This window comes from Arvicola amphibius, chromosome 3 (genome assembly GCF_903992535.2).
Source record: "Arvicola amphibius chromosome 3, mArvAmp1.2, whole genome shotgun sequence".
Lineage (NCBI taxonomy): Eukaryota > Metazoa > Chordata > Mammalia > Rodentia > Cricetidae > Arvicola > Arvicola amphibius.
The window spans coordinates 37,117,212-37,261,390 of record NC_052049.1 but is presented as its reverse complement, the minus strand read 5'-3'; the positions used below and the strand labels follow the sequence as shown (position 1 = coordinate 37,261,390).

The window sequence follows — 144,179 nt, the reverse complement described above, 5'->3', positions numbered from 1 at the left end:
CCTCTTGAACCTGAGAGCAAATTTCAGATCCTCGAGCATACGCCTGGCAGAAGGGAGACTATAGATAGAAGGCAAAAGCGGATCAAGATGAAGCATTGACTTAACACCAGAAGTAAGCCAGAAGGAAGGAGCAAGCTCCCCTGGAGCTCCTTCCTCAACAGCATTGTTCTCGGAAGCTATTCAGCAAAACGAAACTATTTTGTTCACAGTGACGCAGAGGTTATCCATGATGATCTTGAGGTGAAGTCACCTTGCTTTGGACCCTCTGGCTCCAGCACTTATTTATCGCATTTTTGAGGAAATTGCGTAAGCCTGCGACTCAATCTTCTTGCCTGAAAAAATAGAGAATAGTCATACATTTATTATAGTATTTATGATGGGTGGTCTTGTGATCACTGATTGGATTGAGAAAGGCCTACGTTAGTTAAGCACACCTCGGGGTGTACCTTCAAGGGCATTTCCGAAAAAGACTAAAGGATGGCAACCCCAAATGTGGGTGGCATCATCCCCTAAGCTAAAGACCCAGAAGTGGGAGAAAGGAGAAAGCCTGTGACTGTGGCCATTGTCTTCCTGATCCCTGGCTCCAGGGATGCCACATCTGCCCTACTGTGTGGACTGAAGCTGCTGGCACTATGAGGGAAGTAAGTCTTTCTTGCCTTGAAGTGTTCTCTCAACAGAAAGTCTAACAGCGTTGCTATGAGGGTTGTACAAAAAGTAACAGGAAATCACATAAGAACTTACCTACTGTTATTTAGTATTACCACTAGTGAGAAAGAGCTCGTAGTGAGAACATCTTTTAGCTCCTCATCTCTATTAGTTTGAAGATCTAAACTCTCTCCTGTCTGAAAAGTTAAAACAAGTCATTTAAACTCCTAAAGACAAAGCTACAATGGTTAATGTGTTTTCATAAAGCCCACGAGAAGTTATTTGGCAACTTCTTTTTTCTTTTTTCATTTTTATTTATTTGTTTGTTTTGAGACAGGGTCTCACCATCAGTCTTGACTAGCCTGGCACTCACTATGTAGAACAGGCTGGCACTGCCCCACAAGTGCTGTCATTATAGGTACCTGCCATTATTCATTTATCGACTTCTTGAAGTCTGGGTCTTGGCATCCTTTCTATTACTTTATTTCTCAAACTCTCCTAGGGAAAGAGAAGATGGAAGTTTGTGTTTAGAAGTGCGTACAAGGTAAATATGACCAAAATACATTAGATAGAGAAAATATAAAGAAAGCCAATTCCAGCTAGTGGTTCCTGAGCAAGCATATGGAGTAAAAAAGATAGTAGGTATAAATTAGGTTTGTCCATGAGAATCGCAAGACATTATAAGCTATTGCTGTTGCACTTGGTCATCCCCCAGAGGTGGAAGATAAGTCCTTATTGCTGAAGGCACCACACAGTTTGGACACAGGGCCCAGAGGACCCAAACTGGATCTGACCTGAAAGCCTCCTCCCTGAGGACTAGTTTTCATGGTACCAGAAGGCACTATATAAGGTCCAAAAGGAAGGAAGAAACCAATAGTCCTAGCCAGCCAGCGGTGATGTCTAGGAATCATAACAAGTACCATAAACAGGTATGAAAGTGTCATAATAAAACCACTTAGTATAATTATACAATTAATGCATACTAATAAACAGCTTAAAACTCCAAAAGGGGGTATTCCCAAAGAGCACAAGAATAATAACAATAGCAGCCTGCTCAGGTTGTATGTTGCTAGAGACAAAGGGAAGAGGCAGGAAGACTTGGTTCTCACTGTTTCATCTTTTATAACTTTTGAATATCAAACCAACACATCCTGCATCTCCATTAAAGATCCCATTACAGACTTTTAAAAGGATAGGAATACTCAAGAAAACGCACTGTAAGTAAAGGATACTCGACTGGGCCCCGGGAGACCAGGCCTGTATCACTTATGTTCTATGAGATCATGGCGAGACACTTAATATCTCCTTGGATTTCATGACTATAAAATAAGGAAATTAATGCTTCCCCAACCGCCACCTCACTGGGTTTATGTAAGGGCCAAGTGAGATTCCAGTTCTGCTTTCCGAAGCAAAAGGCACTACACAAACAGAAGATATCATTATTGTTCCTGGAAGCCTTGCTGCTGGAACCAGACTCTGGTTGTTTTGGCTCCAGGAATCACAGAACACTGAAAGCTTGACTTCAAGACGAAGGGTACAGGAGATGATGTCCCTGCATCAAGCCAGACCCTTCTCTACACTGCCCTTCTAGCGTCCCCACCCCATCACCACAGAGAACCGTGTCTTTGAGAAGTGGCCAGAACTGAAGTACCCATCTTGCCATGAATAACAAAAATTTAATGTCGTTTCTTCTATACCTGACACCAGATGAGATCGGTTCCAGATGCAGGCATGTGCTATGTACCACTTAGTATAAGGGTGAAAGATTTTTCAGTTCTATCCGGCTTCTTTCTAAACACAAACGTCATCTGGGAAAACTTTTCAAGGTCAGAAGGAAAGCCTCTCTGCCAGCAGGCTCTCTCTAGAGATAGAGAAGGTCAAGATGTGGGAGGGAAAAACAAAACCCAGGAACAATTTTGGACTATGCAACCCTTGATACTTCAGCCCCACAGCTGAATGCCTCTTGCAGTTGGCTTGCTCCAAATAAATGTCTCTTTTAATACTTCCAAACAATAAAAAACCTGTTGAGAATGGTGGCAGATGCTTATAATCCCAGTACTCAGGAAAGGAGGATCAGAAGTTCAAGGCCAGCATAGGCTATAGGCTATATAGTGAATTTAAGGACAACCTAGGCTACATGAGACCGTGTCTCAAAAACGAGAGCGAGAGCGAGCGAGCGAGAGAGAGAGAGAGAGAGAGAGAGAGAGAGAGAGAGAGAGAGAGAGAGAGAATCTATTATAAACTGGTGCCTGAGAGACTCACCTAACTATTATTAAAAGATATTTCATGCCAGGTGGTGGTGACCCATGCTTTTAATTTCAGGACTCAGGAGGCAGAGGCAAGCAAATCTCTGTGAGTTTGAGGCCACTTTGGTCTACAAAAGTGAGTTCTAGGACAACCAGGGCTGTTACACAGAGAAACCCTGTGTAAGAGAAACCAAAAGAGAAAGAATAAAAAGTTATTTCACTTTTATGGTCTTTGCCTTTGTAAGAATAGCCCAATATTTACTCCACATTTATTGTGGATTGGGCTCTTTTAAATATGTAATATTGTTCATCATTTGAAACCTACAAAACAGTCACTCAGCCTGTTGTGCAGTTAAGAAGTTTGTGGGAACTTATGATTTCCCAGCAAGGACTGGACCTAGGTTCTCAGACACTAAACCCCATGCTCTTTCTCTCGTCTCGATTCTCCCAAAACTGTGTTCCCATGGAGGAGCCTCCAGCATGGCTTATTGCGATGAGCCGGTTAGCTGTGGTGTACAAACAGCTAAAGGCAACAGCAAGACTTCAGATCAGAAATCTGAAGCTAAAGTGTAAGACTCTTCAAACCTTCCAGAGAAGTCAGAGACAGTGTGGGCAAGAGGGAGCTTCACCTCACTCTGTCACATCAGCATCAGGCCCCTCCCTGGGTCACAGCACACAGTTGTCCAGGTTGCTGGTTATCCACTTACTTAGTTATCGAGCTAGGGACCCTCCAGGTGTCACATTCTCAGCAGCTGTCACAGCACCCTGCTCGGTTTTGGCTGTCATTTGCATCTATGACTACAATATACTAAAATCCAACTCTGTTTGGCAAGATAAACTCCCTATAGTCCATACTCAGAAAAATATTGTACTATTACCAAAGCCCCTGGCAAGAGAAAATAAATCTATGTTACCACTAACTTCAGCCTAAAATGTATCTCTAATTTAGTTAGTTTTAGAAGACTTGGGGTTAAAAAAAAAAAAGATTAAAAGATATAGAAATGATGGCACACAATGAATTTAGGCAAATACACACAAAAGCCAACAGCACACTTTCTAAACACTCCCTTTCACAGGCCCCGAGTCTCAAACCCCAAAAGCAGAGCTCTAGGGAAAAATCACCGGTCACATAGAAAAAAACTGCATCATCATTGTCAAATGTGTGCGTTTAGCTCCCAGAAGCCAGGCCTCCTCACAGAAGAGGCAGAACAAGAGCGGAGCCAGCCAGTGCTTTCACAGGAGGGAAAGAATGGCATCTCAGGGAGGTAGAGACACCTGACACCTGTGACCAGTCAGGTTCTAGGGGAAATAAGTTGGCACCCTTGAAACAAAAGAATATGTAAAGAACTCAAAAATCAAAGATTAAAATAAATGACCCTTTCAAAAAACAGACCTGGGATCTGAACTGGGGGTTCTCAAAAAAAAAAAAAAAATTTCCTAAGAAAAATCTCAAAAAAAAGAAAAAAAAGTATTCATCATCCTTGGCAATCAGGGAAATGCAAATCAAAACAACTTTGAGTTTTCATCTTACCCCAGTCAGAAAGGCAAAGATCAGCAAATGCTGGAGGGGATGTGGAGAAAAGGGAGCACTCATTCACTACTGGTCCCAACTCTCTAGAAATCAGTGTGGAGAATCCTCAAGAATGTAGAAATAAATCTATCGTATGACCCAGCTATACCACTCCTTGGGATATGCCAGAAGGACTCCACATCCCACCCCACAGGTACTTGTTCAGCCATGATCACTGCTGCAGTGCTCACACCAGGGAATAGCAGGGCACAAGTGATCTGAGGGGCTAAATGGGAAAAACAGAGAGGGCTCTAATTAGGGAGGGGAGTGGGTGTTGTATACAGAAGGAGGGAGGAGAATAAACTAACAATAGATGTCTGAAAAAGTAATAAGAAATCACACTACTAACAGTCTACCTAAAATATATACAATATTCACAAGTCAGCATATGTAATATATGTTATATTATTATTGCCATTGGCTGCCTCCCAGAAGTGATAGGTAGATCACTATTGCTAAAGACACCATGCACTTTAGACACAGGGCCCAGAGGCCCCAAACTGGATCTAACCCTAAAGCCTCCTCCTAAGAACTAGCTTTCATGGTAGCAGAAGGTCCAGACAAGCTTCTGAAAGAGAAAAGTAACCATCTCTCTGACCCAGCTATGATGTCTATGAGGCACAACAACCACCAGCATGGAACAATAACTTTAAGGGCAGTAGTGGCATTCATAGCTTGTAATTCTTATTGCCTGAGTTCATTTTGGCTGTAACCAATAGCTCTCTAATTGGATTTCAGACCCATTCAACAAAAAGGGAACTCATGCCTAACTATGCAGGGCCAGCGAAGCTGTGGATTTTGGAGGAGAATCTACAACCATTTACTAAACCAATATAACTCCTAACTCCATTCTAAATATTTGTCCTTATACCCACAGATGAGTGTAGTTCTTACCCCTCATCAAAGAAACTCCTCTTTGCAGCAGATCAAAGACAATTACCTAAAGCTATAACCAATCAAAATACAGAGTTATGAAGCCAAATCCCAACTGATACATGTACAATCATCTACTCCTGTACCTAAGGCTCAGGAATCACTGTGGAAGAGGGAGCCAGAACAAGGAGTTAGCTGTGAGATTGTGTCTCCTAGAAATGCCAGAAGCACATCCATAAAGTCTCACCAACATGGCTATCTAAACATGACCCAAACACAGACAACACCATTAGACATGATAATATGAAAGGAGAAAGCTCAGGAGACCTCCATCCTAGACAAAGAAATTCAGGAAACTAAGGAACGCTGAGAGCAGAAGAAAAGTCTCCCCAAGGGAAGAGCACACCAATTAGTATCTGCTACCAAATGGTCAGCCCAGAAAGCAAACACATACAAGAAACATTATAACGATTAAGCAGGTTGTTTTTAGGAGTGTGTGTGTGTGTGTCTGTCTGTCTGTCTGTGTGTATGTGTGTGTAATAACAAATAAAGAAAAGAGGCTATAAATTTAAAGAGGGCAAGGGATAAAAGGCACATGGGAAGATTTGGTGGAGGAAAGAAAAAGGGAAATATGTAATTATATTATAATATCAAAAATAAAAGACTGGGCTGAAGAGATGGCTCAGTGGTTAAGATCACTTACTGCTCTTCCAAAGGACTTGTACCAACACGGCAGCTCACAACTCTGTAACTCAGGTCCCAGAGGATCCAACACCCTCACACAGACATACATGCAGGCAAAATACCAGCACACCTTTTAAATATTAAATTTAAAAGGCTACTTTTTAAAAGAGAGAGAGAGGCTGTAAGAGGATTTTCTTGTAAAGCTGTGGATATGGGGAGCCATCAGGAGAGCCCAGCAATGGTGACTTAATAGCAGAGGAACCACCATGAAGTGGGCCAAACCAGAATGGGGAGGAGTTGCCATAGCCTAAGGGAGAGTGCAGAGAAACACCTGGGAAGCTTGGTGAACTTCAACAGAAGGGTGCAGCCCTCCAGGCTGCCCACCAGGAAGGAGCTGAGGGACGACCTCACCTATTCTTCCTCCCTCTGATCCTTACCTGGAGCCTCCTCTTCACTGGGCAAGTTCAACTGAAATACCAGGAATGAACATGTTTTGTGTGGTGCAGAAAGTAGAGAACCAGGTGGTCTGGGGAAGATGGAGCAAGGGAGGTATTAAGGACCAGCTGACAAAAGAGAATCCAGGGCAACACCTGCAGAACTATAGTGCCCATCCGGAAAGCAACGCCTGCATCTTAAGAGTCTCTCCATCTGCCTGAACTATCTCCATCTTTGGGTACGTGGCCTTAGTGGACCTTTAGATTTTATTCAAGTTTATTCTTTTTTTTTTTTTTTACAGTCTTAAAGACAGAGATCTAAATCCGTCTTCATAAATGTAGTCCACACTGAAACTCCATCAACACATGGGATCCAGGGAAGAACATATTTGAAAGGCAAATTTTCCTTTGGAATACAGACACACCCAAAAAGATTGTTTTTTCACTTGGGAAAGTATGTAGATGCTTTCAACTCCTTTTAAATAGAGAGCAAGCGACCATTGTCCACAACTGGTCTTGCCAAAAAAACCCTTCACCAACAGACTCATAGAGCCAAGGGGCACAAGTGGTTCTGGCCATGGGGAGCTTGAAGGAGAAACAGCACCATGAGCCATGTGAACCTCCTTCCCAAAAACTACTGGACTGTGTCCTAATTTCTTTCTGGAAACACACTTTATGGCCTGTGCTCAGCTAATCCTCCAGAAGTGGAGGAACCACGCTAAGGAGAGCCTTCTGTGGGCAGCTGTCTGCTCTCCACCCTGTGCCTGCCACTCTCTCGGGAGCTGCAGGCTGGTGGGAGTCTGAGAACCCTTCAGAGAAAAACTATGAGAGTCTATGGAGTCATAGAAAAAGAGCTGAGAAGCATGTCCTCCATCATACAGAGGGGAGTGCTAAGGCCGTGCTTGATTCTCTGCAAACTTGCCAGAGAGGAAGGACTGGAGTCAGTGAATTCACTGGGGAGCAGGAAATACATGTTAGGAAATTCCATATTTTCAAAGACTCTAAGCTGTTCGCAAGTTAAAGGCTGTGCCCATCTTCTAAGTACTGCTAAGAACTAGAAGCCACAGCCTGTCGGTGGCACAACTCCTTGCTTCTTTGAGATTTCTGTGATTTAGTTTACGACATCTGAGGATTCCCGCTGTAGTTGATTACATTGCTTGTCCTATTGGGGGCACATTTTTTCCACGTCCTTAGTAATACCTATAGGCCTGTACCAGCCTCACAAGGGCATCTTCCACTCCCATAAAGTCCTTTATAACTGTGGGGCTGTCTCCAATCTGCCAAGACGAACATTTGCTTCACTGACATCAAATCATTGCTCGGTTTCCTGCCTCTGTGCACATAATTGCTTCACCCCAGAGCTGAATCATTATGTAAACACTCTGAAAATACCGTAAACAGCGATTAGGACAATGAACATTATTAAAATGCGGAATTTAAAACATTGACCAGCAATGACCGAGTTCATGCTTACCAATAAACTCATTGATAGCAATGAAATATCACCATTTGAAAAAAAAATATCATAATTTCAGAACTGCTTAAATATGTGTGTGCGTAGGTCACCCTCTAAGCATTGCAACATGACCATGTGAATTACTTTTCTCATAACTATGACAAAATATTTGACTGAAACAAGTGAGGAAGGATTTATTTGGACTCCTGGTCTCAGGAGATGTCAGTCCATCATGTTGGGGAAGCATGGACGCTCTAGTAGCAGGAAGACGTGGCTGAGGCTTCTCATATCCTCACAGGTCAGGAAACAAAGCAGAGGTAGTCTACCACGCCCAAGTGTCTCCAACAGTGGCCTATGTTCACCAGCTAGGCCCTGTGTCCTAGAGGTTCCAGGGCTTCCTAAAACAGAGCTACCAGCTGGGGACCAAGCATTCAAATGCATGAGCCCATGAGAGGCATTTCACATGCAGGCCATAGCAATGATGCATTTTGACATGCTCTTATATTTAACTTCCTAGGACCCTATAGCAAGGATACATTTTTAAACAGCTTTGTCATAGTATATAGGAAAGATCCCCCAGGAAGTACATCATACATACACTCCAAAAATGACTATTATGACTAAATGCAAAAATGAAGAACCCACTCATCAAGATGTAGGCAATTAAGGGAACCCCACAAGCACTTCCGGTAGTAACAATAGAAAACTCCTGCAAACCACTAGTCTGAAAAAATCAGAGGAAAGAAGGTTGTGGGGACTCAAAGAACCCTGCAATGCAGAGGAGAGTCATCCTGAGTGGTGCTACAGGCTGTGGTGGAGCAAGACAGCCACCTCCCAGAAAGGGTAAGTGTGAAAGCTGCCCTGACTGCCTGTTGTCAATCTCCTGGCTCTGATCTTCCACTCAGCATTCACAGAAGCTGTGGTCCATGGAGGTGAGATTCTCACGACAGAAAGCAGGAGGTGAAGAAATGTAGAGAACTATTGACGGGGTGCTCAGTGGGACAGCTATATTAACTCCACTACCACCAAGGCTCAGGGAATATTGTGGAAGAGAAGACAGAAAGAATATAAGAACTGTGAAATGCTGTCTTCTAGCCAGGACATAGCTTATATGATCATCCCCTCATGGCAACTGTAGTTACCTAATCAAGACCACGGTAGTCAAAATTCCAGCATAGACGGGATAGACAGCATCTAGACCTCACCCATTCATGAGGTGCTTATGGGAACTGGATGGTTTCTGCACGAAAAGAATCTTCTTCTTTTTTTAGGATGTGGCTACTGGTAGGTTTCCCATTCTCCAGTGGGTAGCCCCACACTCGTGTGTGTGTGTGTGTGTGTGTGTGTGTGTGTGTGTGTTCACACACATGTGTGCATGCACAGCATGAACCAGATTTAATAAGTTATCAAAGTGGGAGAGATGAAGTTAGAAAGGGCATGTTGAGGAAGATATTGAGGAGATAAGGGTGGAAATGGAGGTATCTGTGTATGTGCATGTCAATGTGTCTGTGTCTGTATGTCTATGTATATTGGTCTATGTCTATGTATGTCTATGTGTATGTGTATATATGTATGTCTATGTGTATGTGTATATATGTATGTCTATGTGTATGTGTATATATGTATCTCTATATGTATGTGTATATATGTATGTCTATGTGTTTGTGTATATATGTATGTCTATGTGTATATCTAATCTAAGTGTATGTCTATGTCTAAATGTATGTCTATGTGTGCATGTATGACTCTTACAAGTCTTATGAAAACCATGTCTGACTTACCTCCCCCAACATCACCCTTCTAGCCCCTAGATGTCCTTTGTCATTTTTGTTAACAATTTTCTATTCCTTTGTCTATTATTGTACTACCTTCCCACAAAAATCAAATTCCTTTGTTCTTTGATAAGTTGACAATAGAACTAACCCAAAGTTTTGTGGTCACTGAATATGTAGGATTTATGACTCATCTATCTTTCTTCATGGCCTCCCTCTCCTCCATTCCTCAGGACTTCCTCCAAGAAGTCACCTGATCTCTCAAAGAAGCAGAACCAAAATGTCACAGTGTGCCTTTGTAGGTGGACAGTCACCCTTCTGTCTCTAGTGTCTCCCACTCAGGACAGCTGAATTGACTGTGAAAACATGCCTCTGCACTTTATCTCCAATCCCAGGCTAGCTACACAGAATCTAGTCTTGTTTTTGTATAGGCAGGAAAAATAGCTCCTACCAACACTGGAGAGATGTGCACAAAGGGAGCATTGCTACCCCAAGCGTTGGCTCAAGTCCTGTATCACCTTCCCCTGTTCCTTTTATCTGAACCAGGAAAAGGAAAGACTCATAAGGATGAACACAGACAGCATCCCCTCCTCCTAGGAAAGATCCTTCGTTTTACATAGTCTGCTGGAGCCTTCCTGGACGCTCTTTCGCTGGTTCTGCTTCCTGCTTTTCTGTACCTTCCTAACTCCTCCACTACTTGCTTTCTGCCAGGGAGTTTGTTCCACATGAGCATATGTGCACGTCTTTTAATACACAGCTTTGGCTGTGTTCCCAGGAAAGGAGGAAGAAGCTTTTGTGGCCAAACTAATTCCCCAAGCTTCAATTATTCATAGGATATTTATTAAGTGGGAAGAAAGCAACAGTCCCATCATTTGTTATTACTTTGTGATATTCCATGAAAGAGTTACCTATCCTCAAAAACAAGAGTACTTAATCACAAAAGTTTGAAAGCAATTTTTCTTTTCTTTCTTTTTTTTTGGAAGCAATTTTTCAAAAGCATTTATGCTACATGGACCAGATAAAAAATAATAATAATAAGGTGTTTGAAATCTGGGGTGGTGACAGGCAGAGAAATAACAACAGGCACACAATCCCCTGAGTTCTCATGGCCCCAAGAGCTCCAGTTATGCATACAGAACCCCGAGTCCATGATCAAGTGTTACTCTTTGTGTGATAATCAGTCAAGTGTATCACAGGAGCAATACAGGACTACAAAGCCCTTTAAACGCCTAAGTCCTTGTCTTAGTTAGGGTTTCTATCGCTACAACAAAACACCAAGACCAAAAAGCAAGTTGCATGGAAAGGTTTATTTGGTTCACACTTCCATATTGCTGTTGACCACTGAAGGAAGTCAGGACAGGAACTCAAACAGGGCAGGAAGCTGGGACAGGAACTGGTGCGCAGCAGCAAATGGAAGGGTGCTGCTCACTGGCTTGCTTCGCATGACCTTGTTCAGCCTGCTTTCTTACAGAACTCAGCACCACCAGCCCAAGAGTAGCACCACCCACAATGCGCTGGGCCCTGACCCATTGATCAGTAATTGAGAAAATGCCTGACAGCTGGATCGCATGGAGACATGTACTCAACTGAGGCTCCTTTCTCTGATGACTGTAGCTTGTGTCAAATGGACACACAAAACCAGCCAGTACAGTCCTTTAAGAGGACTACAAGAGGCAGAGCAGGCCACATGGGCCTATACAAAAGACTTTGGCATGATCAAAAGGCAGAAGCTAGAACAGGTAAATTTAAGTCAGAGGCTTCTTGGGGTACTCCATAACAAAGACAAAGTAGAGAAGAGGGAGCAGTTTGGAAATGTCCAGCAAGTTTTGTATTTGTGCAGACAGTGTCTAGTTGCCCGGTTCATGGTTGTAGAGTAAGACAGAGGGATCTTACATCTTGAAGAAGATGGGTTACATAGATGAAATAGAGTTGTGGGCTGATAATTTGTAGATCAAAGGCATACACTCTGCTGGGCTCTTAGATACCTCCAAGAATCAGTAGCCCTCGGAGGGGCAGTTTCTCCTCAGCCTGGAAGAGCTTTTAAAGCATCAAAGGATTACAATGGATAGAAAAAATTTAAATACCTATAGCACAAGTAATGGTTACTTTTCTGTGTCAACTTCACTAGGCCAGAAAACTACTTAAGCATAATTCTATCTGTGTCTGGGTATGCTGCCAGGAGAGATAAGCACTTATATCGGTGCGCTGAATAAATCAGATGGCCCTCAACAATATGCTCATCCAATCTTCTGAGAAAAGAAGAAAGGTGCCAAACATAGTGATGTACATCTTTGATCCCAGCACTCAGGAAACATAGGCAGGGGGAGTTTTTGCGTTCAAGACCTCATCTACAAAATGAGACCCTGTCTCAAAGGAGAATAAAAAGAAAAAATAGTGGGGGACCCTAGGATTGCTTAGCTGGTAATCCAGGAAGAGTGTTTTCTATGCTGTGTTCAGAGCCTACAGTAAGAAAGAATTGACTCTTAAATTGTTCTCTGGGTTTTACTCTCTCTCTCTCTCTCTCTCTCTCTCTCTCTCTCTCTCTCACACACACACACACACACACACACACACCTCACCATGTACATATTAAGAATAAATAATAAAATTAATAAAGGAAGAAGAATACTGCAGCTCATTTAAAAATATAATATATAATTAAGAAATACAGGTTAATAGATATATTAACATCTATAATAGTTAAGCTTATAGTCATGTTAGTTAGGTTTTCTAGATGTAAAGAGATATATTTCAGATAGATAGGTATTCTTCAAACCTTTAAAAGACTTATAGAATATGGCATTTAAATATTTAAGAACTTAGAACTTTTCGTTACAATGAGACTCATCTGCTCCTGGCAGCACCAATCTACTTCAAGAGGATGATGGACATTGAAGAGGCTCATTATGAAGTTTGTTAGCCATTCAGGCAAGAAATTGCTCTTGCCTGGACTACTTAACTGGACATGCAGGACTTGCAGGAAAAATAACTGCTAAACTTGCCAAAAGAAGGTGAGACAGTCCTTTAGGGTTCCTGCTTCATGGGAAAACTGCCAGACATTTTGCAGAATACAGAAGAAAGCAACTGATAAACTTTGCCAGTACAAGGAATAGGAGATCTTCAAATTTCCTTCTTCATGGAAAAGTCTGCCAGACACTATGGGCCTGTAGGCTGAAGATGAATGCCACAATGTTACAGAAGAACTTTGGGCGACTGTGCAGGTAGCAAGGTGACTCTGTCAATTCTAGAGTTTTGGAGGTTATAATACACTTTCTGTTAACTTAGGTAATATTATATCCTTCTGGGATCTTTGATGGCGTTGAAGAATTTATAGTTTTATAGTTTTTTTTAGTTATGATAAAATATAAAGTAGATATAAACATTGTAACTGTAATTCTTGCTTAATAACTGTTTTGTTATATGTAACTTTGCTATGTTAAAATTAAAACCTTCCTTTTTATTTAGTCAGAAAGGGGGAGGTGATGTCAGAAAGAGGGATTCCCCTCTGAATGCTGTGAATACATTTTATTACCATTGGTTAATAAAGAAGTTATTTTGGCCTGTGACAGGAAAAACTAAAATTAAGTGGGGAAAGCTAAACTGAATGCTGGGAGAAAGAAGGCAGAGTCAGAGAGAAACCATGTAGACAATGGAGGAGAAAAACTCAAGCCGCCAGCTGGAACCTCACCCGTAAGCCATGATCCTCATGGTAAAATATAAAATAATAGAAATGGGTTAATTTAAGCTATAAGAGTTATCCAGGAATATGCCTAAGCTAATAGACAAAGCAATGTTTTAATTAATACAGTTTCTATGATTATTTCAGGTCTGGGCAGCAGGGAAACAAACGAGCAGCCAATGCCAACACACACCACGCAGACCAAACCTGCCTGTAACTCAGACTCTAGAGAAATTTATGCTCTCTTCTTGCCTTCATGGGTATCTCTGCATGTCAGTGCATATTTACACACACACACGCACACACACACACACACACACGTACATAATTCCAAGTAAAATATTTTAAGATTTTTAAAACTAAAAAAAAAAAAATTGAGTTTAGACATTTCTTCGTAGAAAAAAAAAAAAAACAGTAAGTTGCCCAGGCTTCTGTAAATAACACCATTAATACCCTTGTAAAACACCCTAATTAAGCTTATTAGTTCATCAAAGATTTAAAGAAAAGCAGAGTGTATCTGTTAGTAAGCGATCATAAAGTAAGTGAAGGATACAGCCAAAGAGTTGAAATCACTGGGACAGGGACTAGGGAGAAGAATGCTATTGGCACCCACTGTAAGCTACTCTTTTATCTTTAAATCTTATACATATGCTTTAATTAAAAGTAAATTAAAAATACTTTCCACCAACATAAAAGAAAAAGAAAAGTACCCTCTGGAGCCAGTGGATAGACTCAGCCTGTTCTAGAATGTGGTTGTCCCCAGCTCTATTAACCCTACTGAAACACAGGGCAGGAGGGGAGGTGCCAATGGGGCCATCACGTTTTTCTCTCCTCAGAGCCTAAATGGTCTCATCTTTAGTGAGTAGGACCTGGAGTTACCAAGTCTGTCCTCTGGAGAAGCAGTCAGATAATAAGCAGTCAGTTAGCTCTTCAATACCAAGGGATCACAGTCACTAAGGGATTTGAAGGTATTGGCATTCGGAGGCTGTCATGAGCCTCGGACTGATTGCAGACACCTGGGGAAACATAAGCTCTAAAGGCAGATATGGAGTCCCGAAAGGGATGACAGAGAAGCCCACCTGGCACTTAAACCTTATAAAAAGCAGAGGATTAAAAGATGAAGTGGTCATGAGAAGTGAGAGATGAGAAGTAGGTTATGGTGGTTTGAAATAAATGTCTCCCATAGGCTCCGATGTTCGGACCTATGTTCTCGGTCGGTGGTGCCGTTTGGGGAGAGGTGCAGCCTTGCTGGAGAAAGTCCAACACTGGGGATGGGCTTGCAGAGTTCACGGCCTCGCCTTGCTATGCTCTCTCCTGCTCCTGCACCGTGCCTGCTGCTTGATGCCAGGCCCCTACTGGCCGTTATGGACTCTCCCTTTAGGACCATAAGCCCAAATAGCCTCATCTTTCTGTACGTTCCTTCTGGCCATGATGTAGCAGCAAGAAAGTAACCAATGCAGAGGCAATGGGGGAAAAGAAGAATGACTGTCTTGCAGGCCACAAAAAATGATATAACAGAATAAACGTAAAGTAACCCCTGGATTACCAGGGCTAAAGACAAAAGTGTTTCTTTCCTCTGACCCTTGTCAATCAAATGTTGGATGTCGTCCAAAGCATATAAGAGCTGCGGATACAGCTCAGTAAGAAAGTACTTGCCTAACATACAAAAGGCCCTGGTTCCATCTATACTGCCACAAGGAAACGAATATTAATCAAATGTCTAAGGTGAAACCGAGCAGCCTGCATGGTCTCACAAGCAACCCATGCAAAGGCATGCACAATCCTTGTCCATAGATGTATGCTGAAAAATCTGCTTCCCACCCATTCTACCTTTCCTGCACCCCCACATCTGTCTTTGTCCTCATTAACTTCTAGTTGACCCGCCAGTACCATATTTAGTAACACAGAAGCTCTGTTGTGGACTGAATGCTGAAACCCATATCCCCAGTGTCTCAGTCTTCCAATCCCCAGAGCACTGAGAAATAAACGTCTGTGGCTTAAGCCACCTATTCATAACATCTTATTATGGCATCTGAGACAAGACATCCTCAAACCTCCTGGAAAAAACAAAACCCTCAGCTCGAAAAGAAGAGAGGGGCTTCAGTGCAATTTTTCTGAGACACAGAGATTTAGTAACTTGTCTTCCCATAATGAATAAAAATAACTGAAATTCTGTTATTCCCAGCACACCACATCTGTAGGCTTACAATCCAAACAGCCAAGATCTCACACTGCCCAGACACCTGCTCCCCAAGTGAAGTTGACCAATCGTCAGAAATCACCCAGGGAGCCTGCTAGGGAAATCAGATTTCTGCCTGCCACTGTAAGCCTGCCACATGGAAATCCACTGTTGGGATTCCCCAAACCTGTGTCTTCACAGGCTCCCCGGGGCAATGATAGGTAGAACCACTGACAGACACTCTGGCTCTCCCAGTCCATCTCTTCCTTGATGCCTTACTACAAGTGAAGGCTTGGATGGCCACATAGAACCGTCCTAAGCCCTTTGCACTCAGAGCATGGCCTGTGCTCCACTGCAACCCCTCCCATCTGAACTTTCTAGAGATGCAGCCCTACCATCTCCAAGTGTATTTGTCCATCAATCTGCTGTCCGGAAGTAACACACTGTGCCCCTGTGAACTCAGGCCACCCGCAAAACTCTCGTGAATGTCTCTAGCATCTGTGAAAGTGTGACTGCAGTTGAGACTTCAAAATCAAATCAAGCTCCTTGGAGAAACCCAGAGAAAAGGCAAGTAGGGTGTAAAACGATTCCTACTGGAGCCTTCTCCAAGAGGGAATCCAACCATGGACACTTGAGTCATCTTACCAGCCCTGTCTCCCTCTCTTGCTCATGCCCCCATCTTCCCTGAATAGTTCTTCCTTCTGCTTTCATGCCATATAGATTCCCAGCCTTTCTTTCCTCCTTGTTAAAATGTAGGCATGATACTCAGAGCTTAAGCCATCATATTGGACCATGAAGTAAATGACATTTATTGAGAATATCGGCCCCTGACAATGTCATGATATCTCTCTCAGAACATCTTAAATATCTTTTTTGTTCATGCAGTTACTCTCTGGTTTTCTTTTACCAATTGCTAGCTGACATTTATCCCTTTTATCCTCCAACATGCTTCAGGAACCAATATCTGAGTGACTCACAAAGGTTGAGCGCTTTGATCACAAGAAAAGGAGCCAGGGTACCACTCCTGCCGTGACTGTCTCCAGGCGGGCAATAGATACATGGACATAGAAGAAGACACAAGGACAAATTTTCTTCTCCAGGGAGCCATGGGACCTTTCTGTTGCCATAAATACCTCAGAAAGAAGTTCACTGAAGCTCTGACCGAGGTTCCTTTGTGCTTATGGCTGTGAGTCCTAACTTATATTTTTCTTATTGCATCTTAAAGAAGGGAGTCTCAGTTCGCCATTCTTAAATAGGAAAAAGAAACTCAGAACTACCTGCCACAGACATCACTCAACTCCCTTGTCAGCTACCGCTCAATCCCTTGCTCATCCAGTGCTCAACTCCCCAGTCACATGTGACACAAACTTACTGAAGTCATACTGTACTGTAAGTCACCATGGTGGACTTGGGACAGTAAAGCTCCCAAAAGCTGCTTCCGATTAGTGTGTTTGGCTCCAAAGCCAAACCCCTGACTTGAGGCAAGAAGCCAATTATTTCTAAGCAAGGTTGAGCCCTGACCTTGAAAGCATTCAGGGATTAGACTTTTCAGTGAATCAGGAAAAAGAAATGTTTTGGCTGGATTTGGGGTTATTCTCTTTCATTTATTTCTTTTGGATAACTAACTACCTTCCTCCGGCTACCCTTCCAACTCCAAAACAGCTTTTCATCACATACATGTAAATGATCCTTCCTCAGTGACTCAGGATAAATTCTGAAACCAATTCTAATTCATTCCTCCATCCCATGCCCAGCACACAAATACATAATAAAGAATAGCGTCTTTCCTGGCACATTGTAGATGTCAAATAAATTTTATCTAGAAGCTGCTTCTTTGGTTTTACACCGTACGTATCCATTCTCTCACACGCACCACGCCACTAAACAAGAATTTGCACTAGTCGGTGGCACACCAGTCTTGTGCTTCAATAACTGAAAGGTCAAAACTAGGTCATTGATAAAACACTCGGTAGTAAAAGGCAAGATGGCCCACACCTTTAATCTCAGTATCTGAGAGGCAGAGGCAGGTGGATCGCTGTGAGTTCCAAGCCAGTCTGTTCTACGTAGTATACCAAGTCAGCTAGGGCTACACGATGAGACGGTGACTCAAAACAAAACAAAAAACAAAAAAAAAAAAAAACCTTGAACTCAACAGCTAAAGGCACCTGTCACCAAGCCTGGTGACATGAGTTCAATCCCCACAACCTACATGGTAGAAGAAGACTCCTCAAGTTGTCCTCTGACCTCTAAACATGCGCTATGGTATACATGTTGTGTGTATTTGTGCATGCATGTGTTGTGTGTGCATACACTAAGTAAGCAAATGTAATTTACAAATGTCTAATATGTATTTGTTTATTTTACATCCTGGCCACAATTTCCCCTTTCTCCTCTCTTCCCAGTCCCTCTCTCTCACCTCCACATCCACTGCTCCTCAGTCTCTGTTCAGAAAAGGGCAGGCCTCCCATGGGCGCAACACAACATGGGGTATCATGTTGCAGTAAGACTAAGCACCTCCCCTTGAATTAAGGCTGGACAAGGCAACCCAGTATGAGGAATGAGTTCCCAAAAGTCAGCAAAAGAATCAGAGGCAGCCTTTGCTCCCACTGTTAGGAGTTCCACAAGAGGACCAAGCTACACAAATCTAAAATTTTTGGAGCACTGTAAGTTGGGAGGACCAAGGTCAATGGACTCCTAAGCACCAGCCCATGGCAGGGGGCAGATGGTGACAAGGACATGCGAGAGAAAGGGAGAGAACAAATGTGAACTCTCATCCTCTAGTTCCTCTAAAACCTACACCAGTCCCATCGGGGACGTACAGCTCTTAAGACCCAAGCCCCTCACAAAAGTCCCCTTGTTAGTGCTGCTGCTCTGGAAGACACACAAAACATGGTTTTGGGGGGACACATTCTTAATCGAGCACTAAGAATTATGACTATTATTTTTATGTTCTAAATTGTGCTACAATTAACCATTTTAAAGAGAGTTGTCAGAAAGTTTGTCCAGAAGTTTCCTCCTTGGAAGCACAAGGCCATCCTTATTCAAAGATGTAGACATCGTTATACATTCTTTTACATCCTTGTACATCATTATACATAGTTCTATAACCTTGTACATCCTTATACATCGTTATACATCCTTGTACATCCTTATACATCGTTATACATCCGTGTACGTCCTTATACATCGTTATACATCCGTGTACGTCCTTATACATCGTTATACATCCGTGTACATCCTTGTACATCGTTATACATCCGTGTACATCCTTATACATCGTTATACATCCGTGTACGTCCTTATACATCGTTATACATCCGTGTACGTCCTTATACATCGTTATACATCCGTGTACGTCCTTATACATCGTTATACATCCGTGTACATCCTTATACATCGTTATACATCCGTGTACATCCTTATACATCGTTATACATCCGTGTACATCCTTGTACATCGTTATAAATCCGTGTATGTCCTTATACATTGTTATACATAGTTCTATAACCTTGTACATCCTTATACATAGTGACAATTCTTCATACATCCTTGTGTACATTTATCCTGCAGTGCATCTGCAGTTATACATGGACATGAAAGGTGTTGTAAGAAACCACCTCAGCTCATACTTGCACATCCATGATGACAGGGGTAGCATTCACAACAGCTATGATAAAGATCAGATTAGATGTCCATGAACAAATGAATGGATAAAGAAAACTTGTTGCGTACACGGTGCTGCAACAGCAAAAGTGTGGCATTTTCAAAAAAACAGATGCAACTGCTAATCTTTATGTCAGTAGAAAAAAAAAACAGATGTGGAAAGGCAAACCCTGAGAGTTTACTCCTATATGCAGAACACTTGTGTGTGTGTGTGTGTGTGTGTGTGTGTGTGTGTGTGTGTGTGTGTGGGCCATGAAACTAGAAAAGAGATGACCAAAGGAGTGAAGAGATCTTTGGGGAGGCCGGAGATAGAAATAAATAATAGATAATAAAACACACTCGGAGAGACAACAGAATCTGACTATGGAAAGAAAGGGCATGAGCTGGAGGTGGGAGGGGCATGGAGCCAGGGCGAGGGGGCGGGGGAGTGGGAGAGATGAACAAAAGAGAGCAAAGCATAATATTACATACATGAAAATGCCGTAATAAACCCATCACTTTATATGCTGGCCTGAAATTTCTATTTTAAAATCTCCCTTTCACTAAGACCAACCATGAAGCCATGACTCTCTGTGCCAGGAGCAACTGGAAGACTGGCACTTGCCCAGGGCTGTGGCTTGGGTGAAAAGGGAGAAATCTGTAGGGCACCTTGTAAATGGGCTGTGAAACCAGGACCCCCACTAACCAGGAATCGCCTCCGTTGCGCACACGCGCAAGCGCAGCTCGCAAGTTTGCCTCCCTCACCACTCCCCTGGCAGCTCCTGAAATCTTTTCATCCCAGAGGGCTTTTCCAGAGACAGTAGCTAAGATGCTGATGCCGTAGAGCATCCCCCAAAAGACGGGAGGCAGCAGGAACTGAGCAGGCAACATCCCAACATCCGGGGACCCTGAACTGGAAATCACCTCCCTGTGCCAGCCCGACCTCATCCTTGGAGTCAGCTGGCTTGGAGTGGACATTGAACTTGTCTCACCCTGCTTCAGAGTTGGGGTGCGGGCACACAGACTACTAACAACCTAGCAATCTGCACGAAAAGACTGCAGGTGGATCTTCGTGCCTGTGCTTCCTAAGAGGAAACAACTGGGGTTGTTCTCATTAAGGACGGCCTTTGCTATACAATTCATGTGCACCTAGCAGCATGTCCAAATGGGGAAAAAAAACTTACCTTTTTCTTTCTCCTAATTCTGAAGTTATACACAGAAGAAACAGGGCTTTTTTTTTTTTCATTCATCTGGTGTATTATTTTTCATTCATCTGGTGTATTATTTTTCATTCATCTGGTGTATTATTTTTCATTCATCTGGTGTATTATTTTTCATTCATCTGGTGTATTATTTTCTTAGTCCATTTCTCCTAACATCCTGTTGGGCCTATGCTGCTAAGAAAGCCTCCTACATATTTGGGGCTGGGAGAGGGGGCCCCAGGAAGGGAGGGCTGCAGGGAAGCTTGTGATGAATTTGAGCAGGAAATGTCTTTGACAAAGGAAACCTCTCTCCCTTGCCTAATTCTGAAATGCCTCTGGCTTGAAAGTTCTCCATATGCTCATAGCTGTTATTTATGTATACCACGCAAATTCTAAACAAAGAGCTGCGCTCTCGGCCCCCACATGCGCAGCCTGGAACAGCAAGGCAATGTTCCACTGGGGATATATAGAAGAATCTGGGGCAGAATGAGAGCACGGGTCACTGTATAAAACATGATTGGCAATAACAGCAGGACTGTCAGGACGGTGTTGGGCCGAACGCTCAGCTTGGGAGGAAGCCCACTGCTTGTTCCCCAGAAAGCCCCAACATTCACGTTAGAGTTCCTTTGCTAGGGTGGATACAAGAAAGCACCTTAGACTGAGTGGCTTAAACAGCAGACAGGTAGCCTCACAGTTTTGAGACCAAAGGTCCAAGGTCGAGATCGTGGCGAGGTTAACTCCTTCTGAGGACTTTGAGAAAGAGTCCATTCTGACTTCTGGAGTCTAGAGGTTTGGGGGCGTCTCCGTTGTCCCTGCACTGTCACCCTGAAATGCACCTTTGTGTTCGTACACTGCCCTCCCCAGGGATATGGGCCTGTCTCCAAGTTTTCCCTTTTTGTCAGCTCACTGTGTATCAGACGAGGGCCAAAACCGAGAGCCTAACCATAATACGTGGTATCTGCAGAGCCCTTATTTCCAAATAAGCCCCTACTTACCAGTCCTGGAGATTAGGACATGAGCCTGTGGGTCAGCAGGGAGAGCCAAAGGAGACCTGTCATTGGCCAGAAAAAAACTGCCTAACAGGGGCCAACAAAATGCTTCAGTGGGTAAACATGCTTGCTACCAAGCCGGGTGAACTTAGTTTGATCCCCACATTCCACAGTTAAAAGGGGGAAACCAAACATAAGTTGGTCCTCTGGTCTCCCCATACATGCTGCAGCACACACACACACAAACACAGAGAGAGAGAGAGAGAGAGAGAGAGAGAGAGAGAGAGAGAGAGAGAGAGAATGCATGCACGCACACTAATAAATGAATATCATTTTCTTACAACAGCACTGGTAACTTGGCACATAAGACTCTGCCTTGAAGATTAGCAAACAGACCAGTAGGATGTCTCAACAGGTGAAGCTACTTGCCACCAAGCCAGATGACCTGACTTTGATCCCTGGGAACTATGTGGTAGAAGGAGAGAACCAGCTCCCACAAGTTGTCCCCTGATCTCCACACAGGCCCTCTGATATACATGTACCCACACAATGCAGCAAATAAATCAAAATATAAATAAAAAAATTAGTTAACTAAGCTTTGGCCATCCATGGCTGTCCCCAGGGGAAGACCAGGGCCTGGAAACACCTCTATAAAGGTGAGGAAGGAGGGCATTCAAGACAGGCCTCTCCTAAGCGCTCCAGGTCCCACCTTTCTGGCCCCTTCTCTTGGGAATTCAACGGCAAAACCTCACTCAATTAGATGGAAGCAGTCAGTGTTGGGATATATCTCCAGCCAGGTTCCTGAGAGATGAGCCAGTCCTCTACCTGAGCCTCTGAACGAGGGTTCCACAAGTCAGAAAGTGAAAGCGAGCTGGAGCTTCAGCGCCTAACTTATCCCATCCCAGTCCCCCCCACTCCCATGCCATCCTAGCTGTACCCTTGACCCACGCTCTTCACAGCTCTCTCCAAAATTGCTTCAACGCACTTTCATGTCAGAGGAACCACAGTAGTGATTGAGACCCCTTGGGGATCAAATGACCCTTTCACAAGGGTCGCCTAAGGCTATTAGAAAACACACGTGTTTACATTATAATTCATAACAGTAGTAAAACTATAGTTATTAAGTAGTGATAAAAATAATTTTATGGCCGGGCGATGGTGGCGCACGCCTTTAATCCCAGCACTCGGGAGGCAGAGGCAGGCGGATCTCTGTGAGTTCGAGACCAGCCTGGTCTACAAGAGCTAGTTCCAGGACAGGCTCTAAAGCTTCAGAGAAACCCTGTCTCGAAAAACCAAAAAAAAAAAAATAATAATAATAATTTTATGGTTGGAGGGTCAGCACAACATGAGGAACTATATTAAAGGGTTAGAAAGGTTCAGATCCCCTGAACTACAAGGTTTGTCTTCAGACACGCCAGTTCCCTGCTCCAGAAAATTCATGTTACCTAATTTGGACTAGCTATCCCAAGATCATATTTACCCAATAGAAGGACAGACTTGTGGTCAGCTCCAGGGCAGCCTAGTGAAATCCAGTAGGCACTTTGCAGGACACATAGGACCCTCAAAAAGTGAAGGCCTTGGAAGGACAAAACCCTCTTTAACTGAAACTGAAAATCAGCCCCGGGGTCACTGGGGCTTCAATGCATGCACACTGGCTCTAGGTTATCCGCTTCCCACAGCAAAGGCTGCGAAATTTACAACCTAACTCACAAATTTTCATCTTCCTGTTTAAGGCGTCAGATGTTTATTGGCAAATCAAGTATCCACCGTCTACCTGAACCTGCCCTATGAGCTCTTTGCAAGAATTAGGCCGTTCAGATCCACACAGCCATTTGAAGCAGGTACACATATTTTTCTCCTCCTTTCACCTGCGAACATGCTGTGCAAAAGGTCAAGCAAATTGCCCAAGCACACCAGCCTATGATGCCTGAGCCAAAATGTGAACTTTTAAGGTTATTGTCTGGATGCTGAACTGTTGCATTGAGGGTCACCTGTAACTTTTAACTGGTTGATAGGGCAAAAAGTAGAAGGAAATAATGGGAAGCTGCAGCTGAACTGGGGACCCAGAGGACAAAACTAACCTGTGTTTCCCTGTGAACCAGTCCCAGCATTTAAACATGAGCTTTATCCCACTCAACAAGCCTCGCCAGAGAATAAACAAACGCTAGTCCTGCAAGCACAGTGCGGGTTGTCAAGAAATGATGTGCCTGTTCCAATCAGAACAGCATGGAACCTCTGGAGATGCCGGCGGGGCTGTAACGTCCCCTAAGAGCCTTTACTCTTTGCCTGCGCTTCTGCCAATGGGAATTCTAAATGACAAACAAACGGAAACCCTGCACAACTTTTAAGAGTGTGATTTCTACCTGTGGGGAGAAGAATGCTATCAGACCCTGATAGACAGCCTCGGGGGCTCAGAGCATGGAGGATGCTAAGAATGGCTTCTTTGGCTTTTATGTTGGCTCTTCCCTCTGGGGAAAGAAGTTGACCATCATCCCCCACCCCCCACCACCGTTGGCAAGCTCTCAGAAGCCCTCCCCTCGGCGTCTGTCAGATCCCCGCCCCCATAGTTGTTGCTACTGGTCTGCAAATGCAGAGATCCAAGTGAGGCCAGCTGCTCACTAAATTAAACTTAACAACTTTGTTTACTCTAGCAGGTTCCTGGTAAACAGTGCAGAGGCTCAAGGGGCTTGTCCTGTTTACATTAGCATAACATGTTCTAGTTTGGGGCTCCCAGAGCAGGGCAGAGGCTGCGCTCCCCAAATGTCAGCTGTTTGAAGAGCTTTGTGTTTTGACAAATGATGTTTATGTAAGACGCCACTTGTTGATGTGATCTTTCTATCAACTCCAAGCATGTGACGTAGATGGACGTTGTTCTATTTCAGGATAAGCCAGGCCTCCTGAAAGAGGAGACTCATCAGTATGTAGAAAGACTAGAAGTCCCCATAGGTCATACTCCACACAGTGTGACCTTCATGAGCTTTGGTCTCCGTGGCAGCACGTCTTGACATCAGCACTGGATAACTGTGGAAGCTGTTCAGCCTTCTGCAGCATCCTGACCCTCCACCAACTAGGTGCTAAGGGTACCCTCTCCATATTATAGCAAATATTAACTGCTGCTAAATGTCCCCTGGAGGAGCAGACAGTCCCACACTCACCACCCACCTGCACTAAGAACCGCCACTCAAAGCTAAAGGGCAGAAAAGATATAAATAGACCTTGTGCGCCTTTTGCAGGGCGGTCTGGTTCACTCCTTTATCTGTATCCTCCGAAAGTCCATACTGGCCCTGCCAGTTGAAACCTGGAGGCATGGATATCTAAAAGACCTTAAGGATCATTTCCAGAAAAGTCAAAAGCAGCCAAGAAGAAAGAGGAGACACCCTCCTCCATGTCGTCTGCTCCCTAGGGCCTTTTTAAAATGCCCATCCCGTTAGCTTTAAAAAGGAAAGAGATTTGGTGTGCTGGGATACAGATGAGATGTAAAGACATCACACTAAGCTCAGCAAGCCAGCTGCAAAAGATAAACACGGCATGATTCCACTTTGGCACAGTGCCTCGAGTTAGCCAAATCACGGATACAGAAGATGGAGTGTTGTATCCCAGGAGGTGGGAGCGGGGCTAATGTGGAATTGTTGTTCACTGGATGTAGACTCTCAGTTGTGCAAGACGCACAACTGGAGAGCAGATGTGGGGTGAAGTGCATGTTCATGGCGTTGCTAAAGTGTGCACAAAGAAATGGTTAAAATGGTAAGTTTATGTTGTTTTTTATTGCAACAAAACTACTACTAATAAAAAAAAAAACCAGAAACAGACGGGGGTGGGGGGGGCGGGACTATCCCTGTGCTCCACAGGGGACAGATGATAGGCCTAAGGGGTCATTGAGGCATAGGCCTGGGCCCCCTCTCTCTGTCCTCACCTCCCAGGCTGTATTCTAGCAATGAACAGAATCCACCCAATGCCCTCACTGAGAAACAAGCAGCTTTTCCTCACCACGGATCCCTTGTCTCTCCAATGGATCCTTTTAGGATGTTTTAAAATATGTACATCTAAAACCATCTTCTATACCTATTTTAGCCAAATTTCTGAAGTTTCGACTTTTTCAAGTTGATAATCGGGCCCTAAATAATTAAAGTGACATGCTGAGAAATTCCCGCCCAGGGCCACTAACCCCAAAACACAGCACAACATCAGTAGCATCGTGGCATGGGTGAGACAGAGTGAGGTCATAGAAAGAAGTTGGAGACTGAACTGGGGCCATTAAGAGTCTGGGTCTTTCCAGAAGTTTCCATGATGACCAGGAAACGACTCCCACACCTTAGAGTTTGGTGACTAATGATCCACCTGCAGCGTCCTGTTCTCAGCTAAGTAGAAACCAATGTGGACAATCACACACAAGTCATATGCTCTTTTGTGACTTTCAAAATAGTCACACAGGTTGTAGACTCATTTCCTCTGGTAAGGACACCAAATGGGAGTAGAGAGTGTTGTGCCTGGCTTCCCCACTGCCTTGGGATGAAAGTTGCTGCCCAATGCCAGTCTGTGCTTTTTCTGATTTGTAGTGGTATGTCCAAACTGCACTTCCAAATTAGGCGTGTGTGTGCAATGAAGGCTTTTAAAGCAATAAAGAATGGAAATTAAAATAAAAAAGAATGAAGTTTATCATTTGCAGAAAATGGATACAACTGTAAATAATCATACTGAGTTAATTAAGCCAATCACAGAAAGACAAATATTGTGTTTTCTCTCATTTGTTGCATTCTATAAACATATAAAATCATATATGACATGCAAGTAGAACTATGTAGGAGGACAGAGGGGACAAACAGACGGAGGAGGGAAAGAAGGAAAAAGAGAGGATCCAGGAGTACAAGGAGGAAATATGCTCAACATACAGTGTGTGTGTGTGTTTGTGTGTGTGTATACATATACATATATATATATAAACTTGAAAATAAAAGTGTGGTGCATACAATGGATAGCATGTAGATATATATAGTATATATGCTATATATAGTATAATTTATAATGTATATGGCATGCATATACTATAGGATAGCATGCATATACGTACATACACATACAAGAAAAATGCTAAAGATATCAGAATAGTCTATTTCTCTTGAAAACAATATAGCTTTTCATGCATTTCAACATTAATGAAATCAACATGGTTTTATCTGTTAAGTATGATGATTCTATGTATTTCCTGAAACACTATTTGGCAGGGGTGGGAGGGGTTGAGACCCGAGTTTCTCTGTGTAGTCCTAGCTATCCTGGCATTTATTATGTAGACAAGGTTGGCCTTGAACTCACAGAGATCTGCTTGCCTCTGCCTCCCGGGTGCTGAAGTTAAAGGCGTGCACCACCACCCTCAACTTGAAACACTATTATTAAATCAATGGTACAACCATGGTTACCTCAAATCAATTATATGCTGTTACATAATCACCTGTAAGGTCATCTGACCCTGGGATATTCCCATAATAAGACAGGATGTCCCAAAGCATTCATGCAAAAGATGAGCTGGTAGGACAATGGACAAGGCAGACTGTCCCGCCAACAACTCTCTCTAACTTAATGACAGCTTTAGGATATAGAGTGATCCTAAAAGCCACACATGTTTTTACTGAAACATGTATATTTCACTCACTTATTTCCATGTTGCAATACCTGAAAAGCAGTTTGCATTAAAAGTATAGATCACTGACTCTCAAAGTCTATCTAAACCAAATATGAAATGAATCAGAATTCTCCAAAGTAAAAACGAAAAATTTCTGTCTTGCCAGGTAGGCTAGCACATGCCTCGAATCCAACCCTCAGGCAGCAGAGTCAGGCAGAGCTCTGTAAATTCAAGATCAGTCTACATTATAAATTCCAGGACAGCCAAAGCTGTGTGGAGAGACCCTGTCTCAAAAAATAATTTAAAAATTCTACCTTTGCTTTCTAAGAAATTAAAAAGTAGATATCCAATAGAAAATAGTTTATAATTTCAAAGTCAGATAATCTATGTTAAACTAGATATTCTAAGACATGGACCTAATGTTTGTCTTCTTTTACTACGGTAATCTCAATGCAAAGCTAGACTTTTACATTTGCCTGCAAATTTTAAAATACATAAGAATGAGCTGGGCTGCTGATTTTAAAAGATTTATTTTTAGTTTTAATTATCTATATACTTGTATGGGTGAAATTGAAAAAATTGAAATGTATGCCCTGGCAATGCTGAAACATGCATGGGCAGCCTGTATTTGGTGGTTCTGTTGAACTTGTCCATATTGGGCTTTATGGTCTAAGTTGATGAGGACAACTGACCAGGTCTCTTCCTCAAGAGAGTACCAAATCTCATTACAGATGGTTGTGAACCACCATGTGGTTGCTGGGAATTGAACTCAGGACCTTTGGAAGAGTAGGCAGTGCTCTTAACCACTAAGCCATCTCTCCAGCCCAACTTGTATGGGTATGTGTACATACAAGTACTCGAATCCTTTGCAAGAACAGTACAGGTTCTTAACCACTGAGCCCTCCTTAATCCTGAGCCCAACTGAATTGCCTTTGATATAAGAGTCAGTAGCAGGAATAGGGTGACTTTAGCCAACATGGAAACGTGTGAAAACCTCCTCTGTATTATCTCTGATTCCCTCCCCTCCTGCCTCAGGATTACGAACATGTACTTTTGTTTTGCCTTTACATTTTTCTGGAAGTGGAGGTTGTCTGGGTTGGTTTGTTTGTTTTTGTTTGTTTCTAGATGGGTCTCACTATGTAATCTTGGCTAGCCGGGAACTCATAGAGATATAGAGAGAGAGCAATCTGGCCTCAAACTCATAGAGATCCACCTGCCTCTTTCTCCTGAGTGCTAGGATTAAAGTTGTAAGAGTCCCCTGCCCAGCCATTTTTTAAGTCCTAATAAAATTTCCTTTTATGTTAATTTCTATCATTACATCCTAAAATGTTGTAATAAAATGTGATTTTTTTCTTATAATAATTGATACCACGTTTGCCGTCTGCTGTAATTGTATGCTCATGCTATTGTGTAAGTTTCCTTTGGTGTTTTTGGACTTGCTATAAGGATGTCACATTAGTTCACGGGCCCTCCCTCCCTTAGTGAGCTCCACAGTCTTCCTGTTGACAGATCTGGAAGACTCACGGCAAGCTTGTTTGCTGACATCAAGCACAGCATTAACTCCGGGACAAGACAAGGAAGTACCTATGTGTCCATGAGGAGTTTTCTGTTGCAAACAGCTAGGAGATTTATGACACCAGACATCAATAATGCTTTGTTAAATGAGGTAAATTGAAATTCTTGATATTCTTTTTTTTTTTTTTTTTTTTTTTTTTTTTTTTTTTTTTTTTTTTTTTTTTTTTTTTTTTTTTTGGTTTTTCGAGACAGGGTTTCCCTGTAGTTTCTAGAGCCTGTCCTGGAGCTAGCTCTTGTAGACCAGGCTGGCCTCAAACTCAGAGATCCGCCTGCCTCTGCCTCCCGAGTGCTGGGATTAAAGGCCTGCGCCACCACCGCCCGGCCTTGATATTCTTTTTTTAAGTGTAGTAAGGATGGATTACCACACCGCTTTGCATCCTGTCATGACAGGGCAGTGGTTTGTACAAGATCTGGTGTCCTGATGACAGCATGTGGGAGGTTGGAGAGTACAACCAGGAAGGGTTTGGAAAAGCTATTATAGTTTGTAACGGAGGTTCTCCCATATAAACCTTGGTCAAATCTGAGTGCTTTAAACTGGCCCTATTCCTCAAAGGGCAACATCTGTTATGAAATTCATGGGCCATACTAGAAGGCTTCGAGCCATACGCATGGTCTTCACTACTTTTGCCAAGGTCCTCGAGGTGTGTGTGGTGGAAGAAGGGTTTATGCTTTAGTAGCGTTCGTGTGTTGTTTCTCATAGCCGTTTTACATGGAAAGGAAGCTGTGTGTGAGAAAAATCAAGACTCTATTAAGGCTACATGAGATGGTCACCGAAGAGGGATCCATCAAATCCAGAAAGTTCTACAGTTCTACAGAGGCTATGCTGTGGGTTTCACCAGAGGAGACCCGAGAAGGTGGTACTCCGGGCTACCCACCTCACTTTGCCAGACCAGCTCCACTTCCAGGAGCCCCTCCCTCAGGCTTCCTGCTAGGAGTTCTGTGGCTATGGAATGCCTGGTTATCCACACACACAGCTGGTGCACTCTTCTATCAGTTCAGCAATTGATCCCACTCCAAAACCTGGAGTCTCAGATTCCACCCAGTCATAAGACGAAGAAAATGAAGAAACAGGGTGAATCTCCTGGCTCAAGAAACTTATGTTGTAGTGGATCCAACAAAATGCAAAGGAAAAAAATACCATCCTGTATTCTAGAGGGATCTATAAGTTGAAATTGAAGCAAAACAAACTCTTTACTCTGGGAAGATTTGCAGTGGGTGTGGGCTGTTGGGAATGGCAAGAAGGAATGCTAGCTGCTTCAGGCAGATGTGAGCCACAGTGCAAGCTGGTGCTAGAAGATAGCCAAGGTGGAGGCCAGACCTGCCAGAACAAAGAGCTGGCTGAATGACACCAGAACATGAGTTTCTGATGATGACGTCAGAGATGCCGCACTCGCTTGATGCAGAAACAATATGTTGATGGCTGCCACTTTCCCAAGCTTAGCAGCATCGGGAGCCAAATAAATAAATAATTGGGGGATGGGAACTATTGGAGTGATGCATTAGACTGATGTGTCATTGCTCGAGGGAGATCCAGTGTGGGCTAGCACTGGCTAACTTCAAAATTTTAAGCACCTTGCCCATCCCTCCATCCACCTTCAAATGGGCTGAAACTAAGAGGAGGAGAGTGGCAAGAAAGCCACAGAGCATCAGTCACTGCAAAGAATAACCTGGAACATTCCGGGCAAAAGAACCAGCAAGTGTGCCTTCCCAGCCAACCCTCTTTCCATCATACCGTATTATGCTATCCAGGTCTTTTTCAACCATTTGTGTGTGTGAAGCAGCCAGAGGAGGAGATCACTGGACAGACAGACTAGTTTTTTGTCCGACATGGATGCCATAGCAAACCTTTAACCACAGAAATGTACTATCTTGGTTCTGAAGACGGCAAGTCTTAGAAGGTGTCAGCAGGGCCATGGTTCCTCTAGGAGGCATGGGGCAGTTCATCCTGGCTTGTCGGCAACCACTGGCATTCCTTGGCATGTAGATGTGTCATTCCAACAGGCCGTCTGCACAGGGGACTCTCCATGTGCAGCTGTGTCTTTACAACACATTTATATAGGGACAGCAGTTACACTGGATTAGGGCCCCCACCCCATCAGTATAACTTCATCCCTTAAAAATCATACTCATCATCAGCAAATTTCCATTCTGAGGTGCCAGGAATTAGACATTCTACATGTCTTCCCTGGGATACAATGTAACCCTTAGCACTGAGCTTGTAGTATAAACCATGAAAGGAAACATTCCTCCTCATAGGGCTTGACCAGCTATAATATGAGGGCCTGCTTGTTGGGGTTTCTGTCCTTCCCAGTTCCCACAGTCATTTAGGTCCCAAAGAAAATCACACAAAGGTCTCCATAAATTATAAACTGATTGGCCCATTAGCTCAGGCTTCGTATTAGCTCTTATAATATATATTAGCCCATTATTCTTATCTATGTTAGACACATGACTTGGTACCTTTTTCAGTAGGGAAGGTCACATCTTCTTTCTTCCATGTCTGAGCAGGACTGGAGAGGAATGGGCTTCCTCCTTCCCAGAATTCTCCTGTTCTCATTGACCTGCCTCTACTTCCTGTCTGGTTGTCCCGCCTATACTTTCTGCCTGGCTACTGGCCAATCAGTGTTTATTTAAAACGTAATTGACAGAATACAGAATTGTCCCACACCACCCAGTGACCTTGCCCACTATAAAGTCAAAGACAGAAGATGGAGACATAATCTAAAACAGAAAGCAAGTGTAGCTCAGTGCTTACAGGAGCTAAAGATACTGAGCCCTCCTAATGCAAAAAGCTTGTATTCGTCTGAAACGCTGTGTGATCTATGCCTCTGAACTCCACAGTTTTCAATGTTCCATAAACATCAGCTTCTACAGTTTGCCTCATTATACAAGTCCATACAGCACTTTAATGGAGACATAAAATTGGCAACTCGGTCCGTAAGCCATATGTTTTAATCAGTTTTCAGCTAATCAGGCAAAGAGTTTGTGTGCCTGCTATTTGGGGACTATTTCAACATCTCCCAAAGATTGTAAATGTCCTTATTTGCAGCAAACTGTCCCCAAGATGGTAGCAAAATATAAGCCATAGCTGTGCAGCTCGGCCACCATGAGGCTACACTCTCCGCAGGTGAGGAAGTAAACACAGACAGGGCAATTAGGAAGGAAAGCAAGCAATAAAGAGGAAGCTCGAGGCAAAGGCAGGGTAAGGGAAGGCCGACTCCCTGTCGACCACATTTAGCTCCAGTGCGTATTAACTTAATTTTGTCTAAATATTTAGAGGTATGCAAGGAGATTAGCTGCCCTCTAGCCTGGAGTTGAATTAGTTATGAACTTGGCTCAGGAGACTCTGAGTTCTGATAGAATCAACTGACCTTTCATTCTTCTGATACAAAGAATTCTGAACTTCCGGGTGAGTTTTTGTTACCTCTGTGTCCTAGTTAGCTCGCTCCATTGCTGCGCTAAAACACTGACTACAAGCAACCCAGAGAGAGAGGGGTTTATTTCATCTCCCGGGTTCCAGTCCATCATCAGGGAAAACCAGAGCCACGCAGAAACCTGGAGGCCGAAGCCAAAGCAGAGAGGATGTAGGAATGTGGTTGCTGCCCATGGCTTACTCACCCTGCTTTCTTCTATAGCCCATGACCACCTACCCAGGGATGGCACTGCCCACGGTGGGTTCAGCTCTCTCACATCAATCAACAGTTGAGAAACAGCCCCACAGATATGCCCACAAACTAATCTGATGGAAATAATTCCTCACTGAGTTTCTCTCTTTCTGGGTATGTCTAGATTCACGTCAGGCTGACAGAAACTAACAAGAACACTCAACACATGACGGCTACTAGAGAAGCCAAGAGGGGCTCCAATACGATGCTGACTGGGAGTCTGCGGACACACCTGGAAGTGAGGGCACCTACATTCCATCGAGAAGAATGCTGTTTTGTTTTGCTTTGTTTTGTTTTTTTACAGAATCCTGGTTTTTTTTTTAAATAGCAATAATTAACAATGAAGACTTCAAGATTCAGCCAAGCAACCTGGTAGTGAACGCCTTTGATCCCAGCACTCGGGAGACAGAGGCAAGCCAATCTCTGGGTTTGAGGCCAGCCAGGTCTACAGAGCAAGTTTCAGGGCAGTCATGACTACACAGAGAAACCATGTCCTGAAAAAAAAAATGAACAACAACAAAAATATTCACCCAAGCAATCCTCTACCAAGTAGCAACCAATAGAATTCTGCTCCAAGCCCCTAGTCATAATTTACTGACCAGGTTGGAATGCATGGAAGAGTTGCTTTCCAATGCTCTCGAAGCCCTTCATAAGATAGAATGGCCCCTCTTCCACTCCTCCACTGTGGTCGTTTAGCATCTTCTTTGACTGACTAAAGAGTCCTAATGTGTATTTAAAAGTTCGCATTCCATTTCCTTATTCATCCTTGCCCTCTGCCCACGCCTGCCACTGCCTTGCGCCTCCCAGCAGAATGAAGCACACAACTGGGTTTCATTTCTTTCTTCACTTTCACTAGAGATGTCAGACACGTGGCAGATACCAAACACCCTAATTTCTAATCTAGCATCTCACCAAACAGAAAGGCCCCTTCCCTCTCTGTACCAGGAGAATACAGGGTTATGAATGCAGGTCGCACACAGAAGACCAGCCAGCAAGTGCCACAGAAAGGCTTTGCCTACTCCCCCATCCTACCCACGTGGAAGCCCTTTCCCTCTACCAGCTGCAGGCAGTGAAGAGCAGCTCTCCTGTGGGCATTTATTCAGACACACTCAACCAGAGCCTGGGGTAGGTCATATGTGACCACTTGCTTTAAACTCTGAAGGCTCTTTCTCCTCTTGTTTTTTGATTTTGTTTTTTTTTTTTTTAATTTATCTTCCTAATCGTTTTGTATGGCATCTTGCCCCCATGTGCGCTGGTTTAGTTTTATGTCAACTTGACACAAGATAGAGCTACTGGAGAGGAGGGGGCCTCTACTGAGAAATCAGGCTGTGGGGAAACCTTGATTTTCTTAATTAGTGATCAACGGGGGATGGAATCACCCCTGGCCTGGAGGTCCTGGGTGCTATAAGAAAGCAGACTGAGCAAGCCATGGGGAGTAAGCCGGTAAGCAGCACCCCTCCATGGGCTCTGTATCAGCTCCTGCCTCCAGGATCCTGCCCTGCTAATATTCTTGCCTTTACTGATTTTGATAATGAACTGCAATATGGAACTGTGAGGGAAGTAAACTCTTCCCCAAGTTGCCTTTAGCCAATGATGTTTTCATCACAACAACAGTAACCCTAACAGAAACACCGTGTTTCGCCTGTGATTAGACTAAATGTACCACTCTAAGTTCTTGTAGTCTTCGGTTAAGGGCTGGACACTACCACTCTGCTTGCTGCTCAGAGAGAGTGTGCTCACTTCTCAAGGCCAAAGTGAAGAATCATCCTCAAGAGGGAATGTCTCAACAGCAGTTCCAGGACCCAGAAGCCTCCTCTTTTATACCTGGGACAAGAAGAAACTACAGACCAAGGGTTCGGTGATTCTGACTATGAACAGCAGAGCCACCATGAAGCACCTGGTACACTCTGGGAGCTGCCAGTATCCAAGACAACAATGTAGCAAGAGTGGGAGGGATAAGAGAAAGCAACCGTGGGGTGAGCAGGATCAAAACACACTATATACATAGATGAAATTGTCAAAAAAAAAAAAAAAAAGAAAATACTATATCAGAAGCAATAAAGGGCCAGGAATGTAGCTCAGTGGCAGAGCTCTTGCCTGGTGTGTGTGAAGCCCTGGGTTCAATCCCCACACTAGAGGAATGGGGGGGGGGGGACAACAGAACCTATATTATTAAAACCACGAATATTACATAAGTGTGGTTCACTATACTGAGCATCTGGTTAATGTGAAAAACCAAGGTGGGTGTATTACAGTTTCCCGCCCTCAAGGGACTACAGTAGACTGAAGATTGTCTAAGTGTGGTCCTCAACTCAGCAGCCGGGCCTGCGAACTTGCATAAAATGCAAACTCCAGGCTCCAACCCAGATGCATTCAGCCCAGGTGGGATCAACAGTCCACCCTGTAATGTGCTCCGTTCTGACCCAACAGCATGCTGAAACTTGGAAGTGGAAGAAACACTCACAGGGATCCAAAACTAACCACCCATGGTCTATAGCATGAGGGGGTGGAGTGTGTGTGCTTGCTGTGTAAGCCTCAGCTCAGGTCTGGAGAGTGCACAGTGTGAGTGTGTGCTTGCTGTGTAAGCCCCAGCTCAGGTCTGAAGAGAGAGGTTTCACTGCTTTCTCTTAGCCAGCAGGTCCTTTCCTCCCCCACCCCCCCCCTCTCTCTCAGGGTGACAGTTTGGACACCATGGTGAGACTGTCATAGGGAACTGCTAAGGTGCACCGTTCTCAACTGAGTTTTATTTTGCCTGTGTGATACAGGACCGCAGGGTCACCGGTCCTCGGTGACAGGCTTCCTGTGTTACTATAAGGCTCGGTGCAATTAAGGGGCTTCTGGTGAACTCAGAGCTGGCTTTTGATGGGCTTAGGAGCAGAGAAAGCAACCAGAAAATTTTTTCCCTGTGGAAACAAACTCAAGCCAACCTCCACAGATCTTCTCCCAAGCTCTATTTCCATTTACGGCAGACTAGAGAATTCTGAAGACAACCTTTAAAGTCAGATGAAACGAACAAAAATATTTTCATAAAAGGATCAAATAGCTAGCAAGAGAGTGAGGAATTACTTGGCAGGGATGTGGTGAAAATTGAAAATTCAGAGACACGGGACCCACATCTGGAGCTGTTGCCCCTAAGAGGCAGATACAAGGCAGAGCTGTACTTTTGACATTTTATGAGAATAACAGAAAGAAAAGGTAGTCTGAAGTCCAGAGCCTCCAGGGAGGGACCAGTGCTCAGGGTTGGCTTCCTGAGGACCGCATCCTGGAAATGAGTACATACTGCCTCTCAATCTGCTCTCACGTGCAGCTTGGCCGCAAGGCTCAGTTTCTCAATTCAATTAACATGATACTGGATTCTATGCCCAAACACCTCCAGGCACCTAGTGAAAGCCAAATAAAATCCTCTGCAAAGAAAGATATCAGATTAAGTCTCAAATTATGTTTGCAAATTTTTCAAATCCAGTGTCCAGCACATAGGCATGCAGTAAAATCAGACCTCAGGAAGTGTGGTAGCACCTGCTTATAATCCAGCCCTTGGGAAGCAGAAGCCAGAAAATAATGAGTTCAAGGTCAACCTAGTCTACACAACACATTCTAGACTAGCCTGAGTTAAGTAAGAGCTTTTCAGAAAATTATACAAAATAATAGGATACAAGCAGGCATCAAGGAGACCGGAGAATGTGAACAGCATAAAAAATGATAAAATACCTACTTGCATAGTCCAGATGATGACTTACTTTCCAGGCAAAACTTTGAAGTGATTATAATTACCATATTCAAAAAGATCAAAACAAAATTGAACCACTCACCCAGGAGTTAGAAAGGGCAGACTAGTAACAATACAGCTTTGGAAAGGAAACGGTGAGATTTGGAACTGGAGAATAATCAAATACACAAGCTACTGGGTTACCGTCAGAGTGAAGAAAGACACCGTGGGCTGGACAGTCTAGCAGAAGAAGCAGAATGAAACAAAGGGATGAAATGGTGCAGTAGAGAAGGAATATATAAATATATCAGTGACACAGTGAAAACACCAAACTTATTTGGCTGGACACCCAGAAAACAGGAAAAGAGTAACCCAGACCCAGACCCATCCTCAGGCAACTTCCCTTCCCAGTCAGGCAAGTCTTCAAGTGACCCTACACAGCACAACAGACCTTGTGACACACAACATGCCTGAAGGACATTAAAAAGGAACATTGACCCACTTCAGATAAGGACTTTTCAACCAGGCCAGCTGAAGGGATCCATTATTTAAATCCTTCCCTTTTGCCTATGTCTAAACACAAATTCAACACCAGCGGTTAGTTACTGAATTATTCAAACAGAAAAACTTGCTAGGTGCTAACCCCAGGAGTCAGCAGTCAGAAGCAGGTGGATCTCTGTGATCTGGAGGCCAGCCTGATCTACAGCATGAGTTCCCGGACAGCCAGGCCTGTTAGACAGAGGAACCCTGTCTCAAGGGGGGAAAAAGAAAAACTAATTAAGCACAATCTACTTCCATATAGTAACTCTAAGATACTCTAAGTAACTGGGTTTTGTAGGACTAGGTCCCATCAGTTACACAACACAGTTAAGACATCTTAGAGAGGGACAGAACAGGCGACAGCAGTACCTTTCACCTGCTGTCCTCACAATAAGGCTTAGGTCTGAGCCCTGTGCTAACATTTTGACAGAAGGGAAAGAAACTGTAGAGTGCTCTGATATACATGAGACCTAAAACTTCTCAGAGTGGGCTGTGTGGCAGGATCATACCTTTCAATTGCTCAGTCAGGACTCCAAGGAATGAAGGAGTCAACCAGAGACTTAGGAAGGGGAGAGCCTTGGCTGGGGCAGGGGCCATGGTGAAACAAGCGTTTCTCAGCATTTGTGGTGGACACCCAACTCTGATGGCTAACTTCCTATTCGCTGTGTAGCTTCCTAGGTGATGTGGGATTCCCCTCTGTACCATTGATTAATAAAAAAAAACTGCTTTGGACCTATAGCAAGGCAGAACTTAGGTAAGCAAGGAAAGCTAAGCTGATTACTGGGAGAAAGGAGGCGGAGTTAGAGAGACGCTATGGAGCCGCCACCGGAGATAGATGTGCTAAAACTTTGCTGGTAGGCCATGACCTCGTGGTAATGCACAGATTAATGGCGATAGGTTAAATTAAGATGTAAGAGTTAGCAAATGAGAAATAGCAAATAGAGCTAATGGAACAAGCAGTAGTTTAAATAATATAGTTTCTGTGTGATTATTTCAGCTCTGCCGGCCGGGACAAACTAGCGGCGTCCTTACTACACCTAAGCCAATCACAGATGGAACCCAGCAACATCCAAGTAAGATACTCATGGATTCCCACCCAGAAGACCTCGATGCTGCTGTTAACTCCTCTTTCCTTACAGTGGTTTGTTTATTCCTTAGGTGCACAGAGAGACAAGGAGTAGCTGAGCCTGAAGGACAGAACGTGACAAGGAAACACAACTCTGCACAAAGCCTTATGTCACGCTCAAGTCAAGGCCCCCTCAGAAACAACTCTGACTGCAGAAGCCCGCAGAGGAACAGGATGCGCCACGCGAACAGACGCTTCTTACCTCGCTGTCGTTGTCTTTCAGGAAGAGCACAAGGCCAAGTGGGTAGAACAGAGCGAGACCATCATTCTTAGCCTGAGTGTGCTGTGGATTTTCACTTTCCTTAAAATATCAGCACTACAAGTGACCCTGAAGGGCTTGTCTGTGCCGCCTGTTTCCTTTGACTCCTCAGGAGCCATCCAGTGTGCGTGCGTGTGAGTGTGTGTGTGTGTGTGTGTGTGTGTGTGTGTGTGTAGTGAGACTCATTTCCTAGGTCAGTCTGATCCCAAAATACCTCATCAGTAAGTTGTTAGTGTTGTCCCTTATAAAACACCCACCCCTGTTTTTGCTCAAGAAAGAAAGAAAATAATATGGGGAAAGAATCTAGACATACAAAGAATTTTTTTTAAAGTTTAAACTGAGGCCCAAGACAGAGCTATGAAGTCTCTCGGCATGGAGGAAGAGATGTGGAGTCAAGGACAGGTGAGTCGGCATTTCTGCATCTCTCTCTCTCCATCTCCTTCCCACCCTCCTCCCCCTCTTCCTCTCCCATGTTTCCTCAGAATTACCAGTCCCAAGGGAAACACAGTGGAAGTTCTTTATCTCTGAAGCCCAGTTTACCATGAAACCTTACATCTGCAGGGAAAGTAAACAACCGAAAGGGAGCAGGCTTTGGTGAGGCTCTTTGGACCACAAGGTACAATGCTTAGTGACTAAGATGAACACTCCATGAGAGGAGCTTCCACAGCTTTGGGTGAGGTGGAGAGCATCAGAATCCAGAGAACTCGTTCAAGGGGCACAAACTCTCATTAAATGACCTGTCGCTGCCTAAGAGAGACGCCCACTTGATGTGGTAGTCTGGTGGCTGTGGCAAGCGACATGACTCTTCCTAACGTACCCAGTGCTTTATACAGCTACCTTCCGCCCAGGGAACAAGCCATGGGTTTTTATAAGTCCCTTTGAAGAGTAGCAATTACTGGAGACAGGAAATGAAACACCTTGCCAACTCTCCCTACCAAGATCAGCCTGCCAGTAGGTGACAGTTGCTGGTGCTGGGACATCTATTCTTTCCAGGACACCTACCACCCAGTCACTTGGATAAATTTCACCCATTTCTCAGCTCTCAGATCCTGCAGGTGGGGTTCGTTTTGTCAGATAGGGTCCCTGATGTTTAGAAAATAAGGAGTGATGTCAGGATAACCTAACCAAGTTCTGTTTGCTAGATTAGCTGTGATTGTGTGTGTGTGTGTATGTGTGTGCGTGTGCGTGCATGCATGTGTCTGTGTGTGTGCATGTGTGTGTGCACTGCGTGCGTGTGTCTGTGTGTGAGTGAGTGTGCGTGCATGTGTCTGTGTGTGTGCATGTGTGTGTATGCTGCGTGCGTGTGTCTGTGTGTGAATGCGTGTGCTCAGGTGTGCAAGCACGTACGTGCATGTTTCTGTCTGTGTGTGTCCAGCCTAGTTTAGATAACCTTGGGTATTTACTACTAAAGACTTTCAGCATTTTTGATTGGTGAATGGGTGGGTCGACAGATACAGACAATGAAATAGATTGCTGTCACTAATCTAGCACAGATATGCATGCTCTATGAAGCAAACCAAATTACACTTCTCCTCTGCCACAGATAAATACCACAGACCTACACCACCAAATGTGTGATTCTGTAGGAGAAGGTGAAGTTTGAGATCTACTTTCAATCAGATTCGGGGTCTCAATTTTGTTTAAAAGCCAATATCTAGAGTGACCTCATTTTATAAATGAGGCAAAAGAGGTCATGGGACTCACTCATAGTTGTACAACTTCAGGCTTTGTTGGCACCTCCATTAGAAGTTCTCACCAGAGAACATCACTCAACACCAAAGCCATGTGAGTCTCAGAGAGAAAGCTCCACTCTCTGCCAGCAATGACTACATTTGGTCATTTACACAGCCACAACCTGGATGGGGGGTTGGAGGTGACAGCCAAGTAAGAATGCATCCTGGGTTATCAGCCCCATCTTATGCAGAGGAAAGAGGGTTAGAATAAAGCATGCAAAAAATAAAGCCAAGCACAGCCTAGCTCTTTGACTGTACGGAGCATTTACAGGACATTCAGGGCCATCCCTATGAGCATGCTCACTTGACCTCCCAGGCTCTGTCACCTGAGGGAAGGAAGGGTCTTGATAGAATCTGCATTAACAGAGAGACACAGAAGGTGGAGAGGCTGCCTTCCCCCAGAGGACCAAAGTTAGTAGTCTTTGGAGGGTCACTGGGAATAAAAGGATCAGTGTTCAGAAACACTGACTAGAGTAAGTGGGTGTACTTCATGGGAAAATCATGGTGCCGGGGAGGTGACGTGGAGGAACACACAAAGCAAGCAGGAAGAGCTGAGTTAGACTGTGGAGCGAGATGCATTTCTGATATTACAGCAGCCCTTCTTAGGAGCTAGTTAACAAACACCATTCTTTTCAGGAGAACAGTCTTGGAGTTGGAATGAATTTTTTGCCGACAGTGTTTTGCTGCCCTCTGGTGTTCAGTTTTAACTTTTAGAAAAGAAGTTTAACAAATCTCAACTAGTTTGGCTTTTCTGTCCCTTCCAATCTCCCAGAAGTTAATAATTTCCTGTCATTGCAATCACTAGAATAAATCACAAACTATGTTCAGTTAGAGACAAGTTTTGTCATTGTTGATTGAGACAGGAACTTAGCACAGCCCGGCCTTGAACTCACAGTCTTCCTCTCTCAGCCTTCCAAATGCTGGAACAAGCATACATCATCGTGCCTGGTACACGTGCATGTTTTTATGAAAGTGTAACATACATACACATCTGTATGAGCAGAGTTAGCAAGAGGATACTTTACAGCTGAAAACAAAGCAAGAATGAAGGATTTTGCATTTTTTTCACCAAAAAGAAAAGGCAAGTGTTTGAGAAGACAGACAGGTTTACCATCATGTGAACATCATATAAAATATACATCTATTAAAACATCATTTGGTACTGATAAATATGTAAAATTATGTGTACCAATCTAAGAATAATACCTTTAAAAATCTAACACTTACATGACAACTTCTAACACATGAATGTCCTTTCTGGGGAGAGAATTTCAGTTATGTGAGATGTGTACATTCTTGAGATCTCATGTGCAAGGGTGTCTATAATTAATAACCCTGCATTATGCACTCTAAAAGGAAATTTTATTTTTTATTTTTTATTTATTTATTTTTGGTTCTTTGAGACAGGGTTTCTCTGTAGCTTTGGAGCCTGTCCTGGAACTAGTTCTTATAGATGAGGCTGGCCTTTAACTCACAAAGATTTGCCTGGTTTTTTTTTGGATACAAAGTTTAATCATTGTTTTGTGTGCGGTGCCAGTAGCTCTTTGGCACCCTCTGCTGGTCACTGGCATATATGTTCTGTTTGGGATTTTTTTTGTTTTGTTTTTGTTTTCAAAAATACTCAATTCTGAGAAACTAACTTGAAGCTAGCAAATTCATTAGTTGAAATTTCTAAGAGAAAATAGAGCTGGGTAGATAGATGGATGATAGATAGATAGATAGATAGATAGATAGATAGATAGATAGATAGATAGATAGATAGATAGATAGATAGATGATAGATAGATAGATCCCATTAACTCTTCAGATAGTTGACATTTGTTGCCATATCAAAAAGGGAATTGTTTTATTCCATGTCTGTGAATCCAAAAGGTCTCTTTTTTTCCTCAGTCAATAATTTTACAAAGCTCCAAGATCTGTTTCTCTAGATGCTTTATCTGTAGACAGAATACCAAATAGAAATTTGCTCATGACATTTACTTGCTTTTCAGGGACATTCGAGGAGCTATACAGACAGAAACCTTTAGGGATTCATTAGTATTTACAGTCTAAAGACATCGAGGGCCAGGCAGTGGTAGCACACACCCTTAATCCCAGCACTGGGGATGCAGGGGCAAATGGATCTTTGAGTTCAAGGCCAGCCTTGTCTACAGAGCGAGTTCCATCACAGCCAGGGCTACACAGACAAACCTTGCTTTGAAACATCTCTCTCACCCTGAAATGAGACAATTATGAGTTTAGAGACAACCAGGATACAATGAGACTAACTCAGTGAGTAAAATTCTGGCTGTGCCTTTTAATCCCAGTACTGGGGAGGCAGAGGCAAGCATATCTCTGTGAGTTCGAGACCAGCCTGGTCTACAGAGTGAGTTCCAGGACAGCCAGGGCTGTTACACAGATAAACCTTGTCTGAAAAGCCCCTCTTCCCCCAAAATATTCTGACTGTGCAAGCAGCCAGTTCTAATCCCACCATCCCCATAAAAAGCCAGGCATGGCAGCACAAATTTGTAAGCCCGGTACTAGGAGATGGAAGCTAGAGGATCCCAGGGTTTGCTGGGCAGCTACTCTAGCCAATCACTGAGTTTCAGGTTCAGTAAGAGACCACAAGGGAAACAGAATCCAACATCCTTTGGATTATGAGATGTAAGTTGGTGCAGCCTCTTTTAAAGGCGATTCCACAAAATTAAATAAAAGCATGTCCATGGAATCCATTTTTAAAATCACTTTTAAGTTTGTCTTCGCTATTACCCAGAATTAATATGTTTTATGACTGTGACTCTTTTATAAAGAATAGACTGTTAAGATGGTTCAGAGGGTAAAGGGGTCTACCCAAGTTTGATGGCCTGAGCTCAATCCTCAGGACCTTCGTGGTAAAAAGAGAGAACTCACTCCTGCAAGTTGTCCTCTGACGTCCACAAGCTCACAGTGTTGCCCACATCACACAGACCCACACCTATACTCAAACACATAAATAAGTAAACAAATACCGTTTTTAACATTGCGAAGCTTTGGAGTAGAAAAGTATGTCATAGAAGGATCCATATAACGTAGCTTCATACACTGAAAAATTCTATGAACATACATAACCATATAAATGAATAGAAAACATGAAGGCTACATGTTACATAGAACAAGACAGACATAGGACTAAGACTGGGAATTTCACTCAAAGAGATCAGCTTTACCTGTCTTAGTCGCTGTTCTATTGCTGTGAAGAAAGCTCTCGTGAAAGAAAGCATTAAATTGGGACTTTCTTACACTTTCAGAACTTTAACCCATTATCATGGTGGGGAGATGGCAACACACAGGCAGCCATGGTGCTAGCAAAGTGGCTGAGACTCCTACACCTGGATCTGCAGGCAGCAGGAAGACGTGGGACTGGCTTGAGTTTTTGAAACCTCAAAGCCCACCCGCAGGGGGGCTTCCCTTCATCAAGGCTACACCTCCTAACCCCTTCAAATATGAGCCTATTGTGGCCATTCTCATTCAAACCACCACAGCCCCTAAACTTTAATTATTTACAAACACAATGGATGTATTGATTACTTGAGTAATTAAAGCTTAATACACAATTTTCTCTCCTTTCCCATCGAACTCCCTTCCCCAGAAACAATTCTCCTAATGAGGTATTTTAACTTTTCCTATGCTCAGATGCACATGCATGCACATACACCTCTTTATTTTGTTTTTTAATTTCCTTTTAAACTAGAGCCATACCATACCTAATATTCAGCAGTTTTCCTTTTTCACTTAATATTTCAAAGGTGTCCCCCAGGCACTATGTAGAGATATTCAGTCTTTCTTATATTTTTACAATAGTTCAGGATCAATGTTGACTCAGAACCCCCAAGACCAAGATCTCAACACAAAGGAGATTTATTTGCCCCAAAGGGAGAAAGAGCAGGAATAAGAGACAAAGACAGAGGTAGAGGATGAAGAAGGTAAGGAAACAAGGGAGAGGTGGCAGGGATGTTTATCCGGAAAGTGGGGACAAAGGATTACCTCTGGATAGAGAGGAGACAGGCATGGCCCATAGGGAAATGTCAGTTTATAAAGGTAAAAGGGAGAAATTCCGTGTTAGGATAAGGGGTTTAATTTTAATATGGCATGTTAATTAGGCAGCCAAAGTGGGCTTTTGATTACTGGATTTCAATACCTTGATAGCTGGGTCTTGGTGGTCAGCCTCAGGAGGAGGAAGTGTCCAAATAAGGAAACAGACCTTGGTCTATTTAGGACCTATAGCTTTAGGAATGGAATCTAATGGTTTAGCAAGGCAGAGGAATGGGGGAGAAGGGCAAGACCTGACAGAGCTATGTTTTGTCATTCTCAGGCTGGCTAGTCCCTTCAATAATTTCTACAAAATTCCTTTATGAACATTCATGTTGTTTCCAGTGATATTTTTGCTATTCTTATATATGTATATGATAACAGATACAATTCTGGTTTTAATATAAAACGTCCCCTAAGGCTGATATGTTTGAACATTCAGTTCTAGGCTACTGTTATCATTTGGGAAAGTTGTAGGACCTTTATAAAATGGAGACTTGCCAGACAGTGGTGGCACACGCCGTTAATCCCCAGCACTCAGGAGGCAGAGGCAGGCGGATCTCTGAGTTTGAGGCCAGCCTGGTCTACAGAGCAAGTTCTAGGACAGCCAGGGCTACACAGAAAAAATCTGTCTTAAAAAATAAAAAGAAGGAGGGGGAGAGAGGGAGGGAGAGAGGGAGGGAGGGAGGGGAGAGGAGGAGGAGGGGAGAGGAGGAGAGGGAGAGAGGGAGGGAAGGGAGGGAGGGAGGGAGGGGAGGGAGGGAGGGAGGGGAGGGGAGGAGGAGAGGAGAGGAGGAGAGGGAGGGAAGAAGGGAGGGGAGGGGAGGGGGGAGGAGGGGAGAGGAGGAGAGGGAGGGAAGGGAAGGGAGGGGAGGGGAGGAGAGGGAGGGAAGGGAAAGGAGGGGAGGGGGAGGGGAGAGGAGAAGAGAAGAAGGGAGGGGAGGGGAGGGGAGGGGAGGAGAGGGGAGAGGGAGGGAAGGGAAGGGGAGGGGAGAGAAGAGGAGGGGAGGGGAGGGGAGGGGAAAGGAGAGGAGGGGAGGAGAGAGGAGAGGAGAGGAGAGGAGAGGAGAGGAGAGGAGAGGAGAAGAGAAGAGAAGAGAAGAGAAGAGAAGAGAAGAGAAGAGAAGAGAAGAGAAGAGAAGAGAAGAGAAGAGAAGAGAAGAGAAGAGAAAGAGAAGAAAATGGAGCCTTGCTGAGGAAGTGTCTCAGACCAGAGTCACTTGGAAGGACACTCTCCAAACCACTGAGATGCCTGCAGGCTGCACAGTATGATCCAGGTTTATAAGTTTTGTAAGCTGTCACCCACCCATGCTGGGGTAACCCCACTAAATTCATTGGTTCAAGTTGGGCTTAGGTGGTCCTACTATGGGATGTAGTCTGGGGTGAGTAGACATGTATGTTATGTTTCCCCAAGAAATGTTCTGTCATATAACAATCCCCATAAACAAAAGTATGATGAAAGGCTTTTATTTAAAATGGCCGTTTTGAGAAAATGAAGTGTTTTAGTCCATTTTCAAGGGACTCACCTGAATAGGTCTAAATAAAGAACTGGGGCAGGGAATATCTAGGCTAAATTGTGGTCAAGTCTATTACTATGAGAGCTGGTCTGTAGGGTGGACTAAAGAAGTCCTTTTTGTTTCTTTGTTACCATAGATCAGCATACTCTGGTTACCACAACCCCTACCTTCCTTTAGAAGCTGCATCTGGCCTCCACCCATTGCCTAGAATTCAAAACCCTGACCAAGGTGTCCACTCTTCCCCCACCTCAGGCACAGGCCTAGGTCTGGCCTATCTGTGCCCCATCTTTCCTCTACACTTGTCCACTATAGTTAAATCACGAAAGGCCAAAGCAGAAACTCGCAGAGCTGCTAGGCTTCCTACATTCAAAGGTAATTTAGCAAACATTAGGAACATGTATGCTTCAAGAATCTGGTTTCTGTGGCTGTCTTCCACATCTTCTGGGGCACTATCCCATCAAGTGACAGTTGGACAGCTACGGACATAGTTGAGATCTGATAAAGAGGAGGTCGAGCTAGAGACACATTTAAGCTGGGTTAAGTGTGGGGGGGATATAGTTGCTAGCAATGTGGGTTTACTTCTTTACAAAATTCTCTGGCTTTTCCATATATGGGTCAATTGCCTCCAGCAAGTTCTTCCTGCTTCCCTCTGTTATTTAAGTTGTGAAGCTGGAATCTAAACTAATTTTTCCAGTTGTAGTGTCAATGACATTACCATTCCCCATGAGGGCCACTGCTTTCTACCTCCCCTTTTGACCACTGCGGTCTTTGACTCTTCTACCTAACACCTTTGGGCAGGCTCTTCCCCAGACTTCATCCATCTAGACTTTTGGTTGCTAATATCTTGCTTATCTTCATTGTGATAACAGTTTAAACAAAACATAATTTATAATATGTCCCTTCAGCAAGAACAGAAACACACTAGTGAGTGACTGCTGTCCCATTCACTGTTCCATTGCTATGAAGAGACACATACCAAGGCAACTCTTATAAGAGAAGCATTTAACTGGGACTTGTTTGCAGATTCAGAGATTTAGTGCACTACCATCATGGCAGGGAACACGGCAGCAAGCAGGCAAGGGCGGAAAGAGTAGATGAGAGCTACATCCTGATCCGCAAGCAGACAGAGAAACATGGCCTGGTATGAGCTTCTGGAAACCTTTAGGCCCATTCCGAGTGACACATGTCCTCAAATAAGGTCACACTTACTGCAATAACAAAGTCACACCTCCTAATCCTTCCAATCCTTCTCAGATAGTGCTGTCCCTAGGACACAAAGCATTCAAATGCATGAGCTTTTGGGAGCCATTCTTACTCAAACCATAAACATCATTACTTCAAAGGTTGCCTCACAACAGCCACTGGACTAGAAAAACAGAAATGGAATTGCCTGAAATCAGAAGTTCATTTGCATGTAGAACGTATTTGGTAGAAGTTTTTGCTGAAATTTAAGGATTTTAGAAATTTATAAGCTATAAAGCTAGAAGATACTCTGTGCTAGAGAGATAGCTCAGCAGTTAAGAGCACTGGCTGCTCTTCAGAGGTCCTGAGTTCAATGCCCAGCAGGCACATAGTGGCTCACAACCATCTATAATAGAATTTGATACCCTCTTTTGGCATGCAGGCATACATGTGGACAGAGCACCTATACCTAAAGACACATATAAAAAATATTAGGGGGGGCTGGAGAGATGGCTCAGAGGTTAAGAGCATTGCCTGCTCTTCCAAAGGTCCTGAGTTCAATTACCAGCAACCACATGGTGGCTCACAACCATCTGTAATGGGACCTGCAGGCATACACACAGAATATTGTATATATAATAAATAAATAAATAATAATAAAAAAAAATATTAGGGAGGTCAGAACTTCATGGTGACAGCTAGAACAAGGGTCGGGAGAGGTGAAGATCCAGTCAGCAAAAGTGATGTGCAGCTGGAGCACGATCCACGGGGCAGCGGTTCTGGACCATGGCTCAGCAGCCACTTCGAGGTGTGACCAGCTTACATTTCAACCAAGAAAGACCAAAGCTGCTTTCGCTGTGCCATGGAGACAGGCATCCGTATCTACAATGTGAAGCCACTGATGGAGAAGGGGCATCTGGACCACGAGTAGATAGGCAGCGTGGGCCTGGTAGAGATGCTGTACACCGATCCAACCGGCTGGCCCCGGTGGGTGGTGGTAGCAGCCCCAAGTTCTCAGAGATCTCAGTGCTGATCTGGGACGATTCCCAAGAAGGCAAGGACTCCAAGGACAAACTGGTGCTGGAGTTCACCTTTCCCAAGTCAGTGCTGGCTGTGCACATGTGCCATGACAAGATTGTGTTTGTGCTGAGGAACCGCATCTATGTGTACTCCTTCCCGGACAATCCTCGAAAGCTGTTTGAGTTTGACACTCGGGACAACCTCAAGGGGCTGTGTGACCTCTGCCCAAGCCTGGAGAAGCAGCTGCTTGTGTTTCCTGGACACAAGTGTGGAAGTCTGCCACTTGTGGATCTGGCAAGCACACAGCCTGGCACTTCATCTACTCCATTTGCCATTAGGCACATCAGAGTGATGTGGCCTGTGTGTCTCTGAACCAGCCAGGCGCTGTGGTAGCCTTGCCCTCCCAGGAGGGCACCCTCATTCGTCTTTTTGACACCCAGTCAAAAGGAAAAACTGGTGGAGCTTCGAGGAGACACTGACCCTGCCACCTTGTACTGCATTAACTTCAGCCATGACTCCTTTCTCTGTGCTTCCCGTGACAAGGGCCCTGTCCATATCTTCGCCGTTCTACGTTGGCTCATGAAGGCAAGGTCGGGTCTCTGATTGGGCTGTACGTGGATTCTCAGTGGGGCCTGGGTAGCTTTACTGTGCCAGCTGAGTCAGTATGCATCTGCACCTTTGGTTGAAACACTTCCAAGAATGTCAAGTCGGTGACTGCCATCTGCATAGACAGGACCTTCCACAAATGCATCTTCACTCCTGGTAGAAACTGTACCTTGACATCTGTGACGACAATGACTTTTAAGAGCCCTGGCAGCTACATTAGGAACCTGCAGTAGCAGATGGCCAATCTGAGTCTTGAGGGTGTTGAAGCAGCCAGCAGAGCATCAAAGAGGCCTCCCACTCTCCATTCAAGCACAGCTGTATCTAAATAAACAGCTCACTTCCCCCGAGCACTTTTTTGTGAGTGTGCCGAAGGCCAAGGACAGATTACCTGGGCCACCTAGTCTGGAAAACACTCACAGGGACCCAAAGGGATTGTCGTAATCCAGCCTGGGGATTTAAAAAAGGTTACCAGGAGATAGCCTCTGTGATGCATAGCAATAAAAGACCTTTAAATGGCAAAAAATGAAAATAAAATAAACCTGGGAGATACTCTTATAAACTAATAATAGAAAAAGACAAATTACAATATGAGGTAAATGAACTGTCTTTTGGGGGGCTTGGGAAGGTGGGGAGACACTGTCTTGACATATAGTCCAGTCTCCCTAATAGCTGGGATTACAGGCCTGGGCCAACAGGCTCACTCAATAAAAAATGTACTAATTAAAAATAAATAAAAATAAATGGCTCGGTGCTTACGAACAGTTTGATGCTCTTACAGAAGATCTGGGTTTGGGTCCCAGCACCCACATGGCAGTTCACAACTCACCTGTAACTCCAGTTCAAAGGGATCTAACACTCTTGTGACTTCTGTGTCTACAAGGCATGAATGGGGTGCACATACACGCATGCAAGCGAAACGCTCATACACATAAACAAAAAGGGAAAAAAGAAGATGTTGTGAAATGTTGTCTTCTGGACATAGTGTGCCGGCCGCACTCATGAACTCGCAGCAGCCACGGTTACCTGCACAAGATCGAGCTCGCCAGGTCAACAGGTCAGCAGGCAGCACTCATCAGACTCGGCAGGAGGAGGAAAGAGGAGGGGCAGAGGCAGAGGAGCAGAAATAGTGAAGGTGGGAAGGAGATAGGGTGGGTATGATCAAGATAATTTGCATACATGTGTAAAATTATCAGAGAATAAATAAAAAATATTCTTTTTAAAAAGATAGAAGTCAGGTGTGGCAGCACACTTTTATTTCCCAGCACAGAGGAGGCAAAGGATCTCAAGTTCAATGCCAACCTATCTGTATGGCAAGTTCCAGGCATCTAGGACAGTCAAGGCTACCTAAAGAGACCCTGGGAAGGGGTGGGGGGCAAGAGAGAGAAACTGTTTAACAGGGTAAGTGCAATGACTTAGCAGTTAAAACAGAAGCTGAAAACCTAGTCTGTCCACCAGGATCCATGTATAGGGGAGGAAGAGAACTGATTCCACAAGCCGTCCTCAGGCCTTCACACACCTACTGTGGCCTGTGTAACCCCCACCACACACACACACACACACACACACACACACACACACACACAATGCATATACTGTACATTTTTCCCTTCTCGGGTATATGTAGCCCTGGATGATTCTGAACTCAAGAGATCCACCTTCCCTTCTAGAGTACTGAGATTAAGAGTAATCAAAACCATGTCTACCAAATAAAAATTTTTAATGTAAATGTTCTATCGGGCTTTTTTTAATTGTCTTTGAGACAATATGTCACAATATTGCACAGGCTGGTCTTCAACTCCTGGGCTTAAGCAATCTTTCCACTTAATGAGAACTAAAGACTGGGTGTGGAGGCAATGCCTGCAGTTTCAGTGTTTGAGGGGTGCAGGAACAAGGCTGGTTCTGCTACATAGCAAGCCTGAGGCCAATACAGGCTGCATAAAAACCTGTCTCACGAAGCAAAACATACAACAGAAAGTGGCCATCTCACAGACGTACTCAATCAAACTGTAGTTCTTCCAACCTTCCCTTTCAGTGGCTCTGGTGAACCCCAGGGCCACGCTGCCCTGAACTGCCCATTCCTAGGACAAGCAGTTCTCTGCATGCAGTCATTCTGAAGATGCCAAAATTCAGATCTTCAAGTCCCTTATATAATTGTATAACCTACACACATCCTCCCAAATAAATAACACACTCTACTTATTATGCCAATACAGCGTGAATCATATAAATTGTCATAATATTTAAATAATGGTAAGAAAGAAGATTGTGCTCTGATAGTCACATTTTTACCAAATATTTTCAATTCATGGTTGGTTAAATCTATACATGTAAAACATGCAGATAGAGAGGGCTGACTATACCAACCATGAGGGTAACCGGGTGATCTGAAAACTCTATACCTGTAGCATTTTCTCAAATTTGTCAAATTCCAAACAGTAACAGGAACAAGGAACCACATTATCCTGTGAGTAGAATGTAAATAGTCTCCTTCCCTCTTTCAGTTTGAAATCCACAAATCGACATGAAAAAGTTCATGAATTTTATAAAAGGCATAATAAAACGTAAACCAAATAAAAACTGCAAACATGTCCTTACAATTCTAAATGAGATAACTATCTACTCTCCAAGGAAGGGCAGTCATAGAGGAGCACACTAGCAAACGGGTAGGATGAAAAGCCTGAGGTGGCTCAAGAACCCTGCCAAGTATAGAACTCACTCCTCTTAGCCAGGACACCAACTGCTACAGTGCAAGTCACTAACTTTTCCTGAGAAATAAGAAATGAGCAAATATGGTACACTTGCCAAGAAGTTTATTGTAAAACTATTGTAAAATGAATAGAGCCATTTTTACTTGTATCCAAATGAAAGAGGTGGGCATGGAATTCATATAGGTTATCATCTAGTGTAGAAAAGTCTGATTAATACATAGAAATAGCAACCTAAGTCTAAAGTGTGCCCAAACTTTAATAACCCATACAATAGTCTTTCTGGGATATTTTGCAACATTATGCCACTTGAGGGCACCAGAGATCCATGCTTTCTGACAACCTAAATTAGTTTTTCCAAATTCTGCTGGGCATGCACATCTGTAATCCTGACACTTAGCAGATGGAAGCCAAGAGAGTTCAAGTGTGTGTGTGTGTTGGTTAGTCAATACACACACACACACACACACACACACACACACACACCCCAAAACAAAAATAGAGCAGAGTTCGTTCGTGAGAATTCACACCCTTTCAGAGAGCACTGTTATCTTACGGACAAAAAGAAATTTTTTTGTTAGTTTTTCAAGACAGGATCCCACTTTGTAATTCTACCTATACTGGAACTCACAGTGCAGACCAGGCTGGCCTCAAACTTTTAAGAACCAATGTATCTCTGCTCTCAAGCACTGAGATTAAAGGTGTGCACCACTAAAGGCATTACCATCAGCATCACTATGTAAGGGTATTACTGATGGACTGACTGCCTTGGCCAACTTTTTTTTTAAATGAATCTCAGGCTAGCATAAACTCACTATATAGCCAAGGATGACCATGGAATTTGAGTCTCCTGCTTTACCTCAAAAGCTGGCACTGTTCTATGACCGACCCCAGGGCTTTACAAAACAAATCAACTCCTTGAGCACTTTCCTCCATCCCATTGCTCAGGAAGCCTTTCATGGTTAACTCCTCTAGATGACTTTCATAGTCACATGCGAAGGAAGCAATTTCAAGTTTTCCTGCCTTATTCACTAAGCAAGAATACAGGACAGACTTTGAAATAAATGAAGGTGCTCGAAGATAAATGGAAGGTACATTAAGTCTGGTGTTCCAGTTTTAACATCTGATGACTCCTTGCTGTATGTGGCTCACCGGCCTTGTTCTCTTTTCCTATGGATTCTCATGTAACCAAGGCTGGCCTCTACCTCCCAATGCTAGGATTAGAGTACACCACCACACCTGTCTAGTTTCACCAGCCTCGTTCCCTTATACCTTTTCTGAACTCCAGGAATTCTCTATGTAACGTGCCTTTGCAAACACTTCTTTTGCTTACCGTTTCTTCCACTCTTGCATGCCCTTAATAAAACATTATTCATTAAGCCCCAGGATGCCATAACATAGCCAACTACTTCGCACTGCTTTGCATTATCTAAATGATGCTATGACTGAGATGATCTATGACTTTCCTTGACTATAAAAATTCAAACAAGTTTCAGGGTAGAACATGTAACCTATGCTTTTGTATCCCCAGGTCATAAATACTCTCTATTATCTTATTTTCTATAAAACATCTACTGCAGAGAAGCCAAGAAATTATCTCAAAGCAGGGTGTGGGGCCATATACCCTTAAATCCCAGTACTCTAGATGCAGAGAGGCAGATTTCTGTTAGCTCAAGGCCACATAGGGTTCAGGCTAACCAAAGGAACACGGTTAGACTCTTGCCTTAAGGCAAAATAAGTAATAGGCTGGGTGGTGGTGGCACACTCCTTAAATCCCAGCAGAGAAAGGTCTCTGTGAGTTCAAGGCCAGCCTGATCTACAGAGCACGTTCCAGGACAAGCTTCAAAGCTACAGAGAACCCCTGTATAGATGAATGTCTCCCTTTGGAGAATGCAAATGTCTGTCCTTTAAAACTGTCTCCCATATCCCACCAGTTTTCCCATTTTCTCAGTATATCTTCATTTATGTTATGCTAAATTTCACTAATCTAGAATGGAATGTTTTATCTTTGGTAGATACAGCATTACAGATGCTTTATAAGCAACAAAAAAAGCTTCCTTAAAAGCTTCAGGAAGACTAAAAAAGCACAACTAATGGTATATAACACACACAAGCTTTCATTTTCAAGTTTCTGGAGTCCTAAATTGTAAGATTTACAAATGCGAGGGGTCAGCAGCCCACTGCCCACAATTACACTGCACTGGAACCGACTGACACACAGTCCAGTGGCTTGGGTGACATAACGGCACAGGGGATGCACTGCAACAGAGATCCACAGACCTAAGGAAAGCTACTAAACCCAAAGAAATACCTTTTACCTCACCATGTTGTCTCGTTAAAAGAACTCTCTACTTACTCACTGGTGAGTTTACCCTTCTCTTTAGACACTGGAGAAACTATTAACATGGAGTTATAGTTAATATATTGACTGGGGCTGGTCATAGCGACATACAGCCTGTAATCTCAGCACTTTAGATCCTGAAGCAGAAAGGTAGCCACTGGAACCTACAGAATGAGTTCAAAGCCAGTTTTGAGTTACTGTGCTAAAAATAATTTAAGTAAAAATTTAAAATCATGGGGACTGAAGGAGTGACTACGGTTAAGAGTTCTTGCTGTTCCTGTAGAGAACTTGAGCCGGGTCCCCAGCAACCACCACAAGCATCTTACAACCACCAGCAGCTCAAGCTCCAGGGGACCTGAAAGTCTCCTGCAGACACCCACCATATGAGCATGCATACATTCATACACACACTTAGAAAACAAGCAGCACATGCTGCCTACTAAGAAACAGCGCACTAGAATCTATGTTTTTTTAAAAAAATTATAGAGTAAGTCTCAAGAGATGACACCTACAACCTAGTTGTCGCAAAACATCCATGTTGCCTAGACCTGGTAAGCATAAGATACATTCTCCAGCCCATTATCCTTATACCTTTAGCATTCCAGAAAGCAATAAACCATCAAAGAAATGAGTTGACAGATCAAACAAAACTTATTTTGACAAAAGTTTGAAGTGGTATGACTAGCAGAAAGAGCTTCATTTTCAAGTATCTGCAAGTATGGAAGCCTACCCTTCCAACTATTTCACACACATACACTCACACAAACACACGCGTGCACACAATGGGTTTTACCAATGATCACATTTGTCAAAGAGTCAATCTTTTTTTTTTTTAGGGTCAATCTTTTTAAAGGCTAAATAAAATCAAACTGCCAACCTATAACTGAACATACCAAACAAAGTAAAAATAACAGCGACTTTAACTGAGAACTCAGATGCTTTCATAGCATTGCAACAGTGGCTGTTCAAAGGGTAACTTTAAATGCAGAATAACTAGGCTGTTCGTAAAAGAACAGCTTTAGTGGTGCATGGCTTTAATCCCAGCACCCTGGAGGCAGAGGCAGGTAGATTTCTGAGTTCAAGGCCAGTTTGGTCTACAGAGTGAGTTCCAGGACAGCCAGAGATATAAGAAAAACCCTGACTCCAAACAAACAGCTAGAACTTACGAGTGCTTACTAGGCTTAAGAGACAAATCAAGTGCATGAAATGATTCTTATTCTTACAATAACCCCATGGGGAACAGAGATCCATTCTGAGAGTTAGGTATGTGGATTAAAAGAAAAGGGCAAAGCTTTGAACTGGGCAAACTTCTGATACTTTTTGTGTCCATAATTTAGGAGTCCTAGCAAGAGCTTAAAATCAACAGCCTAGGCCACAACCATCTAATATTCTTAGAGGGGTAACACAACCATTGTTACTTTAAGCTAGTCAGTGCACCACCAACATGCAGACAATTGTGAGAACCACTACTAAACTACTCTTACACATCATAGCAGTCAAGGACCTGATATACAAAACACACTGCAGCAGTGTCCTAATGGACGTAATGCTTCAGCATATCAACCATCCTACCATGTTTCTACAGAACACAACCCCATAGTGGATCACAGCCACTGTGATTACCTACTTAAGAGCTACAAAGAATTGGTCCATCAATACCCAGTGATGGTAGAGGGAGGGGGCTCATAAGGCCCCCTTACCCTTCCCTGAGGTACACACATACCCTAAATTAGGGTTGACAGGAGAGCAAGAGACATTTCTTCAGTGTTGTAGCAGTCACTGTTAAGGTGGCTACAGTAAACAATGCTTCAGTAAATAACAAATTAACTGGGTCATTAAAAACACATCCAAACCATAAAATTCAACACAAATTCCACAAAAATAAAGTCAGATGAAAGTCGATAGATGTGGGGGTGTTACTTGGGAAGTAAGACTAACAAGACTAGGAGGGAATAATGGGAGGGAAAAGGAATATGACTAAAATCCTTTCTGTTCATGAAAGTGTCATAAAACCAATTATGTTTAATATAGTCCAATACAAGATATTGAATATCACAATATCTGTGTATGTCATATGCAGTAAATAAAATAATTATAAAACTGCTAAACTAGGCTAAGTACTGAAGTATACATTCTCAAGTACTGAACTAAGAATTCTAGGTTAAACAATCAGAGCTATGTCTGGAAACCACTGCTCTGGTTAAATCCCAGTATTGAGCCTCACCTACGGAAACCTAGAAAAAAGAAATGAAGACTCTGCACCCTTGGATATTCTGCGGATTTTACTGCTGCTTGAAAAGCCCTCTGCCCATCGCTTTTCCCAGTTACCATTATGAATTCAGGAATTTGCAACTTCCCCAAAAGTCAAGCATCCAGTTTCCAACTGCAGATACTCTGTGTCCATAAATACACCAAACTCAACCAACCCAAACACACCAGTTTTATGTTAAAATTTAAGCCACTGGGAGGTGGTGGTCTTTAAACTTATATTCTTTTGACTAATATTATTTATTGTTAGACTATTATATCAACATTCACTTAAAATTTAGTGCCAAATGACTTGTTTATAACTTAAAAAATGGCTTCCAGCATCAGAATTTCTTCAAAACTTCGTAAAAGCAGTTTAATTTAGTCAGAAATTAGAAAACTAAACTAAAAGACAATTGACTTTCTTAAAGCAAGAAAGAAAGTCAAAAAAATTGTATTACTTTCAAGTAAAATTAGTTTGGGGGTGAATATACTTATGGAAATTATATTCATTCTGGATCCTCATTTTAAATTCAAACAGCATACTGCTGTTTGAATTTACTAGCATAAGAATTTTGCTCATTAATTACAACTTAAACAAGAAATGTGGGAGTGAGGAGTCAAAGAGTTCACAAAGAATACATGCCAAGAAATTTGGGGCAGGGCATTAATGCTCACTCCCTTGGTTTGGGGTGACTGTATGTTGTTGTGGCAATGTATACCTCAATAAAATACTTGTTCAAATGCTTGCTATGCAGAAAATGAATTGAGTTTCAAGTATTCAAACTGTGCCCACCCCCAACAACCATGAGCTAACTGTTCAATTGCACACTAGATATACAATGTAACCAATCGGCATTTGTAGACTTTTCTTTTAATATGATCCAAACTTTTATTAAGAGCCCATTCTTTAGTTAAAACTGTTATCTTTAAACACGTATGTGTCTCCATCCCTTAATAACCAAATGTGTTTACGGCATCACTTAATGAGTAGAACTATATTGCTGTAAATCACCATATTCTATATAGTAATTCTATTAAAGTATAATAAACATTAGCTAAATACTATCTAGACTGGAATTAAGGCAAAAGAACTGCCTGAATATAAACAATTTTTCATTACCCTATTATGCAAATAGTGCAATCCAAAGACACTGAACGTTACACTGCCAGCTTTGTCAAAAACTACCCCTTAGGTATTCTTGTGGCTGACACATTTAACTTCTCCCGTTTAGACTGACCTGTAGCAAATTTCAAAATTAAAACAGAAACTTTTTATTTAAAGCATATTTAATAATTTGTTAATACTTAGCCTCAAAATTTTATGGAGGTAAAAATATGGGAGTTTTCTGGTTTAATTTTTCCATTACCCCAATCTTGGGGAGAAACAAAACAAGAATTTAAAACCTAGATTCTAGCAAAAGCTAGGGACTGATATAGAAATAGATAAAACATTGCAGCCTTATGAGAAAACAGACCCATCTGGCATTAATACTTCTGGTCTAAGGCTACTACTCTCTTTACATAAGAATATACCGGGGCTGGAGGGATGGCATAGTGATTAAGAGCACATACTGCTCTTACAGAGGATGCAAGTTCAATATCCGGACCCAATGTCAGGTAGCTTACAACTGCCTGGACTTCTGTTCCAGCAGATCTGACACCTGTCCGCCTCATATGCAGACATACACACATACACAAAAATGAATAAAGTATTTTTTAAAATAGAATATACTGATATGAACAGGGATGTGATAGAGTTAAGAAAAGCAACTGAGGGTAAAACAAAGCTTGAAAATTGGTTACAAATATACAGAACCAAAATAGTCTAATACACCATCAAAACAAATTATTCTAATTTTCCTTGCAAATGAAAATAGCCAGCATTCATCCAATAACTACAAATTTGATAAAATTTAAGCTTTCTTATTCTAATCTCAAAAGAACTGCATTTTTAATGAAGAAAAGAATAAAGTTAAAAAATTAATATAGCATGTTGTACTTGGAGACCAATACCTTGAACACTACAGAGAACAACAACATTCTGAAAATCCAGTTTATTTTCCATGTCGTGGACAGATCCAGTCAGTATGATCAGGTTTTCTGCATGTGTAATAATTTATCAAAATAAGTTTTCCCACAGCTCCTCCAATCAGTTCTGAAAATCCTGATCTGACAATACACCAAATAAAGCTCTTGACAAGCACCTCCTAAAAACTTGGAAGAACACCTGGCACGTCTCCTCTCACATCCACTGCACTATGAAGGACTAAAGAGCAATTTGTTTTGAAAGGTGACTTAGTACGAGACTTCAGTTCAAGAAGTTAATGTTTAGTGCACTTTGCTCCAGTTTTAGCCAACATGCTACATTTTCCTTTTTGTTGTTTCGTTTTGTTTTAGGGGGAAGTGGGATGAGGAGGTGCACAAAGTAGAATTGAAGATTTCCACTGTTCAAAAAAGATATGACTCTGCAAGCAAAACTGTAAGCTGCCTTTTACCTTAAGACCTGAACATTTTAAGACAGAAGCTTTGCAAAAACATTACACAATTTTTTATTATTAAATGAGAAAATCTCATTTGTTACATCGTCACATTGCTAGTCAGAGAAATGCTGCAGTGATGAAGAAAGTCAATGTTGGATCAACCAAAGTCCTCATTTCTACAACATTCATTTACAAAGAAATAATGTTCAACACAGCCCAACACAACATTCTTGGTTTTCTTCATATTGAAGTCCCCCAAAAAAATCATCTTCTAATGGGGTAGTTCACTACATAAATTATAGTTCTTCATTTTTACAATTCACCCCAAACTGCATGAGAGATGTATCACACTAAATCTCTAAAGCTGTTAGGAACCCTTCACACATCGTCGTCATCTGATGTGTCACTGCTACTTGTCTCTGTGTCATCGTTCTCAATTGTGGGTTTGAAAGTGCTGTTTTTCCAGGGTCCAAACTTGAAGTCACAGATCAGGCCATTTTTCAAAATACCATTTTTCCTCAGCCCATTCTTCTGTAACTAAAATGTCAAAAACAAGCAAGTTAATTTTGCCCCAAGAGTTAATACCATAATAAGCATAATCATAGTTTTCATGGTATCTTACCCTGAAAATTCAGATATCATCTTTAACAATTTTTTTGTACCTAAATATCAAGTGTTTTTATAACAACTTAATATAAATATATTCATGCCTTTATCATTAGTTCAGAAATTACAGCTTTATGTATGTCACCGGTTTCCAAATCACAGTGTACAGAAATAATTCCTTCATGACAGTTAGGCATTTTATTATCAATAAGGTTTTAGCTACATGCCTCAGTCATCACATGGTTTTAAAGTTAATTATCTTAGTAATATAAAATTGTTTCCCTTGGAATTCTATTCATAGCAATCGTGCTCAGTACATTTTGAATGATATCATTTTTTACACTCAAAATAAATCATTCAAGCTGGGGACAGCTCACTGGTAGAGGACTTGCCTAGTAGCATGTACTACAGGAAAGCTAATTCCTAAGGACAGAAAGCAGAATGGTAAATGGATACTAGGGGTCAGAATTGGGAATAAAGATCGAATGAAAAAAATCTGAATGGAGATGGAACTGTTCTCAATATAATCAGCTTATGCAACTGGGAAAAAAAACCTCAAGCATTTAAAGAGAAATTCTATATACAAACTATGCATATTCCCAACAAAAATTGTCTTTCAAAAGACTATTATATATGGTCATCAACTTTACAATCATGTTTTTTTAAAAAAAAAAAAAAACCATAGTTCATTAAGAACTTTTGAATAAAAAATTAGTTAATCGGGAAAGAAGGGACAGTAAAATTCTCTGTTAGAAGAAGACAAAACTCCCAACACCAATGCTTCCCCTGCCTAAAGCCACCAAAAAATAGTGAATTTAATATACACAAAGGTTACAATATATAAAAATCAACAAGGTCAGCCGTTTCCAAGACAATGAACACTGATAATAAACAACTCGAAAAGAATTATTTAGAAAACAATGCCATTGCTTGTGGTGGCCCATGCCTTGGATTCCAAAAGAGACAGAGGCAGGTAATTTGAGGCCACTCTGGTCTACAGAGTGAGTTTCAGGACAGCCATAGCTGTTCCACAGACAAATCCTGTTTTGAAACCCTTCACCCTCAAAGAAAGAAAACAATTCCATTTATATACAATGAATAAAGTTCACAAGAAGTTTTAAGGTCTGAAACATTTCAAACACAAAACATTGAAAAAACATCCACCTCACGCTCATGTTTTGGAAGATTTAATACTGCTAAGATGCCAATATTACCAAATTCACTACATACATGTATAAAATCTCACAATGAAACCAATAGTTTGTATAACTAATACATATTAATATAAAAGGTTTTAAAAGACAAAGACAAAAAAAGTCCCTATTAATATTTTTACATGGTTATAAAAACCAAAAAAAAAAAAAAAAAGGAACCACAAAACAATCTTGTAGAACGAAGTTGGAGGATCATACTTCCTGACTCTCAAAACTTAGCATAAAAATACAGTAATCAAAACAGTGCAGGGAAGTAGAATATGCACTGCATAAACTAGTTATGGTAGAGCAGGTCTGCTATTTAGTTCAGCACATCCAAGGAACCTGGCTACAGAGGGAAGAGTGGCCAGTGCTAAAGACTGTCTTAAAAGAAAGTGACTCTTCAACTGACACAGACAAAAGAAATAGAAAGCCTAGAAAGGAGGGAGAGAGGGGGGAGAGGGGGGGGGGAGGGAGGGAGGGGGGGGGGAGGGAGGGAGGGAGGGAGGGAGGGAGGGAGGGAGGGAGGGAGGGAGAGAGGGAGAGGGAGAGGGAGTGAGAGAGTACACGCGCACGCTACCGCACATGCACGAACATAGTTTGGGTACTTGTTATTTTCTTATTTATATGTTCATTTTAAATTTTTTATTACTTAGAGTAAGAGTGTGCATGTGTGCGTGCATAGGTCAGAGACAACCTGCAGGAGCTGGTTTGGTCCTCACTTTCAACCAAATGGTCCTGAGGAACAAATTCAAGTTATTCTTAAGTTTCTTCCTATTGTGTACTGGATCACATTAACCCAAAAAAGTAATTTAGTATTCACCTTTACTATACACTATTATAGACAGAAAGATCTAAACACCAAGACCTAAAAACTACAATCTGTCCTGCCTGCAAGAAGTGCTGGGAGAATGGTGGGAGAGGTTAACTTCAGGCCCATTATACAAGAGGGAGCCTATGCCCGACACTGCCTAGATGGCCAGGAACCAGAGGCACAACAGCCCAGAGACCCAGGATAGAACCAAACACAACTGGCACAAAAAAAAAAAGAAGAAAAAAAAAGTCACTGAAATTATTCCTAGATACTCTGCAATATTCATACTAGCCCAACTGTCAACAACAAAGGAGTGTCAGATGCAGAGATCCATAACAAACATAAGGTAGAGCCAGGTGAAACCTGCAGAAGAGGAAGGATTGTATATACGTTATAGTTGTTATACTGACTCTTTTACCTGTACGTGGGACACTTTTCCTCCAACTGGGGTGCCTCGTCCAGCTGTGATGAAGTGCCCAGTCTTATTGTTTATTAGGCCATGTTTAGTGGGAGACCTACCTCTGCGCGCTCTCGCTCTCTCTCTCTCTCTCTCTCTCTCTCTCTCTCTCTCTCTCTCTCTCTCTCTCTCTCACACACACACACACACACACACACACACACACACACACACACACACACCCCCAGAGGAAGAACTGATCTGGGGAAGAGGGCATGAAAGGAGCAGAGGGAGGAGAAACTGCAGTAGGCACGTATTAGAGAAGATGGAAGGGAGTGGGGGATGTCTCAGTGATATAATACATGCATTAACATGGGTTGGCCATAGATATGATCTCCGGCATGAAGTGAAAAGAGTGAGCACAAAGGATTTGAACAGATATTTACCCCCAAAGAAGTTATACAAATAGCTAATAAGCCTATGAAAAGATGATCAAACTTCTCTGTGGTGGACTGAATAATACCCATATGCTCATAAAAGCCTATACCATTCCCAGTTCTTTCTCCATTCCTCTCATTCCCCACCCTCTTCCGGCCTCCTACTTTAGGATTTAAGCTTGAGTTTTGATGCAGACATTCCCCACCACCATGGACTCTAACCCCCTGAAACTCTCCCTTCTATGAATGCTCTTGGTTATGGTGTCTTATCACAGCAATAGAAAAGTAACTAAGATACTAATCAGAGAAATGCAAATCAAAACCACTGAATTATCAACTTATGCTATATACTTTAAGAGATAAGACATAGAAATATAATGAGTATCAACAGTGATGTAGAGAAACTTGAGCTCTTCTTGTATGTACACAGTTGGCAGAAAATATAAAATGGGATGTTCCATGAAAAAACAGCATAAGGGTCTTGCTAAAAGTTTCTTTATATTACATTTACACAAGACTTATTTTCACATGCGCACGTGTGAGTACCTTCATGTATGTGTACATGCATAGTACCAAGGCCAAAAGAAGCAATGGGATCCAATTGCTGGATGGCCAATATGAGTATTGGGAACTGAACATGGGTATTCTGCTAGAAGCTCTTAACACTGAACTGTGTCTCCAGCCCCCACCTATATTCATCATAGAGTATGTGGGGAAACACATGTGATAGAGGACAATACACAGATTCAGTTCTCTTCTACCCTGTGGGCCTGAGAATCCAACTCAGGTTGTCAGGCTTTAACCACTGAGTCATGTCACCACGCCTATAACTTTGTGGGGGTTTTTGTTTGTTTTTCGAGACAGGATTTCTCTGCATATCTTTGGAGCCTGTCTTGGATCACTCTGTAGACCAGACTTGCCTCAAATTCACAGAGATCTGTCTACCTCTGCCTCCCAAGTGCTGGGATTAAAGGTGTGCACCCCCACAGACCAAATTAAAACTCTGTCTTGACAAACCAGAAAAGAAAGAAAAGAGAAGAGGAAGGAAGGAAGGAAGGAAGGAAGGAAGGAAGGAAGGAAGGAAGGAAGGAAGGAAGGAAGGGAGGGAGGGAGGGAGGGAGGGAGGGAAACTATTTTCAGTTTTTTTGTTGTCTCAAAATGATTATTATTTTTTTAAATATCCTAATCACAGCTTCCTATCCTTTCCCTCCTCTTCTCCCAGTCCCTCCTGCTCACCACCTCCCTGCCTACCACCTATATCCATCCACTCCTCCTTCATTTCTACTCAGAAGAGGGCAGGATTCCCATGGATATCAACCAAACATGGCATTCTGAACTGCAGTATTAAGGCTAGACAAAGCAACCCAGTAGAAGTAATGGGGTCTTAAAAGGAAAAAGAAAAACAAATGGTGCTGGTCTAACTGGATACCTGCATGTAGAAGAATACAAACAGACCCATATCTATCACCCTGCACAAAGCTCAAGTAGAAGTAGATTCTTCTCAACATAAACCAAGATGCACTAAACCTGATAAACAAGAAAGTGAGAAATAGTTTTGAACGTATTGGGATAGGAGACCACTTCCTGAACAGAACACCAATAGCACAGGCACTGAGATCAACAATTAATAAATGGGGCCTCATAAAGTTTCTACAAGGCAAAGAACGCCATCAATAGGACAAAACAGTCTACAAAATGGGAAAAGATCTTCACCAACCCCACATCTGACAGGACTAATTTCTAAAATATGTAAAAAACTCAAGAAATTTGGTTATCAAAAAATAATAATAATCCAATTTTTTAAATGGGGTAAAGATCTAAACAGAGAATTTTCAATAAAGAAATCTCAAATGGCCAAGAGACCCTTATAAAAGGAATGGTAAACAACCTTAGACATCAGGGAAATACAAATCAAAACAACTTGGACTCTACCTTACACCTGTCAGAATAGCTAAGATCAAAAACACAGCTCATGCTATCCTGAAAGTAGAACAAGGGGAACAAGAGGAACATTCTTCCACTGTTGGTAGAAGTGCAAACTTGTACAGCCACTTTGAAATTCAATATGGCGATTTCTCAGTAAAATGGGGAATCATCTACCTATATAAAAATGATTAATAACAGTTTACTCTTCAATTTTATTCTAATGAAAATACTTTCATTTTAAGACAGCTAAAAAAAAAAAAAAAAAGACTGTCAGAGAAATAACTATTTTCATTTATTTGGTAAGTATACTGCACCTGAAGCAGTAACTTTAAAGTTTCTGTTTGGACTGGAGAGATGGCTCAGAGGGTAAGAGACAGTTCTTCCAGAAGTCCTGAGATCAATTCCCAGCAACCATATGGTGGCTCACAACCATCTATAATAAGATTTGGTGCCCTCTTCTGGCATGTGTATATATAATAAATTAATTTATTAAAAAAACCCCACTGTTGTTTTTTTTTAAGTTGCACTCCTTAAATACTTATGATTTGTCTATTTCCACATCTTTCAACTTGTATCTATTACATATCAAGGTGCTGTCAATTTCATACTGTGTTCCAAAGTTTCAAAGATATTCACGAGCCCTGAATAGTATCTAACATGCTATTCATGTTTTACAGAAGAAGAATTGGGTTTATTTAAGTAATACCACTCAGGCATACACCCAAAGGATGTTCTATCATACCACAAGGACACTTGCTCAATCACATAAAAAACTTTTTCTTTTAAACATGTATTCAGTGTGCGCAAGATTTGTTTTTATGTGGTGTGCTGCCTGCATGTTTGTCTGTGTAAGGGTGCCAGATCCCCTGGAACTGGAGTTACAGTTTCTAGCTGCCATATGGGTGCTGGGAATTGAACCCAGGTCCTCTGGAAAAGCAGTCAGTGCTCTTAACTGCTGAGTCATCATCTCCGGTGCTTCATCATGTGGATTTCCAGGGTCAAAGTCAGGTTGTCAGGTTTGGTGTTAAGTGCATTGAACTGCTGAGCTATCGTCATCTGGTCCCAACACTTCCTTCAGTAGCAATTCTACTGTAGACACACACACACACTAACTTATTATCAAAGCAGCATTATTCATAGTAGCCAGAAGGTAAAAGTAATCCAAGTGTCTATTAACAGATCCACAATATACAGATACATGCAAATAGTGAAATACTACTCAGTCTTATCCCAAAAAGTGCTATATATACAAACCTTGAGGTTATAATGCCAGAAGAAATAAGACAAATAGTATATGATTGCATGTACATGAGGCATGGAAAACCACCATGTTCATACAAACAGAAAGCAGAAGAGTATTTTCAGGACTAGAGGAACAGAAAATTATCACTTAGTGCTACTGAGTTAATGTTTGGGAACACACACACACACAAAGAAAGAGAGAATAAAAAAACACAAGACAGACAGTGGTAATGGCTATCAAACAATATGAATGCATTTAAGCCACTGAGATGAATGTGGAGGTAGGATAGAGGGTTAAATTAGTACATTTTATGTGGTAATTTTTAAGGAAATTTTAGAAATACAATGAGGAAAATACTAGATTCATCTTAACCATAACTAATATTTTTAAATCTATAACAGATTTAGAAAAATAACTTTTTGATGCTCTATATTAAATTTTCCCTAATACTGTTTCAGAAAAGAATGTATATAGTCCTAAAATAAGATGGTTTAGAGTATTAATTATTCTTGTTGGAAAGGATCAAAGGCAAAGTTAATTAAAACTTGTCACCCATGTCAAATCAAGAACCAAATTAAAGATCTAGATAAACATTTTATCTGCCTAGAGACTGTACACACAACAGTCATTACAGATTTGTCGGAGGGGAATTCTGGCCTGTGGTATGATGGCTAGTCAACTCCTAAACATATAAAACTAGTAGGTTCCCCTACCACCAGGGTTCATCTGTAATTTGGCTGTTCTACTCAAGGAAGGGCTGTTTAAAGAATGACTCTAAAAGGCTTAGGTTTCCTTACCTGTTCACTGATAACTTGGAATTCTCTCATTTCATCCTCAGTTAAGGGAGCACATGTCTCATCATTTTCACTGTCTTCCTGCCAGCCCATCTCCTTTAATAATCTGAAAGGGAGGAAAGTAAGTTTAATTCAGAGCTTCACCTGGGCAACATAAACTTTGTACAAGAAAACACAATCCACAGTCTGATTACATAGTCCCTAAAATATAAAAGGACTTCTGAGTTTGTTTTCTTAAAAATGAGTTATTAACCAAGTAGACCATATTTGATAGTAAGCAAAAATAAAATGCCTGACGAGGTGATATTTTATTTGTATCTTAATAAACAAAGCTCGCCTTAAGGTCAGAGTGCAAAGTTTAGCCACTAGAGGCCAGGCAGTGGAGGCACACAACTTTAATCCCAAGACTCAAGAGACAGAGGTAGACAAACCTCTGTGAGTTCAAGACTACCCTGGGCTACACAAGATGGAATCAGACACAGATCCAGGAGGTGGTAGCACACACCTCTAATCCCAGTGTTTGAGAGTCATACAGCTTTAATCCCAGCACTAGGGAGGTGGGGACAGGAGTGATATGGCAGGGAGGAGAGAGGAACATAAAGGGGAAGAGTGTGGAGTCTGAGGATTGCCCTTTGGTCTGAGCTTTGATAGAGGTAAAAGGTCTCTCTCTCTCTCTCTCTCTCTCTCTCTCTCTCTCTCTAGCAGCTTACTGCTCTGCTTCTCTGATCTTCAGTTTTAACCCTTTATCTGTCTCTGGGATTTTTTTATTTGTGTTACAGCCTGATTAAGCAATCTTCAGAGTCAAAGTTCTCTATGCTGGAAACCTGCAATAGGAGAGTCAAAAATAAAAACTTGCAAATCCTTGTATTAAAAGTAGTAGTAACAATGTCACTTTTGCTTTTTCTTCAATATCACAATCCAACACAGTTTCAACTGCTCATTAGTTGTACTTGGAAAGGAAAGGCTGCAGAAGCTTCCCTATCTTGAATTTTACAATTTATTCTTCTAATGTCTTGGATATATGGCATTTACTATCCTCAGTGCACAATTAAATCTGAAAAGAGGCATAGAGCACAGTTCGACAATAACAGAAAAATGATTTTTCAAAGTTCTCAGCCTAAAATTATATATTGAGAAATGATTAATAAAGTTTACTCTTTCCAATTTAAAAAAAAAAAAAACTTCCATTTTTAGGAAAACATAGCTAAGAAAAGATTTACATAGAAAACCATTTTGATTTGTTGGACAAGCACATAAAGTAGTAACTTTGGAGTTTCTGTGTTTTTTAAAGGCCAATTATCTTGTAATAAACTTTTTTGAAATTGTACTCCTTAAATATTCCTGTTATTTCTATTTGTATATCTTTCAACTTGTGTCATTGATTTCAAAAATATTTTTCAAAGTCTCAAAGGATATATTAGTACTCAAGAGATTTAAATAGTATCTAACATGCTATTCATATTTTACAGAGGAAGAATTGGGGTCATTTAAGTAAAACAATTTGCTTACTCTACAGCAAAGAAAAGAATTTTAGTATTCTGCCTCCAGAATTAGGATATTACACCCTCAACTGTTGCCTCAAGGCCAATAAAGTCGAATCAGCATTATTTCTTTGATGCCTATTCACTGGCTTTTCTGATACAGTCTTGATTATAACGTAGATGGCTGCCCTTAGAAATGGGATTTCTACTTCAATCATTCAATATCTCCTAATTCAAATGTTATAAACTAAGACTAGTAGAACTGACTGTGTTTGCTTTGACCATTTTTCCTACTTTCTTTTTCTTTTCTTTCTTTCTTTCTTTCTTTCTTTCTTTCTTTCTTTCTTTCTTTCTTTCTTTCTTTGTTATGTATGCAATATTCTGTCTGTGTGTATGCCTGCAGGCCAGAAGAGGGCACCAGACCCCATTACAAATGGTTGTGAGCCACCATGTGGTTGCTGGGAATTGAACTCAGGACCTTTGGAAGAGCAGGCAGTGCTCTTAACCTCTGAGCCATCTCTCCAGCCCCCTCCTACTTTATTCTTAAAGAAATTAAACCTGAAATATAAAAGTAAACTAAAATAAATATAAATGTAACTTTGTAAGCTTAGGAGAAATGAATGTTTTAAGGCTTGAGTAAGACTCAGTGGTTAGAAGCTTGCCTAGCAGGACAGGTTCAATCCCCAACTCCCCCACATACAAAAATGTTAAGAATGATCATAATGACTTTGCTCTAGGATTAGATTTCCTAGATTTAAATGTTAACTACACAGCTTACTGACTTTGAGACACTGAATAATGAACATGTGACTCCTCTGTGAAACAGAAATTCAGTCAATGAAAGACATACAAGTACATGTAATATTTCTTTAAAAAAAACCTGTCTATGTATGCATACATTTATTCATTTCTGTATATGTGCATGCATCCATTCAAATACAAGCTTTTGTTAATCCAAATAGGCACTTTTCATTTTCCCTTCACATACTATGATGATACCCAATACATTATTACTAATATGTAACTTGCACCATGTAGAAACCGTTTCACTTTAATATATCTACACGTGCTTAGTTTCTATAAATTTCTACCCAGTGTTATACAGGATGTGCACATTCTATTAATAGCATTTACATAGATTCTCATTTTCAATCTCCCCATCAATATCTTTATATGAATAGTTTATATACCTCACTATACACTAGTCATTCTTTTAACTTCTCTACATATAATCTCACTAATTTAGGCAAAGCCATAAAGATAAGTATCCCTAATGAAATGGGTTTTTGTCGCCCACCCCCCTTTTATCTCTTGGAGGGTGTTGGTATTTTGAGATAGGGTTTCTCTCTGTAATAGCACTACCTGACCTGGAACTAGGTCTTGTAGTTCTGACTTCCAATTCAAAGAGCCTCCCAAGCACTAGGATTAAAGGCGTGCACCACCAAGGCCCCCCCCCCCCCATTTTTTGTGGTATTGTTTTGTTTTTTGAGACAGGGTTTCTCTGTAGCTTTGGAACCTGTCCTAGAAATTGTTCTGTGGACCCAGCTGGCTTCAAACTCACAGAGATCCATCCACCTATCTCTGCTGGCTGGGATTAAAGGTGTGCGCCACCAAGGCCTAGCAAGAAATATTTTCGTAATGCTCACAAAACAAACAAAAAAAGAACTTATACATGAATGCTTGTAAATGCATTATTTTTAACACTTAAGAAGTAAGGGAGAAGAAAGACGTTCAGCAGAAGAACACTGGCTACTCTTCCAGAAAACCAGGGCTCAATTCCCAGCATCCACATGGCAGGTCACAATCATCTGTACTTCCAGTTCCAGAGTATCTGATGCCTCTTCTGGTGTCCATAGGCACCACACATACATGTGGTAGTACAGACATAAACGTAAGCAAACACTTAAACTCATACATCCTAAAAATGAATATAAAGTCATGCAGTCATACAGTATACTACTAAGCAATAAAAAAGGAACAAAGCACTGAAATACACTAAAACAGGAATGAAAATAAGCTTAATCAATGCCGGCATGAAAGTCAAACCCATATAGAAATCAAGGTGGAATGACTCAACCACAATGGAAACACAACTATAAATGTAAAAAAAAAAACCACCTGTTCATTTAAAAACAAGTCAAACTTAAATGCAAACAAATTAAGACTAGGTGTGGAGACACATCTTTTATCCCAGCACTCGGGAGGCAGTGCCAGGCATAATTCAAGGCTGGCCAAGGTTATATGGTAAGATCTAGCATCAAAAAAAAAAAAAAAAAATTAAGGGTTCAGACTATAGCACATGTATAAGACAAGTAAGAACCTAGATCCAGTACACAGCATCAGCCTATCAATCGTTGAAACTTGATTAAAAAAAAATCTTGAACAGGGATAACGCCAGTTAAAAAGTAAAAATAATTACTAACCTGTGTTCTGCCTCAAGTGAACTGGAAAGAACATCAGTTTGTGGGAAAGTTGAAGAACGAATGATCTGCTGAGAAATCACTGACGCATTGCCGTTCTCTTGTGGAATTTCATTTTCATCAAAGTTTCTGTTTATATCTCTTTCTTGATGAGTACTATTGCTGTTATGCAAATTAAATGAGTCGTCATCCTGATTTTTAGGGAGTTTAAAAAATAAAGAGTGAGTTCTAAAGAAGTTAGTGACAATTAACAGAACCTATCTAGATTCTCATGAAAAATACATTAATTTCAATTATTAATCACTAAATTTCAACGGCATTTTCACAAAAATATATAAGGCCAAAAAGATAAAGATGAAGGAAAAGAAAAAGTATATAATTATACAGCTGGTACTTGCTATATATATAGTCCCTGCTGGACTCATCTTGCATCAAACCTCCTGGCTCCAGACTACAGAGTACTGGAATTATAGACATGTACCATGGTGCCCAGCCAAAGGATTTAAAAAAAGTATAAATTTGTGTCCAGGCATAGCCATGCACACCTGTCATTTCAGCATCTGATTGGGAGTCTAAGGCAAAGGATTATAAATTCCATGTCAACCTGGACACGAGAAATTATTTGGGGGCTGTAATTTCAAAGTATGTTAATCAAGGACTTATTTACAACTGTGTGGGTTAAGAGGAACCCAAAGGATAGAGGCCAGATTGGTTAAGTATCTATAAAGCTGTTGCCACCAAGAGATCTGAAGAAAAAGACAGAGAAACCATGAGATCATCAAGAAAGGGAATCAAGGAGGTAGACTGTTGAAGATGCACACAGGAAGGAACGATGGGATTACAGGCCCTGATCTAACTATTGCCTTTTCAATTTCCTGCTGGGGCTCCTCAAAACTGAATCAAACTAGAAAGCAGAGCTCCTTTCTAATATTCCGTGATTACACAGAACAATGACAAAGTCAAGCACATCAGAGACAATGTACAGAGCTGACCTGTTCTCTAACATCAGTGGTACACTCATCACAAATACTTCTGCCCAAACCAGGTGTGACATGACCAGCTTTCATGGGTGGAAGCAAGAGAGTTAAGAAGTTCAAAGATACCGCAAGTGCAGAGAGTTCAACATCAGCCTTGGTTATATAAACCCTCAAATATTCACCGGAAAAAGACAAGAACCTGCTGGCATGGGCTTAGCGGAGGAAAACTAAAGATAAAGTTTTAGAGTTTACCAAGGTTCTAAATATTTACCCATGTAGTTTAAAAATCAAGAATCACTGTGATTTCAATTACCTTCTCTGAGCCAGCATGACTTTCATCTTCATGTTCCTCTTCTACTCTGTCCCTTTTCAATGCTTTCAAAAATTCACTCTTCTTATCACTGCGCATTCGTGTCAGTTTTGTTAAGCGAGGCTGCTGATTAAGCTTGTCAACAGGCGAAGAGGAATTTGAACGATTACACTAATGGGAAATTCAGAAATACTGGTCAATATGTAACAGATAATCAATATCAAAATAAAGTTCACTATTACCACAGCCTTTTATCTTACACTTATTAATAAGGTGAAATTTTAAAGTATACTAACAATAAATTTCTAACAATATATATTTTTCTTTGCCATTAAATGGCTTACCTCAAGACCTTTCTTATTCCAGAGGTAATGAAGGTCAGATAACCAACAGAACTTAAAATATAAAACTTGGCTTTATTTACACAGCACATAAAAAACAACTTTCCTGGCCATGCTACAGAGTGCTGGGGATTTCAAACATCTCCAGTAAGACTTTATAATCATTTATGGAAATAGGATTTGTCAATGCAGTGCATTTCCCCCAGAGATTAGTGTGAGAAGAAGTGGAAAGGAAAATGACACTGACTTTTCATTTCTCTTGATGTTTTAAGCAGTAAAACACAAACAAAATCTGAATGTAAGAACTCTGTGATAGCAATTTTTAGTTCACAGAAATAAATCATCAAGTTTAATACTAGAAATAACTAAAGAACAATAAACCACTTAGAAAAATTGGCCATAGCTTAACTAAAAAAAATTCTGCAGATAAGGGCAAAATTAGATACAGTTTTGATGTTCTAATAAGAGACCTAAAGCAAATCTTAGTAGAATAGGTGTCTTTGATCCTAGATTAGTTCAGGAACTACCTACTCTGAGTTTCAAAAACATAAAATTTGAGCTACCACATACTCACATATACCTTTCTTTCCTCTTCTCTAATTTACTGTTATTACTAATAAAATGCCCATCACTCCCAAAATAAAACTGTATAAATCCTTATTCATAGCCAAGGTTTAATAGTACAGTGAAACTCCCACAAGCACCAAATAAACCACAATTATTTTAACATGTACCTGAACTAAATTCCCTGAAAAAAATTAAAGCATCTCATCTTTAATGAATCTATGCATTTAAATAAATTGTTAAATTATCAAGATTTAGTAAGTGGGCACCCACAGCACAACCTAGATTGGGAGGAATAGTCATTTATGAACAGGAGCTCCACAGAGCAATACCCCATCTTTTACTTTTAAATACAATACATCCCTCAGCCAGGTGGTGGTAAAACACCTTTAATCCCAACACTCGGGAGGCAGAGAGATGTCCACGAGTTCCAGAATGGCCAGGGTTACACAGTGAAACGGGGGAGGGGGGGATTTACACTCCTTAAAAAATGTTCAGTGGCATACCTCTTTCACTGAATTTGCTGATGGACTAATACTCTTGGCTGTTGACTTAAAGGTATTAAAGTTGCCAACACCGTATGTAGATTCATGAGGAAAAGAAGTCCCAACTTTGTTTTCTTTAGTTTGACTTTTCCATTGTGTAGGCTAAAGAAAAACACAAGAATCAATAGTTACCAAAAAGAAATTTATGAAAACAGAAGGTGAACACAGTAAACAATGATCACATATAGCTCTTAAGTAATTTTACACTACTTTCACCACCTCTCCATGGTTCTTTGACTTTCATAACTTTTGCTTTATTACTAGTTTTTTGTTGTTGTTGTTGCTGCTGCTGCTGCTGCTGTTGCTTTGTAGAGACAGCATTTATCTATACAGCCCGGGAACTGGCCTAGAACTCACTATTCTCCTTATCAGGCCTCTTAGTATTAGGATTATAGGTATGGCTCTCTGTGTATTTTTCTACAAATAAAATAGAGGTTTAATACGCAATAAAAACATCTAAATCTGGGGATGAAGAAATGGCTCCGCAGCTCTTGTAGACAATCCAAGTTCAGCTCACAATTGCTTGTAAAAATCTGGCCTCTTCAGGCACCCGCACATACCACACACAGACATGCCCATACACATGATTTAAAAATAATAAAAGTAACCCAGGTGTGCTGGCACATGCCTTTAATCCCAGCACTCTGGAGGCAGAAACAAGTAGATCTCTGTAAATTGGAGGCTCCTCTAAACAGTGACTCTGTCTCAAAACACAAAATAGTGACAACGATGAAGATGGTCAAAAAGATGGCTCAGTAAATAAAGGCATCTGCCTAAAAACACGAGTCTACCTGTGCACTTCAACAGGTACACATACAACTACACACAAAATGTGATTTTTAAAGTAACAATTTTTTTCATCTAAATCAGTTATTTTCAAAATTCTGTAAGAGGGGTTTGTCTTATAATAAAACTCATGAACCTTTCAAAAACTTAAAACTGAGCACCAAGTAAACCAGTATAATACACATACCAAGCAAATAAACTCTAGTCCATCCAATAGAGCAGAAACTATAAAAATTCAATTCTCTAACCCTAAGCAAAATACAAAGAAACTAAAAACAAAAACCTCTCTCTCCTCCCCCCAACCCCGTGTGCGTGCGTGCGTGCGTGTGTGTGTATGTGGCTTCTTTTTACAGCAGATGGAGACTGTCACAAAAAACAGTGACTGGTCAAAGTGCAGAGAGTAACTGAGTGTGAGGTGCCACTTCACAAATGGGACATCTATAACAAATTTGGTTTAAATGCAAGGACTTACTTTTGTAGGTGGAACAGCAGGTTTGGGGACTAAGCCTTTATAAACACTCGGACCAGTTCCATTCTTAACTGGCTGTGATTGAAGGTTTCCTGCTACTGGGAATCCAGATAGCTGTAAGTCTTTTGTATTACCTTTCTTAATGACCAGCATTCTTGGAGCTCTAGATTTAGGATTCGGGGGATATTCTGCATAAATAAAGTACAAATATGTATTATATACAATTTCAAATTTTAGAATAAATGATCCCAACAAAACCTTAACTGCATTTTAAAATACAGTTCAGTTGGTCTGGGGTGAAATGATCTAAGTGAGTAAAGTCAAATTCCAGCTTAAGAAATAAAGCTAAAACATAATCTTAATAATCATAAGAGTTTCGGCAATGCCTACTAATACAGATGACTGCAGGCTGAAAGATATAAATAGAAAACAAAAATCTATAAATTTTCACTTATTTTTAAAAAACTTTAAAAATTTTTCATTTCTATATAACATTTCTAGTTTCCCCTTAAGCCAGTCTTAAAAATCCAAAATTTCCTATTCTTCAATTCCTTCATTATACTAACAAATTATTAATCAATGAGCAAGGACCCACAATCTCAACACTTCTAAATGTCTATTAGATCAACTATTAGCTAAAAATAATTTTCATAATACCAATTCATTCCAATATTTACAGTCCATGTAATATTAACTTAAGGTACTATGTGAGGTCAGTTTTCTAAAGTCAGTCCAGAGAATAACTGCTAAAAGAAGATGTTCTCAAGACTATGTACTTGCTAAACACATTGTTCCTGGAATTTAATCAATTTGTATGTATAATCAAAGAGATATTAAACAGTCTCATCATTGTCACATCCCTTACCAAAAAAAAAAAAATCTGAAAGTATCAGTTTCATAATTAGATTTACAATAGTTAACTCATATCAAAAAATCTAAATTAAAATTAGATCGGGTTATTAATGGCATACTTTATGAATTAATGAGCTGGGTAGATGTTTGTGCTGGTACACTGGCTCCAAACTATCAACTTCCTACTGAATCCTCCTAACAACACTGAAAGTACTCCTAGGAAACCTCAAGAGACTCCAGTTCATCTAAGACTTCAAACTCTCCAAAAGATAAAACTGATTTATCTGCTACTGCCATACTGACTGATAAAGAATTAAGACTTAGAAAATGAAATGAGGGTTACTGTACTAAAAATTAAATATATGTTCAATTACTAAGGAAAATATCCCATGTTTTGGTACCTTAAAAGACTTAATAGCTTAAAAAACATCAAGCACACAAGAAGTTATGACATCAAAGTATAGTTTTACTGATATTATTACACAAGGAAGTCTAAGAAACCAAAAATGGGAATGAAGATCTCAAATAGAGAACAATGAAGGACACTAGACATTCTACTGTTTCAATGATTTTTAGTAAAAATATAATAGAAATTAGTAATTTTTTAAAAAAGCGCTAGGCAAAAAGATAATGAGTATGAGGCCTGCTTGTGCTAAAACTGAGACCCTGCTTGATTCCTCCTAACAAAAAGGTTCTTGAAATCAATCATGACTTATAGGTCCAGCATTTTTAAAAAGGGAGATGGGAGATTGCTTGTGCCCAGGAGGACCAAAATGGCTTTAGGAACATAGTATTATCTCATCTTACAATGTGGGTGGGGATGGGGTGTTTGGTAGTCCAGTGGTTAGGATTCACTGTTCTGAAGGGGGGAACTAAAATTAAATATAAGACAATATCTTAGCCTTTAAATAACACCAAGGAATCTGAGGCATAACTGATTTTTAAAAGGTATCATTGCAGATATCAGGCTTTGAAAGAAGAACATTTCAATCAGTATATGACTGATGATCTCTGGTTCAATGTGGATGGCTAAGCAACTAACTTCATCTTCCTTCCCTAATAGATTCTTCTATATTCAATTAGCGCAATGGGCAAAGAAACCAAATAAACTATGTAGTAGTAGCAAAGGAATGATCAATACACATTGCTAGATGGAGAAGTGAAGGCAAAAGTTTTGGTTTAGAATGTGCAGAGAGAAATACAACAACTGAGAATCATCTGCCCTGTGGACTCTCAGAAGCAATGAAATTAAATGAAAATATCAAAATATGGTAGGAGAAAAGACTTTTTCCAGGCAAAATTATATAATTCACAACTATTCTATGTGTTTAAACTGCAAGAAAATGGCTTTGATACAGGTTAAAGACATGAAGAAATATAATTTTTATGCACTAAGCACTGAATTTTAAAAGTAGAAACAGGACATGTATTGTGGTGCATGCCTGAAAACCTAGGATTTGAGAAGGTGCACATCAGTATGTATTACATGCTTAAGACCCTAACTGTAAAAGGGGGTATAGGATAAGAATAGTAAGAGACAGAGAAGACAGAGCATAGATATAATTCTTTCTTTGATCCTCAGGTTGATTCTGACTACAAATTTCACCTTTCCTAAAATTGGATTCCTTGAAGCAAGAAATATTCTGGATGTTTCTTCAATGAGGTCCTCAGTGCAAAGAATGATGGAATGCCCTATAAAGAAGAAATGTGAAGCCTAAGAAGTCGCTCTCAGAAGAATAAGCAGCAAAAGTAAGAGATGACAAACATACCAGAAGAAAGATGATAGGGAATAAGAGTGAAGAGAAGCCTATATCGTGTTATGTTTTAAGTATTTGAAGTATCATGATGCAAGAAAATAGGATTTTGTACATGATTGTCAAGCTCTAATATTAATTTCCAAGTAGCTCTAACCTTATTATATAACTTTATAGAAGATGCCTTTCATTTATAAGATACAGTATTGTTTTAATTATTTATATTTAAAATATTACACAAAATATATACAAAGGGCATAAGCTATTTTTAATACTGTAACAATTCAAAAGGTATGCTTTTCTTAGAAAAATTAACATATAAGAAAATTACAAGAGAAACATGCAAAAAGATATCTATATCCTATAAAGATATTCTGAATAAAATATACAAAAGTTGCCAAGTTAAAATTTTCGTGAGGCAAGTGTGATGGCTCAGCAGGTAAGAACACATGTTATCACACCTGAAAAAACTGAGTTCGATCCCCAAGGATCAACATGTTGGAAAGAGAGAAGTTGACCTCCATAAGTTGTCCTGACCTCTACACACATACCACTGCCATTTCTAAACAAGCAACTACAAAATAATAAACAAATACAATTTTTAAAGGAAGTTTTCTTAGGGATTGGAGAGGTGGCTTAGTGGGTCAGTCAGAGTGCTCACCGTACAACCATAAAGACAAAAATCCAAAGCTCTAACACCTATCTCTGTAAAGGCCGGTATGGCCCCATGTGTGCCTGTAATCCCAGCATTGAGGGAGCAGAGATAGGAGAACCACTGACTGCCAGCTTTGCTCCAGGTTCATGTGTTCATTTCAAATAAATAATGTGGAGAATGATAAAGCAGAAAACCCAACATTCTCTTCTGGCCTCAGAGGCCAAGTTTGGGCCAAACCTGGGCTACAAAATAAGACCCTGTGTCAAATAGTCCCACAGAGAGAGGGGTGCTCTTACTATAATAATGACCTGCAAGTAATGGAAAGAGTAACAAACTAATTTGTACACTGACATATTCATTTAATACTATTTTATTATTTATCTCTTTAGACTATTTCTCAATTCTTACATATCTTTGTAAGTATGTAAATTTTTAGATTCAAATACTATCTCAGATCTTTGTTAATAATAACTGTTAATGAATTCTATTCTAAAACTATAAAGGTAATGTGTTTTAAATTTTCATATTATTATTTCCTTCTAGTATCCTAAATAACTCATCTTACAATAAAGTAACTTTTTATTGCTGTCTTGTCATGTATGCCCTTTCTTCTACCTACCAATACAAGAATACTGTGTTCTGCTTCCACGTATGCCTGCAGGCCAGAAAAGGGCACCAGATCTCATTACAGATGGTTGTGAGCCACCAGCTGGGAACTGAATTCAGGACCTTTGGAAGAGGCCGAGGCCTGCAGTGAGTACTCTTAACCAGTAAGCCATCTCTCCAGCCCACAAGAATCAGTTTTTAAATTTCTTAAATCAAAGTCACTGGTAGGATGAAAACTGGCTTAAATTTTTCAGAAAAAAATTAGAATATTGCTAAAGATAGTAAAAAGAACTAAGGTAGATGAGACAGGAAGACTGAACATTTGAGAATGACCTGGCTAGAGAGCCTTAACAACTCAATTCACTGATTCAATCTTTTTCTGTTTTTCACTATAGTTTTTAATTACTCAATTTCCTACTGTAACACTTATTTTTGCAGAGAAAAATAATCTGCTAAACATTATTTGAAAAAAAAACATAAGACCTTGATTTTTACTGTTTGAATGTTCTTTAACAAATCTGTTTTAATCTACAGTTGTTTTAATCAAGTAAGTTAACACTGTTAACTTTACATTACTATCAACAGACACAGTGTCTTTCCTTTATATCTCCTGCTTCAGTTATATAAAGAACAGGCTTAAAGATATCTTACAAGCCATGCAATTCCAGAGCTTAGCAAACACAGGCAGGAAGATAAGAATTCAAGTTCATTTTAAGACCCTGCCTCAAGGTGGATGGGTGGCAAAGCTTTGCAAATATAAACAACTCCTATGGTAAGTAACTGAAATGTCTTTCCTTTTAAAATTTTACCCTTCTTTCTGTTCGTGCTTCTTAACAATTAGTATTATAAGTCTATACCATCATACCCACCAAAGTAAGTCATGTTTCTGACTGAAGATTTATTTTCCTCAAACTCTCTAATCATATTCCATTAATTTCTCCCACTCAGTATTAAAACTGTTGCCTTCCTCTTTTCCTACAATGCCACAACGGTCAGTTTTTTTCACAAGACAGATAGTAAAGAAATGTATTTCAATATTCAAGCAAATTATCTATTGACAATACTCTCTTAATCCAGTTTAAAAAAAAGACTTCTGAACAAAAATATTTTAATAATAATGTATATCAGCTATAAGCAAAACACAAATATGAATGCTGATGAGACGAGTACATAACATAAAACATTATTCTTGCATGACTTCATATCTTAAGGACTGACAGTTAAATAGTCCTGGTGATATGCACAAAGCACAGTCCATTAGTACTTCTGAAACATCACAAGTCTATCAACAGTGTCCTCGATTTCTGGCACAAACATAAACATTCATCTTTCTCCTTGTTCCTCAAACTCCAAATAAAAAAAGTAACACAATAATTTTAAAATTCTCAGTAACACACTGCCAAGTATCCTGAATTGCTATTTTGGCATTATGTAATTAAGAACACATAATAGCATTAATCTTTTCTAATAGCTGTAAACTGGTTAAGACAAAAACAGTACGGAAATTCTGGGTATAGAAAGCTTGGATGAAGGTGTTCCCAATAAGGCCAGCTAAATCCCAAGTAAAAATAAACTTAGGTAATAACTTTATTTTAAATGGCTTAATTAATTTTTCCCTCGAGTCATTTTTTTCAAAGGAGTATTATGTTAAGAATAGGCCCCAAGTATGAGTGACAAAGTCATAGTTTGGGGCACAAACCTTTTTTTCTTTTTATGTATACTGAAGTTTTGTTAGTAAATTTTTGCTTACCTGGAAGTAATCACTAGAAAAGTTCTATTGAAGTCTTTGCTAAAATCCTCTCATCTTCCTCAGGAACATAGCTATTCTAAATGTTCCTATGAGGAAAAGCATACTTGGGAACCCAGGGTGTAAAATGAGAAAGGAATAGTGCAGTGTGATACAATGAAGAGTTTCATTGTATTCCTATGGGAAGTACTAGAAATTTAACAATTAACCATTCCATAATTAACCTTTTGTTTTGTTTTAATGCAGACACATCTTAGTTTACCTAAACAAATCAAAAAGTTTACCTCCCATTTTAAATCTTTTCCACTAGAATTCAAAATCCTTAAATCAACTCTGAAACAGCAGAACCAAAATCTTTATACTAATACATTTTAGCCTAGTTTTCAAAACTGTCTTTGTCTTTAAATCATTTCTAAGAGTAAGTCAACCAAGGTAACATTAGTATCTTATAGTTTATATGACAAATGCTGATATTCTTGACTTTTAAATTTTACTTTCATTCCACTAAAATCCAAATTATTCCTAATTTCTTAGAAATTCTATTTAACACTTTTCAGGAGATTCTATATTCTTATGCAATCAGTTGTTCCCAGAAAAACTGAATAATAAGGAAACATACCTAAGAGAGGAGCTTGGGAGATTTTTTTGGTTGGGTATGTGTGTGTCTGGGCGTGTAGGCCTGGGGAGAGTGGTAGAAATACTAATTTGCAATACAGAAAAAACAATGCCATTCACATGGTTCTAACAAAAATGTCTGCCACCCCCTCCCCCACCCTCAAAAGCCATTAAATAAAAAGGGAGATCAAAAGAAACCAAAATAATTTTCCAGTTTTAACCCATAAATACAATTAAGACTAGCACAGGAAGTGGCAAAGTTTAAAATAATGCCATTATTATTAGGACTAGCATGCTATCATAAGCCACAATCCTTTTGTTTAGTAGGCTGTTGGTTTTCAATTAGAAAAGTCACAACTGAACATGTGTACAAGTTTTAAAATGGATAGCACTTTTAATTTGGTATCAAATTCAAGTTTATTTTTCAAAAATTTTACAAATTTTCCATTATTTTAAACTTCACTTAAAACTTTCTAATTTGTACTATGAGTGCAATTTCTTCTGTAAGATATTATCAAATTAAATTCAGCAGTTTTAAGGGAGTTATTTACCAGAAACTCTCATTAAGCTTTAAAAATCATATCAAATAATTTCTAATATAGACTAATCAAAGGAAAATCTATACAATTAGTTTACCAGTCTACACAAAACCATTTTCATACATAAGAAAGATTAACTTCGTGTTACTAGAAACTTATTTTCCCAGTTAGTCAAATTTCAATTAGAAAAAACTAAAAATTTAAACTATATACTGAGTTATTTGAGATTATCAAGGCTGCTCTCAAAACTGCATTAACCTAGAATCATTCTTAAAAAGCAAATACTTAATGACTCTAGCATGTGTAAAATAAGTATTTCAATTCAAATTTATACCCCAAATTTCTTCCTTTTAAAGGTATTATTTCAGCAACTTAGCAAATTAAATGTAATTATTATTAGTTTTACTGTACCCTATTTTATACTTTTTTTTAAAAAGGCAACCTACAAATACAATATATTCTGTACCTCAAAAAAAAAAATAGGTAAAATATTACTTACCCCATACACCCGCAGCTAAAGATTTATTCTGATTTGGTTCTCTCTCATATTCAGGATTTAAAGATGGCTGAAAGAAAATTAAATTTAAAAATGTACCAAGGCATATAAGTGTGATCCTTTAAAGAAAACACATGGTTACACATCTTATAACTGAGTAATATGCAGGAGCAGCTCTTAGTTATAATAACTAATTCTCCATAAACTTTCTTTCAATTTTCTCTGCTAACCATCAAAATGTCTGTTTATTCTCACCGCTAGTTGGAGACAAAGAGAATCTTTACCTTCACCAAACTATTAGGATAGCATTTGAAATAAAGTGAACAACAAAGACACAGGACAGAAATGTAGCATACTGGTAAAGTGCTGGTCTAATACATGCCAGGCCTAGTTAAATAATAAACACTATCTATCAAAAGACAAAAAACCACAGAGCCAAGGTATCTATCTACTGGCCCCTAGAGTAGCTGCTTCCTATAAAGGATAGGGAACAATGGTTTTAGTTCAAAGTGGAGCAAGACAGCAGCAAATGAAAAACCCCAGTCAGAAGTATAATGCTTTCTTCAATATACAATTCTGACAAAAGAGATGAAAATTATACTCTTCACCAATTCTAATAGGTGTTTTTATCAATGGGAAGATGAAGCAAGAAAATTCAGAATGTCACCCCAAATATATAATGAGACTGAGGATAGCCTGGGCTACATGATAGCCTGTCTCAAAGAAACAACAGAAGGAACTTAATACAACTGTATGCTACTTTTTCTGTAACTTGCATGTCAAAAAAGAAACAAAGCAAACACACATTCCCAAAGCAAAGTATAAAATTTATTTCAAAGGGTGCTAAGGATTATTCAAAAAAATTAAAAGCATTAATTGTACTCTAAAACTAATCTTGGTAGATGTTTACTCTAGAATCCTAAGTCTTATAGTTTCTTTAGAGTAACTTTACAGCATACCAGGTTATTTTTCATATTACCTGGCAACACAGCCTGATTTCCTTAAGGAAGACACTTAACATTTATAATGAACAAAATGAATCCAAGTACAAATACTTTATAATTAAGCACAAAAATGAATTATTATTAGCATGGAACTAACATTACTATAAAACCCCATAAGAATATATATATATACACATATACATATACATATACATATATATATCAAACCCTTACACCTAATTCCTTCACAGAAAACAACTAAAGAAAGAAATAAGCTTATTTAATGGCTACATATATTTTCTTAATTACATGATAATATTAAATATACTACTGTAATCAGTATAGTTTATATATTAACTATAAACTATGTCTATACTCCAGACCTAAAGTTACAATAACTGATAACCACTATCCTAGAACTGGAAGTGAGAGATAATAAAATAGGAGCAATTAGGGTGGCGTGGGTTTTTTTTTTTTTATAGGGGGTGAAACACTGTGATCACTCTGCATCCCTGGCTGTCCACAAACTCAGAAATCAGTCTGTCTCTGCCATCATGCCTATCAGCCATTAGTACTGGATAAACTAATGGTACAGGTAACAATATATGGATAGAGTAGGATGTATTTATATACTAGGGAATTCCTTTCTCCCTCCCTCTCTCATACATGAATAACAGAACAGCCATGAATTTAAAAAAAGAGAAGGTGGTTTACATGGAAGATGAGAAGGGGAAATGATATAATTTTATTATAATACTAAATTAAGAAATAAATTTTAAAGGAGCTTATAATATGTGATGTGTTTAATTCACTAGAGTTTCATTTTCTAATAATTTTTATTTTTATGTGCACTGATATTTTCCTTGCATATATTCCAAATCTTGGTATTACAAACAGTTGTGAGATGCCATGTGGGTTCTGGGAATTGAACCCAAGTCTTCTAGAAGAGCAAGCAGTCAGTGCTCTTAACTACTGAGCTGTCTCTCCAGCCCCTCACTACATTGTTTAATGCACCACAAGAGTACACTATTATCCCAGTTTGATGATGTAAGTTAAATTACCTGGTGATCATCAAGAGGAAAAAACAGACCATTCAACTGGTTAAGATGCAGCAATGTTACTTGATCAATGTTACTTGAAACGAACACCTAAAACAAATCATTTCCTCTTCATTTTCCCTAACCACTCCCTTGCTCTAAACCCAATCCATCAAATTCTTTCCCTTGAGCTACCTGAAATGCGACCAAAAACGTCCAAATACCTTGTCTTTGGTTATCAAAGTATTTAAACAAAGCATTACTTTTTTGTCACTAGTCTTCCACTGGAATAATTTAAGAACTAAAATGTTTTACACTAAATTTCTTCCTCCCAGGTTTTGTCTTAGTTTTTGTGGTGCTGGGAATCGCACCCAGGGTCTTAAACATACAAAGCCCTGAGCTACACGCACTCCCAGTTTTTATGTGCTGGCAATGCTTGTTCCTTCTGATCAATTAAGTCCCAGATTCAATGTTACAAAGAAACTTCTCTAGACTTCCCTAAGTAGCTACTCAGTCACTTCCTATTCAAATTCTCTGCAAAATACAAGTTATTTTTTTCATTTGATATTGAGTCTTCCCACTAGAAATAACTCAATGAGAACACAGATTCTGCCTGTCATATTAAACTATATATTCTGCATGCCATGAACAAGACTAAATACAGCAACTCAAATACATACTAAGAAATAGTAGTAATAATATATAAAAAGAAAAGTGCTGATTCTCTACTTACACAACATATGAATTTTAAATTGTCAGGAATGAATCAGAGCCAAGAACACTTGGGAAATGAAGACAAAGATTATCCTCAGCTACATAGTAAGTGTGGGGCCAGCCTAGGCTACACAAACCTTAACTCAAAACACCAAAAAAAAAAAAAAAAAAAAAAAAAAAAAGAAAAAAACACCACAACAATAAAACCCAAAGTAAGACTGTTACTGGGTCATTTTTCTTTAACTTAAGAAGCACAGTGTTTAGAAGACACATACTGAGATTAAGGAGCAAGAAAAAAAAATGAAATCTCGTTTTCATTAACCCAAGAGAATCACATGAGCCCTAAGTTCCAAACAAGCCTGGGCAGCATAGTAAAACCCCATCTCTTCAAGACTGTGTGTCTGTGTCTTTGTGTGTGCGCACATGAGAAAGTAAGAGATGAGGCACTTTGTAAATAAGCCACTAAACTAAGGAGGCTACTAGTTCTAAGGGAAAGTATTCAATTTTCTTAAGGAATGAAAACAACATAAATATGCCAAAAGATTCTGAAAGGGGTGGAAACAGAGGAGGAAGGGAATTATTTTAAGGGCAAAATTGGTCACTAAAAATATCCCTTTAAAGTGGCTAGGGGAGATGACTCAGGAGGTAAAGGTGCCTGAGTTCGAACTCAAAAACCTGAGTTCTATTACCTGAACACATACTATAGAAAGAGAACCAACTCCCTGAAGCTATTCTCTGGAGGTAACTTATGCTTTTAATGTCAGCAAGTGGAAAGTAGGTACAGACAGGCAGTGAGCTCAAGGCCAGTCTGGTCTATTCTGTAGTTCTAGGGCAGTTAAGAGTTAGATGGTGAAACCGTATCTCAAAACATTATTAAGAACAATGTTTAGCATGCTGTATATGTTCTTTCATTAATTCCACAGTCAAGGTATTATATTTGCCTTTTTTATTGTATTAGCAGCCATGACTAAATATCCTAGAAAATTAACATAGAGGAGAAAATGTTTACTTTAGTGCATGTTTTCAGAAAGTTCAGCTCACTAGAGTGGGAAAGTCACTGTACAAAAGTGAAATTATGATCATGGGAGCGGTAAACAAAAAAAAGGGGGGGGGGAGTAACTCCTTTTATTCCATCTGAATCCCAAGCCCACAATGTCCAAAATTCAGAATGAGTCTTGCCCCTTTTAATTCTCTGAAACTGGCAGCCTGGTCAACATGGTAAGTTCTAGGAAGTTCAGGGCTACAAAATGAGACCCAGTCTCAATAAAACAAAAAGCCAACATATCTTGACCTCCACAACACACTGTGGCCTACACCAACATACACACATAAAAGCACACAAACAAAACTAAAAGGTAATTTTTAAAAAGGTGTGTTCCGTACTTTAAAATAAAGTAGCTCAACTTAGCCTGGGCTGAAGCATGAAACCCTGACTCAATACAAAACACCCACAACTGGACAAGCACCTGTTAGGATGATCCTACAGAAAATTACCTGAATGTGGTGCATGCCTTTAATCCCAGCACTTGGGAGGCAGAGGCAGGTGGATCTCTGTGAGTTCGAGGCCAGCCTGGTCTACAAAAGCTAGTTCCAGGATAGGTTCCAAAGCCACAGAGAAACCCTGTCTTGAAAAATCAAAAACAAAAATAAAAAATAATGATCAAATGAAAATTACCTGTACTAATATAAAAACAACAGCAACAACAAAAACCTAGAGGTGCCCTGATGCTGAAACGGCACTTGCACAAACATCGTTTGTATTAAAATGTTGAGAAACTTACAAAATCCTCAGCCTCAAACTGTCTGCGTTCTCTTTTGTCTTCTTTCCTCCCAGTTTCATTGTCAGGGATGTTGTTTTCATGTAGTCCTTGGCTTTTTCCAGAATGGAAAATACTGCTACGAGAACGGGAATTTCCACCATGGTATCCCCCTCGATGATTTATGTTTTCTGTACCATTTCTGCCATGCGTACGCCATCCATTTTTTTCTTTCCTCCCAAAATTACCTTTATTTGATAACAGTAAAGTAATATAAATTCAAAGATAGTTATATAGTGACTGAATAGCAATCAAAACATCCTAAAAAATTATTTAAAAATTATCACAAATTCTACCGTTCCTTAGCAAATGTTACCTCCGTTAGGACGTCCAACACCAGAATCAAAGCCATCTGAAGAGTTGTGTCGTCGACGACTCACATCGTAACGATTTTCTGTCCATGAAAAATTTTCAGAATGCTTCTCAAAATTCAGTGATGACTGTAATAAATACAAATACATTTATTACATCTAAATTTAACTTTAAAACCAGCAGCACACCAACATATTTCTAGGAGTTTAAATGGTTAAGAATACGTGGAGTTATTTCCAAGGTATTGATATATGTATGAAATTAACTACTGTTAGTCTCTTTTCTGCTTAAAAAAAAAGAAAAGAAAAAGCATACTCTTCTGAAAGAATTCATGAACTACAATAATTTTTCCAAAAATAGTAATAGCAAAAGTAGCAATAAAATACCAAAAAAATCAAGTTAAAATGTGACTCACTTTAACAAGGTATAAAATTCTGTAAACCACACTCTATTTGATGTAAACATTTTAATTCTGTTTTCTTCTACTTAAGAATGTTAAGTGTGAAACATTTAAGATTCCTAGGCCCTTCATAATGTAGTTAAGTGCAAAAAGAAAAAAAAGGGAAGTTTAAAGAGTAACTATTTCAAAAATCATAACTACACAGTACAAGGTTATTTATAATGTTTAATACATACATGAATGATAATCATAATCAAAATTCTCATCAATTACAAAAATTTTTACTTTAATAAAGGGATTTATGTGTCATCAGAAAAAAATAGCGCAGTAATGCCCATTCTTTCTCTTTTTTTGAGACAAGGTCTCAAATACATATCCTTAGTGGGCCGAGAAGCCTAGCTGACTAGCCTGGCCTTAAGAGGAAAGGCCTCCTTAAAAAGATGTAAAAATCCATGAACAAAGAGCTATATGAAACAACACAAATAAGGTTATCCTTATGTGGAAAAGTAAGTAAAGGTTACAAAAAGCTACTCCGAAATATGAAGAACTAAAAGGAATGGGGTAAAGCTGGAGCAACTACCTACTCCCTTTAGAGTCCAGATGTGTCCTAAGTCCCAGATGCTGAACACAAGAGTTGCAGGAACGTCCTTGTGGTTTGGAGCTGGCTTTGGTCTGATTTTCGGTTGGTAGGCCTGTCTCCAATTCTTCTCTTCTAAAATGGAACTGTTTACTCTGTACTATTACATACTGAAATATTAAGCTTGATTATTTTAAAGGGAGATTGCCTAGAGTCTCAGAAGAGACAGTGAATTTCTGAATAGTGTGGGGCCTGTTAAAGATTGTGGGAACTCTGCAAAGTGAAAACAAATGCATTTTGCATCATAAAATGGCTATGGCGTGTGCAGGGTTAAGTGGAATGCTGAGCGTTAATGTGTTTGGTCACTTAAATCGCCAGTTGGTGGCACTGTTTGGAAGGTTGTGGAACCTTAAGGAGGTAAGCCTAGAGGACGGAGAGGACACACCCCACTTTAGATTTTAAAGCAGAATTCTACTTCACTCTCTGCTTCCTGTCTGCCCATGGAATATTATCAGCCTGTCTCAAACTCCTGCCGCCATGAGGGAATGTCTCCCACAAACTATAAACCAAAATAAAGGAGAGAAATGCAACAAAAAGGCAAGAACAGAAAAGTATTGTTGTATATTGAGTGAAACTAAAAAAGACAATATTCAGTGATACAGAGTAAAGATGGCATTCTAAATATGGCTGGTAAAAGTATACACAGATAAGATATGACCACAAAGTTATGATGAATAGGCCAGTTGACATATTCAAATAATACATTATTTTTACAATTAATGCAAACAAGAGCCTAACCTATAAGTAAACACAGTTTACAGAGAGGAGGTATTAACTGCATGACCAACCAAATTTGCTTGACATCAGGTAATAAGGGAACCGGAAAATTCTGACAAGCACTCTCTCTCTCTTTGCTCTCGTCTTTTAGTGTTCTTTCTTCTGAACTCACTCCTACTTCCATTAAAGAACTGGGTTAAATACTCAAAGTTGTTAAGTGACAAAAGAACCAGTATTTTACAGGTTACAGACAAGGTCTAAAATCTGTTCAAGCATTATCATAAAGTAAGAGTGGTAACCTGGAAACAGGTGTACAATTCTGTCCACTATTTCACTTCACAGCAACATTTTTACAGACTGAAGTCACTTGCAAACATGACAAAGTTAGTTGGTAACAGGCTCCATGCAATTTAACAATGCTTTAGCATAGCAAACTAGTTAGGAAAAGTAACGTGGTCAATTTCTAATTATTAGTGCATAAAAATACAAATAAATATTCATATAATTCCAAATTTGAAGAGCACATGGACTCATATGGAAATATTACAGAGCTAAAAACCTGAAAGAATTTAAAATAACAATACCCTCTACCTACTTTCAGAGAAATTATTTTTCTGCATTTGGAATCTCTAAATTCCAACATTATCATGACTTTTTGTGACTTCAATATTCACTAAGATTCTAAAAGCAAATTGTTATCATCAGTTATTATTCTGTGATCACACATATCTGAACAAAAGAAGGCTTTGTTAGAGTAACTGCACTTTAGGCAGTAGATAAACCAAATCAGAGGCATTAATATATATCATAATTCAACCTTGCTGTTTCTCAATCTTAACACAATTAAGTAACTGATGAACTTTGACTATTATAAAGCTATAGTCATAAAAATAACTCATGTCTGGGGGTGGGGGAGACAGTAATCAATGGAGCCCTCCAATCTCTGGAACCTTTATGCCCAACATAGTAGCAAACTCCAATGTCAGCCACTTTAGCATGATTTTCATCGCCCAGACTCTATGACTTGCTGTTGCTTCTGTTCCCCACCCCTCCTTTTTCTGCTCCCCTACCCCTAATTTTCTTACTCTCCCTCTCCACCACCTCCTCTCTCCTTCTTCCCCTCTCAGACAGGTTTTCTTTGTGTAGCAATCCCTAGCTGACTTAGAACTCACTCTGTAGATCAGGCTGACCTTGAACTGAAGAAATTTGCCTGCCTCTGCCTTTTTTACACTTTCTAACAGATTACAAATGCCAATTTAATATTTGTCCTTACTCCATAATTAATCAATTCACAATGGTTTTGTCAAAGCGAAATTGATCTTGTATACTAAACTGTGACCCTCTATTAGTCCTTAATCTATTGTCCTTTCTATGACATTCAATATTGCGAAAAGTCCCCTCCTTTTAAAAGTGCTTGTCTTGCTGGGTGGTGGCGGTGCAGGCCTTCAAGGCAGAGGCAGGTGGGATCTCTCTGAGTTCAAAGCCAGCCTGGTCTACAGAATGAGTTCCAGAAACCCTGTCTCAAAAAACCAAAAAGAATGTGCTTTGTCTTAAAGTGAGTACCAGAACTTGAGAGGTGAAAGCAGGATGACCAAGAGTTCAAAGTCAACCAGGGATCAGAAGACCCTATCTCAATCATTCAACCAGGAATGAAAAGGTCTTCCTTGTGCTTGTTTCTGGAAATGTGGTTTTCTGCTATACATAAAAAGGAGTGAAACAACTCTCAAACATCGTCCTCTTTTGTTGGATAATTCTATATGCATTCATTTATACCTCACATCTAACAACATGAATAATTCAGATTATTTTACCACCTTCAGCTCTCACTCCTGATCTGCATTCTCTACTGATAAAACACTGATGTTTCTGAGTTTGGTTTTTTTATTATTATTATTATTATTATTATTATTATTATTATTATTATTATTCGCTATTGGGGGGAGGGATGGTGACGGACACACAACCTCCTAAGGGAAGAGTCTCTCCTTACACTTTCATGATGGTTCCTGAGATTGAACTCAAGCTTGCACAACAAGTGCTTTTCTCTCTCCACTGAGGACTTTTAAATGTAGACATGTCTAAACCATATCTGTACCATCACATTCATGTTCTGAGTGATCAAAGCCTACAATAAGAAAGATAATTTCATTAAAAGTAATGACACTTTGTATGCTAACTTTAAAAAATTAAGCTGAAAGGTGGCTCAGTGGTTAAGAGCATAAACTGCTTTTCCAAAAGACACGAATGAGTTTGATTCCTCTCTCTTGTCTACTTGTGTAAGCTCCAAGAGATCCAATGCTTCTGTTGTCTGTCAACTCCTGCACTCATGTGCACACACACATATGGACAGACTGACAAGAACACACAAATTTTTTTAGACTTCCAACAGGGAAAAAATTTTTCAAGTAAAAAGGCAAGAACTAAGGATTATCTTTGCTAAATGGCTTACCCAGCACCTACTAACACCCAAAGAGTGAAGGCATTTCCAAGTAACAAGTAGAGCACTAGATGCTTTAATAGAGGACCATGGTTCAACTCCCAGCAACCACCTGTAACTCCAGTTTCGAGGTATCCTAACACCATTGAGTTCAGGCAAAGTCTGTGTTTCATAAATGTTATGAATTCAAGAGTACAGCAGCCATGCCATGCCTGGAAGGCAACATTCAGACAGGCTCCCCTTCTTCCTCTAATTCTCATATGCTTTCAGTCCTCTCTCCTGCAAGATATTCCCTGAGCCTGGAGGAGTGATAAAATGTATCACTTAGGTCCAGAGTGGGAATAAATATCTTTTTAAGATTTTCACTCAACATCTTTTTTATTTGAGGCTTAGTTCTTCTAAAGCCAGGGTCATGCTATAGCCTAAGCTGTTCTGAATCTCCTGGAAATCTCCTTGCCTGATCCTTCTGATTATAGGTGTACACCACCAGATTCAGCTACATTAACATTTTAGTTTGTTTGTTTCTGTTGAAACAGTCTGCAGCTCTGGCTGTCCAGGAACTCTGTAGCTCTGGCTGTTCAGAAACTCAACCAGGCTGGTTTCAAAGAGGTTTACCTGCCTCTGCCTCTGAAATGTTGAGATCAGACTTCAGCTCTACCATGCTGGTCCTTGCATTCACTGCCTTGTCAGTCAAATAATTCCTGATTGGGGATAAGGTGGAAAGGAGGGATGTATCTCAGGGAAAGGAGAAGTTTATCTATTTGTGATTGTAAACAAAACAAAAGTACCTGGCATGCTAGGAAGAAAAGGTACTGGTCTATCTATTAAGGACAACCACTTTTAAAAAAATAATATATTCACCATCACCAGTTACATTTAGCTATGTGCTTATCAGTCACAGCTACTGTGAGGGACAATCTACCATGGGACCAACAAGTGCACATTCCCTGAAAAGCACAAGCAAAGCACAAAGTTTTAATCATTTTATAACCAAGCCCTTTCTGACTTGTGTTTATGCTGTAACTTTCTTAAAGAATAAAAAACAGAGTTTCACAAAGAATGAAACAAAAACCTATTGGACACCTACCCTATTACCATTAACAACCCCTCACCCAAATAAAGTCCTCAAAACCGAAGTGACAGATGTCCATTAAATAAGATAGCTGCATATGGGAATCATGGAATCAATCTTTAGGTTTTTTGTTTGTTTCTCTTGGTTTGGTTTGGTTTGGTTTGGTTTGGTCTGGTTTGGTTTTTTGAGAAAGGGTTTTTCTGTGTTACTTTGGAGCCTGTCCTGGAACTAGATCAAGGCTGGCCTCGAACTCACAGAGAGATACACCTGCTTCTGCTTCCTGAGTGCTGAGATTAAATGTAGGCTCCACCAGCACTCGCCTTTCCATGAAATCAATCCTTCTCCCTCCAACTTCCCTTTCCTTCCCAAAGGTTCTTTTTGATCTAAGTACTAGGCCTTTAATGTGCCAAACAACACAGAATATTTGGTTACTTTAAGTATCCTTGAATTGGCAATATATGACTCTAAGCCTATCTTGTCTGTCCAGAGAAGGAAGAGTATATCATCTATTACATCTCCACAATCCAACACTTTGCTGAGTTGGGTGAATTCTGACCTCCTGCTGCTGCTCCTAGGAATATTGACAGTAGCCTTAATTATATGCCGTACAAGACAAATTAAATGAATTTGGTTTCAACATCTATCAATCAATCAGCATTTGAAAAAAGTGGAACATCATTCTAAAATTCAAGTCCAGCCAAGAGTATGTAAGGGCTGAAGAAGAGTAGTAATTAAGAAAGATGTGCCCACCCTGTGCATCTCTATACAAAAATTTTATGTGCCAGAACTGCAATGCCACTACTGCTTTTTGCATAGACCATTTCTCACAGGAGTGTTGGGAGAATGAAAATTAACTAAGAGTAGCAACCTCCTCTGAAACAAAGAATGGTGGGGTTTTTTTTTGTTGTTGTTTTGCTTTGTTTTGTTTTGGGGGTTTTGTTAGTTTTGGTTTCGGTTTTCCAGGACAGGATTTCTCTGTGTAGCCCTGGCTGTCCTGGCTCATTTTGTAGAGCAGGCTGACCTCAAACTCAGAGTTCTAACTGCCTCTGTATCCCAAGTGCTAGAACTAAAGGTGTGCACACCACTGCCTGGCAAGAACAGGTTTATTAAAAATGTAGCTGATTCCCTAAACTCAGTGCAAAGGAAGCATCTACCTAAGCCCCTCTCGCTGTTAATCTCCAAAAGCCTTAGGAAGCATGATGAACCAGTGCCTCTAACACTTGTTTTTACTGCTAAGTCACCAGTCATATACTTGTCTTGATGGGTCTTTATGTCTTCTCCTAACATCCCAAAGAAGAAGGCATGTTTATCTACTTGCAAGAAAGAAAGAAAATCCTTTCTAAGCCTCCTGAAAAGTTGCCAGTACAATATCTAAGTAAGAAACATAAGACTGAAAAGAGAGACAAAGTTGGTATTCAAGATTGATTATTCATATTAAAAAATTCAAGATGAACTAAAGCATAGGTTAGTGATAACAGAACACCTGCTCATTTGCTTCTGATAGGCCCTGGATTCAATACCAGTCACAATAAATGAGAAAAGTAACACCCAAAACAAAGTATGGATTAATACATACTTAGAAGACTAACATGAGATATATTATTACTAAAGCCATAATTTAAAAACCAACTATTTAAAATTGTACTAAGATACTATAATTTCTTCAGGGAAATACATACAAGAATGAAAAAGTAATTTCACTTTAAAAACACTAAAAATAACACACAAGACCATATATGTCTCTGTACTTTTCTCCAACCCATACTAAGAAAAGTAACTCAGAAAAAAAAAGCATATAAACAAATAGGTCACAGATACATAAACTCAATGTCTAAAACACAAAATGGAAAATGAACTGTGAAGAAGTAAATAGTAAGGACATGGTGGCTGTATGAGTAACGTTCTATTTCCAAAATGAGGCAAAATGTTTAGGACATGACCATATAGGTGATTGTAAGCTTTCGAATTTCATTAAAACATATTTGGTGTGGGAGGTCCTTCTGTCTTTGTGTTGCTTTTATTGGTTAATGAATTAAAAAACTGCTTTGGCCTATAGCAAGGCAGACCTTGGCTATGCGGGGAAAACTAAACTGAATGCTGGGACAAAAAAGGCAGAGTCAGTGAGAAGCCATATAGCCACTGGAGACAGACACCAGAACTTTATCCAGTAAGCCACAATCTCATGGTGATACACAGATTAATAGAGGTGGGTTAATTTACGATACAAGTTAGCCAGAAATACGCTTAAACCACTAGCCAAACAGTATTACAAATAATATTGTTTCTGTGTGATTATTTCGAAGCTGAGTGGCCAGCAATGAACAGCTTTCCTACTACACCTTTTATATAGTATTTTTCAGAACATTAAAAGACTGTGTGTCAATTACTGAAAAGAGTACTTTCTTAGCATGCATATGATTTCAGACTCCAGAACCACCCCATCAAAAGGCCAAATCCTTTATTTTGTTTTGAAGACAGAGCTTCTCTGTGTAGTCCTGCCCGTCCTGGAACTCACAGATCCACCTGTATCAGCTTCCTGAGTGCTAGGATTAAAGGCATGGTACCACCACATTGATTTTAAAAAAAAAAAAAAAAAAGGACAAATCTTAAAATGAAGTATTGACAAGAGCTTATGCAACTCTAATACTTTAGGAAAAATTATTTCTTTTCCCAACCAGTTTCCCTATTTATAAAAGGAATTCTACAGAATACCTAAACACTGAAAAATGCAATCTTTTCAGCAGCCCAAGACATACCATATTGTAGAGCACAAAAAGTCTTAAATACAAGAAAAGATCAAAATAACTCACCATATTCTAGTTGACCACAACAGACTAAAATTAGAAATCAATAATACTAATTTAAAAAACACAAATTCAGGCTGGAGAGATGGCTCAAAGGTTAAGAGACCTGACTGCTGTTCCTCAGGTCCTGAGTTCAATTCCCAGCAACCACATGATGGCTCATACCCATCTATAATGAGATCTGGTGCCCAGAACACTATATATAAATAAGAAATAAATTTAAAAAAAAAAAAAAACAAATTCTTGGAGACCAAACACTACTACTAAAGGACCAATGGCTCGTTAAAGAAATGTGGGAGGAAATTCTTTTAATTCCTAGAACTAGGAATTGGGGGTATAACTCAGGTGGTAGAGTACTTGCCTATCAACATATTTAATCCCTAGCATGACCAAAATGGGTACAAAAAAGCATGCTTATAGTCCCAAGAAACAGGAGATGGAAGGAAGAAGGTCAGAGTTAATAAAGGTCATCTCCTCACCTACAAAGAGAGTTTGCGGTCATCCTGTCTTCAAAAGCAAAACAAAAAATTTTTTTCTATTTTCTCTGAAAACTCACAGAGATCTGACTGCCTGCCTCCGAAGTGCTGGGATTAAAGGCGCGCACCACCACCAGCTGAGATTTTTTTTCTAACACAATGAAAGTTACAGTAGCTTGTTCACAGGGATTATGATGTGGGATTCCCCTCAGTATGCTGTGAATACCATTGGTTAATAAAGAAACTGTCTTGGGCATGCACAGGGAATAGAGGTAGACAGGGAAAACTAAACTGAATGCTAGGAGAAATAATGAGGAGAAAGAGAAGCCATGTAGCCCTGCAGAAGCCAGCCACTGGGAAATTTACACAGTAAACCACAGCCACACGGCAATACACAGATTACTAGAAATGGGTTAAATTAATATGTAAAAGCTAGTCAGTAAAAAGATGGAGCTAATGGGCCAATCAGTGATTTAATTAATGGTTTCTGTGTGGTTATTTCAGGTCTGAGCTGCAGGGCAGCTGGGAACACACTAGGGCCTCCATATTTGTCTCTTCTACATTAAAGAATAACTTGTCTCTTCTACAATAAAAAATGAGACAGGACTGGCCTTTTACCAATTATGCTGGGCTAACTCACTGTATCCTAGGGATCCAGGCACGTGTCTCACTAGCCCCAGACCTGAGACTAAAGGCACAGACCAACCTTTTACTTTTTCTTAATGTGAGTTCAGGAATAAAACTCGGGTCCTCACATTGCCATGTCAAGTCTTACCTACAGCCATCTTATCTGTCCAGCCCAAAATGCTTCGGTTTTTGTTGTTACAGTTTGAGAAAGTCTCACTAATCCCCAAACTGAACCGGAGCACAACTTGAGGTATGTAGACCACACTGGCCTCAAACTCGTAGATTCACACCTGCCTCTAAGTGCTGAAATTAAAAGCATGTGCCACTACACCTTATCCAAAATGCTACTTTTACTGCAAACCACATCCAGCTCAGTCAAATGGGTGAAGGTGCTTGCTTGTCAATACTGAAAATCTGAGTGAATCCTTTGGAATCTACATGGTAAGAGAAAACAAATCCAGGCTGGAAAGATGGCTACTCTTCTAGAAGTCCTGAGTTCAATTCCCAGCAACCACATGGTGGCTCACAATCATCTAAAATGAGATCTGGTGCCCTCTTCTGGCCTGCACGCATACATGCAGGCAGAAAGCTGCATACATAATAATCTTTTAGAGAGAGATAAAACACAAATCCACAAATTGTCCTCTGACTTCCAGGTGCACAATGCTAAGAAAACAAACACTACATACACACAAACAGGGGCGGGGTTGGGGAAGACAGCACTTGGTAGTTATGAGTACCTGCTGCTCTTCCAGAAGAGACACATAGTAGCTCACAATCATCAGTTAACTCCAGTTCTAGAAGATAGACACCCCTTTACTGGCTTCTGGATATCATGCATGTACATGGTAGAGGAACTTAAATGAAATCTAAATACTCAAATACAAAAATTGTTTAAAAATTTTTATTGGATTAATTCAGAGAAAATTTTAAAGCAATGAGTTAAAAAAAGAAGAGAAGCTGGGCAGGTTCCAGGACAGGTTCCAAAGCTACACGGAGAAACCCCCATCTTGAAAACCCAAAAGACGAAAAAGAGAACAGAAGAACTACAAAAGCAAATTAAAATTATTTAATTAGATCTATACATATGCAAAAACACTACTAGTAAAATGCATGTAGTTTAGATTTTGACCACATGATGGGGCTAAAATTATACGTCTCAGAAAGGCACATAACTGCAGTTACAACATTATCACCCTTAATTCATCTATCTGTACATCATTCCAAACAAAAACTATCATTATACTGAACACAAGAATGCTTTAGCATAAATAAATGTTTGTTCCATTTATTTAAGACAAGATTCAAGGCAGAGACATGCATGATACAAAGTAGAGAACAAGCAGTTAATTACAAACAGAAGACTGGTGGTTTTGGGGATGAAAAACTAAGCTGCAAGGTTATATTTTTAAAAAAAGAAAAGAAAAAGAAATCATTAGAGCCAGGAGTGGTGGCACAGGTAGAGGCAGGCAGATATCTCTGAGTTCAAGGTCCAAAGTCAGCTTGGTTTACACAATGAGTTCCAAAAACAGCCAGGGCTACATAGAGACCCTGTCTCTAAAAATAATAATTATTATTATAATAAATTACTATATTGTATTGTATGTATGTGTGTATATATCTAACATCACAAAAAGCACAAGCTTGAAGTTGTCTCTTTAGGGCACTGGTTCTCAAAAAAATATTTACATTACAATTCTTAACAGTAGCACAATTACAGTCATGAGGTAGCAGTGAAAAAAAAATTATGGTTGAGGGTCACCACAACACAAGGAACTGTATTAGGAAGGTTGAGAACCACTGCTTTACAGTAAGACAAATATAAAAAAAAAACTCAAATCTTAAGAATTCAGATAGCCAGGCGGTGGTGGCGCACGCCTTTAATCCCAGCACTCGGGAGGCAGAGGCAGGCGGATCTCTGTGAGTTCGAGACCAGCCTGGTCTACAAGAGCTAGTTCCAGGACAGGCTCCAAAGCCACAGAGAAACCCTGTCTCGAAAAACCAAAAAAAAAAAAAAAAAAAAAAAAAAAAAAAAAAAAAAAAAAAAAAAAAAAAAGAATTCAGATAGATGACCACTCAGATTGATGACCATTCAAGAAGTAACATGTTTGGAGTTGGATTTAGGTGTCAAGAGCCTGTAAGCTCAGCTACTAGAGAGCTGAAACAGGAGGATCACACAAATTCAAGGGAACATTTAAATCTAGCCTGGGCAACTTGGTGAGGTTATGTCCCAAAATGAAGAGCACGGTGCACCATCACACACCTGATATCCCAGAACTTGTAGTTGGAAGAAAGTTTAAAAGTTCAAAGGTCATACTCCACCACAGAGATTTGAAGGTCACTCTGGGCTATGAGAGACCCTTTCTACCTTTCAAAAAAAAAAAAAATTTAAAAAAAATAGGCAAAAAACAGCTTAGAGTTTGCTAGGCCTAAAGTCTGGGGTGGAGAGCAACCTATACTCAAACAGAATTAAAAATCTATCACCATGACGGACTATATACATATGATACTCCCCATTCTAGACGAGCACTAAGAGTTTACTGTACTGTAACAGTCCTCAGTCCTTATCCTGGGCTATTATTGTTTAAATAATGATAAGCTTACAAACTTTTGTTATGGCAATTTCACTTTCCAAATAGCTTTTGCTTATTTTAGTCTTCTAGGAATAAAATAAGTCTTACATTACTAAACACAAAATGGCCAAAGGAAATAGGATAAGCAAGAAACCCATGTGCATATAGACTGCAAAGTTGGCCTTGGGGGATAGGTGAGGCTGCCTATAAACTATAAACTGGTTAGCACAACTAGGGATTTGAGAAAAGCTGGCACAAATTTTCACTATGCATAGAGAAATAAGCAGGAAAAAAAGAGTAAAAAAGCAATCTAAATTGGATGTGATAGAACACATCCATAATCCCAGCACTTGGGAAGAAAGGTTTAAAAAAAAAAATACACGAGACCTTGACTTAAGAAATGTGGAGGCTAGAGAGACTGTCGACAGTTAAGTGCACTGCCTGCTCTTCTAGAGGACCTGGGTTAAATTTCCAGCACCCACAGTACACACCTCTAACTCCAGTTACTGGGTTTCTGATACCCTCATACCAGATATACATGCAGGCAAAACACCAATGAACATAAAATAAGTGTGTGTGTGTGTGTGTGTGTGAGAGAGAGAGAGAGAGAGAGACAGAGACAGAGACAGAGACAGAGAGACAGAGAGAGACAGGGAGGGCGGGAAATTTTGCCAGTCGGTGGTGGCCCAGACCATCCCAGCACTCAGGAGGCAGAGGCAGCCAGATGGATTTCTCTTGGGTTTGTGGCTAACTCAGTCTACAGAGCTATCTCTAGGGAAGCCAAAACTACACAAAGAAACCTGTCTCAAAAGGGAGAAAAAAAAAGGAAAAAAAATGAAATTTTCAGAAATAAATTTTGGCAGCTCCAGTATGAGCCTCCTTTCCTAACAATTTCAAGGTTTTGTTATTAGTTTATAGTCTACAAAATATAATTTTTAATCATTTTCTCTCATTCCAAAATCAATTGTATGCCAAGAACATTATGAATAAAGTCTGGATTCTAGTCTGCTTTCACATTAATTACTACGTAAAAATAAGCGAGCAGTTAACCTTCCCAAAAACCTGTGCAAGATATGATCAGTAAGATTCATCTTCAAATTAAATTCTATTGCCTAGGGAAATAGCTCAATGCATTAAGGGAACAAATTTCTAAACTATTCTCATGAGAGCTACTTTTAATAAACTTTTATAAAAACTACCTGTACACTTAAAAGTACTAGATGGTGACCTAATCATGATAAACGTTCATATAAACAGGCAAGCAAATAACCAAGACTCACATTTTATTAAATAAGTGAACATTACTGAGTTTTATGTAAATTATATTCCTGAAATGTTAGTTCCAACTCAAAATCTTGCTTAGTTTAAAAAAAATGTCTTCCAGGTGACTGGAAAAATAGAAAATTAAAGCCATTAATGCAGAAGGATACATGCATTATTGCTATGAGTTGAGTCAATGCCTCTCTCTTCGTTTGCTATGTGCCTTTAGCACAAATTTTAGAGACTTTGTGTGTTTGTTTTTCTGAAGGTTTTTAACCAATTTCTCCACTAATTGTGTTATGACAATCTGCAGCACTTGAGCCACCACAACCTACTCTCCACTCCCTCTGTATTGAAGGTAAGCATTCTGTCCAACTGCAACTAAAGAGGTTATATTCTAAGCAATAGTCCGGAAACCAGGGTTCTTGCTCTCAGCCCAACCCCCGTTCACAACTGAACAATCTATTTCAGATTTTCCAGACCAAGAATATCGAGGCCCAAATGTCACCTGATCCAGCTACCTAATAAAAAGATTATATATATATATATATATATATACACACATATATATATATATATTTTACATATATATATATGTAAAATAGTAAGAAGCAGTGCTCAAAGAACTCTTCAAAACACAACATGAGAAAGTTTAGGATTAAAGGACCCTCAAACAATGAAGATTTTTAGTGGGATGTAGGGGGCATAACACAGTAGGGTGATAGCTACTATCAACAAATAGCAATAAGCTAAACCAATAAGGCAGCTAGCACAGAGAGAACCAGGAAAACAACTAAGAGACTTCTTTCTGGAGGTCAGAACAAACCTCAAAGACTGGCCTCAAAAACCACCAGTTATCTAATTAAACTGAGTCAGAACAAGAAGCAATTTATGCCACAGGGCATTGTTGAAAACAGCACAGCAACCAACCAGCAATTAATGGAGCCTAGCAGAGAGTTGTGATATCAAATGAGGCAGACAGCTTTACAGAGTAACCAATGCCCATGTCCTTTACTCTGGAATACAATCGTTTCACTTTCCCTCTCTCGAAAACAAGAGGTCAGTAATTGAAATTCATGGAACAAGAAGTAGGAATAAATCTAAAATACAACATTGATGAAATTATGATCAAATTAAATATTTGGCAAAGTTCTCTGCAAACTTTAAATACCTCATGTATCTAAGGTATCATTACTAATTAGCAGTAAAGTAATAAAACTAAATGTAAAAAGCAAAGATAAGTTCCAAGATATTTGACTGATCTGAATCAACACTACAAAAATCCCCTGGAACAAAGACAACAAAAACTGTCTTCACTTTTCCTTGTACTATGGCTTAAACCCAGGGCCTTGGCAGAGAAGCACTCTACCAGGGAGCCATACCCAACCACAGTTCAAGTCTTCACATTTTCGGTAAATATGTGTACAACATAAAAAATCAAGGCAGAAAGAAAGGCAGAGAGATGCAGGGGGAAAGTACCTTTGTTGATGATGGCGGAGTAGGAAAATTAAGCCAGGCTGGAGCAAAGTCATGCTGCGCCATTTAGGTCCAGTCTCTCCAACTCAGTGAAACAAGGCTTCAACACCTCATGGCAAGTCCCTGTCATATAAAAATGGAAAAAATTAGACTTGCAGTTTCGGGCCAAAATTATAACCTTATGCTGAATCTCCTTTAAATTAAAATTGGCTGGGTGGGTATGGTGGTACATGCCTTTCAGCCTGATGGACATACCAAGTTCCAGAAAAGCTGTGGCTACACAGAAAGACTGTCTCAAAAGAAAAACAAACAAAAAACCTCAATTACAGTAATCAAACTGTAAGATTCCATTTGCAATTATTAAGTAGTAACTTTAGGAGACTAATGTTTTGAACTAAGTTCCTGAAGTAGACCCCAATAGACCAAACTAAAATAAAAATGAAGTTTCCCATACTAAAATTCCTTATCAACAATCTCAAAAGTTACTTATTGTCCATATTAAAACAAAACGAAAAAAATCAAGGAAGACAGGCAATAGCCAACTTTTCTAAACAGACCAGTTTTAGAACACTGTATTAATGTTGTTCCTCCACTTTCATTCTTGCCCCAAAAGTTACCTGAAAGAACTTTGTATTAACCAATTGGTTGTCAATTACTGTTTCCCTGTCTCCTCTTTAGAAGATTAATTTTAGAAGTATCAAACTTTTTTTTGTTTCCTTCTTCAGCTCTTTTATCTACAAAGTCTATTTACATTCAGTCCGTTAGAACATGGTCCCTATTTTACAGGAAAAGGTTTCCCAATTTCTAGGAGAGCAAATAAGGCTCAGTAAAAAAAATTTCTTTTCACATAAAATTGTAGTTATTAAAAAGGCCACTTTGCAGTGTGGAATAGAAGGCTATAAGAAGAATTTATTGAGCAACTGAGATAATTAATGGTAATTACAAAACTCTGTGTGATTCAAACCATATACTTAAAAAAATCAGGGCAAATTTCTTAAAGTATACCTCAATAAAACTTATTTTTAATAATAATCAGAATTATTTCTAACCTAAGCTGTGAATTACATGGTATTATCTATAAGGAAGGGGGAGGGTACTACATGTACATCTGTGCACCACACATGTACCTGGTGCTCAGGAGGGACAAATGGATACCTTGGGACTGGAACTGTGCAGATGGTTGTAGGCTACCATGTGGGTGCTGGGAATAGAACTTGGGACCTCTGGAAGTGCAGCAAGTGCTCTTAGTTTACTAAGACATCTCTCCAGCTTCATGATATATTCTTATCCACACCCCAAAAAGAATTCTAAATATAATTAACTGCCAGTTTTTAGAAAACTCAAAACAAGTATGAGAATAGCTGGGCAGTGGTGGTACACAGCCTTGATTCCAGCACTCAGAAGGCAAGCAGATCTCTGGGTTTAAATCCAGCCTAGTCTTCAGAGCAAGTTCCAAAACAGCCAGGGGTAGAGAGAAACCCTGTCTCAAAAAATGGATGGATAGATGGATGATACATCAGACAGGCAGGCAGGCAGGCAGGCAGGCATACAGACAGGGATGCATGTAGGAAGTAACACAAGAACTACAGATGACAGGACATTGTATGAATCATGAAAAACAAACAAACAAACGGATTAATCCTCTAGCTTCACTTTCTTTTGGTCACTTGCTTTTTTACGGCCAAACCAGTTTTTTAGTAACTTGAAGGTAGCTTAGAAAAAATTAATGCCACCAACCTTTCACTTTGGCCTGATGACTGCTGACTTTTTCTTTTACAGTGGAAAGAACAATCTCTACTTTCTGTACTTGCTCCTGAAGATAGCCACTACTTTATCACCAATTACCTTTCTCTGCATCTCAAATCACCCAGAGTTCCTTCATCCCAGAGAGTCAAATTTGAGACTTAAATTGGTCATGTTAGGCCACCCTGTGAATAAATACCCCTGTACAAAAATAATTATTTTAACACAAAGCAAAAAAGGAGGCTTAGTTCAGTAAAAAGTAAATAATACGGTTTCGACAAATGATTTTATTATTTATTAATAAAAATGCTTGTTTTGTTTTTTATTTGATTTTTTTGAGAAACAGTCTCACTTTGTAGCACAGGCAGGCCTCCCACTTCTGATCCTCTTGCCTCAGCTTTCCTAATGTTGAGATTATAAACATTCACCGTAACAAGCATTTCAAATACAATATACAGGCACTGTATAAACTACTCAACAAGCCAAAATAAATAAATAAACAAGTAAAGAGGGATAGCACAGAAGATCTGATGACCTCAGCTCTATAGGACTCATATGGTGGAAGACAGGGTCCACTCCAAGATAACCTCTAACCACCACACACACACACACACACACACACACACACACACACACAAATAATTTTTATACTAAAATTTTCAAACTCTTTAAAGAAAACAAGGAGATAAAGCTTCCTGGCCGTACTTTTGGCAATATTCTTAAAATGACAACAAAACCAGGACTAAGAATAGGAAGAAAAAGGTTATAAATGAAAAACATCTATGTAAAGAACATTATTCAAGGGTATGGACTCATAAAGAACCCTCACCCCCTCACCTGGCATGAATAATCAGGGCCCTGAGTATGTTGCTAATCAAAAATAGTGCATATCATGTCTGATAATGTCTAGTATCCAGAATATATTAGAAACTCTTAAAATTCAACAAAAAGCTGGGCAGAGTAGCATATGTCTTTAATGCCAGTTGAGAGGCAGAGGCAGGAAGGAGTCTGAGGCAAGCCTCCACATAGGTAATTCCAGGATAGCAGAGGGTCCAGAGACCTTGCCTCAAAAAGCAAGGAAGATTGTGGGGATAGGGAAAGACACTCTTTAAAGACAGGCAAATACAAGTAGATATTTCCCCTAAGATCTATAAATACTCAATACACACATAAAATACCCTCAGTTGCTGAGTGGTGGTGCACACCCTTAATCCTAGCACTCACAGAGGCAGAGGCAGGCGGATCTCTGCATTCGAGGCCAGACTAGTCTACAGAGCGAGTTCCAGGACAGTCAGAGATACACAGAGAAACCACTGTCTCGGAAAAAAATAAATAAATAAAAATAAAACAAAAAGATTCCACAAATAAAATTACCCTTAGCAGCACTTTCTGGTGGTCATTAGAGAAATATAAGTGAAAGCGACCATGATCAGATACTAATTCACACCCACTAGAATAGCTATATAATTTTTTTTTTCTTTTTTTGGTTTTTCGAGACAGGGTTTCTCTGTGGCTTTGGAGCCTGTCCTGGAACTAGCTCTTGTAGACCAGGCTGGTCTCGAACTCACAGAGATCCGCCTGCCTCTGCCTCCCGAGTGCTGGGATTAAAGGCGTGCGCCACTATATAATCTTTTTTAATAGAAAAAAAAGTGGTATTGAAGATAGGAAAATATTGGAACCCTTGCGTGTTACTGTTATAAAGACAAAATTGTACAACAACTAAAAACTACAATTTGGCAATCGTTCAAAAAGTTAAAACATATAATTACCCTATTATCCATATTATCTGTATTCAGTATGCTCAAAGAATTGAAAATCATACTTAAAAATGTATATACCAATGTTTGCATCAACACTTATCCAACATCAAAACAGAATCATTCCAAATGTCCAACAAAAAGATAAAAGAATAAGGAAAATACGGCATACAACATTTTTGGCTGAACTTTTTAAAATGTTTTATGTCTCTTGTTTTATGTGTGTTTCTCCTGCATGTTATGTTATATCTTTGTGAGGGTGTCAGATGCTCTGAAACTGGAGTTACACAGTTGTGAGCTGTCTTGTGGGTGCTGGGAATTGAATCCAGGTCCTCTGGAAGAACAATCAGAACTCTTAACCACTGAGTGAGTCATCTCTCCAGCCGCCAAATTTTTCTTTCAGAAAGACAAACACATTGTATAATTTCATGTAAGTACATCATGAATGTGCAACTAAATGTCAATAAAGACCATACACCGGAAATGTTAAGTATGATTTTTACCTCAATGAAGTGACAGAAACACTGCATTACAAGCATTCAACAAATCATATATCTAGATACACATATATACATATGTATGAGAATAGCTTACCTATGCAATTCTTAAGTATCTCCAACCTAAAAATTATTATAGTTCTGTAGTAAAAGAGCCTCACAAAGAGTAACTTAATAAACAGATCAAAGTGAACATCACTAGTAATGAACAATTTGACAATGTGTACCACTAGGCAGAACACAATAAACAAAGCCAAACTTCTCTCCTTAATCTACACCAGATGCCCCCTAGCTTCTATGAAAACACAAGAAAAACTAACTTAGGCAGGTGAGATGGCTCAATGGTTAAGCGCACTTGCTGCCAACCCTGTCAACTTAAGTACAAATTCTAGAACCCATATGGTATAAGGCAAGAGTCGACTCTCAAAACAAACTCTCGTCAGAATATCAACATGGCATGAAAGTCTCACCACCACCAAACCCATGAAAAGGCAATCAATCAACCAAATCAATCCATTTGGAGGTATATTTTTTGTTTTAAGAGTAAGACGGGGGGGGGGGGGGCTGGAGAGGTGGCTCAGCGGTTAAGAGCATTGCCTGCTCTTCCAAAGGTCCTGAGTTCAATTCCCAGGAACCACATGGTGGCTCACAACCATCTGTAGTAAGACCTGGCACCCTTTCCTGACCTGTAGGCATTCATGCAGATAGAACATTGTATACATAGTAAATAAATCTAAAAAAAAAAAGGAAGACAAAATAGTTAGCTCCAAAAACATTTTTTTTTCCAAGAATATGATGTTAAAACGCTGAAGAGAGCTCAGAAGGTAAAGCTGTCTGCTTCCTGATCTGATGAAATGAGTCTGATCCCCAGGGCCCACAATAATTAAAGCAGAGAACAGAGGCCTCCAGTTGAGCTCTGACCTCCTCACATTCACATGGTACACATGTGGTATAAGCAAGATAAATAAATAAAATGTAATTTAAAATTTCAAAGAAGTTATCAGTCAAAAAAAGTTTTTTGTGAACTGATCAAGTTGTTAAAACACGTTTATTTTTTTTAACATATGTGCATGTATGCTCAGGGGCACAGGTGTGTAGGTATATTCACACACATGTAGAGACCAGAAGTCTTTCTCAACCACTATCAATGTATTTACTGAGCAAGGGTTTGAACCTGGATCTCACGAATTCAGCTAGTCTTCAAAACCAGATTGCTTCTGGGAATTCTGTCTCTACCAAAAGAATTATAGTTGAACCTGCACAGCCACTCATAGATTTGGTCTTTTGAGTATGTAATGTGTATGTTGGAATTTCCACTGGTACCTTCTCATTTCTTTATCTTTGTATCTGATTGTTCCAGTTCAGCCACCTTGTCTTTAAGCTCAGATATTGTATCTTCTCCTTGGCTCATTCATTTCTATTCTATTCCACAAACTTTTTTGACTTAACAATGGCTTTTTTTTTCCTTCCAATATTCCTATCTCTTTAAAAACAAATCTGTCTTTCCTATCCCTTTATTCTTCTGTTGTTTTCTTGTGTTCCCAATCAGGATCTGTTTTGCCTCTTTCATCTCTTTTAAACATAATTGTAAAAAAAAAATCATTCTTTTTAATTATCTGCCTGGAATTTCATCTAACTCACTCTTGCTAGATGTCATTACTGTGTGATTAGTAATTTGGTAAGGGGGATAGGGTTGCCTTGGTTGTTTTTAGTGTTTCTTATGCTACTGTTTTGAGATTTATGTGTTTCCCTGGTTGGGATTTTGTCAAGCTATATTCCTTTGTTTGCTGTTTTTTGTTGTTGTTGTTGTTGTTTGAGACAGGGCTTCTCTGTGTAGCTTTGGAGTCTGTCCTGGCACTCACTCTGTAGACCAGGCTAGCCTGGAACTCAGATCCGCCTGCCTCTGCCTCCCGAGTGCTGGGATTAAAGGCATGTGCCACCACTGCACGGCCATCAGCTATATTCTTTCAGACAACACATTTGCACTCTTCAAATGGTTCTTGGGTGCAGTAGAGTTGAAGTACATAGTTCAGAAAATAATTCCCCAGTCCCAGGCTGCCTTGTAGTACTCTTGTATTATCCCAGAGTGGAATATTAACACACAGTTGCTGGATATTACCACTATGCAAATGTCATATTTGCCAATTAACAACAGTGGCTCCTTTTGACCTCAACAGTTGTTAAGAGTTTACTAAGATTAGTTTTGGAAGTAAGTGCAATAGATAAAGATAGGGATAAGTACTGAACTGATCTCAAAAAAAAAAAAAAAAAAAAATAACTGGGATCATATAAAGAGTGTTAAAGCTTTGGGTGGTTATAATTAAGAGATTTTTAAGAGTAGGGTGATTCAAGCCTTAAATCCCAGCACTCAGGAGGCAGAGGCAGGGGCAGGTGGATCTGAGTTCCAGGCCAGCCATGGCTATACATCTTCAAAAAAAAACAAAATGAAGGAAGGGAGGAAGGAGGAAAGAAGGGAGGGAGGGAGGGATCTTTTAAAAAAAAAAAAAGAAAAATGGAAGGAGGAGGCAGGGAGAGATAGACCTAGCCTCGGTTTACATCTTACCAGAATCTTTCTGTGCTGTTTTTACATGAAAAAGTCATAAAAGAAAATTATAAGCTTGTTATTTAAGGGTTGAATAAATGTTCTCCCCTCCAAAAAACATTATATTCTGAAAACAGGATGTTTTTAATCCTCAATTTTTAAGATTACTAATGGGCAATATGTCAAATAGACAATAGAAACACAAACATTAAAAAAAACTTTACAGGGCTGAAAATATAGCTTAAGCTGGGAATACAGCTCAAGGCGAGCTAACTATATATATAAAACACTTAACCTTAGCATAGTACTTATACTATGCATACATGCCATGAGATTCTCTCTCTCTCTCTCTGCCAAAATCTTATAAAGAACTGATATGAAGCTAAAGAGATGATGTCTTGATGGTTAAGAGCACTTAGTACTCTTACAGAGGACCTAGCACCTACACTGGGCAGCTGACAACTATCTGCATTCACAGCTGGAAGATATCCAAAGCCCTCTTCTGGCTTCCAGGAACATTCAAAAATGCACACACATACACATAAATAAAACAAATGATTTTTTTAAAAAAAAAGAACTGACTACTCACTTGCAATTAATTCAGTACCAAAAAAAATAGCATTACTCCTGATTTGGTGCTGAGGCAAGGTTTCATTTACCACAGGCTGGCCTCAAACTGAGATGACCTTGAGGAATTCCCTCTTCTTCCCAAGTACTGCAATTACATTCTTGTACTGACCACCAAGGCCAGGTTATTTAGTGTTGGAGATCATCTCAGGATCAAATGGCTTGATGTATGCTAGGCAGGCAAACTACCAACTGAGCTCCATCCCCTGGTCCTATTTAATGCACACAAATTTAAAGTTGAAGCGTCTTGAGCTCCCTTCCAGTATATACACACATAAACACGCGTGCGTATATGTGTGCTTTCATAACAAAGGAGGCCAGGAACTTGAAGGGACAAGGGTGTGTGTGTGCATGGGAGGGTTTAGAGAAAGGAAAGAGAGCAATGATTTAATCATATTATAATCTCTAAAAAAATTAAGTACACAAATTTATACTTACTGAGTTTTCTCACAAAACTGAAGCAGACTATATCTTCAACAAATCAGTATACAGGGACTTTTGTATTTTAAGGGTTGGCAAACGTAAATTTTAAACTAGAATTGTACTGCAAACAGTGTGGACTAATTGCAACAAAATTTAATTCAAATCAAATCATTTACTGAATGGCCAACATAAACAGTTTGTGCTAAGCAGTAGAAGATATAAGGCACAAGAGAGCAGTTAGCCCTGACTTTAACAAAAGCTAGTAAATAATTGTAAAACTAGGTTGTAGCCACAGATCCTTCCAAGGAACTTTTTTTTAAATACATCTATTTATTCTATACATAAACACCAGAAGAGAATACCATTATATATCTCATTATAGATGGTTGTGAGCTACCATGTGGTTGCTGGGAATTAACTCAGACCCTCTGAATGAGCAGAGCTCTTAACCCTTGAGCCAGCCCCTTTCAATAAACTTTTAAGTATTATTTTTTACTCAGAAGTATTTACTTTTTAAAAAAGTTTCAGTTGGGTACAGTGGCCACATGTTCTGTAATTTCAGTACTCAGGATGCTAAGGCAAGAGTACTGTTACAAGTTCATGGCCCACTTGGGATACAGAGCAAGAATGAGAAAGCCAAAAAGCAGTCAGGAATGGTGTCAACCTATCTATAATCTAAGCATTGGGGAAGTGGAAGCAAAGAGTTACAAATTCAAGGCCAATCACTGTTATATAGAGAACTACTACAGGCCAACCTTATATAACTATGTAAGATCCTGTAACTGTATCAAAAAAGAAAAAAAACAAATTGTCAATATTGTACAGGATAAAAGGAAGGACAAAGGGGCAGATTAAAATTATAACAAGTAGTTGGGTAGTGGTGGACACACATTTAGTTCCAAAACTCAGGAGGCAGGGGCAGGCAGATCTGAGTTCGAGGTCAGCATAGTCCATAGAGCAAGTTTTCGAAAAGCCAATAATAGGAAGTAGTCTATCCCAAAACCAGTCAATAAATGACAGAATCTGGAAAACAGAACCCCGCGTCTTTATACACTGCTTAAGGTAAGAGAGTGATGCACATGTATAATCTTAGCACTGACCAGGGAGGAGGATCACAAGCATAAAGTTGGCAGGAGCCTGTGTCAAGCACACATACACACTCAATCTCTCCCTCCCCTCAACACACACCTTTAAAAAAGAAAAAGAATACTAATCTCTCTCAAACTTTCCCAAAGAATTAACTAAAATATACAAACAATCTATTGCCTACTCTCAAGTAACTTCTCCTTAAGTCCTCTTTCAGTTCACAGATGTACAAAATTTCTGAATTACACTACAACATACATAGCCATGGTTTTGATACTGGTTTTAAAAAAAAACCTTAAGTGTTTACCCAAATGTAACTGTGAAGCCTCTTAGGTGCTTTGTTTATCCTTAATTTGTGTTTCTTACACATAACACTACTAGGCTATGTAAATCCTACAGATGATTTAGTTCTATGTAACATGAACAAAATTAAATGTCTTTATGGCAATGGTATAACCAAAAATAACGTTCTTGGAAAACTTGAAATTACCTTATCATGTAGAATTTCACTTTTTAGAACAGGGTTTATACACTAGAATCAATTACCAAGTAGCTGTTAATAAACTATCCTTTAAAATAAAAGCATAGCTACCGTTAATATTTTCAAACTTTCATAGTTCAAGACACAAAGACTACAATACCTCAAGATACTTTTAACTCAGAAGAAAATAAAACTTTCTTCAAAGTCTAATGCAGAAAGATAATGAAAGTTTTCACTATTCCTTCCTGTCTGAAAGGCACACGTATGATGGGAGGGGCAGGAGACAAGTTTGCAACAGCAAGTGTGTGGAAATTAGGACTTTGGTTCTCTCCTTCACACTCTATACAGGTTCTAGGGATCAAACTCAAGCTGCCAAATTTGAAGTATTTCTGTACTGAACCATCTCACCATCCCTAAATAAATGTTTTAAAAGTAATTTTCCTAACTATTAAAGTAACAGCACAACAGTACATTCAACTTTCTAGAATCAAAAAATATTCCGACTCAGGTCTAGTTATATATCAAACCATAATACAGGTCTTAATAATCTTTATGCAGAAAATAAGTAATATAGCCAAAATTTGTTCCCTGTCAACTCAGGCTTCTTAGGCTTCAAATAGACTACTGTCTGTCTTCTTAGCAAATTTAAGTATTTGGAAGGTTCTACCTTCATAGAACTAAGATCAAAACATTTGCAGTCACTTTTATGCCCCCACACACTTTGAGTAGGATGAGACATCTAGTTTACACAGGAAAAATCTTTGAAGCATCTTATCATTCAAGTAGTTTTCAACCTAATTTAGGCTCCAAAATCTTTCAGCACTCACCTCCTAATATGGTTAGAGCCTCACCTTAGCAATCTTCCAGAGCTGCCTAGTAAGTAAAGCCCTGGAAGGGTTCTAGAATGCTCTTTCTTACACAGAACCAAAGATCACACTAAGAAATCAAACTAGAAAATGATTAAAATTTCAGTCACTGTCAAACATGGTATAGCACAGGCCTTTAATCCCAGCAGTCAGGAGGCAGAGCAAGGAAATCTCAAGAGTTCAAGGCCAGCCTGTACTATAGTTCTAGAACAGCCATGGCTACAGAGACACCATGTTTGGGGGTTGGGGGAGGGGGTGCACATGTGATCCTGCTGTCACAAATCTGCATTACCTTCTTCCATTCCCTCCTCTTAAATAATACAATATATAATAGACATTATTTGGTATAAACAGTCATAGCTGGGTCAACGAGACAACAAAACAGGTTAAAAAAAAATGCTTGCTGTTCAAACTTAGAGACTCAAGTTCATTTTCCAGAAGCCACAAAAACGTGGAAGGAAAGAGCATTCTTGTCCTCTGACCTCTATACACACATATTATGCACAAAAAAATGTCAGCCTCCCTGAATCTCAAAAATTCTGAGTCAGAAGTTGTGCTTATCATTCTATTTCAAAGACTTAGAAATAGTGGATTCTGGTGTTTTAAATTTGGGACAAATGGCAAAATACCTGAATTTGATCCCTGTGGTTCAATTTAAAATTAGAGAAAAAAATCTTAAAAGCATCATAGTAATTAAGTGTTTATCAGGTAAAGAGATTTAGAAGTTCATGCAACAAATGATGTAAACCTAAGCAAATCAAACAGCCTTTAAATGATCTGATAACAAATCAATTTGGCTATAATCTTGTAAAAACAAATTTAACTAATCACCAAGCAGTTAAGCATCAAATTATAATAAAAATACTAACTACATATACCAAATTTAAACCTCAAAAAAGAATAAATTACCTATAATGTGAAACAATAAAAAATGAGGAAAGATATAAAGATGGGGATAGGAAATTAAGAGGTGATTCCAGGCTTTGAAGAACTAGGAAGGGTATTATATGTATGCACTAAAAGAAAGAGTATAGAGTTATTCAGACAAAGAACAGTCAGAGAAAGTCTATCACAGCTGAGCTAAAACTGAACTAACCAGGGGCAGTAGTACACAGAAACAGTCCAACTTGCTGAAAGATGAAAGCAGGAAGATCCCTGGAGCCTAAGAGTTCCAAATAAATCAGCCCTCTCCCTGAAAGGAAAAGAAATGCGGAAGAGAAAGGGAACAGAAGGAAGTGGATGGATGGGCTAGTGAAAAAACTAAGAAACAACATAAAGACTTTAAACAAGGAAACTGGTATTTTCAAGGAAAAAAAGGTGGCCAGGGGCCAATGGGCACTAAGATCACAAAGTTGCAGAGAAAATAAACAATGTAAAGACTTATACAATAGTATGCTTAATTCCAAAGAAAACGATTTGGAAGGCTTTTAAGAACAAAAATTTAACTTTTCTTTGTTTTTAATTATGTGTATTCACCACCATGGTCAGCCCAAGTGCTCAGAGATAGAGGTTCCCAGGATAGCTGCAACCAAACTTAAGTCCTCTACAAAAGAAGTTTATGCTTCTCACCCCTAAGCCATCTCTACAGTCCCAATTATTAGTGCTTTTAAAGGATCATTTCGTTCTGTGAATAAGCTATACAGTACAAATGGTAAAGAAAGGAGGCAAACGTAGTCAATTCAAATGAAAACAAGATGTATCCTGGACAAGTGTAGAAGAAATGGGATAGAAAAGGACATATGAGATAAGAGGTGGAACAAATAGAATGCATCCATGGGGGAATGGAAGCCAAAGATGATTTCCAAGTGTTTCATTTTGATAAGGTAGATCAGGAAGCTATTTACTAAAATAAAAATGAAACGGGGGGAGGGGGGATTGAAGCTCAGTGGTAGCTTGCTTGCCTAGCATGTTTGAGACCACTGACCCCAGGTTAAACCTCAAGTACTAAAGCGGGTGGGGGGACAGGACAACCACTGACTTGAAGTTCCCTTGTAAGTATGGAGTAAATAAGAGTACAGCATTAACATGTAGAGAATTCAAGAAAAATGTTCACATGATATGAAAATCTGGACTGAACATTTAAGATTACCTAGATAGGACCAGGCATGATGATCCAAACCTATAAGCCCAAACCTCAGAGACGGACTGCCACAAGTTCAAGGGCAGTCTGAACAACATATTATGTTTGCAGGCCAACCAGATGCTGTCTCAAAAAGGCTAACTTTTTTATAAATATACCATTTAAAGCTATGATGCCATACCATAGATTACCCAAGAAATAATACCTCAAGTAATCATACCTAAGTATTATCCAAAGTATATTACATTGTCTTAACAATTTTAAATGTTCCATGTATATATGAAATATGTAAAACACTATGCACATTACACATATTGCTCATTTCAGTCCCTTCATTTTATATTTACCTACATTCTCCAATTCACCCTCTCCCTTTTGGCTGATCCCATAGTCCTCAATTTCCCATTTTGGGTTGGCTTAGTTTCTGTTTTGGGTTTTTTTTTTTAAGGGGTTATTGTTAAGACAAGGTTTCATTATGTAGTCCTGGTTGGCCTGAACTTGCTATGTAGAGTAGGCTGGCCTTCAACTCCGCTTCCAAAATGCCTGAATTTCAGGCCTGAGCCTCCACACACAACATCCCAAACTCTTAGTGGACCTCAACAACCCCAAATGGTATCACCTAACTGAATGAGGGAGTGGTGTAAAATCTGGCATCAGCAAAAAGATTAAAAGGATTCTCAATGCTTGGCAACCAAAAATAATTCATAATCAAAAATTTAATAAAACTGATGTTCAGATAATACTGATCTGTAACTGCATCAAGCACGTTCACAATAGCTCATCACACAAGCTACACACAAATGAACAATAAATGCTGCCTCAAACACCTCAGATTCAGAACTATACTGTTAGCAAAAGCAGTGCTTTTACTATACATACAAGGCTTCAGCTTTTAAAAATAATGGTTTAACCACAGGATACAAGACTTGGTGTTTTCCTCTCACCATTCCTCAGCATGTACCACATCAACAGAGTGTATTTTGTTAGAATGTTGGATCTTCCACAACTGCTCTTTGAGGGTCAGAGATAGCTCAGTAAAGTTAAGGGTGTCAAACCAGACTTCATTTCGGGGACACATGATAGAAGGTAGAGCAATTTAGGTAAATTGTCCTGACCTATACAGGCATGCTATGGCACTCACACCCACCCACGTAATAAATGGATAAATGGACTGGTGGGTGAGTGGGTAAACAGGTAAATTTAAATATATATAGAGAGAGAGAGAAAATAAAGTTTGAGCTGCTGATTTTAGTTTTTCGGGTTTTGTTTTAAATTGGGAAGTTTACTTGATGCTTTTTGGTTGGGTTTTAAGGTTTCACATACAACACACTAAACTGCAATTCACTATATAGCTGAATGCTCCTCCTGCCTCCTCCTCCCAAGTGCCACTACAATATTGCACCACCATGACAAGCTGCTGACAAAATTAAACTGTTTAGTAAACTTTGACTTACAAGTGTAACAGATTTTTTTCAACTGTTTCTGAAATGGCCTTAAACATATTTTTGCCGTTTTGCAGTATACTTAGAATAGACATACTTAGCATTGATTATTTTATCAATAACATAAAAAATGCTGAAGACGCTTTACACCCTACAATTTCAAGTATTCAAAGATTTCATTTTTGTAAAAAAAATAAGCATAGCTAGACATGGTGAGGCATGTCTGTAATTTCAGCATTGCTGAACTGAAGATAGATCAGGATGATCCATGACTACATGGTAAATTAAGAAGTCAGGTTTGGTAACATGACACCTCTCTCAAAACATTCTCAAAAAAGAGTATATTATTGTGTATACATCAACAAAACTACCTTCGAAGTGGATCCATGAAGAAACCTAAGTACATAAACAGGGTCTCGTGTTATTTACATTGTCCTCAAACTCACTATTTAGCCTTAGAGAATATCCCTAAACTCCTCATCCTCCTACCTTAGCCTCAAGTGTTGAGATTACACACCTGGCATAAAAGATAAATTTTTTAGTGGAATCATTACATTCTTTTTATTTTTATTTAAAACTTTTATTTTTATTTAAAGCATGAGACTATGGAAGTGTACATACACAAAGTACATGTGTTTGTGTAGGTGTGAGCTTGTCTGATGTCCAGCTTCTTATGTGTGTGCTGGAACAAGAGCTCAAGTCCTCTCCATTGCACAGCAAGCACCCTTAACCAGTGAGCCAATTCTCCAGCCTCAATTTTTAAAATATTATTTTTTTTTGGTGTAAAAGCATTAAACTGAGGGGCTGGAGAGATGGCTTAGCATTTAAGAGCACTGACTGCTCTTCCCAGCACCCACATGATGACTCACAATCATCTATACTGGGATCTGATGCTCTCTTCTGGCATAAGGTCACACATGCAGATAAAATTATTTTATTTTAAAAAAGTTAGATTTAGCCGGGCGATGGTGGCGCACGCCTTTAATCCCAGCACTCGGGAGGCAGAGGCAGGCGGATCTCTGTGAGTTCGAGACCAGCCTGGTCTACAGAGCTAGTTCCAGGACAGGCTCCAAAGCCACAGAGAAACCCTGTCTCGAAAAAAAAAAAAAAAGTTAGATTTAAAGTTTTCTTGGTAATATTTTGCCCTTAAATTAGTTTTAGATTTTAGCCGGGTGGTGGTGGCACATGCCTTTAAACCCAGCACCCGGAGGCAGAGGCAGGAAGATCTCTAGGAATTCAATACAGAGCAAATTCCATGACAGCCAAGGGTACACAGAGAAACCCTATCTTGAAAAACAAAATAGATAAAAATCAATTTTACTTTTTATCCTCTACAAGAACCATTAACCCAAGCCTGATGTTGATTTTTATCCTCAATTATCGGTACAGGGAAACTGATTCCACTTTTAATCATTTCTTTTAAAAAAAAATGTCACTACGACACAGGCCAGTGCAGACTAGTTGCAATTCACAATTAAACTGGCAGAAAATTAGGGGGAAAAGAAAGCAAACTAATCAGTGGACTATTATTCAGCCTCAAATGTTCTTTCTTAAATGTATAAATTTTATCTTCAATTGACAACTACTTACAAAGGAAATTAGTTTCGCGATAGTCTCACTAGGTAGTCAAACCACATCCGAGGGTAGGCCCCATGCCCGGTAGATAGCCAACACAAAAGGAACTCAATGGTATTTTTGAGACTATTTTTTGCATCAAATTGCTTTGCTTGGTCATTTTTTAATCTTACTAGTCTTTTGCTTATATATAACAGTTCCAGTTTAGCATTTTTACAGGGTTTTTTGGGGGGGTGGCGGTCCTACATGCATGTATTTCTTCTGCTTTTTTTGTTGTTTGTTTCAATTTCACTCTTTTTTAAAGAAAGAAGGTGTAGTTGAAAGGTGGTAAGGTGGAAAAGACCTGAGGAGATGAGGGAAGGGAACCCATGATCAGAATATATTGTACAAATAAAATATTTTCAACTTAAAAAAATGTATAAATTTACTCTGGAAGGATGTACTTCAATGGTAGAATACTTACTTGCTTAGCATGCACAAGGCCATGTCTTCAATACAATGTACAATATGTAAGAAACTAATTGTTTTAACAATTAGAAACTGGTTTGGTGGCCCAGACCACTTATCTATAACCCCAGCACTACACAGATAAAATATAAAGATGTCAAGGCTCTGGCCATCCTGAGCTACACTGAGACATTATCATAGAAAAAAAGAGAGGGAGAAAAATGGAGGGCTAGAGATGGCTCAGCAGTTAAAAGCACCCAGCTGTTATAGAGGACCCAGGTTCAAATCTCAGGGCTTCATGGCAGATCACAACTGTCTGTATGCAACTCCAGTTAGCTCCAAGGGATCTGACACCCCTCTTCTGGCCTCCACCAACATAAACATGCCCATGCTCACACATACATAGACATACAGGCAAAACACTCATACACATAAAATAACAACAATAAAAAACTTTAAAAATATTTTTTAAAAGGAAAAACATGCAAACTAATCAAAAACATTAGTTTTTAAAAGACAAAATAAACTGACTAGAGGCACATGCCTTTAATTTCAGCACTGGCAAAACAGAACCAAGAAGCAAAAAAGGATCACCTCCATGTTCAAGATCAGCCTGTCCTACATAGTGAGTTACAGGCCAGTCAGAGATGCATGGCAACACATATATGCATAGACACACAAAGAAATGAGTAAAGGGTGCTTTATATTCTAGACTAATCATACTATGACATTACATATTTAAATGTGTTACTTTATTATAAATTCCTTACATTTACCTTCATTACAAGTATATATTTTGCTCTAATATGAAAGAGAGTATTTTGCTTCAACAAAGTAAGATAGTTAATTCTATCAACTACTGAATCCTAAAAAAATCTTTCCTTATTTGACATTTCTTTGAGGTTTTTAATCACAACAAACATCTAACAGATGACTTTTAAAAGGACTTAAAGAGCTAAGGTATAGGCCAGTAGTGTACACTTCCCCAAGTGCTCCTTTTTTTGTCTTGCCCTAGGCTCTATCTCCAGTTCCAAAAAAACATGATGTATACCCAGGCATGTAACACTTGCTTGTACACCTAAAACTTGGGAAGCTGATGCACAAGTTCTGGGCTAGCCTGGGCTATAAAATGGAACCTTGTCTCAGAGGAAAGGAGAGGAAAAGGGAGGGAGGGATGGAGGGAGGGAGGGAGGGGGACACAGAAGGGAGGGGAAGGGGCAAAAAGGAGAGAGAAAGAGAAGAGAGAGAAATGCAAAGAGGAAAAAAGAGGAAAGAGGAGCAAGAGAAAGCCCCCCCCCCCCCGTTCTCCAAACAAGTTTCCACCACATCACAAGTTCTAGTGAACTGAAAATCTAAGGGCTAAGAGTCACTACTAGGTCATTGTTTCTACTAGATCATAATTTATACTTGGTAAAAATCAATCCCCAGCACCACCTCAAAAGAGAAAGTTTTAAAAAAAAAATTCTAATTCTGGTTTTGTCACCTAACCCCTTAGGTAAATTACTTAATCTTGGACTGAATTTCGATGTATGACTGATTTTAGATACCTCATTTTAGTTAACAAGGACCCTAAGAATTAGCTAGGGTTGGACAGCAGAGATGACTCAGAGGTTAAGAGCACTTAGTATTACCTTACAGAGAACTTGGGTTTGATTCCCAGAACTCATACATACATTCCTGAATGATTATTATCAACCTGCAAACTATTATCATATTCACCTGGGAAAATAAAATTTAGTTGCTGCCCAAGACAAAAATATATTCTAAAACAGAATAGTACTTTGCTTTTCTCATTAGCACCTGAAAAATTACCTGTAAATCTTGATACAGAAATACATGTGTTCAGAAGAAATATTACTTGTATAACCTTAGCATAGTGTCTGAAATCCCTGTGCCTACATTTTCTAACTGTAACGTGATAGTAAGCGAACCTTCCCACACAGGTGTCTATAGAACTAAAACTTAAAAAGGTTTAGAATAGCCTAAAACATGCTATGAACACCAATTCAGTACTGACTAGTTATTAGGATTCATTAGCTGAAAATGGTGCTAGAACACCCTGTAATCTCAGCATTCACCCATCTGAGACAAGAAATCAGAAATCAAGGCCAGCTTGGGTTAGTTTCAAGACAGCCTGAGATATGTGTTAAGATCCTGTCTCAAATGATTTGCTCATTATGGTTAAGGTTACAATCTAAAATATATGACTATCTACAACAAGGTTTTAATGGGCAAATATATCAGGTGTGGTGAAATATGCCTGTAATCTCAGCACTATGGAGGCTGAGGCTGGACGATTATAAATTCCAATTCAGACTAAGCTACAAAGAAAGGGGGGGATAACAGTGGCTATCTTCATTAAGTATTTAAATATTTCTCTGAAGACATACAAATGGCCCAGTTAGCTTAAAAAAATTTTCTATTAGTCACTAGAGAAAGTATATCAAAACTATTGTTTATAAATAGGACAACTAAGGGCTAGAAAGACAGCTGGTGGTTAAGCGTCCTTGCTGCTGCAAAGGACAGGTTATCAACCATCCACATGAGGCACCTCACAGCTGCAGCCTCTAACTCCAGCTCCATGGGATCTGGTACCTCTAGCCTCTAGCAACAAATCAAACCACAAATTTTTATATATATAATTTAAGCCGGACAGTGGTGGCACACGCCTTTAATCCTAGCACTCAGGAGGCAGAGGCAGGCAGATCTCTGAGTTCGAGGCCAGCCTGGTCTACAAGAGCTAGTTCCAGGACAGGCTCTAGAAACTACAGGGAAACCCTGTCTCGAAAAAAAACAAACAAACAAAAATAATAATAATAATAATAATATAATTTAAGAGGGAGCAGACATTATGTGATTAAGAGCACTGGATGCTCTTCTAGAAGACCTGTGCTCTCAAAAGTTCCCAGTACCCACATGACTGTTCACAGGTGTCTTTAACTCTAGTTTCAGGGGATCCAATACCCTCTTCTCATTAGGCACAAACACGGTACACATAAAAATATACAAGCAAAACTCATACATATAAAAAATAAATAAAACCTTTCCTTTTATTTCATTTACTATGCTAATTGAAAGACCAGTATGTGGGGGAAGCATAAACAATAAACAGGACTAGAGGTATAGCTCGGCAATAAATTACTTGTCTAGAATGTGAATCTCTAGATTCATCCCTTAATATGGCCCCTAAAAAAAAAAAGAAAACAAAGCACCTTATCTCCACAAGTCACACAGCACCTGGAAAGTTATTAAGTCTACTAAGTACATATAAATACAGAATATACTCTCCCCAAAACTATTTAACACCCCACTCTACTTTTGTGGAACAAAGATTTTGATTATTAATGTAAAAAGCTTCCGCCCATATGTACTTTACAAAAACGTCCATAAATCTTTTGATCAAAAGTATGGGTGGGATTCCCTTTTATTTTGTCTTAACTTCATAAACCTTTTTAGACTTGCATCTAAAGAGGCAGAAAGTGGCTGAACCTTGGTAAAAGGTATTACACATTTCCTTCATCTCAGATTACCTGCTCTAGGAGAGCCAAGTGGATTGTGGCTCTAGTTGGCATCGACAGAGATTTCATGAAAGACCTAAAGCGAACTAGAACATCAGCTAAGCTACTCCTGATATATTTTAGGGAGGTTTCTGAGACTTTTAAAAGAGTAAGGTGAGCCGGGCAGTGGTGGCGCACGCCTTTAATCCCAGCACTTGGGAGGCAGCGGCAGGTTGATCTCTGTGAATTCAAGGCCAGCCTGGTCTACAAGAGTTAGTTTCAGGACAGGCTCTAAAAAGCTACAGAGAAACCCTATCTCGAAAAAAAAAAAAAAAAGAGTAAGGTGAAAAGCAAAGAAATAAACGAGCTGCTTCCTTAAGTAGAAAACCAACCTAAGAGTAAGCTAGAAAATGAAAATTTGAAATGGGGAAGCAAAGCTATGTATCCATAAGAAGTCAAAGATACAATTTCAGGTAATGCCATTAGCAAAAACAAGAGGTAGAAAGAATAGCTCAAGACACTATAAACACTGGTTTTACATATAAACTTAATTAAGTAAACTCTTTAAGTATTATATATAATTTACATATCAACTTGGCAATTATCATTTCCACAAGTTTAAATGAAAAACTTAGGCAAAAAAAAAAAAATTAGGGTAAATACACAATATCACAAATCCTTTTTCTACGTATTTGATATTCTCAAAATTATCCTTTTCTTACATCATACCTGCATCTAAATAAACTATTATCTCAAAGTCTCATCAGGGTCAGTGAAATAGCTTCCCAGATATAAAGTCTACGAAGCCTTAGCTGGATGGTTGAGAAAACCCAATTTCTGAAAGCTGTTCTGACTTCCACATGAATACACAACACATGTACACACGCACACAGTCTTTAAGGTTTTCATTATAAGTGAGACAGACAAAGCCAAATATGATGGCACAGACCCATAATTCATTTAACTGAAGAGCCAGAAGTAGGAGGATAATCTCAAGTTTAAGACCAGTCTGAACTACACAGCAAATTCCAGGACAGCCAAGGTTAAACACTGAAATAATGAGATGCTGTTTCACTCATACACACAATCAAGACAATATGGTCAAAACACAAGATCATCTGACGTGGGTTCACATATCTCTCATTTATTTCACTTTGAAACTAAACTGTCCCATCTTTCAATGTTTTTCTGTTTTTGTTTGTTTGTTGTTGTTTTCCTTTTGCTGAGCATCCAACTCACCAACAGCTTTAGAAACAAAAACTTATATAGTAATTTCAGGGCAAAATCAATGAGAAAGTAAGGTACAACAAATCTTTAGATCCACATTTCTAAGAGACTACCAAGGAAAGTCATTATCCAAATAGCTATTAACAAATAGAGAAACTGAATAGTAGCTTCTCTTAGCTTCCCCAACCTCTATTAGTACAATGAGGGTTAACCAAAGAGAAGTGGGAGAAATGTTCAAACAAAGTGAATTAAAAGTGGTATCCACAAGAAGACAATGTAAGTAAAACACAGCAATTGAAAGAGTATAAATTGTGGGGGTGTAGAGTTTGTCCAGCATGGATGAGTTTAAAGCATACTGATTAAGGGTACAGGCTTGGCTGAGAATACTACTCAGGGCTGGAGTATGTCTAACATGAAAGAGGTCCATCCTCAATACATGGGGGTGGGGGAAGTTTTAAGAGTATGAGGAGCAGAGACATTATTACTTGGATTCTATTTCTAAGCAAGCAACTCTCTTCAAGCCTCAGCTTTCCTAAATTTTCTCATTTACACCACTATAATTATACTACTTTCCTCATAGTATTAAGAATGGTTATCATTCCCAGCATTCAGGAGGCAAAGGCAGGTGGATCCCTGTGAGTCCAAGGCCAACCTGGACTACAGAGTGTGTTCCAGGTCAGCCAAGGCTATATAGAGAAACCCTGGGGGGGGGGGGGGAGTAGATTATCATGTAAAAGTAAGCAGCAAAACACATGACACTATAATCTGTAACTGTAATTATTAAAACACCTCATTTAGAACATGAGTAAGAGAACATGGGGTGGGGAAGAATCGGTCCTAGTAGCACTCTAATTACTCATTAGTAATACTATACAGTTCAATTTCCAGAAAGTAAAATATTGGAAAACCGTCAAACTAATCAGAAGGGGTGGAGATGTAGCTCAGTTAGCAAAATGTTTGCTTTAGCTTGCACAAAGCCATAGGTTCAAACCTGTGAGTAAAGGGGCATGCCTTTAATTCCAACCCTGAAGAGGCAGAGGCAAGTAATAAGAAGCCTAAGGTCAGTTTTGACTTTGAACCTGGACTACATGAGACTGCCTTAGAGAAAAGAAAAATCCAGGTGCTGGAGAAATGGCTCAGGGATTAAGAGCACTGGCTACGCTTCTAGAGGACCTCAATTTGGTTTCTGGCACCCATTTTAGAGCGGCTTACAACTGCCTGTAACTTCAATTCCAGGAGGCTCTAACACCTGGCTGTTGAGGCAATGACACTTTACAGAAATTTTTTTCAAGTATGTACATCTGGTTTCATTATTTGTTCTGTTTGAGGGGTTTATTTTGTTTCGTTTTTGTTTTAGACGAATTTCAAGACTAGATTTCTCTATAATCCTGGCTGTTTCATTTTTGGTTTTTTGGGGTTTTTTTTGTTTGTTTGTTTTTTCAAGACTAGATTTCTCTGTAATCCTGGCTGTCCTGGAACTCTACTCCTCTGTGGACCAGGCTGGCCTTCAACTCAAAAAAGATCACAGCCTCTGCTGGGACTGAGGCAGTACACCACCAAGCCCAGCCCCAACATATCAATTGTTGACCAACTCTATAGACAAAGTTCACAAAAAGACTACCAAGGAGTCAAGTATACAAAGCTGGTTTCTGAAGTTAATTTACCCTGATATTGTTGCTTAGAAATACTGGAAATTTCAAGATCACAAGAAAACAAATATGGATATTTTCTATGAATAAAGGTAAGGTGATACCAATTCAATTTCTGTCCAGAGTTTTTTGTTTGTTTGTCCCCACCACCCAATACTTTTAAGTTTGTCTGGTCTGAAACTCATGCTGTAGACCAGACTCTTGAATGCTGGGATAAAAAGGCTCACACCACCACACCAAACCAAGTTCAATTCCTATTTCACATTAAAGATACATACTTTTTTATACAAGAAATTTCAAAAGCCAATTAATAGGAATGCAGGGAATACAGGCTCTTGGATCCCTAGTGATAAACAAATGTTCTCATCAATTTATTAAAATACTGCACAAAAGGCATGGTGTGGCAGCACACAGGTAAATTTCAGCACTCTCGAGTCAGGAGGATCAGCCACCCACAATGAATTAAATGTTTCAAATATTTTTAAATGTTTAAGAACTACTAAAGACCTTCTCATACAAAAAGCACATATAATCCAGTCTGTAAAACACAGGGAATTGAACTCTAATCCCAACTTGAAAGCAGAAAATAAATGTTAAGCATGAATATCCAAATACCAACATTCATTTAGACTACTACTTCTTCCCTTTTTTCGGGACAGAGTTTCTTTGTGTAGCCTTGGCTGTCCTAGAACTAGCTGTGTAGACCAGGATAGCCTCAAACTCAAGAGATCCAAGTTCCTTGGCCTCAGAGTGCTGGAATTAAGGGTGTGTGCCACCAACACCCAGCTAGACTACTGCTTCTTTTGCTTTAAAGGAACAGAACTCAACAGGTTAGCAAGGGGAGAAATCTGCTTAGAAAAAATGAACAATTCACTAAAGTTAGCAAATATTTGGGAGAGTATTGAAAAGTTATAATCTTCTACCTCAGAACAGGTATTAGATGAAATAAATTAAACATAGCCATATTAATCTATTTACTAATTGTGTGAAAATATACTTAAGTGAATTTTTAAAAAGATCACACCACAGGGGCTGGAAAGATGGCTCAGCAGTTTAAGAAGGACCCAGATTCAATTCCCAGCACCCACATGGCAGCTCACAACTATCTGTAACTCCAGTTCCAGGGGATCTGACACCCATGGCAAAAAAACCCAATGTACGTAAAATAAAAATACATTTAAAAAAAACCCTACGGAATCCCCTAACACACTGAAAAATTATATGTAATAGCAAATAAAAACCACTCAACCCTAAAAAATTCAGTTATGACTAAAAATTAAAAGAATTTCTGCTAGACTAATAAATATCACAACTTAAATAAAACTATCTATGAACTTAAGCCAGCACAACATTCCTGGGGATGGGGGAATATGTAATTACTATGCTAGTTTAAAGATTTTTTAAGTCAACTTGTTCAGTTCCTCTGCTTCTCTCAGTAATGCTTAGCAAACTAAAGAGTGTGAAACACAAAACAGCTTCAATAAATTGTTCCAAAAACTTAATATCTGTAATGGGTTAAAAGATTAGAAATAGTTAAACCTTACACAAGCTTATCCATAAGATACCAGATTTAAAACTAAACTTGCATTATTCTGTTTTACAACTACCTTACTCTAAACTAGATCACTAGACTATATGTATAGTAATGCAGTCTAAACTCACATTTACAAAGTAAACCAGGAATCAAGACGTAAGGCATTTAAAACTTAAAACCAACCAGATATGTGAAATGTGTAGGGTTTTTTTTTCTAGGTTTCTACTATTCTGCTATTCATAGTCTAAAGTGAATACTGACCAGATATGTTTGTTTGTTTTTAACTTTAAAAATACAAAAACTAGCCAGGTTGTGGTGGTGCACACCTTTAATTTAATACCAGTATTTGGGAGGCGGGGGATCTCAGTGAGTTGGAGGCCAGCCTGATAGTTCCAGGAAGGCCAGGACTGTTACACAGAGAACGAAACACTCTTGAGAAACAAACAAACAAACAAAAAACAACTTTTAACTTAAGACTGTAATAAGTTTGCAACATTTGTAAGCCTTAAAATCTTCTCCATTCCAACTAAATAGCCAATAACTATTTTCAAACTATCCAGAAACTGAACCAAAAGCAAAATTTTTTCAAGACACTGAAAGGTTTGCAGAGTAACACAGGATCAATGGCGCACATTATGATTACAAGTCAATTTGCTCACCGTGAGAGTACTTACAAATCCCAAGTGGACTGCACAGGAGGGTGCTGGTTTTTTCTCTATAAGCTTTATGTTTTCCAGTTTGTTTTTTTATTTTGTATCCTCTGAAATATCCAAGTTCTTTGAAGATACTTAACCTATGACTATTTGACATAGAGTTATTTGAAGTCAGCTACCCATATTTGTTCTGAAGTTTTCATATGGCTATATCCAGAATTAGCCAGGTTCCTCGGATTCAAGAGCAAGGTCTTCTTTACTATTCCATGTATTTGTCACTGCTGTACTTATCCACTCCAGACGAAATATCCAATTTATGTGCAAAAAGCAGAAACAAAAAGAAAACTCCACATCTGAAGATGACTTTTAAACATCAGCATCTAAAGAGACAAATAGCTATCTCAATACTACCATGCTGGTGTCAAGGTGGAACATCTTACATTCCCAAGGAAATAAAAGATAAAAAGAAAAAAACTCTGTATTCTTTCAATGGCTTCATTTAGAAAAGCTGTCCCATTGTAATATGAAAACAGCTGAAGTCAAAAATTACTAAAACTTTCAATAAGGGTAAAAAGAACTGCCACGAAACTTCAGCAATATTTAAACAGTAATTTGAAACTACTCAGTACACAAATCAAACATATCTTACAGTTTTGGCTGAAAAACAAGAACAGGAGAGGGGAAGAGACAAAAATAATACCAGACGAAATACTTTAACCACTTATATAATCCGTTTGAACCAAAATACTGAAGAAATGACTGGGTCTTTTTGTGCACGATGAATTTGTTTACCAATATCAATTCACTTCAGAGATGATTCTTGTCAATTTTAATAAACTTCTGGGGCAAAATTACCCAAAACAAAAACAGAACTGTAATTCCAAAATGGCCACTTGAAATATCCGGGGCCTAAACAAAACCTAGATGATGATCTTCATATCTGCATAATTCAATCACCTGTAAAAGTAATAAAAAAAAAAACCTTAAATCACAGTTTTTATTTTTCAGATAAAAACTAACCACCACTTTGGGGCGGTGGGGAGGATCAACCCATAGCGAGAACTGTACATTCCTAAAAAGAGAACTGTGAAAGGAGCCTAACCCTCAGTACAAGTCTACTGAATGTAAAGGACTTCAAAGTCGAGGGGCAGAAAACAGTGGGTGATGGAATCACTGAGCAAAGTTCCGATTTGAACTTGGAACTGTGTGCAGGAGGAACACGGGAGGTTGTTATGTGCAAAACTTCAAAACTTTCTGAGCAAATATTAAAACTATGAAACGGACACACCATTTCACAATGGATCTTCCCTAATTCTACCCCATGTGCCAAAGGAAAACAAATGGACAGGTGGAGCTGCCATGGAGCGTTAGTGAACCTAACTCCGAGAACCGGAGGCGAAAAGAGAAGGACGCTCCTTCCAAAAAGCAACGTCTCGGAGATCGGAGCAGCTGGATCTCCCCAATAAGGCAGGCTGGAAAGGTGGGAGGGGAGAGTGGCAAGAAGGTCCCTAAGATTCGCCTGAGGGGCGACTTCCCAGCCTCGGGGCGCAGCCGCGGGATCAGAGTGCCAATCCCTATTTCCTTGAATCAAGCAAACAGGTTTCGATCAAAACTCAAGGTGTGGGGGACACGGGGCCCCACTCGTACACCGCGTTAGGGACGGTACTCTCCCCGAAAAAAAAAAAAAACCCAAGTCCCGTCCGACCCGGAGCCCACACGACTTCGGAGCGCAGGCAGCGCTCGCCTCGGCGAGCGACAACCGCGGCAACTGCCACGGCGCCGGGCGCGGCGGGGAGGGCGAAGCCGCGGCGAGCGGAGCGCGGCCAGGCCCCAGCTCGGTCGTCACTTCCCCCGGTCCCCCGGGACGGTGCCCCCGGCCGGTGCCCGGGCAGGCGCGTGCCGGGCCCTGAAGCAGCCCGACGCCGCGGCCGCCGCCGCCGCTCCCGGCCTCCGCCGAGCACCCCCCCACGGTCCCCGAGGCCCGCCGCCCACCTCTTCCCCACTGCCGCCGCCTCCGCCAGCGCTCCGCCGGGCTGAGTCAACGCCGAGGGCGGCCGCCCCGCGCCCCTCGCCGCCCCCTGGGCCGCCCGCAGCCTCACGCCTCGCGCCACCAACGCCGCTCCCGACCCCCTCCAGCCCCAACGCCGACACGGGCAGCCCCCCCCAGCCTCGCTCGTCCCCGGGACTCCCGTCCGGGGCCCGGGGAACGGTGTTACCTTCTGCCCCACCAGAGGTGCCCCTGGCCTGGGGGTGCCGCTGCGCTCGATCCCGGGAGGAGGTTTTCGGTACTTTGAATAATCCCCTTTTGCCGCTTTTCCCTCCCCCACAACCAGTCTCAGTCCCAAAATGGCGCCGACCCGATCCGCAATGTTCTGGGCCAAGTCTCGCGAGATCGTGGAAGGTGGCGAGGCGGGGAAGGAACTGGCGAGGTTGAGAAGGGAGTGGAGGAAGGCGGGGCGAGGCGGGCGACGAGGAGGAAGAAAGGGTGTGGAAGAAGCCGTGCAAACGAACCCGCGGGGCGGGGCGGCAGGAGGACGGCCTCCACGACAGAACCTTCGGGCCCAAGTAACCGCTCACGCCCCGGTCCGCGAAGCTCCGCCCTCTACGTCGGGCGCCTGGGGGAGGGGAGGGGCGTGGTTAGCCAGGGGGCGGGGCTCTGAGGAAGACCCGGAGGCTGGTCCGCGCGGCGGAGGTGGGGGGTGGAGGGGGCGGAGGCTCGGCGCGGTGACGTCAGGAGCAGCTGGAGCCGGGGATTACCCCCTGCTGCTGACGTGAGGGCGGTGAACAATCCCGAACGTTCGGTGGAAGAAGGGGGGGGGGGATTCCCGGCCGTTCCCGGAGGAGCGCCCCTCTCCAACCGCGGGCCGGCCCTCCCCGAGCTCGGGACGGTGGGGTGGGGCTGGCGCGAGCGAGGGCGAGCGGGCGGGTGGGCGCGATCTCGCTGGGTGCGCGGCGCTCCTGCGTCTGCCGGACGGCGGAGCCCGGACCGGCCGCGTCGCTCGCTCGCTCGCTCGGCCAGAAGCCGCCGCGGTGACTCGCGGGCCGCTCGCTAGGCGCGGGCACTCCGAGGCGCGTGGGCGGAGCCGGCCCTGCTAGTGCCCGAGTGATTGGGCGGCGCGGTCGCGTGCCGCGCGGAGCGTGCGGGACGTTAACACGCGGAACCCGGGCTAGGGACTGCGAGGCTTGGCGGGAGCCCGGCTTTCCCAGGCGTGCAGACAGGCTGCACGGTAGTGTCGCGCTAGTAATTCGCGTTTTCTAACAAATGTTCAGCGGGTAGATTGTTGCAGCAGAGTTGTCCTGGGAATCCGCAAATGCTCAAGCCATTGTTGTTTCAAAACAAAAATAAATGTTAGAGTATTCGGCTTCCCTAAACGTGGTAACTGAAGAACACTTTGAAAAAAGGTGAAGTTGGCATTCCAAGAGAAGAAAGGTTGTGTTTAGAAGAAACGAGGATATAACGAGCGTATAACGAAGAAAAATCAATATTTGCCTCTACATTCCCCAGAGCCACGGGAGCGTCACATCACAGAAACTAAGCCTTTATATGCATTGTGGGGTTTGTAGTTTTAGTGCAGTGTTCCTAAAAGTTCGCCTACTGCCGCAATGTAAACTCACCCTAATTTACACCTCAACTTTTATTCATCGTGGAGGTTGCCACCTTGATAAATAATAGATGCCCCCCTGCGTACAAAAGGGAAAGGTTTTTGGTTTTTTGTGGGTTTGGGGGAGTTTTGTTTTTGTTTTGGGGTTGTTTTGTTTTTGGTTTTTGGTTTTGGATTTTCGAGATAGGGTTTCTCTTTAGGTTTTAGTGCCTGTCCTGGAACTAGCTCTTGTAGACCAGACTGGCCTGGGACTCACAGAGATCCGCCTGCCTCTGCCTCCCGAGTGCTGGGATTAAAGGCGTGCACTAACCACCACCCGACATGGGTAGGAGAGAGGAGTTAAAATTTACTGAATGCTATGTTTTAATCCTGTACCAATCTCTAAGGTGTGTTTTTTTTTCCTTTTTCACATAAGGAAACTGGTTTTATATTAAAAAACTATTCCAAGTTACTCACTGGACTTTGGCTCAACCTGATTACCAGGTTTAAACTTCAGTTTGTTTTAGGTGGATTTGTATAGGGAGCAGGCGGGGTTGCGGAGAGGCAAGGATTTTTGCTCTGTCTCACCTCAGAGGAGTTAGGTAGCTAAGGATAACGCCTGATTCTCCTGCCTTTGCTTCCCAAATGCTGGGATGACAGCCCCATCACGCCTAGCTCTTGATTTTTGAGCTAGAATCTCAGCTAGGAAGCCCAGGCTGGTCTGGAATTCTCATTATACCTTCAAAGTCACAGCTCCCACTTTTATGTTCCTGGTTCTGAGAATTAGTGTCGAACTGGGCAGACTAGAAAGAGGTGGGAATTATGGGTACATGAGAAGAAAAAGGAGCCCTCTCACTAACTCTAAGTCAAGAATTCAGTGCAATGAACAACACTTGTCTTGAAGTTTACTTTTTATAGAAAGCTAATCCAAGAAAATTAAAATATCCCAGCCAGCAGCCGGGTGGTGGTGGCACACGCCTGTAATCCCAGCACTCAGGAGGCAGAGGCAGATCTGGTCTACAGAGGGTTCCAGGACAGCCGGGGCTATACAGAGAAACTGTATCTCGAAAAAACACAAGAAAAATATCCTGGAGTCGTGGTTCACACCTGTCCGGCCAGCACTTTGTAAGCAGATTACTGTGAGTTCCAAACGGGCCTGGTCAACACAGTGACATTCCAGGCCTTCCAGGGCTACAAATGAGACCCTGCCCCAGGTTTAAAAGAAGAATGTTAAAACAGCAATGAACTCTGTCTGCATAAGGACTCTGCGCGTGTAACCACATGGCCTTACTCTTTTCCCTGATTTCTGGAAATCTGAAACAAAGCTTGCTTTGTTTTGTTTACAGTGACAGCACCCTAAAGTCCCTTACAACCCTGGTGATTCAGGGTTTAACTTTTCAACTGCTAACTGCCCGGTGCACCTCAAGAAACACTCTGTGATCTAATTTAAATTCCATAGCAAGGCTTTAAGCTTAACCTCAGAACATGCCAACATCTTACACAGAGATCCTGTAAAGACCATGAACTGTGACCACCTTTGAAAAGGCCAATGTCCTGTGGTTTTCTTTTACTGAGCCCCTCTTTTTACTCGCCCTCTGTGCAAATCTATCCAAAAAAAAAAAAAAAAAAAAAAAAGCTAAGTATGCATTAACTGTGCTACCTATTGGAGTGAGGTTCCAGCATTACCTGACAAATCCCTGCAAACAGCCACTCAGGCTGCAGCAGTACAGACTGTGTCTTGGTCAGCTTGCCCCTGCAGCAATGACAGAACCAAAGGAGCTAAGTTTTCAAGTGCCTGGTTTCATGGTGCACGCCAGCAGTCCCAGCACCGTGTGTGTGTGTGTGTGTGTGTGTGTGCGCGCGCGCGCGTGCGTGTGCGTGCGTGTCACACCAGCAGTCCCAGCACCGCGTGTTGAAAGCTGGAAAATTGGGAGTTCAAGGCCATAAAACATAATTTGTTTCAGAATGTTGAGAGAATTGCAAATGTTTAAGGGAAAACCAAGTACTTTTCTAGATGTCTGAGAGAGGCTCTTTAAATTGTTCTTTATACCTGCTAAGAGCACGTGTTACTTGTCTAATCACAGGAAGAAGTAAAAACAGTTAAATATAAGGACCTCTTACCAGTTACACCAGACCTCCCATTGTTTTCTGCTACTTTTAATGAAGTCTTTGCAAGGCACATCACATAATAGATTAATTTATAAATAAGCATAACATTATACCATCTGAGGGACGAGAACTTGCACTTCTGTAACCAAGCTCTCTACAAGAAATTTTTTTTGTTTACAAGAAAATTTAATTAGTTTTTTTAGTAACTGTATAGATATTAGCCGCCTACATCAACTAATATAGCCCAAGATTGTATTAGCTCAAATCTACAGTGCTGTTTGAGCTGTTTACCCCCAACTTAGAGGTAAGAGTGAAAATTGAGAAACTGAAATATCCACCCACTAAGAACTGGTTTTTAAAAATAAAGTAAAATAGCCAGGTGGTGGTGTTGCATGCCTTTAATCCCAGTACTTGGGAGGCAGAGGCAGGCAGATCTCTGGGAGTTCGAGACTAGCCTGGTATATAAGAACTAGCTAGTTCCAGGACAGGCTCCAAAGCTACAGAGAAACCCTGTCTCGAAAAAACAAAAACAAAACAAAAAAAAAAGAGTTAGTTCTAGTACATCCAGGACTGTTACACAGAGAAACCCTGTCTCGGGGGGAATAAAAGAAGAAGGAAAAAAAGAAGAGGAGGAGAAGAAGAAGAAACTCAACCAGAAAAGCATGGCTCATTGGAAGAGTTCTCATGGGCAAAGATTCTGAGATGTAAAAAGGCATTATCTAAATCCCAGCACTCCAGAAGCAGAGGCAGGTGAATCTCTGAAACCCAGCCTCGTCTACAGAGCGAGTTCCAAGACAGCCATAGCTACAGAGAAACCCTGTCTTGAAAAACAACAAAAAGGAATTATCTATTAAAGGGATAATTATTCCACCTATGTCTTTAGCATGGTTTAAATTGAGCCCATCCTAGTGAGTGTCTTACTTTCCTGAGGAGAGTGGGACCTTGGCTCAATGATTGCCTAGCTGGATTAGCATGTTCTGGGTAGTTTAAAATGTAGGTCTCCAGCAAGGCCGGAGAGTCTTTACCAGACCCTTTCTTATTGTTGCTTGGGGTTTATTTTATTTTATTTGAGACAGGGTTTCTCTGTGTAGCCCTGGCTGTCCTAGAACTCACTTTGTAGACCAGGCTGGCCTCAAACTCACAGACATCTGCCTGCCTCTGCCTCCAGAGTGCTGGAATTAGAGGCGTGTGCCACCATGTCCACCCCAGAACCTTTCTTCTTGACCATGAAAAGCGAATTCTCTTATGGGCCTTTGTAGTCACCGTGTCAGTATGATCCCCAACCCCACACAAATAGTAAAGAATAGTTTGAATAGTAATCACAGCGGGACTTTTTGCTCTATACATTGTTGTGCATATCTCTGAATTTTTGAAATAGTATATATTTGGATATACTATTTTATAGTTCATGCTTAAAACTTAATTGTCATGCTGGTGAAATGGCTTAGCAGATAAAGGCTGTGGCAGTCAAGCTGAGTTCAATCCCTAAAACCCATGCTTTGGAAGAAAAGAACCCCTCCTACAAGTTGTCTTCTAACCAACAGAAATTCTCTCATCCATGCACACATATCACAACAAATAAGTAAAGTAATAAAAATGTCCCAAGTGTACAACTAAAAGGAATAAAATATGTGTTTGAAATAAATATTTATTTATTTATATATATAAATATAAATATTTATATGGGAAACCTTTTAAAAATCCTTGAAATCTCTTCTGTGTTCTATCATAAAGTCCTGTCTACCTCCACATGTAGACAAAGGTTGAAAAAAAAATGGGCCCTGGGAACTCGGTCCCCTCCAAGAGCAGTAAGTGATCTTAACCTGAGAGCCATCTCTCTGGCTCCTAATTGCTAAGTTTTTACCTGTCTTTATCACGTGGACTCAAAGACCCTAAAAACAGTATTAGCTCTCAGTGTTATCCACAGCAACCAGTACAGCTTCAGCCTTGCTGCAAATTCCCCAGCAATGTTTGCTGAATGCATGGCTTCCCACTGTGAAGATTAACTTTAATTGCCAACTTGATTGAACTGAAGACCGCCTACAAGATTAATGAAGCACACCTCTGAGGGTGTCTGTAAGGGCAATTACGGAGATCAAGAGGGCTCTGACCTAATGAATGGATTAACCATTGATGATTTCATTAATAGGTTCTTGGGAGGTGGTGAAAGGTAGGATAGTGGGGACGTGTCCCTGTGTGCTGCATTTTGCCCTCACCCTTTCCTGTCTCCTCTGCTTTGTTTCTCAGCCACTATGACAAGCAGCTGTGCTTTGCCTGCTCCCTTCAGTGATGGAATTGCAAGCCCGAATAAAAAGTTCCCTCTTCCTGCCCAGCATTGGTAACAGCAAAAACTAACACGCCCACCTTTAGTCTTTGTGTTAACCTGGCCCTATCCGTATTCAGGATTTCTTTTATCCTTGAAAGAATTGTTTCCTTTTGCTACCCAAGAATTGTTTCCTTTCTTTGCCTGCTCTCCTCAAATCTTTAATATCTTCAAAGACCCAGCTGAAGCCACCAGCAGCTGCAAGATAAAGCTGGACTGTCCTGAAGCTAGGCTTGTTTATCTGTCCTCTCTTGTAACTTTTCCGGATAGGCGAGTCTCTAGGACACTGTTCTTTCATTCTTTTACTTTTTTTCCCATCTTTTGTCCTCCCCCCCCCACCCCTGTTTTGTTTGTGGAGATAAGATCTTGCTATGCAGCTGTGGCTATCTTTGAACTTTCTCAATCCTGCCTCTGTCTCCCATGCGCTGTCATTGTCATAAGCATGCTTCATCGTGTCCAGCTTCCGGTGACATTGTTCTGTTCACCCCCTTGCCCTGCCAGGGTTCACCCCATAGTAGAATTCCATAGAAAATAAAGTTGATGAGCTCTAACTAGGCAACCCAGGCTGGCCCCAAACTCATGCTTCCTGCTCCTGTCCTCTGAATGCCAGCGTTGTAAGCGTGACCAGCCCCCTGCCCAAACCTAGGTAATAAGTTGAGTTTTATTATTTATTGAGGCTTGGCGCAGCCTTAGTGTGATCTTACTAGTCAGGTGACAGAAGCAATGGTACCCACACAGCTCCTGTTCTGTCATTAGCAGACCAGTCTCTGAGGTCACTGCCAAGGTACAAGAAATCTCCCCAACTTTTCACCGTCGGGGTTCTGCCTCTCCACGGATAATTCAAATGGAGAAAAATCAGAAACACAGTTTCTCCTTAGTGTGGTCACACTCTCTTCCTTCCGGGCAAGTTTCACAGATATGCATTGCTGATTAATGAGTCCTCCTCAGAGGACCTCACAAGAGAAGAACCCTTGCTTTGTCTGCTACAGTATCCCCTGCGCCTAGCCCAGGGCTGGCCTTGTAGGCAATAGTCTATAACCAGTGAAAGGTTAATAATTATTAATATTTAATTTATTTAGTAGTTCTGGGGATTGATTATGGTAGGCAAATACTTTGGTACTAATGTGAAATCCAAACCCAAGAAAAGATTTTTTTTTTTTTTAAGAGAACGATTTCAGGAATAAGATGTTGAGGTTTGGGGTTTTGTTGTTTTTGCTCTCATTGTGAGGAGGCTAAAGAGATGGCTCAGTAGCTAAGATTGAACTAGAGGACCCAGATCACTTCCCAGAAACCACATGGCAGCTCACAGCTCTGTAACTCCCACAAGTTCTTCTCGCCTCCACAGGCGAAACACATAAAAAAATAAAGAAAAAACCACCACTTCCCTAGGTCTTTGGATTTTCATTTCTGAATGCTCCTATCATATGAAATTTGGTTAAATAATTGTTATACTTTCCCTTTTAAAATAATTTTTAAACTGTATTACTTGAAATTTTCACACATATACACGATGTACCTTTAGCATATCTGCTTCAAAATCCCTCCTTCCTATGCCCACCAGGCCACCCAAGACGTCCCCCCAATTCCATGTCCTCTTTTTTCTTTTCCTAATCCACTGAGTCAGATTAGTGGGGCCCACATGAGCATGGGTGTGGGGTCATCCCCTGTGGTATGGGCCAACCACTAGTGGTCACTCCCCCAGAGAAGAGTGACTCTCCCTTCCCCAGCAACCACCCCCTAGCTCCTCTCAGCTGAGGATAATTCCGCTATGTTGGTTACCACTGATAGTTAGGGCTAAGGATGTGATTCAGTTGGGAAGGTGGATTCAGTCCTCAGCACCACATAGAAGTGGGCACAAGCCTATAATCCTGGCTCTTGGGAAGTGGAGGCAGGAGGATTCAAGGTTGGTCTTGAATGAGATCCCATCTAAAAATGATTTAAATAAAAGATTGTCAACTTGACAGGACCTAAAATCACCTAAAGAATGCTCTGAAAACTTTATTGAATTAATGACTTCCAGTGCAATTATGTGGAAACCCTCACAATTATTTCCTTCAAATGAATTAATATTCTTTATAAGATCAAGACTAATTGCCTAATGAGCATGTAGGGAAATTGACAAGGTAAAAGACATAATCAAGTTGATCAAAGGAAACTAGAGCAATAAAGCTAAAACCTCTCATTTGGTGCCCAGTGTTTAATCTCTGTGTTTCAGAATTAGCACAGTTGTGGGTCAAACTCTGTATTACTGAGCGTAGGTCACACTAACTGGCTTTATTTTTCCAATTTAAAAAAATTACATTGTGTGTGTGCGTGTGTATATCTGTATGTGTGTGTGTGTGTGTGTGTGTGTATGTGTGGTGTGGTGTGCCACAAAATGTGTGCTCTTTTCCCCCATGTGAGTCCTGGAGACTGAACTAAGGTACAATGGCTTGGTGGTGGCAAGCACCTTTACACACTGAGCCATCTCACGGCTCACCAACTGGCTTTTGTTAAAGGTTCCTAAGAGCATGTTGAGTGCTGTAGGGATGTCTATAATCCCAGCCCTTGGGATGCAGAACAATGAGAGTTCCAGCACAGCCCAGGTTACATAAGACTCTGCTCAAAACAACAACAGCAAAAATATGTGTAGGAAAGTAATATGTATATTTCAGAATTAAATATTTGTAAGTTTATTGTGACCCTTCTAGATTTTTTTTATCTCAAGCAGGTACATGTCATCCACATGCACATGTATATTTTAGCAAGATTGGGATATAGTATGTACAATAAATATTCTGCAATTTGTCTTTTCCACATTTATATTTATAGTGTTTGCTTCTATTTTAATTTAAGTGCATGTGTTTGTGTGTATGTCACTTTGTGCAGGTTTCTATAGATGCTGGGAGAGGGTCCCTGAACATCCCCTAAAGCTGGAATTCTACGCAGTTGTAAACTGCCTGACCTGGGTGCTGCTACAGAACTTGGACCCTCTGGGAGAGGAGCCAGTGCTCTTAACCCCTGAGCCATTTCTCCAACAGTGTGTGTGTGTGTGTGTGTGTGTGTGTATCTGCGTGCACGCACATCTGTGTTATTAATATAAATATTTTATATATAAATATAAAATTTATATTTTAAGGGGCATGTGGCAATTGTACAGTGGTATTTCAATGCATGCATACATTATACTACTCAAAGAAAGCCAATATCTCCTCAGATTTTTATTGTTTCCCTTTTTCTTTCTTTTAAACTTCATACATTTATGAAGGGGAGAGAGCCAAAGTGCACGTGTAAAGGTCAGAGGATGACCACCTTTATGCGTGTTCTAGAGAACAAGCTAAGGCTGCCAGACTTTGCAACAAGCGCCTTCCCAATGTGAGCCATCTCAGCAGCTGCTGTCATTTCCTTATCTTGAGACCATTAGAACCCTTTCTCTACCTTTTGTAAAATACACTACATAGCTCCGTATGCCCACTGCACTGTGAATCTCCACACCAGAACTTCTCATTCCCCTGAAGCTGTAGCTTAGGACCTACTGATCAATGCTGATAGGTGCCCTTCTACTTCTGTGAGATCAACTCCAAAGCTCCCGTGAGGGAGAGATGTCCTTTGTCTTTCCTATGCCTGACTGATTTCACTGATGGTCTGCAACCACGCTGCAGCAAATAACAGGATTGCATTCCTCTTGGCTGAGTTGTATTTCATTGTATACGTGACATGTTTTCTTTATTCATTCATCGGTTGATTGACACTTAGGCGGCTTCAGTTTCCTGGCCATTGTGAATCACACTTCAGTAAACATTTATGCTAGTGTCTCTTCAGCATGCTGATTGCATTGGGACTGGAGGTAGAGCCTGGAGTAGAATTACTAGACAGGTAGCTGTTCTGTTTCTAGGTCTTTGTTGTGTTTTGGTGTGGTTTGTTTTTCAGACAAAGTTTCCAGGAATCCAGCCTAGCCTTGAACTGACAAATGAAGGAGCACCCTGTGCTCTTGATCCTCCTGTTTGTACTTCCCAAGCATTGGGGCGCTAGATGGGTGACTCCACTCGTCTCCTTCAGTTTTATACAGTTTTCCAGAATAATGATACTAATTTCCATTATTATCAAAAGAGTACGAGAGAGGCTGTGGAGTTGGCTCAGCAGTTGAGAAAGCACTTCTTGTTCTCTCTTCTTGCAGAGGATGTGGGTTTGGTTCGCAGCACCCACACATTGGCTCACAACCATGCAGCCATCCATAACTCCAGTTCCAGGTGATCTGACATCGTCCTGACCTCCAGGGATATATGTAGAGCACATACATGGATGCAGGCAAAGCATCTCTAAATACACACACACACACACACACACATCAGTAAACCTACAAAAAAAAAAAAAGAGTATCAGAGTTCCCTTCAGCAGAATTTATTTATTCACTTCTTCTTGGTGCTGATACCGAGGATTGAACCCAGGGCCTCACGTGTTTGAATTAGTCATGCTCTACCGCTGAGCTACAACCCTAATCCTATTCTTTTATTCTTCTCTCCCACCTCTCTCCAGGGCCGTTCATTTAATTTCACATTTTGCTCTCAGATGGGGGTCGGAGGAGCCACCAGTTACAACATTAAACAAGTCGGTGGCTCTTCAGTGAAGACAGCATGACGCAGGTGTCCAGATGCCTGTGGAGAGAGGATCCTCCACGATGATCCTAAGTGACAGGGCCCATTGTCACTCCCCGAAAAGAATGAGCCTTCCACAGCCCTGGGTCTGGTACACAGGACCATCACGGAGGACCTGGGAAGTCTCTGTCCTTGGGTGCGCACCCAGGAGCTTGCGCAGAGTCTCCATAAGGACAAAACAAGGGCTCCCTCCAGGGGTTCCCCTGATTCCAGGGAATTGTTCAGTGTGAAAACACCCACTTCTTTGTGCCCCTTGGACAGAGACTCTCGGAAATAGCTCGAGATGACCTGCGGATCTTTTCCCCTTGGAGGCGACTTCACGTTCAGTTCCTGCAGAATAGCCCTGGTTTCCCAACCACTCCGAGATCTAATCAAAGGGCCTGGGGCGTTCCTGCTTCCTGTTTTCCTTCTCTTCATCTGTGCGGGCTGTTACTCCAGGTTCAATTTCGTGTGCCTCGCTTTCAGTCCTGAGCGGCACTGACTGTGGAAATGGACGCCGCAGAATCTAAAGTGTGGCCCTTCACTCCGCTGGCGTTCTGGACGTCTTTCTCTTTTGAGACAGTCTCACTGTGTAACCCGGGCTAGCCTTGGAGTCATAAAGCTCGTGTTTTATCTTCCGAACTGCTAGGATTAGGATTACAGGCATGAACCACCATATACACCTGTCTCTTTAAAATTATTTTTATTTCATTTTATGTGTATTTGCGTTTTGCCTTGTACATGTGTCCATCTGAAGGTGCCGGGTCCCCTAAAAACAAGTTACAGGCAGTTATGAGCTGCCATGTGGGTGCTGGGAATTGAAACCAGGTCCTCTGAAAGAGCAGCCAGTGCTCTTAACTGCTGAGCTATGCCCCCCGCATTTTTTATGTGCCTGAGTATTTTGCCTGTATGTATGTCTACATACCACAAGTGTGCGTGGTACCCCAGGATGTCAGTTCTCGGGGAACTGGAATTATACCGATGGTTATGAACCACCACGTGGTACAGGGAATTGAATTGAGTCCTTTGGAAGAGCAGCCAGTGCTCTTAACTGATGAGCCATCTCTCCAGCCCTGTCTTTTTCTTCATATGGGTATGGGGGTACATGACTTTAATCCCAGCATTTGGGAGACAGAGCCAGGAGGAGCTGTGTGAGTTCAAGGTCAGTTTGGTCTAGTGAGTTCCAGGGCAGCCAGAATCAGACTCTGAAAAAAAAAAAAAAGCCCACGGATGAAAACTTATTCATTCATTCATTCGTGTGTGTGTGTGTGTGTGTGTGTGTGTGCATAATGTGTATACAAGTGCCAAGTGAGTCTAGAATTACAGTTGTGAGTTGCCCTATGTGGGTTCTAAGAACAGAATGCAGGAACTCCCATTCTCCTCAAAAGCCGAAAGTGTTCTTAACCCTAGGTTAAGATGACTAGGGTCAGCTCTTGAGCCCCCAGTTTTCTTATGTTTAGTCATAGATACTTAACCAGAGTGAGATGATGTCTCCTTGTGGTCTGCCTGCCTGCCTGCCTTCCTTCCTTCCATCTTTCCTTCCTTCATTTTCAAGATAAATTTCTCACTGTGTATCCCTGACTGGCCTGGAACTCACAGTGATTCTACTGTCTCTGCCTTCTCAGTGCAAGAATACAGGTATATGCACTATATCCACCTGTGGTGTGTGTGTGTGTGTGTGTGTGTGTGTGTGTGTGTGTGAGAGAGAGAGAGAGAGAGAGAGAGAGAGAGAGAGCGAGAGAGGGAGAGAGAATTTGTATGCCTTGTGTATCCTGGATATGAATTCTTTTCCACATAACATATTTCTCATGCTCTAGTGTTATGCCTTTGCCCTGTTTATTATTTACCTTAATTGTCAGCATCATTTATTAGACGAAGAAACACCTGGGAGATTAGTGCTACACAATTCTGGGGTGACTATAAAGGCATCTCCAGAGATAATCATTAGATCAGGAGGCTATGAACTACCCAAGGGACTAGTGCCTTGATGGATTCATGATGTGATACCGTCCTTGGGAGGTGGTACAAGGTAGGAGGCAGGACCTGGAGGCAGAAACAGGAGGTAGGACCTGGAGGCAGAACCAGGAGGCAGGACCTGGAGGCAGAACCAAGAAGCAGGTTGGAGGAAGTAAATCACAGACGTGTGGTGTGTCTGGACCTTTTCAATATTCCCTTTCTACTTCTTTTTTTTAATTAATTGATCAATCTTATTTTAATTAATTTTATTTTAGGTGCATGGGTGTCTTGCCTGCATGTGTGTCTGTACAGCATGTACGTGCAGAGCCTGCAGAATCCAGAAGAGGGCATCAGATCTGTTGGAACTGGAGTCACAGACAGTGGTAAGGTGCCATGTGGGTGCTGGGGATCAAACCAGGGTCCTATGGAAGAGCAGTCAATGTTCTTAACCACTGAGCCATCTCTCCAGTCCCCCTTTTAAACTGCTTTTTAGTTGCCAGGATGTGAACTGCTTTGCTCGACCCTGTTCTCCCCACAGTGATGAACTGGCACCTCTGAAACTCTGAACCCAATAAACCTCTCCTCCCTTTAGTTGTTCTGTGAGGAATATTGTTACCATGACAACGAGCTGATGCACCCCAGTGCTCAGGTACTTTTTAACTGATATAATCCCATTTGTCAGAGTTTGTTTTTATTACTTGTGCTTTCTACTCTTCTCTGACAAACCTTTGTCTAGACTAATGTCCAGAGCATTCTCTTTGTTTTCTCTTATAATTTCATGGTTTATAGCATTCCGTTTTCACCTTTCATACATTTTGAGTTGATTTTTTTTTAATATGATGATGATGTGGGGTTTCCCTCTGTATGCTCTGTTTACCATTAATGAATAAAGAAAACTGGCTTGGCCTGATAGGATATAACAGAGCGAGGTGGGGAAAACTAAACTGAGTGCTGGGAGGAAGAAGGCAGAGTCAGAGAGAAGCCATGTAGTCCCGCTAGAGACAGAAGCTGGAACTTTAGCTGGTAAGCCACAGCCATATGATGATACACAGATTAATAGAGATGGGTTAATTAATATGTAAGGGTTAGTCAATAAGAAGCTAGAGCTAATGGGCCAAGCAGTGATTTAAATAATATAGTTTCTGTGTAATTATTTCGGGGCTGAGTAGCCAGGAACCGACAAGCAGCCTCCTCCAACACGATAAGACAGATCTGGCTTCTTCTACATATTAGGATCCAGTCTCCTCCACACAATTTACCATTTTTATTTATCTTGTGCATGTATCTGCACATTTGTGTGAGTGTGCACGTGAATGCACATGTTGTACAGGTGCACATGCATGAGGAAGCCAGAGACTGTCATCTGTGTCTTCCTCAGTCATCCTCCTCATTGGTTTTTGAGTCGGAGTCTTCCACAGAAGCTGGAACTTGCCAGATGTGCAGTGAGCCCCAAAGCCCCTCCCATCCTCGCCTCCCAGTACCCAGACTGCAGGCAAAGGCCACCACCCTCACCTCTGTTTTGTTGTGTGGGTGTCGGAGACTCAGATCCTCATGTCGATGCAGCAAGCCCTTTGCCAGCTGAGTGATCTGCCACACACACCGCCCACCCCCACACCATTTATCAGAGAGCTCTTTCTTCTCCACACTGTTTTGCTGTTATCTTCATTGGTTATAAATAATTGAATTTATTTTGGGGTTTTCTATTCTGTTCCCTCAGTTTCTGCATGTTTTTATGCCAATGCCATGCTATTTCTGGTATTAATTTTTTGTTATGTTTATTTATTGAGGGGCACACATATGGCCTATGGAAGTCAGAGGAAAACCTACGGAGTCAGTTTTCCCCTTTTACCTTGTGGGTCCCCAACATTAAACTCAGTTTGGACTGACAAGCACCTGTTCTCCTGTTTGCCCAGTGCTATCACCCAAGCCCCACTATTTCAGTTTTATGGCTTTCTTTTTGCTGTCTTTGTGTATGCGGGTATGTATGCATGTAAATATATGTATGTATCCATGTGCATGTGTGTATGTATGTGTGTATGTACCTCTGTGTGTGTGTGTGTGTGTGTGTGTGTTTAGTGCTGGAGATTAAACCTAGACCCTCGCAGATGTTAGACCTATACTCAACCACAAATTTAAACTGCCCCAGCCTATGTTTTGTTCTGTAGTCTTGTTTTGAAGTCCGGTATTACATTTTATTATTATTATTGTTTTGTCTTTGAAGTAAGCTATTTTAATACATTCAGAGCAGTACTTTTTGTTTTGTTTTGTTTGATCCCGAGTGTCTCTATACAGCCTTGGCTGGCCTCGAGCTGTGTACCATTGGCTTAGTAAGCTTTGTTCTTTTTACTCTTGTTTAGTCAATCCTTGTGATTATATACAAATTTTAGGAGGGTGTGTGTGTGCGCATGCACGTGCATACATGCATGTGTGTGCAAGTGTGTGTGTGCATGTGTGTGTGCACCACCACCACCTGGCCAGTCAGTTTTTTAATAGTCTCTTCCTCCCTGTCAGTCTTCCTGTTTTGTTTTGATTTGATTTTTTTTAAAATAGATTCCCACTCTGCAGCCCAGACAGAGCTAGAAATCAATATGTAGCCAAGCCGGGTGGTGGCGGCACACGCCTTTAATCCCAGCACTTGGGAAGCAGACACAGGCAGATCTCTGTGAGTTCAAGGCCAACCTGGTCTACAAGAGGTAGTTCTAGGACAGGCTCCAAAGTTACAGAGAAACCCTGTCTCAAAAAAACAGAAACAAAACCAAAAATGTGCCAAGGTTAGCCTCCGACTCGTGGCCTCCTTTCTCTGCCTCCCTGGTGCGGGGATTACAGCTGTGAGCCACACACCTAGCCTGTTTGTTTGTTGAGAGACCTTATGTCTTATATCTCAGGCTGGGCCCCAACTGCCTGCATAACAGAGTATAGCCTTGAGCTGCTGGTCCCCCCTCTACCTCTGAAACACTGTTGTTGGCCACCATGCCAAGCTGTTGGGTTCCCTTTGTTGTTTTGGACAAGGCTTCACTATGTGGTTGAGGCTGGCCTAGAACCCTGAATCCTGCTGCAGGCTCTCTAATGATGGATTATGAGTGTGTGCCCCTTCACCCAACTAGTGTGTTAGCATTGTTGTTGTTGTTGTTTTTTTTTTTTTTTTTTACTTTAGCGGACTCGGCTCGATTTGGATGCACACAGTTGTAGAAAGAGCATGGCTTTTGACACATTCAAAGCTGAGCTTGAGTTTTAGCTAACATCTGTTCAGATTTAGATGCTGTTGTTGGGCTAGCTGTCAAGGGTACAGAAATGATGGCGACGTAGGTCCACCTCCCAGATGACTAGAGCCCAAGAAGTGAACTGGCATAATGTCTACTTTGTCACTACTATATCTTCCTGCACCCACACGGAGAGGCCATTCAATTATACCACATTTTCTGAGCAAAAGACTTTGAAGGCTTTGCAAAAATGCTATGGTAAAGGCTGTCATCTCTTTTCAAGGAGAACCCTTTAAAGTTGAGGCTGCAGTCTGAAAAGAATTCCGGGAGGAAGGGCCTCCCCATTAGAGGCTGTTGCACAACTAAGGATGCAAAGATAAAAACAAGTTAGAGCGAAGGCTTTGCACAGGTGGAAAGAGCCGTGATTGCCCGCACTGAGGCTTCTGGCCTCCCGGAACCAAGACTGGAGGACAGGGATCACATCCTGCCAAAGCTGGAGAGATTAGCTGCTTAGCCTTGGGCTCTGGATTCCTACTTTAGGGAGGGCTTTCCTGTGTTCCGCTGAAAAGAGATAAGGAAGAGAAAGAATGTAAGAGATTTCAGTAAACAAGGTGAAAAACAACCCAAGCTGGGACCATATCTCCATTCCTCCTAAAGACCATAATTCTCCTTGAAGAATGTCACCATACATACTGTTTTTCTTTTTTTTTTTTTAAATTAATCAGTTTATTTCTGTAGTGTGAGTGCTTGGCATGATGTCTGTGTGTATGTGTGTATGTGGGGCTGGGAAAATATGGCCTTTGCCTTTTAAAAGTGTGTGTGTGCATGTGTGTTATACAGGTGTGCGTGAACCACAGCACAAGTGTGAATGTCAGTAGACAACTTTGTGTGGTTGTGTCTTCCTCCTTTATGTATGTCCTAGAGGTGGAACTCAGGTGACCAGGCTTCTGAGTCTTCTCCTTGGAACATAGTCCTCTCCCATTTTCTAGCGCCAGCTTATAAACTCCAAGTCTTAGCTCCAATGTCAGTCCCGTGGGTAGTGGTTCTGAAGCCTCCCCCTTCCTCTGTCCTCTCTTATAACATTGATCATAGCTTTAAAATAGCATCTATGTATGTATAAACGTATTTACTTGATATTTGCCTCATTGACTGGACTCTGGGTCTCATGAGGAATTGAATTAATGAAAGAATAAAAAGCAAGGGAAGGTGGAGCGGTATTGACTTAATTAAAAGGAGTATATAGGAGCTGGGTATGGACACACTTGGGGGGGTATACGCAGATGGGATCAGGAGCTCAAGGTCATTCTCAGCTACAAATCAAATTCGGGACAAGCCTAGAGAGCATAAAACGGCATCAAAAAATGGGGTGGGGAGGACTGGGTGTGGTGATCCAGCCATTAACCCCGCCTTTCTGGAGTCAGAGGCAGGTAGATCTCTGAGCTGAAGGCTAGCCTGGTCAATTCAATGAGTTCCAGACTTTTGGGACTACATAGTGAGTGACCCCATATCAAAGCAAACAAGCAAATCAAAGAAAAGCAAGGACTATAGAGACTATCAGGTACAGGCACTTGTCATGCCAGCCTGCCCTCCTGAGTTTGAGCCCCGGAACACGTGTAAAGGTGAAAAGAGAGCACAGAGTCCTCAAAGTTGTCCTCTGTCCCCCACACATGTGCACGTCACCCGCACACACAGACAGAGACACACAAGACACACATACACACACACACTATGTACATGCAAACATAATATCAAAAAATAAAATTTAAAGCAAAAAGTCCAGGCAGATTCGCTCACTTCTGTAATCCCAACACATGGGAGTTAGGCAGAGCTCTGTGAGTTCAAGGACAGCCTGGGCTACATAGTGAATGAACCTATCACGCACCAAAAAAAGGGGGAAGGATCAATGCTAGAATGCTTGCTGGAGATTTGCAAGGCCCGTGATTACCAGCCACCCCCCCAACACAAAAAATAGTATGTAGAATTCCCTGAATGTTGTCTTTAAATGTTCATGAAGATAAAACACATTTTTTTAAAAAAGGTCCCAGTCAGGCGGTGGTGGCACATGTCTTTAATCCCAGCACTTAGGAGGCAGAGGCAGTCGGATCTCTGTGAGTTAGAGGCCAGTCTGGTCTACAAGAGCTAGTTCCAGGACAGGCTCCAAAGCCACAGAGAAACCCTGTCTCGAAAATACAAAAAAAAAAAGTCTCTAACAACTGGTTTCTAATTTAAGTCACTGAGTGGATGCTGGAAACTGCTAGCGTCTTCCTCTGTTTTGATGTCAATCACTGGCCCACGAAAGTTATGTTGTTGAGTCACCCCTAAGTGATTCATGTCCCAGAAACCACCATTTCAGAAGAGACGCCCAGGGAGAGGTTGATGAAGCAAGAGATTAAGAGAAGCCAGGCATCGGTGGCACACGCCTTTAATCCCAGCACTCAGGAGGCAGAGGCAAGTGGATCTTTGAGTTCGAGGTCAGCCTGGTCTACAGAGCAAGTCCAGGACGGCCAAGACTACATAGGCCCTGTCTCCAGAGAAAGAACAAAGATCTGAAGGGAAACAGTCACTGAGAAAGCTTCCCCATGGGTGGGGATCCAGAAAGGGAGAGAGGAGCAGATGGGCAAGACTCTGACCTTAAGCAGCTCTGATCCGTTCCTGTCTGAG

General features: G+C 40.5%; 1 protein-coding gene and 1 pseudogene across 3 annotated transcripts; one reads left to right on the top strand and one right to left on the bottom strand.

Annotated features, from left to right (window-relative positions):
* Positions 1–47,124: 47,124 nt before the first annotated feature.
* LOC119809204 lies at positions 47,125–48,197 on the top strand (annotated as a pseudogene).
* Positions 48,198–57,299: 9,102 nt separating this feature from the next.
* Gpbp1 (GC-rich promoter binding protein 1) lies at positions 57,300–126,159 on the bottom strand. 3 transcript variants are annotated; one of them, XM_038321578.1, is made up of 13 exons: positions 125,953–126,159; positions 123,743–124,693; positions 99,614–99,733; positions 85,136–85,259; positions 84,784–85,007; positions 80,311–80,377; positions 79,277–79,336; positions 73,047–73,231; positions 71,750–71,890; positions 70,342–70,509; positions 69,055–69,242; positions 65,154–65,256; positions 57,300–58,277 (listed from the first exon to the last, which is right to left on the bottom strand). In XM_038321578.1, the coding sequence occupies exons 3-13, from the start codon at positions 99,674–99,676 to the stop codon at positions 58,119–58,121; spliced, it is 1,482 nt and encodes a 493-aa protein (XP_038177506.1). In that variant the 5' UTR covers positions 99,677–99,733; positions 123,743–124,693; positions 125,953–126,159; the 3' UTR covers positions 57,300–58,118. The 3 variants fall into 3 exon arrangements, with proteins under 3 accessions (XP_038177506.1, XP_038177505.1, XP_038177507.1); XM_038321577.1 differs by having other exon boundaries at positions 123,758–124,693; positions 125,953–126,158; XM_038321579.1 differs by lacking the exon at positions 79,277–79,336 and having other exon boundaries at positions 123,758–124,693; positions 125,953–126,158.
* Between the last annotated feature and the right edge of the window lie 18,020 nt (positions 126,160–144,179).

Excerpts from the sequence above, each read along its gene's own strand:
- Gpbp1 (XM_038321578.1), bottom strand. The coding sequence starts at position 99,676 with ATGGCGCAGCATGACTTTGCTCCAGCCTGGCTTAATTTTCCTACTCCG. Across the intron at positions 85,008-85,135 it reads TGTTGGACGTCCTAACGGAG|GTAATTTTGGGAGGAAAGAA; the intron begins GTAACATTTGCT and ends TATCAAATAAAG. Across the intron at positions 79,337-80,310 it reads TTTAGCTGCGGGTGTATGGG|GCCTACACGCCCAGACACAC; the intron begins GTAAGTAATATT and ends CACTCTCCCCAG.